Source organism: Cavia porcellus, unplaced genomic scaffold (genome assembly GCF_034190915.1).
Source record: "Cavia porcellus strain 051 isolate PalLab524CR breed Dunkin Hartley unplaced genomic scaffold, mCavPor4.1 scaffold_66, whole genome shotgun sequence".
NCBI lineage: Eukaryota > Metazoa > Chordata > Mammalia > Rodentia > Caviidae > Cavia > Cavia porcellus.
The window spans coordinates 2,667,245-2,811,423 of record NW_026947549.1 but is presented as its reverse complement, the minus strand read 5'-3'; positions in this window follow the sequence as shown (position 1 = coordinate 2,811,423).

Sequence of the window (144,179 nt, the reverse complement as noted above, 5' to 3'; positions counted from 1 at the left end):
TGTGTGTTACATTAAATTCACTAGTAGGAGTGAGAAAAACATCACGGGGTGGTGCGCATTGTATGGGTGTGTGTTACATTACATTCACTAGTAGGAGTGAGAAAAACATCACTGGGTGGTGCGCATTGTATGGGTGTGTGTTACATTACATTCACTAGTAGGAGTGAGAAAAACATCACGGGGTGGTGCGCATTGTATGGGTGTGTGTTACATTACATTCACTAGTAGGAGTGAGAAAAACATCACGGGGTGGTGCGCATTGTATGGGTGTGTGTTACATTACATTCACTAGTAGGAGTGAGAAAAACATCACGGGGTGGTGTGCATTGTATGGGTGTGTGTTACATTACATTCACTAGTAGGAGTGAGAAAAACATCACGGGGTGGTGTGAATCGGAGGGCCTGAATTAGGATAGGCATTGAGTTTCAATGTAGGATTGTGAAAAGCACCACGGGGTGGTCATCATGGAGAGGTCAGGAAACATGCATTGGCAATGTAGGATAGTTTTCTGAAAAACATCACGGGGTGGTGCGCATTGTAAGGATTTCTAACAAGCCATTCACAAGTAGGAGTGAAAAAAACATCACGGGGTGGTGTGAAACGTAGGGCCTGAATTAATATAGGCAATGATTGGCTATGTAGGATGGAGAAAAGCACCACCAGGAGGTCAGCATGGGGAGTCAGGAAACATGCATTGGCAATGTAGGATAGGTTTCTGAAAAACATCGATGGGTGTTGCGCATTGTAAGGCTTTCTAACAGGCCATTCACTAGAAGGAATGAGAAAAACATCACGGGGTGGGGGGAATCGGAGGGGCTGAATTAGGATAAGCAGTGAGTGGCAACGTAAAATGGAGAAAAGCAGCACGGTGTGGTCAGCATGCGGAGGTCAGGAAACATGCAGTGGCAATGTAGGATAGGTTTCTGAAAAACATCGCGGGGTGGTGCTCATGGCAAGGGTTTCTAACAAGCCATTCACTAGGAGGAGTGAGAAAAACATCACGGGGTGGTGTGAATCGGAGGGCGTGAATTAGGATAGGCAGTGAGTGGCAATGTAGGATGGAGAAAAGCACCACGGGGTGGTAATCATGGAGAGGTCAGGAAACATGCATTGGCAATGTAGGATAGTTTTCTGAAAAGCATCACAGGGTGGTGCGCATTGTAAGGATTTCTAACAAGCCATTCACAAGTAGGAATGAAAAAAACATCACGGGGTGGTGTGAATCGTAGGGCCTGAATAAATATAGGCAGTGAGTGGCTATGTAGGATGGAGAAAAGCACCACGGGGAGGTCAGAATGGGGAGTCAGGAAACATGCATTGGCAATGTAGGATAGGTTTCTGAAAAACATCACGGGGTGGTGCGCATTGTAAGGGTTTCTAACAGGCCATTCACTAGTAGGAGTGAGAAAAATATAACAGGGTGGTGTGAATCGGAGGGCATGAATCAGGATAGGCAGTGAGTGGCAATGTAGGATGGAGATAAGCACCACGGGGTGGTCAGGATGGGGAGGCGAGGAAACATGCAATGGCAATGTAGGATAAGTTTCTGGAAAACATTGCGGGGTGGTGCTCATTGTAAGGGTTTCTGAAATGCCTTTCACTAGTAGGAGTGAGAAAAACATCACGGGGTGGAGTGAATCGCAGGGCCTGAATCAGGATAGGCCATGGGAGGCAATGTAGGATGGAGAAAAGCACGACGGGGTGGTCAGTATTTGGAGGTCAGGAAACATGCAGTGGCAATGCAGGATCAGTTTCTGAAAAACATGGCGGGTGGTGCGCATTGTTACGCTTTCTAAAAGGCCATTCACTAGTAAGAGTGAGAAAAACATCACTGGGTGGTGTGAATTGGAGTGCCTGAATCAGGATAGGCAGTGAGTGGCAATGTAGGATGGAGAAAAGCACCACGGCATCGTGAGCATGGGAAGGTTAGGAAACATGCAGTGGCAATGTAGGATACGTTTCTGAAAAACATCGCGGGGTGGTGCGCATTGTAAGGGTTGAACAGGCCATTCAATGTTAGGAGTGAGAAACACATCACGGGGTGGTGTGAATTGGAAGGCCTGAATAAGGATAGGCAGTGAGTGGCAATGTAAGATGGAGAAAAGCACCACGGCATGGTGAGCATGTGGAAGTCAGGAAACATGCAGTGGCAATGTGGGATAGCTTTCTGAAAAACATCGTGGGGTGGTGTGCATTTTAAGGATTTTAACAAGCCATTCACAACTAGGAGTGAAAAAAACATCACGGGGTGGTGTGAATGTGAGGGCCTGAATTAGGATGGGCTGTGTGAGTGGCAATGAAGGATGGAGAAAAGCACCACGGGTTTGCCACCATCGGGAGACAAGGAAACATGCAGTGGCAATGTGGAATAGGTTTCTGATAAACATGGCTGGGTGGTGCGCATTGTAAGGGTTTCTAACAGGCCATTCACTAGTAGGAGTGAGAACAAGATCACGGGGTGGTGTGAATCGGAGTGCCTGAATTAGGATAGGCATTGATTGGCAATGTAGGATGGAGAACACATCACTGGGTGGTCAGCATGGGGAGGTCAGGAAACATGCAGTGGCAATGTCGGATAGGTTTCTGAAAAAAAAAGCGGGGTGTTGCACATTGTAAGGGTTTCTAACAGGCCATTCACTAGTAGGAGTGAGAAAAACATCACGGGGTGCTGTAAATCGGAGGGCCTGAATTATGATAGGCAGTGAGTGTCAATGTAGGATGGAGAAAAGCACCATGGGTTGGTGAGCATGGGGAGGTCACGAAACATGCAATGTCAATGTAGGATAGTTTTTCTGAAAAACATCGCGGGGTGGTACGCATTGTAAGGGTTTGTAGCAGGCCATTCACAAGTAGGATTTAGAAAAACATCACGGGGTGGTGTGAATCTGAGCGGCTGAATTAGGATAGGCATTGAGTGGCAATGAAGAATGGAGAACAGCACCATGGGGTGGTCAACATGGGGAGGTCAGGAAACATGCAGTCGCAATGTAGGTTTAGGCTTCTGAAAAACATCGTGGATTGGTGCACATTGTAAGGCTTTCTAACAAGCCATTCAGAAGTAGGAGTGAAAAAAACGGGGTGGTGTGATTCGTAGGGCCTGAATTAGGATAGGCATTGAGTTTCAATGTAGGATTGTGAAAAGCACCACAGGGTGGTCAGCATGGGGAGGTCAGGAAACATGCAGTGGCAATGTAGGATAGGTTTCTGAAAAACGTCGCTGGGTGGTGCGCATTGTAAGGGTTTTTAAGAGGACATTCACTAGTAGGACTGAGAAATACATCACGGGGTGGTGTGAATTGGACGGCTTGAATGAGGATAGGCAGTGAGTGGCAATGTAGGATGGAGAAAAGCACCACGGTATGGTGACCATGGTGAGGTCAGGAAATATGCAGTGGCAATGTAATATAGATTTCTGAAAAACATCGCAGTGTGGTGCGCATTGTAAGGGTTTCTAACTGGCCATTCACTAGTAGGAGTGAGAAAAACATAACGGGGTGGTGTGAATCGGAGGGCCTGAATCAGGATAGGCAGTGAATGGCAATGTAGGATGTAGAAAAACACCACGGGGTGCTCAGCATGGTGAGGTCAGGAAACATGCAGTGGCAATGTAGGATAGGTTTCTGAAAAACATCGTGGGTTGGTGCACATTGTAAGGCTTTCTAACAAGCCATTCAGAAGTAGGAGTGAAAAAAACGGGGTGGTGTGAATCGGAGGGCGTGAATTAGGATAGGCAGTGAGTGGCAATGTAGGATGGAGAAAATCACCACGGGGTGGTAATCATGGAGAGGTCAGGAAACTTGCATTGGCAATGTAGGATAGTTTTCTGAAAAATATCACGGAGTGGTGCGCAATGTAAGGGTTTCTAACAGGCCATTCACAAGTAGGAGTGAGAAAGACATCACGGGCTTGTGTGAATCGGAGGGCCTGAATTAAGTTAGACAGTGAGTGGCAATGTAGGATGGAGAAAACCACCACAGGTTGGAGAGCATGGGGAGGTCAGGAAACATGCAATGGCAATGTAGGATAGGTTTCTGAAAAACATCGACGGGTGGTGCGCATTGTAAAGGTTTCTAACATGCCATTCACTAGTAGGAGTGAGAAAAACATCACGGGGTGGTGTGAATCTGAGGGTCTGAATTAGGATAGGCAGTGAGTGGCAATGTAAAATGGAGAAAAGCACCACAGGATGGTCAGCATGGGGAGGTCAGGAATCAAGCAGTGGCAATGTAGGATAGTTTTCTGAAAAATATCACGGGGTGGTGCGCATTGTAAGGCTTTCTAACAGGCCATTCACTAGTAGGAGTGAGAAAAACATCACGGGGTGGTGTGAATCGGAGGGCCTGAATAAGGATAGGCAGTGAGTGGCAACGTAGAATGTAGAAAAGCACCACGGGGTGGTCAGCATCGGGAGGTCAGCAAACATGCAGTGGTAATGTGGGATAGCTTTCTGAAAAACGTTTCGGGTTGGTGCGCAGTGTAATTGTTTCTAACAGGCCATTCACTAGTAGGAGTGAGAAAAATATCACGGGGTGGTGTGAATCAGATGTTCTAAATTAGGATTGTCAGTGATTGGCAATGTAGGATGGATAAAAGCACCACGGGGTGGGTGCACGGGGAAGTCAGGAAACATGCAGTGGCAAGGTAGGATAGTTTTCTGAAAAACATCACGGGGTTGTGCCCATTATAAGGCTTTCTAACAGGCCAATCACTAGTAGGAGTGAGAAAAACATCACGGGGTGGTGTGAATCGGAGGGCCTGAATTAGGATAGGCAGTGAGTGGCAATGTAGGATGGACAAAAGCACCACGGGGTGGTCAGCATGGGGAGGTCAGGAAACATGCATTGGCAATGTAGGAAAGGTTTCTGAAAAACATCGCCGTGTGGGGTGCCGTATAAGGGTTTCTAACAGGCCTTTCACTAGTAATAGTGAGAAAACAGCACAGGGTGGTGTGAATCGGGGGGCCTGAATCAGGATAGGCAGTGAGTGGCAATGTAGGATGGAGAAAAGCACCACAGGGTGGTCAGCATTGGGAGGTCTGGAAACATGTAGTTGAAATGTAGGATAGGTTTCTGAAAAAAAAAAAAAAAGCGGGGTGGTGCGCATTGTAAGGGTTTCTAACAGGCCATTCACTAGCAATAGTGAGAAAAACATCATGGCGTGGTGTGAATCGGAGGGCCTGAATCAGGATAGGCAGTGAGTGGCAATGTAGGATGGAGAAAAGCACCACAGGATGGTCAGCATGGGGAGGTCAGGAAATGTACAGTAGCAATGTAGGATAGTTTTTTGGAAAACATAACGGGGTCATGCACATTGTAAGCGTTTCTAACAGGCCATTCACAAGTAGGAGTGAGAAGAACATCACGGGGTGGTATGAATCAGATGTTCTGAATTTGGATAGGCAGTGAGTGGCAACGTAGGAAGGAGAAAAGCACCACGTGGTGGTCAGCATGGGGAGGTCAGAAAACATGCTTTGACAATGTAGGATAGGTTTCTGAAAAACATCGCCGGGTGGGGCGCATTTTTAGGCTTTCTAACAGGCCATTCACTAGTAGGAGTGAGAAAAACATCACTGGGTGGTGTGAATTGGAGTGCCTGAATCAGGATAGGCAGTGAGTGGCAATGTAGGATGGAGAAAAGCACCACGGCATGGTGAGAATGGGTAGGTTAGGAAACATGCAGTGGCAATGTAGGATACGTTTCTGAAAAACATCGCGGGATGGTGCGCATTGTAAGGGTTTAACAGGCCATTCAATGGTAGGAGTGAGAAATACATCACGGGGTCGTGTGAATTGGAAGGCCTGAATAAGGATAGGCAGTGAGTGGCAATGTAGGATGGAGAAAAGCACCACGGCATGGTGAGCATGGGGAAGTCAGGAAACATACAGTGGCAATGTGGGATAGCTTTCTGAAAAACATCGCGGGTTGTTGCGCATTGTAAGGGTTTCTAACAGGCCATTCACTAGTAGGAGTTAGAAAAACATCACGGGGTGGTGTGAATCAGAGGGCCTGAATTAGGATAGGCAGTGAGTTGCAATGTAGGAGGGAGAAATGCACCACGGGGTGGTCAGGATCGGGATGTCATGAAACAAGCAGTGGCAATGTAGGATATGTTTCTGAAAAACATCGTGGGGTGGTGTGCATTGTAAGGATTTTAACAAGCCATTCACAAAGAGGAGTGAAAAAAACATCACGGGGTGGTGTGAATGTGAGGGCCTGAATTAGGATGGGCTTTGAGTGAAAATGTAGGATGGAGAAAAGCACCTCGGGTTTGCCACCATGGGGAGACAAGGAAACATGCAGTGGCAATGTGGAATAGGTTTCTGATAAACATCGCTGGGTGGTGCGCATTGTAAGGGTTTCTAACAGGCAATTCACTAGTAGGAGTGAGAACAAGATCACGGGGTGGTGTGAATCGGAGGGGCTGAATTAGGAAAGGCATTGAGTGGCAATGTAGGATGGAGAAAACATCACAGGGTGGTCAGCATGGGGAGGTCAGGAAACATGCAGTGGCAATGTAGGATAGGTTTCTGAAAAAAAAGCGGGGTGGTGCACATTGTAACGGTTTCTAACAGGCCATTCACTAGTAGGAGTGAGAAAAGCAACACTGGGTGCTGTAAATCGGAGGGCCTGAATTATGATAGGTAGTGAGTGTCAATGTAGGATGGAGAAAAGCACCATGGGTTGGTGAGCATGGGGAGGTCACGAAACATGCGATGTCAATGTAGGATAGTTTTTCTGAAAAACATCGCAGGGTGGTACGCATTGTAAGGGTTTGTAGCAGGCCATTCACTAGTAGGATTGAGAAAAACATCACGGGGTGGTGTGAATCGGAGGGTCTGAATTAGGATAGGCATTGAGTGGCAATGAGGAATGGAGAAAAGCACCATGGGGTGGTCAACATGGGGAGGTCAGGAAACATGCAGTCGCAATGTAGGTTTAGGCTTCTGAAAAACATCGTGGATTGGTGCACATTGTAAGGCTTTCTAACAAGCCATTCAGAAGTAGGGGTGAAAAAAACGGGGTGGTGTGAATTGTAGGGCCTGAATTAGGATAGGCATTGAGTTTCAATGTAGGATTGTGAAAAGCACCACAGGGTGGTCAGCATGGGGAGGTCAGGAAACATGCAGTGGCAATGTAGGATAGGTTTCTGAAAAACGTCGCTGGGTGGTGCGCATTGTAAGGGTTTTTAAGAGGCCATTCACTAGTAGGAGTGAGAAATACATCACGGGGTGGTGTGAATTGGAAGGCTTGAATGAGGATAGGCAGTGAGTGGCAATGTAGGATGGAGAAAAGCACCACGGTATGGTGAGCATGGTGAGGTCAGGAAACATGCAGTGGCAATGTAATATAGATTTCTGGAAAACATCGCGGGTTGGTGCGCATTGTCAGGGTATCTAACAGGCCATTCACCACTAGGAGTGAAAAAAACATCACGGGGTGGTGTGAATCAGAGTGCCTGAATTAGGATAGGCTGTGTGTGGCAATGTAGGATGGAGAAAAGCACCACGGGTTTGTCAGCATGGGTAGGCAAGGAAACATGCAGTGGCAATGTAGAATAGGTTTCTGATAAACATCACTGGATGGTGCGCATTGTAAGGGTTTCTAAAGGGCCATTCACTAGTAGGAGTGATCACAACATAACGGGGTGGTGTGAACTGGAGGGCCTGAATTAGGATAGGCATTGAGTGGCAATGTAGGATGGAGAAAAGCACCACGGTATGATGAGCAATTTGAGGTCAGCAAACATGCAGTGGCAATTTAGTATAGATTTCTGCAAAACATCGCGGGGTGGTGCGCATTGTAAGGCTTTCTAACAGGCCATTCGCTAGTAGGAGTGGGAAAAACATCATGGGTTGGTGTGAATCGGAGTGCCTGAATTAGGATAGGCAGTTAGTGGCAATGTAGGATGGAGAAAAGCACCACGGGGTGGTCATCATGTGGAGGTCAGGAAACATGCACTGGCAATGTAGGATAGGTTTCTGAAAAATATGCCGGGTGGTGCGCATTGTAAGGCTTTCTAACAGGCCATTCACTAGTAGGAGTGAGAAAAACATAACGGGGTGTTGCGAATCGGAGGGCCTGAATCAGGATAGGCAATGAGTGGCAATGTAGGATGTAGAAAAACACCACGGGGTGGTCAGCATGGGGAGGTCAGGAAACATTCACTGGCAATGTGTGATAGCTCTCTGAAAATCATCGCGGGTTGGTGTGCATTGTCAGGGTTTCTAACAAGCCATTCAACTAGGAGTGAAAAATACATCACGGGGTGGTGTGAATTAGAGGGCCTGTATTAGGATAGGCTGTGTGTTGTAATGTAGGATGGAGAAAAGCACCACGGGTTTGTCAGCATGGGGAGGCAAGGAAACATGCAGTGGAAATGTAGAATAGGTTTCTGATAAACATCACTGGGTGTTGCGCATTGTAAGGGTTTCTAACAGGTCATTCACTAGTAGAAGTGAGAAAAACATCATGGGGTGGTGTGAATCAGAGGGCCTGAAACAGGGTAGGCCGTGAGTGGCAATGTAGGATGGAGAAAAGCACCAGGGTGTGGTCAAGATGGGGAGGTCAGGAAACATGCATTGGCAATGTAGGAGAGGTTTCTGAAAAACATCGCGGGGTAGTGCACCTTTTAAGGCATTCTAACAGGCCATTCACTAGTGAGAGTGAGAAATACATCATGGTGTGGTGGGAATCGGAGGGCCTGAATCAGAATAGGCAGTGAGTGGCAATGTAGGATGGAGAAAAGCACCACAGGTTGGTGAACAAGGGAAGGTCAGGAAACATGCAATGGCAATGTAGGATAAGTTTCTGAACATCATTGCGGGGTCGTTCGCATTGTAAGTGTTTGTAGCAGGCAATTCACTACTAGGAGTTCGAAAACCATCACAGAGTGGTGTGAATCGGAGGGCCTGAATTAGGATAGGCAGTGAGGGCAATGAAGAATGGAGAAAAACACCACGGGGTGGTACAAATGGGGAGGTCAGGACACATGCAGTGGCAATGTAGGATAGGTTTCTAAAAAACATCAGGTGGTGGTGCGCATTGTAAGGATTTTTAACAAGCCATTCGAAAGTAGGAGTGAAAAAAACATCACGGGGTGGTGTGTATCGGACTGCCTGATTTAGGATAGGCTGCGAGTGGCAATTGAGGATGGAGAAAAGCACCACAGGTTTGTCAGCAGGGGAGGCAAGGAAACATGCAGTGGCAATGCAGAATAGATTTCTGATAAACATCCATCGGTGGTGCGCATTGTAAGGGTTTCTAAGAGGCCATTCACTAGTAGCAGTGAGAAAAGTATCACAGGCTGTTGTGAATCGCAGGGTCTGAATTAGGATAGGCAGTGAGTGGCAATGTAGGATGGAGAAAAGCACCACGGGGTGGTCAGCATGGGGAGGTCAGGAAACATGCATTGGCAATGTAGGATAGGTTTCTGAAAAACATCGCCGTGTGGGGCGTCGTATAAGTGTTTCTAACAGGCCATTCACTAGTAATAGTGAGAAAAACAGCACGGGGTGGTGTGAATCGGGGGGCCTGAATCAGGCTAGGCAGTGAGTGGCAATGTAGGATGGAGAAAAGCACCACAGGGTGGTCAGCATTGGGAGGTCTGGAAACATGTAGTGGAAATGTAGGATAGGTTTCTAAAAAAAGAAAAAGCGGGGTGGTGCGCATTGTAAGGGTTTCTAACAGGCCATTCACTAGCAATAGTGAGAAAAACATCACCGCGTGGTGTGAATCGGAGGGCCTGAATAAGGATAGGCAGTGAGTGGCAATGTAGGATGGAGAAAAGCACCACAGGATGGTGAGCATGGGGAGGTCAGGAAACGTACAGTAGCAATGTAGGATAGTTTTTTGGAAAACATCACAGGGTCATGCACATTGTAAGGGTTTCTAACAGGCCATTCACAAGTAGGAGTGAGAAGAACATCACGGTGTGGTATGAATCAGATGTTCTGAATTTGGATAGGCAGTGAGTGGCAACGTAGGAAGGAAAAGCACCACGTGGTGGTCAGCATGGGGAGGTCAGAAAACATGCTTTGACAATGTAGGATAGGTTTCGGAAAAACATCGCCGGGTGGGGCGCATTTTTAGGCTTTCTAACAGGCCATTCACTAGTAGGAGTGAGAAAAACATCACTGGGTGGTGTGAATTGGAGGGCCTGAATCAGGATAGGCAGTGAGTGGCAATGTAGGATGGAGAAAAGCACCATGGCATGGTGAGCATGGGGAGGTTAGGAAACATGCAGTGGCAATGTAGGATACGTTTCTGAAAAACATCGCGGGGTGGTGCACATTGTAAGGGTTTAACAGGCCATTCAATGGTAAGAGTGAGAAATACATCACGGGGTGGTGTGAATTGGAAGGCCTGAATAAGGATAGACAGTGAGTGGCAATGTAGGATGGAGAAAAGCACCACGGCATGGTGAGCATGGGGAAGTCAGGAAACATGCAGTGGCAATGTGGGATAGCTTTCTGAAAAACATCGCGGGTTGGTGCGCATTGTAAGGGTTTCTAACAGGCCATTCACTAGTAGGAGTGGAAAAACATCATGGGGTGGTGTGAATCAGAGGTCCTGAATTAGGATAGGCAATGAGTTGCAATGTAGGAGGGAGAAATGCACCACGGGGTGGTCAGGATCGGGATGTCATGAAACAAGCAGTGGCAATGTAGGATATGTTTCTGAAAAACATCGCGGGGTGGTGTGCATTGTAAGGATTTTAACAAGCCATTCACAACTAGGAGTGAAAAATACATCACGGGGTGGTGTGAATGTGAGGGCCTGAATTAGGATGGGCTGTGAGTGGCAATGTAGGATGGAGAAAAGCACCTCGGGTTTGCCACCATCGGGAGACAAGGAAACATGCAGTGGCAATGTGGAATAGGTTTCTGATAAACATGGCTGGGTGGTGTGCATTGTAAGGGTTTCTACCAGGCCATTCACTAGTAGGAGTGAGAACAAGATCACGGGGTGGTGTGAATCGGAGGGCCTGAATTAGGATAGGCATTGAGTGGCAATGTAGGATGGAGAAAACATCACAGGGTGGTCAGCATGGGGAGGTCAGGAAACATGCAGTGGCAATGTAGGATAGGTTTCTGAAAAAAAAAGCGGGGTGGTGCACATTGTAAGGGTTTCTAACAGGCCATTCACTAGTAGGAGTGAGAAAAGCAACACGGGGTGCTGTAAATCGGAGGGCCTGAATTATGATAGTCAGTGAGTGTCAATGTAGGATGGAGAAAAGCACCATGGGTTGGTGAGCATGGGGAGTTCACGAAACATGCAATGACAATGTAGGATAGTTTTTCTGAAAAACATCGCGGGGTGGTACGCATTGTAAGCGTTTGTAGCAGGCCATTCACTAGTAGGATTGAGAAAAACATCACGGGGTGGTGTGAATCGGAGGGTCTGAATTAGGATAGGCATTGAGTGGCAATGAAGAATGGAGAAAAGCACCATGGGGTGGTCAACATGGGGAGGTCAGGAAACATGCAGTCGCAATGTAGGTTTAGGCTTCTGAAAAACATCGTGGATTGGTGCACATTGTAAGGCTTTCTAACAAGCCATTCAGAAGTAGGAGTGGAAAAAACGGGGTGGTGTGAATCGTAGGGCCTGAATTAGGATAGGCATTGAGTTTCAATGTAGGATTGTGAAAAGCACCACAGGGTGGTCAGCATGGGGAGGTCAGGAAACATGCAGTGGCAATGTAGGATAGGTTTCTGAAAAACGTCGCTGGGTGGTGCGCATTGTAAGGGTTTTTAAGCAGCCATTCACTAGTAGGAGTGAGAAATACATCACGGGGTGGTGTGAATTGGAAGGCTTGAATGAGGATAGGCAGTGAGTGGCAATGTAGGATGGAGAAAAGCACCACGGTATGGTGAGCATGGTGAGGTCAGGAAACATGCAGTGGCAATGTAATATAGATTTCTGAAAAACATCGCGGTGTGGTGCGCATTGTAAGGGTTTCTAACTGGCCATTCACTAGTAGGAGTGAGAAAAACATAACGGGGTGGTGTGAATCGGAGGGCCTGAATCAGGATAGGCAGTGAATGGCAATGTAGGATGTAGAAAAACACCACGGGGTGGTCAGCATGGGGAAGTCAGGAAACATGTAGTGGCAATGTGTGATAGCTTTCTGAAAAACATCGCGGGTTGGTGCGCATTGTCAGTGTATCTAACAGGCCATTCACCACTAGGAGTGAAAAAAACATCACGGGGTGGTGTGAATCAGAGTGCCTGAATTAGGATAGGCTGTGTGTGGCAATGTAGGATGGAGAAAAGCACCACGGGTTTGTCAGCATGGGTAGGCAAGGAAACATGCAGTGGCAATGTAGAATAGGTTTCTGATAAACATCACTGGATGGTGCGCATTGTAATGGTTTCTAAAGGGCCATTCACTAGTAGGAGTGAGAACAACATCACGGGGTGGTGTGAATTGGAGGGCCTGAATTAGGATAGGCATTGAGTGGCAAAGTAGGATGGAGAAAAGCACCACGGTATGGTGAGCAATTTGATGTCAGGAAACATGCAGTGGCAATTTAGTATAGATTTCTGCAAAACATCGCGGGGTGGTGCACATTGTAAGGCTTTCTAACAGGTCATTCGCTAGTAGGAGTGAGAAAAACTTCACGGGGTGGTGTGAATCGGAGGGCCTGAATTAGGATAGGCAGTGAGTGGCAATGTAGGATGGAGAAAAGCAACACGGGTTGGTCAGCATGGGGAGGTCAGGAAACATGCATTGGCAATGTAGGATAGGTTTCTGAAAAACATTGGGGGTGGTGCGCATTGTAAGGTTTCTAACAGGCGATTCACTAGTAGGAGTGAGAAAAACATCATGTTGTGGTGTGAATCAGAGGGCCTGAATCAAGATAGACAGTGAGTGGCACGGTAGGATGGAGAAAAGCACCAAAGGTTGGTGAACATGGGGATGTCAAGAAACATGCAATGGCAATGTAGGATAAGTTTCTGAAAATCATCGCGGGGTCGTTCGCATTGTAAGGGTTTGTAGCAGGCCATTCACTATTAGGAGTGAGAAAACCATGACAGAGTGGTGTGAATCGGAGGGCTTGAATTAGGATAGGCAGTGAGGGCAATGAAGAATGGAGAAAAGCACCATGGGGTCGTCAACATGGGGAGGTCAGGAAACATGCAGTGGCAATGTAGGATAGGTTTCTGAAAAACATCGGGGGGTGGTGCGTATTATAAGGATTTTTAACAAGCCATTCACAAGTAGGAGGGAAAAAAACATCACGGGGTGGTGTGTATCGGACTGCCTGATTTAGGATAGGCTGCGAGTGGCAATTAAGGATGGAGAAAAGCACCACAGGTTTGTCAGCATGAGAGGCAAGGAAACATCCAGTGGCAATGCAGAATAGATTTCTGAAAAACATCTATCGGTGGTGCGCATTGTAAAGGTTTCTAAGAGGCCATTCACTAGTAGCAGTGAGAAAAGTATCACAGGCTGTTGTGAATCGCAGGGTCTGAATTAGGATAGGCAGTGAGTGGCAATGTAGGATGGAGAAAAGCACCACGGGGTGGTCAGCATGGGGAGGTCAGGAAACATGCAGTGGCAATGTAGGATAGGTTTCTGAAAAACAACACAGGTGGTGCGCATTGTAAAGGTTTCTAACAGGCCATTCACTAGTAGCAGTGAGAAAAACGTCACGGGCTGGTGTGAATCAGAAGGCCTGATTTAGGATAGGCAGTGAGTGGCAATGTAGCATGGAGAAAAGCATCATGAGGTGGTCAGGATGGGAAGGTCATTAAACATGCAGTGGCAATTTAGTATAGGTTTCTGAAAAACATCGCAGGGTGGTGCACATTGTCAGTGTTTCTAACTGGGCATTTACTAGTAGGAGTGAGAAAAACATCACGGGCTGGTGTGAATCGGTGGGCCTGAATTAGTATAGGCAGTGAGTGGCAATGTAAAATGGAGAAAAGCACCAGGGGTGGTCAGGATGGGAGGTCAAGAAACATGCAATGGCAATGTAAGATAGGTTTTTGAAAAAAATCGTGTGGTGATGCGCATTGAAATGGTTTCTAGCAGGCCATTCACTTGTAGGAGTGAGAAAAACATCACGGGGTGGTGTAAATCGGAGGGCCTGAATCAGGATAGGCAGTGAGTGGCAATGTAAAATTGAGAAAACCACCACGGGGTGGTCAGCACGGGGAGGTCAGGAAACATGCAGTGGCAATGTAGGATAGGTTTCTGATAAACATCGCAGGGTGGTGCGCATTGTAAAGGTTTCTAACAGGCCATTCACTAGTAGGAGTGATAAAAAAATTACCGGGTGGTGTGAATCAGAGGGCCTGAATCAGGATAGGCAGTGAGTGGCAATGGAGGATGCAGAAAAACACCACAGGGTGGTCCGCATGGGGATGTCACGAAACATTCAGTGGCAATGTAGGATAAGTTTCTGAAAAACATCGGGGGGTGGTGCGCATTGTAAGGCTTTTTAACAAGCCATTCAGAAGTAGGAGTGAAAAAAACATCACGGGGTGGTGTGAATCGGACTGCATGATTTAGAATAAGCTGTGAGTGGCAATGTAGGATGGAGAAAAGCACCACAGTGTGGTCAGCATGGGGATGTCATGAAACATGCAGGCAATATAGGATAGGTTTCTGAAAAACCTCGCAGCCTGGTGAGAATTGTAAGGGTTTCTAACAGGCCATTCACTACAACAGTGAGAAAAACATCACGGGGTGGTGTGAATCAGAGGGCCTGAATTAGGAAAGGCAGTGAGTGGCAATGTAAAATTGAGAAAAGTACCACGGGGTGGTCAGCATGGGCAGGTCAGGAAATATGCAGTGGCAATGTAGGATAGGTTTCTGATAAACATCGCAGGGTGGTGCGCATTGTAAGGTTTCTAACAGGCCATTTAGTAGTCGGAGTGTAAAAAACATCATGGGGTGGTGTGAATCGGAGGCTCTGGATCAGGATAGGCAGTCAATGGCAATGTATAATGGAGAAAAGCACCACAGGGTGGTCAGGATGGGGACGTCAGGAAACATGCAGTGGCAATGTAGGATAGGTTTCTGAAAAACGTCGCTGGGTGGTGCACATTGTAAGGGTTTTTAAGAGGCCATTCACTAGTAGGAGTGAGAAATACATCACGGGGTGGTGTGAATTGGAAGGCTTGAATGAGGATAGGCAGTGAGTGGCAATGTAGGATGGAGAAAAGCACCACGGTATGGTGAGCATGGTGAGGTCAGGAAACATGCAGTGGCAATGTAATATAGATTTCTGAAAAACATCGCGGTGTGGTGCGCATTGTAAGGGTTTCTAACTGGCCATTCACTAGTAGGAGTGAGAAAAACATAACGGGGTGGTGTGAATCGGAGGGCCTGAATCAGGATAGGCAGTGAATGGCAATGTAGGATGTAGAAAAACACCACGGGGTGGTCAGCATGGGGAAGTCAGGAAACATGCAGTGGCAATGTGTGATAGCTTTCTGAAAAACATCGCGGGTTGGTGCGCATTGTCAGTGTATCTAACAGGCCATTCACCACTAGGAGTGAAAAAAACATCACGGGGTGGTGTGAATCAGAGTGCCTGAATTAGGATAGGCTGTGTGTGGCAATGTAGGATGGAGAAAAGCACCACGGGTTTGTCAGCATGGGTAGGCAAGGAAACATGCAGTGGCAATGTAGAATAGGTTTCTGATAAACATCACTGGATGGTGCGCATTGTAATGGTTTCTAAAGGGCCATTCACTAGTAGGAGTGAGAACAACCTCACGGGGTGGTGTGAATTGGACGGCCTGAATTAGGATAGGCATTGAGTGGCAATGTAGGATGGAGAAAAGCACCACGGTATGGTGAGCAATTTGATGTCAGGAAACATGCAGTGGCAATTTAGTATAGATTTCTGCAAAACATCGCGGGGTGGTGCGCATTGTAAGGCTTTCTAACAGGTCATTCGCTAGTAGGAGTGAGAAAAACTTCAGGGGTGGTGTGAATCGGAGGGCCTGAATTAGGATAGGCAGTGAGTGGCAATGTAGGATGGAGAAAAGCAACACGGGTTGGTCAGCATGGGGAGGTCAGGAAACATGCATTGGCAATGTAGGATAGGTTTCTGAAAAACATTGGGGGTGGTGCACATTGTAAGGTTTCTAACAGGCGATTCACTAGTAGGAGCGAGAAAAACATCATGTTGTGGTGTGAATCAGAGGGCCTGAATCAAGATAGACAGTGAGTGGCACGGTAGGATGGAGAAAAGCACCAAAGGTTGGTGAACATGGGGATGTCAAGAAACATGCAATGGCAATGTAGGATAAGTTTCTGAAAATCATCGCGGGGTCGTTCGCATTGTAAGGGTTTGTAGCAGGCCATTCACTATTAGGAGTGAGAAAACCATGACAGAGTGGTGTGAATCGGAGGGCTTGAATTAGGATAGGCAGTGAGGGCAATGAAGAATGGAGAAAAGCACCATGGGGTCGTCAACATGGGGAGGTCAGGAAACATGCAGTGGCAATGTAGGATAGGTTTCTGAAAAACATCGGGGGGTGGTGCGTATTGTAAGGATTTTTAACAAGCCATTCACAAGTAGGAGGGAAAAAAACATCATGGGGTGGTGTGTATCGGACTGCCTGATTTAGGATAGGCTGTGAGTGGCAATTAAGGATGGAGAAAAGCACCACAGGTTTGTCAGCAGGAGAGGCAAGGAAACATGCAGTGGCAATGCAGAATAGATTTCTGATAAACATCCATCGGTGGTGCGCATTGTAAGGGTTTCTAAGAGGCCATTCACTAGTAGCAGTGAGAAAAGTATCACAGGCTGTTGTGAATCGCAGGGTCTGAATTAGGATAGGCAGTGAGTGGCAATGTAGGATGGAGAAAAGCACCACGGGGTGGTCAGCATGGGGAGGTCAGGAAACATGCAGTGGCAATGTAGGATAGGGTTCTGAAAAACAACACAGGTGGTGCGCATTGTAAAGGTTTCTAACAGGCCATTCACTAGTAGCAGTGAGAAAAACGTCACGGGCTGGTGTGAATCAGAAGGCCTGATTTAGGATAGGCAGTGAGTGGCAATGTAGCATGGAGAAAAGCATCATGAGGTGGTCAGGATGGGAAGGTCATTAAACATGCAGTGGCAATTTAGTATAGGTTTCTGAAAAACATCGCAGGGTGGTGCGCATTGTCAGTGTTTCTAACTGGCCATTTACTAGTAGGAGTGAGAAAAACATCACGGGCTGGTGTGAATCGGTGGGCCTGAATTAGTATAGGCAGTGAGTGGCAATGTAAAATGGAGAAAAGCACCAGGGGTGGTAAGGATGGGAGGTCAAGAAACATGCAATGGCAATGTAAGATAGGTTTTTGAAAAAAATCGTGTGGTGATGCGCATTGAAATGGTTTCTAGCAGGCCATTCACTTGTAGGAGTGAGAAAAACATCACGGGGTGGTGTAAATCGGAGGGCCTGAATCAGGATAGGCAGTGAGTGGCAATGTAAAATTGAGAAAACTACCACGGGGTGGTCAGCACGGGGAGGTCAGGAAACATGCAGTGGCAATTTAGGATAGGTTTCTGATAAACATCGCAGGGTGGTGCGCATTGTAAAGGTTTCTAACAGGCCATTCACTAGTAGGAGTGATAAAAAAATTACCGGGTGGTGTGAATCAGAGGGCCTGAATCAGGATAGGCAGTGAGTGGCAATGGAGGATGCAGAAAAACACCACAGGGTGGTCCGCATGGGGATGTCACGAAACATTCAGTGGCAATGTAGGATAAGTTTCTGAAAAACATCGGGGGGTGGTGCGCATTGTAAGGCTTTTTAACAAGCCATTCAGAAGTAGGAGTGAAAAAAACATCACGGGGTGGTGTGAATCGGACTGCATGATTTAGAATAAGCTGTGAGTGGCAATGTAGGATGGAGAAAAGCACCACAGTGTGGTCAGCATGGGGATGTCATGAAACATGCAGGCAATATAGGATAGGTTTCTGAAAAACCTCGCAGCCTGGTGAGAATTGTAAGGGTTTCTAACAGGCCATTCACTACAACAGTGAGAAAAACATCACGGGGTGGTGTGAATCAGAGGGCCTGAATTAGGAAAGGCAGTGAGTGGCAATGTAAAATTGAGAAAAGTACCACGGGGTGGTCAGCATGGGCAGGTCAGGAAATATGCAGTGGCAATGTAGGATAGGTTTCTGATAAACATCGCAGGGTGGTGCGCATTGTAAGGTTTCTAACAGGCCATTTAGTAGTCGGAGTGTAAAAAACATCATGGGGTGGTGTGAATCGGAGGCTCTGGATCAGGATAGGCAGTCAATGGCAATGTATAATGGAGAAAAGCACCACAGGGTGGTCAGGATGGGGACGTCAGGAAACATGCAGTGGCAATGTAGGATAGGTTTCTGAAAAACGTCGCTGGGTGGTGCGCATTGTAAGGGTTTTTAAGCAGCCATTCACTAGTAGGAGTGAGAAATACATCACGGGGTGGTGTGAATTGGAAGGCTTGAATGAGGATAGGCAGTGAGTGGCAATGTAGGATGGAGAAAAGCACCACGGTATGGTGAGCATGGTGAGGTCAGGAAACATGCAGTGGCAATGTAATATAGATTTCTGAAAAACATCGCGGTGTGGTGCGCATTGTAAGGGTTTCTAACTGGCCATTCACTAGTAGGAGTGAGAAAAACATAACGGGGTGGTGTGAATCGGAGGGCCTGAATCAGGATAGGCAGTGAATGGCAATGTAGGATGTAGAAAAACACCACGGGGTGGTCAGCATGGGGAAGTCAGGAAACATGCAGTGGCAATGTGTGATAGCTTTCTGAAAAACATCGCGGGTTGGTGCGCATTGTCAGTGTATCTAACAGGCCATTCACCACTAGGAGTGAAAAAAACATCACGGGGTGGTGTGAATCAGAGTGCCTGAATTAGGATAGGCTGTGTGTGGCAATGTAGGATGGAGAAAAGCACCACGGGTTTGTCAGCATGGGTAGGCAAGGAAACATGCAGTGGCAATGTAGAATAGGTTTCTGATAAACATCACTGGATGGTGCGCATTGTAATGGTTTCTAAAGGGCCATTCACTAGTAGGAGTGAGAACAACCTCACGGGGTGGTGTGAATTGGACAGCCTGAATTAGGATAGGCATTGAGTGGCAATGTAGGATGGAGAAAAGCACCACGGTATGGTGAGCAATTTGATGTCAGGAAACATGCAGTGGCAATTTAGTATAGATTTCTGCAAAACATCGCGGGGTGGTGCGCATTGTAAGGCTTTCTAACAGGTCATTCGCTAGTAGGAGTGAGAAAAACTTCAGGGGTGGTGTGAATCGGAGGGCCTGAATTAGGATAGGCAGTGAGTGGCAATGTAGGATGGAGAAAAGCAACACGGGTTGGTCAGCATGGGGAGGTCAGGAAACATGCATTGGCAATGTAGGATAGGTTTCTGAAAAACATTGGGGGTGGTGCACATTGTAAGGTTTCTAACAGGCGATTCACTAGTAGGAGCGAGAAAAACATCATGTTGTGGTGTGAATCAGAGGGCCTGAATCAAGATAGACAGTGAGTGGCACGGTAGGATGGAGAAAAGCACCAAAGGTTGGTGAACATGGGGATGTCAAGAAACATGCAATGGCAATGTAGGATAAGTTTCTGAAAATCATCGCGGGGTCGTTCGCATTGTAAGGGTTTGTAGCAGGCCATTCACTATTAGGAGTGAGAAAACCATGACAGAGTGGTGTGAATCGGAGGGCTTGAATTAGGATAGGCAGTGAGGGCAATGAAGCATGGAGAAAAGCACCATGGGGTCGTCAACATGGGGAGGTCAGGAAACATGCAGTGGCAATGTAGGATAGGTTTCTGAAAAACATCGGGGGGTGGTGCGTATTGTAAGGATTTTTAACAAGCCATTCACAAGTAGGAGGGAAAAAAACATCATGGGGTGGTGTGTATCGGACTGCCTGATTTAGGATAGGCTGTGAGTGGCAATTAAGGATGGAGAAAAGCACCACAGGTTTGTCAGCAGGACAGGCAAGGAAACATGCAGTGGCAATGCAGAATAGATTTCTGATAAACATCCATCGGTGGTGCGCATTGTAAGGGTTTCTAAGAGGCCATTCACTAGTAGCAGTGAGAAAAGTATCACAGGCTGTTGTGAATCGCAGGGTCTGAATTAGGATAGGCAGTGAGTGGCAATGTAGGATGGAGAAAAGCACCACGGGGTGGTCAGCATGGGGAGGTCAGGAAACATGCAGTGGCAATGTAGGATAGGGTTCTGAAAAACAACACAGGTGGTGCGCATTGTAAAGGTTTCTAACAGGCCATTCACTAGTAGCAGTGAGAAAAACGTCACGGGCTGGTGTGAATCAGAAGGCCTGATTTAGGATAGGCAGTGAGTGGCAATGTAGCATGGAGAAAAGCATCATGAGGTGGTCAGGATGGGAAGGTCATTAAACATGCAGTGGCAATTTAGTATAGGTTTCTGAAAAACATCGCAGGGTGGTGCGCATTGTCAGTGTTTCTAACTGGCCATTTACTAGTAGGAGTGAGAAAAACATCACGGGCTGGTGTGAATCGGTGGGCCTGAATTAGTATAGGCAGTGAGTGGCAATGTAAAATGGAGAAAAGCACCAGGGGTGGTAAGGATGGGAGGTCAAGAAACATGCAATGGCAATGTAAGATAGGTTTTTGAAAAAAATCGTGTGGTGATGCGCATTGAAATGGTTTCTAGCAGGCCATTCACTTGTAGGAGTGAGAAAAACATCACGGGGTGGTGTAAATCGGAGGGCCTGAATCAGGATAGGCAGTGAGTGGCAATGTAAAATTGAGAAAACTACCACGGGGTGGTCAGCACGGGGAGGTCAGGAAACATGCAGTGGCAATTTAGGATAGGTTTCTGATAAACATCGCAGGGTGGTGCGCATTGTAAAGGTTTCTAACAGGCCATTCACTAGTAGGAGTGATAAAAAAATTACCGGGTGGTGTGAATCAGAGGGCCTGAATCAGGATAGGCAGTGAGTGGCAATGGAGGATGCAGAAAAACACCACAGGGTGGTCCGCATGGGGATGTCACGAAACATTCAGTGGCAATGTAGGATAAGTTTCTGAAAAACATCGGGGGGTGGTGTGCATTGTAAGGCTTTTTAACAAGCCATTCAGAAGTAGGAGTGAAAAAAACATCACGGGGTGGTGTGAATCGGACTGCATGATTTAGAATAAGCTGTGAGTGGCAATGTAGGATGGAGAAAAGCACCACAGTGTGGTCAGCATGGGGATGTCATGAAACATGCAGGCAATATAGGATAGGTTTCTGAAAAACCTCGCAGCCTGGTGAGAATTGTAAGGGTTTCTAACAGGCCATTCACTACAACAGTGAGAAAAACATCACGGGGTGGTGTGAATCAGAGGGCCTGAATTAGGAAAGGCAGTGAGTGGCAATGTAAAATTGAGAAAAGTACCACGGGGTGGTCAGCATGGGCAGGTCAGGAAATATGCAGTGGCAATGTAGGATAGGTTTCTGATAAACATCGCAGGGTGGTGCGCATTGTAAGGTTTCTAACAGGCCATTTAGTAGTCGGAGTGTAAAAAACATCATGGGGTGGTGTGAATCGGAGGCTCTGGATCAGGATAGGCAGTCAATGGCAATGTATAATGGAGAAAAGCACCACAGGGTGGTCAGGATGGGGACGTCAGGAAACATGCAGTGGCAATGTAGGATAGGTTTCTGAAAAACGTCGCTGGGTGGTGCGCATTGTAAGGGTTTTTAAGCAGCCATTCACTAGTAGGAGTGAGAAATACATCACGGGGTGGTGTGAATTGGAAGGCTTGAATGAGGATAGGCAGTGAGTGGCAATGTAGGATGGAGAAAAGCACCACGGTATGGTGAGCATGGTGAGGTCAGGAAACATGCAGTGGCAATGTAATATAGATTTCTGAAAAACATCGCGGTGTGGTGCGCATTGTAAGGGTTTCTAACTGGCCATTCACTAGTAGGAGTGAGAAAAACATAACGGGGTGGTGTGAATCGGAGGGCCTGAATCAGGATAGGCAGTGAATGGCAATGTAGGATGTAGAAAAACACCACGGGGTGGTCAGCATGGGGAAGTCAGGAAACATGCAGTGGCAATGTGTGATAGCTTTCTGAAAAACATCGCGGGTTGGTGCGCATTGTCAGTGTATCTAACAGGCCATTCACCACTAGGAGTGAAAAAAACATCACGGGGTGGTGTGAATCAGAGTGCCTGAATTAGGATAGGCTGTGTGTGGCAATGTAGGATGGAGAAAAGCACCACGGGTTTGTCAGCATGGGTAGGCAAGGAAACATGCAGTGGCAATGTAGAATAGGTTTCTGATAAACATCACTGGATGGTGCGCATTGTAATGGTTTCTAAAGGGCCATTCACTAGTAGGAGTGAGAACAACCTCACGGGGTGGTGTGAATTGGACGGCCTGAATTAGGATAGGCATTGAGTGGCAATGTAGGATGGAGAAAAGCACCACGGTATGGTGAGCAATTTGATGTCAGGAAACATGCAGTGGCAATTTAGTATAGATTTCTGCAAAACATCGCGGGGTGGTGCGCATTGTAAGGCTTTCTAACAGGTCATTCGCTAGTAGGAGTGAGAAAAACTTCAGGGGTGGTGTGAATCGGAGGGCCTGAATTAGGATAGGCAGTGAGTGGCAATGTAGGATGGAGAAAAGCAACACGGGTTGGTCAGCATGGGGAGGTCAGGAAACATGCATTGGCAATGTAGGATAGGTTTCTGAAAAACATTGGGGGTGGTGCACATTGTAAGGTTTCTAACAGGCGATTCACTAGTAGGAGCGAGAAAAACATCATGTTGTGGTGTGAATCAGAGGGCCTGAATCAAGATAGACAGTGAGTGGCACGGTAGGATGGAGAAAAGCACCAAAGGTTGGTGAACATGGGGATGTCAAGAAACATGCAATGGCAATGTAGGATAAGTTTCTGAAAATCATCGCGGGGTCGTTCGCATTGTAAGGGTTTGTAGCAGGCCATTCACTATTAGGAGTGAGAAAACCATGACAGAGTGGTGTGAATCGGAGGGCTTGAATTAGGATAGGCAGTGAGGGCAATGAAGCATGGAGAAAAGCACCATGGGGTCGTCAACATGGGGAGGTCAGGAAACATGCAGTGGCAATGTAGGATAGGTTTCTGAAAAACATCGGGGGGTGGTGCGTATTGTAAGGATTTTTAACAAGCCATTCACAAGTAGGAGGGAAAAAAACATCATGGGGTGGTGTGTATCGGACTGCCTGATTTAGGATAGGCTGTGAGTGGCAATTAAGGATGGAGAAAAGCACCACAGGTTTGTCAGCAGGAGAGGCAAGGAAACATGCAGTGGCAATGCAGAATAGATTTCTGATAAACATCCATCGGTGGTGCGCATTGTAAGGGTTTCTAAGAGGCCATACACTAGTAGCAGTGAGAAAAGTATCACAGGCTGTTGTGAATCGCAGGGTCTGAATTAGGATAGGCAGTGAGTGGCAATGTAGGATGGAGAAAAGCACCACGGGGTGGTCAGCATGGGGAGGTCAGGAAACATGCAGTGGCAATGTAGGATAGGGTTCTGAAAAACAACACAGGTGGTGCGCATTGTAAAGGTTTCTAACAGGCCATTCACTAGTAGCAGTGAGAAAAACGTCACGGGCTGGTGTGAATCAGAAGGCCTGATTTAGGATAGGCAGTGAGTGGCAATGTAGCATGGAGAAAAGCATCATGAGGTGGTCAGGATGGGAAGGTCATTAAACATGCAGTGGCAATTTAGTATAGGTTTCTGAAAAACATCGCAGGGTGGTGCGCATTGTCAGTGTTTCTAACTGGCCATTTACTAGTAGGAGTGAGAAAAACATCACGGGCTGGTGTGAATCGGTGGGCCTGAATTAGTATAGGCAGTGAGTGGCAATGTAAAATGGAGAAAAGCACCAGGGGTGGTAAGGATGGGAGGTCAAGAAACATGCAATGGCAATGTAAGATAGGTTTTTGAAAAAAATCGTGTGGTGATGCGCATTGAAATGGTTTCTAGCAGGCCATTCACTTGTAGGAGTGAGAAAAACATCACGGGGTGGTGTAAATCGGAGGGCCTGAATCAGGATAGGCAGTGAGTGGCAATGTAAAATTGAGAAAACTACCACGGGGTGGTCAGCACGGGGAGGTCAGGAAACATGCAGTGGCAATTTAGGATAGGTTTCTGATAAACATCGCAGGGTGGTGCGCATTGTAAAGGTTTCTAACAGGCCATTCACTAGTAGGAGTGATAAAAAAATTACCGGGTGGTGTGAATCAGAGGGCCTGAATCAGGATAGGCAGTGAGTGGCAATGGAGGATGCAGAAAAACACCACAGGGTGGTCCGCATGGGGATGTCACGAAACATTCAGTGGCAATGTAGGATAAGTTTCTGAAAAACATCGGGGGGTGGTGCGCATTGTAAGGCTTTTTAACAAGCCATTCAGAAGTAGGAGTGAAAAAAACATCACGGGGTGGTGTGAATCGGACTGCATGATTTAGAATAAGCTGTGAGTGGCAATGTAGGATGGAGAAAAGCACCACAGTGTGGTCAGCATGGGGATGTCATGAAACATGCAGGCAATATAGGATAGGTTTCTGAAAAACCTCGCAGCCTGGTGAGAATTGTAAGGGTTTCTAACAGGCCATTCACTACAACAGTGAGAAAAACATCACGGGGTGGTGTGAATCAGAGGGCCTGAATTAGGAAAGGCAGTGAGTGGCAATGTAAAATTGAGAAAAGTACCACGGGGTGGTCAGCATGGGCAGGTCAGGAAATATGCAGTGGCAATGTAGGATAGGTTTCTGATAAACATCGCAGGGTGGTGCGCATTTAAGGTTTCTAACAGGCCATTTAGTAGTCGGAGTGTAAAAAACATCATGGGGTGGTGTGAATCGGAGGCTCTGGATCAGTATAGGCAGTCAATGGCAATGTATAATGGAGAAAAGCACCACAGGGTGGTCAGGATGGGGACGTCAGGAAACATGCAGTGGCAATGTAGGATAGGTTTCTGAAAAACGTCGCTGGGTGGTGCGCATTGTAAGGGTTTTTAAGAGGCCATTCACTAGTAGGAGTGAGAAATACATCACGGGGTGGTGTGAATTGGAAGGCTTGAATGAGGATAGGCAGTGAGTGGCAATGTAGGATGGAGAAAAGCACCACGGTATGGTGAGCATGGTGAGGTCAGGAAACATGCAGTGGCAATGTAATATAGATTTCTGAAAAACATCACGGTGTGGTGCGCATTGTAAGGGTTTCTAACTGGCCATTCACTAGTAGGAGTGAGAAAAACATAACGGGGTGGTGTGAATCGGAGGGCCTGAATCAGGATAGGCAGTGAATGGCAATGTAGGATGTAGAAAAACACCACGGGGTGGTCAGCATGGGGAAGTCAGGAAACATGCAGTGGCAATGTGTGATAGCTTTCTGAAAAACATCGCGGGTTGGTGCGCATTGTCAGTGTATCTAACAGGCCATTCACCACTAGGAGTGAAAAAAACATCACGGGGTGGTGTGAATCAGAGTGCCTGAATTAGGATAGGCTGTGTGTGGCAATGTAGGATGGAGAAAAGCACCACGGGTTTGTCAGCATGGGTAGGCAAGGAAACATGCAGTGGCAATGTAGAATAGGTTTCTGATAAACATCACTGGATGGTGCGCATTGTAATGGTTTCTAAAGGGCCATTCACTAGTAGGAGTGAGAACAACCTCACGGGGTGGTGTGAATTGGACGGCCTGAATTAGGATAGGCATTGAGTGGCAATGTAGGATGGAGAAAAGCACCACGGTATGGTGAGCAATTTGATGTCAGGAAACATGCAGTGGCAATTTAGTATAGATTTCTGCAAAACATCGCGGGGTGGTGCGCATTGTAAGGCTTTCTAACAGGTCATTCGCTAGTAGGAGTGAGAAAAACTTCAGGGGTGGTGTGAATCGGAGGGCCTGAATTAGGATAGGCAGTGAGTGGCAATGTAGGATGGAGAAAAGCAACACGGGTTGGTCAGCATGGGGAGGTCAGGAAACATGCATTGGCAATGTAGGATAGGTTTCTGAAAAACATTGGGGGTGGTGCGCATTGTAAGGTTTCTAACAGGCGATTCACTAGTAGGAGCGAGAAAAACATCATGTTGTGGTGTGAATCAGAGGGCCTGAATCAAGATAGACAGTGAGTGGCACGGTAGGATGGAGAAAAGCACCAAAGTTTGGTGAACATGGGGATGTCAAGAAACATGCAATGGCAATGTAGGATAAGTTTCTGAAAATCATCGCGGGGTCGTTCGCATTGTAAGGGTTTGTAGCAGGCCATTCACTATTAGGAGTGAGAAAACCATGACAGAGTGGTGTGAATCGGAGGGCTTGAATTAGGATAGGCAGTGAGGGCAATGAAGAATGGAGAAAAGCACCATGGGGTCGTCAACATGGGGAGGTCAGGAAACATGCAGTGGCAATGTAGGATAGGTTTCTGAAAAACATCGGGGGGTGGTGCGTATTGTAAGGATTTTTAACAAGCCATTCACAAGTAGGAGGGAAAAAAACATCATGGGGTGGTGTGTATCGGACTGCCTGATTTAGGATAGGCTGTGAGTGGCAATTAAGGATGGAGAAAAGCACCACAGGTTTGTCAGCAGGAGAGGCAAGGAAACATGCAGTGGCAATGCAGAATAGATTTCTGATAAACATCCATCGGTGGTGCGCATTGTAAGGGTTTCTAAGAGGCCATTCACTAGTAGCAGTGAGAAAAGTATCACAGGCTGTTGTGAATCGCAGGGTCTGAATTAGGATAGGCAGTGAGTGGCAATGTAGGATGGAGAAAAGCACCACGGGGTGGTCAGCATGGGGAGGTCAGGAAACATGCAGTGGCAATGTAGGATAGGGTTCTGAAAAACAACACAGGTGGTGCGCATTGTAAAGGTTTCTAACAGGCCATTCACTAGTAGCAGTGAGAAAAACGTCACGGGCTGGTGTGAATCAGAAGGCCTGATTTAGGATAGGCAGTGAGTGGCAATGTAGCATGGAGAAAAGCATCATGAGGTGGTCAGGATGGGAAGGTCATTAAACATGCAGTGGCAATTTAGTATAGGTTTCTGAAAAACATCGCAGGGTGGTGCGCATTGTCAGTGTTTCTAACTGGCCATTTACTAGTAGGAGTGAGAAAAACATCACGGGCTGGTGTGAATCGGTGGGCCTGAATTAGTATAGGCAGTGAGTGGCAATGTAAAATGGAGAAAAGCACCAGGGGTGGTAAGGATGGGAGGTCAAGAAACATGCAATGGCAATGTAAGATAGGTTTTTGAAAAAAATCGTGTGGTGATGCGCATTGAAATGGTTTCTAGCAGGCCATTCACTTGTAGGAGTGAGAAAAACATCACGGGGTGGTGTAAATCGGAGGGCCTGAATCAGGATAGGCAGTGAGTGGCAATGTAAAATTGAGAAAACTACCACGGGGTGGTCAGCACGGGGAGGTCAGGAAACATGCAGTGGCAATTTAGGATAGGTTTCTGATAAACATCGCAGGGTGGTGCGCATTGTAAAGGTTTCTAACAGGCCATTCACTAGTAGGAGTGATAAAAAAATTACCGGGTGGTGTGAATCAGAGGGCCTGAATCAGGATAGGCAGTGAGTGGCAATGGAGGATGCAGAAAAACACCACAGGGTGGTCCGCATGGGGATGTCACGAAACATTCAGTGGCAATGTAGGATAAGTTTCTGAAAAACATCGGGGGGTGGTGCGCATTGTAAGGCTTTTTAACAAGCCATTCAGAAGTAGGAGTGAAAAAAACATCACGGGGTGGTGTGAATCGGACTGCATGATTTAGAATAAGCTGTGAGTGGCAATGTAGGATGGAGAAAAGCACCACAGTGTGGTCAGCATGGGGATGTCATGAAACATGCAGGCAATATAGGATAGGTTTCTGAAAAACCTCGCAGCCTGGTGAGAATTGTAAGGGTTTCTAACAGGCCATTCACTACAACAGTGAGAAAAACATCACGGGGTGGTGTGAATCAGAGGGCCTGAATTAGGAAAGGCAGTGAGTGGCAATGTAAAATTGAGAAAAGTACCACGGGGTGGTCAGCATGGGCAGGTCAGGAAATATGCAGTGGCAATGTAGGATAGGTTTCTGATAAACATCGCAGGGTGGTGCGCATTGTAAGGTTTCTAACAGGCCATTTAGTAGTCGGAGTGTAAAAAACATCATGGGGTGGTGTGAATCGGAGGCTCTGGATCAGGATAGGCAGTCAATGGCAATGTATAATGGAGAAAAGCACCACAGGGTGGTCAGGATGGGGACGTCAGGAAACATGCAGTGGCAATGTAGGATAGGTTTCTGAAAAACGTCGCTGGGTGGTGCGCATTGTAAGGGTTTTTAAGCAGCCATTCACTAGTAGGAGTGAGAAATACATCACGGGGTGGTGTGAATTGGAAGGCTTGAATGAGGATAGGCAGTGAGTGGCAATGTAGGATGGAGAAAAGCACCACGGTATGGTGAGCATGGTGAGGTCAGGAAACATGCAGTGGCAATGTAATATAGATTTCTGAAAAACATCGCGGTGTGGTGCGCATTGTAAGGGTTTCTAACTGGCCATTCACTAGTAGGAGTGAGAAAAACATAACGGGGTGGTGTGAATCGGAGGGCCTGAATCAGGATAGGCAGTGAATGGCAATGTAGGATGTAGAAAAACACCACGGGGTGGTCAGCATGGGGAAGTCAGGAAACATGCAGTGGCAATGTGTGATAGCTTTCTGAAAAACATCGCGGGTTGGTGCGCATTGTCAGTGTATCTAACAGGCCATTCACCACTAGGAGTGAAAAAAACATCACGGGGTGGTGTGAATCAGAGTGCCTGAATTAGGATAGGCTGTGTGTGGCAATGTAGGATGGAGAAAAGCACCACGGGTTTGTCAGCATGGGTAGGCAAGGAAACATGCAGTGGCAATGTAGAATAGGTTTCTGATAAACATCACTGGATGGTGCGCATTGTAATGGTTTCTAAAGGGCCATTCACTAGTAGGAGTGAGAACAACCTCACGGGGTGGTGTGAATTGGACAGCCTGAATTAGGATAGGCATTGAGTGGCAATGTAGGATGGAGAAAAGCACCACGGTATGGTGAGCAATTTGATGTCAGGAAACATGCAGTGGCAATTTAGTATAGATTTCTGCAAAACATCGCGGGGTGGTGCGCATTGTAAGGCTTTCTAACAGGTCATTCGCTAGTAGGAGTGAGAAAAACTTCAGGGGTGGTGTGAATCGGAGGGCCTGAATTAGGATAGGCAGTGAGTGGCAATGTAGGATGGAGAAAAGCAACACGGGTTGGTCAGCATGGGGAGGTCAGGAAACATGCATTGGCAATGTAGGATAGGTTTCTGAAAAACATTGGGGGTGGTGCACATTGTAAGGTTTCTAACAGGCGATTCACTAGTAGGAGCGAGAAAAACATCATGTTGTGGTGTGAATCAGAGGGCCTGAATCAAGATAGACAGTGAGTGGCACGGTAGGATGGAGAAAAGCACCAAAGGTTGGTGAACATGGGGATGTCAAGAAACATGCAATGGCAATGTAGGATAAGTTTCTGAAAATCATCGCGGGGTCGTTCGCATTGTAAGGGTTTGTAGCAGGCCATTCACTATTAGGAGTGAGAAAACCATGACAGAGTGGTGTGAATCGGAGGGCTTGAATTAGGATAGGCAGTGAGGGCAATGAAGCATGGAGAAAAGCACCATGGGGTCGTCAACATGGGGAGGTCAGGAAACATGCAGTGGCAATGTAGGATAGGTTTCTGAAAAACATCGGGGGGTGGTGCGTATTGTAAGGATTTTTAACAAGCCATTCACAAGTAGGAGGGAAAAAAACATCATGGGGTGGTGTGTATCGGACTGCCTGATTTAGGATAGGCTGTGAGTGGCAATTAAGGATGGAGAAAAGCACCACAGGTTTGTCAGCAGGACAGGCAAGGAAACATGCAGTGGCAATGCAGAATAGATTTCTGATAAACATCCATCGGTGGTGCGCATTGTAAGGGTTTCTAAGAGGCCATTCACTAGTAGCAGTGAGAAAAGTATCACAGGCTGTTGTGAATCGCAGGGTCTGAATTAGGATAGGCAGTGAGTGGCAATGTAGGATGGAGAAAAGCACCACGGGGTGGTCAGCATGGGGAGGTCAGGAAACATGCAGTGGCAATGTAGGATAGGGTTCTGAAAAACAACACAGGTGGTGCGCATTGTAAAGGTTTCTAACAGGCCATTCACTAGTAGCAGTGAGAAAAACGTCACGGGCTGGTGTGAATCAGAAGGCCTGATTTAGGATAGGCAGTGAGTGGCAATGTAGCATGGAGAAAAGCATCATGAGGTGGTCAGGATGGGAAGGTCATTAAACATGCAGTGGCAATTTAGTATAGGTTTCTGAAAAACATCGCAGGGTGGTGCGCATTGTCAGTGTTTCTAACTGGCCATTTACTAGTAGGAGTGAGAAAAACATCACGGGCTGGTGTGAATCGGTGGGCCTGAATTAGTATAGGCAGTGAGTGGCAATGTAAAATGGAGAAAAGCACCAGGGGTGGTAAGGATGGGAGGTCAAGAAACATGCAATGGCAATGTAAGATAGGTTTTTGAAAAAAATCGTGTGGTGATGCGCATTGAAATGGTTTCTAGCAGGCCATTCACTTGTAGGAGTGAGAAAAACATCACGGGGTGGTGTAAATCGGAGGGCCTGAATCAGGATAGGCAGTGAGTGGCAATGTAAAATTGAGAAAACTACCACGGGGTGGTCAGCACGGGGAGGTCAGGAAACATGCAGTGGCAATTTAGGATAGGTTTCTGATAAACATCGCAGGGTGGTGCGCATTGTAAAGGTTTCTAACAGGCCATTCACTAGTAGGAGTGATAAAAAAATTACCGGGTGGTGTGAATCAGAGGGCCTGAATCAGGATAGGCAGTGAGTGGCAATGGAGGATGCAGAAAAACACCACAGGGTGGTCCGCATGGGGATGTCACGAAACATTCAGTGGCAATGTAGGATAAGTTTCTGAAAAACATCGGGGGGTGGTGCGCATTGTAAGGCTTTTTAACAAGCCATTCAGAAGTAGGAGTGAAAAAAACATCACGGGGTGGTGTGAATCGGACTGCATGATTTAGAATAAGCTGTGATTGGCATTGTAGGATGGAGAAAAGCACCACAGTGTGGTCAGCATGGGGATGTCATGAAACATGCAGGCAATATAGGATAGGTTTCTGAAAAACCTCGCAGCCTGGTGAGAATTGTAAGGGTTTCTAACAGGCCATTCACTACAACAGTGAGAAAAACATCACGGGGTGGTGTGAATCAGAGGGCCTGAATTAGGAAAGGCAGTGAGTGGCAATGTAAAATTGAGAAAAGTACCACGGGGTGGTCAGCATGGGCAGGTCAGGAAATATGCAGTGGCAATGTAGGATAGGTTTCTGATAAACATCGCAGGGTGGTGCGCATTGTAAGGTTTCTAACAGGCCATTTAGTAGTCAGAGTGTAAAAAACATCATGGGGTGGTGTGAATCGGAGGCTCTGGATCAGGATAGGCAGTCAGTGGCAATGTATATTGGAGAAAAGCACCACAGGGTGGTCAGGATGGGGACGTCAGGAAACATGCAGTGGCAATGTAGGATAGGTTTCTGAAAAACGTCGCTGGGTGGTGCGCATTGTAAGGGTTTTTAAGAGGCCATTCACTAGTAGGAGTGAGAAATACATCACGGGGTGGTGTGAATTGGAAGGCTTGAATGAGGATAGGCAGTGAGTGGCAATGTAGGATGGAGAAAAGCACCACGGTATGGTGAGCATGGTGAGGTCAGGAAACATGCAGTGGCAATGTAATATAGATTTCTGAAAAACATCGCGGTGTGGTGCGCATTGTAAGGGTTTCTAACTGGCCATTCACTAGTAGGAGTGAGAAAAACATAATGGGGTGGTGTGAATCGGAGGGCCTGAATCAGGATAGGCAGTGAATGGCAATGTAGGATGTAGAAAAACACCACGGGGTGGTCAGCATGGGGAAGTCAGGAAACATGCAGTGGCAATGTGTGATAGCTTTCTGAAAAACATCGCGGGTTGGTGCGCATTGTCAGGGTATCTAACAGGCCATTCACCACTAGGAGTGAAAAAAACATCACGGGGTGGTGTGAATCAGAGTGCCTGAATTAGGATAGGCTGTGTGTGGCAATGTAGGATGGAGAAAAGCACCACGGGTTTGTCAGCATGGGTAGGCAAGGTAACATGCAGTGGCAATGTAGAATAGGTTTCTGATAAACATCACTGGATGGTGCGCATTGTAAGGGTTTCTAAAGGGCCATTCACTAGTAGGAGTGAGAACAACATCACGGGGTGGTGTGAATTGGAGGGCCTGAATTAGGATAGGCATTGAGTGGCAATGTAGGATGGAAAAAAGCACCACGGTATGGTGAGCAATTTGATGTCAGGAAACATGCAGTGGCAATTTAGTATAGATTTCTGCTAAACATCGCGGGGTGGTGCGCATTGTAAGGCTTTCTAACAGGTCATTCGCTAGTAGGAGTGAGAAAAACTTCACGGGGTGGTGTGAATCGGAGGGCCTGAATTAGGATAGGCAGTGAGTGGCAATGTAGGATGGAGAAAAGCAACACGGGTTGGTCAGCATGGGGAGGTCAGGAAACATGCATTGGCAATGTAGGATAGGTTTCTGAAAAGCATTGGGGGTGGTGCGCATTGTAAGGTTTCTAACAGGCGATTCACTAGTAGGAGTGAGAAAAACATCATGTTGTGGTGTGAATCAGAGGGCCTGAATCAAGATAGACAGTGAGTGGCACGGTAGGATGGAGAAAAGCACCAAACGTTGGTGAACATGGGGATGTCAAGAAACATGCAATGGCAATGTAGGATAAGTTTCTGAAAATCATCGCGGGGTCATTCGCATTGTAAGGGTTTGTAGCAGGCCATTCACTATTAGGAGTGAGAAAACCATGACAGAGTGGTGTGAATCGGAGGGCTTGAATTAGGATAGGCAGTGAGGGCAATGAAGAATGGAGAAAAGCACCATGGGGTCGTCAACATGGGGAGGTCAGGAAACATGCAGTCGCAATGTAGGATAGGTTTCTGAAAAACATCGGGGGGTGGTGCGTATTGTAAGGATTTTTAACAAGCCATTCACAAGTAGGAGGGAAAAAAACATCACGGGGTGGTGTGTATCAGACTGCCTGATTTAGGATAGGCTGCGAGTGGCAATTAAGGATGGAGAAAAGCACCACAGGTTTGTCAGCAGGGGAGGCAAGGAAACATGCAGTGGCAATGCAGAATAGATTTCTGATAAACATCCATCGGTGGTGCGCATTGTAAGGGTTTCTAAGAGGCCATTCACTAGTAGCAGTGAGAAAAGTATCACAGGCTGTTGTGAATCACAGGGTCTGAATAAGGATAGGCAGTGAATGGCAATGTAGGATGGAGAAAAGCACCACGGGGTGGTCAGCATGGGGAGGTCAGGAAACATGCATTGGCAATGTAGGATAGGTTTCTGAAAAACATCGCCGTGTGGGGCGTCGTATAAGGGTTTCTAACAGGCCATTCACTAGTAATAGTGAGAAAAACAGCACGGGGTGGTGTGAATCGGGGGGCCTGAATCAGGCTAGGCAGTGAGTGGCAATGTAGGATGGAGAAAAGCACCACAGGTTGGTCAGCATTGGGAAGTCTGGAAACATGTAGTGGAAATGTAGGATCGGTTTCTGAAAATAAAAAAGCGGGGTGGTGCGCATTGTAAGGGTTTCTAACAGGCCATTCACTAGCAATAGTGAGAAAAACATCACGGCGTGGTGTGAATCGGAGGGCCTGAATAAGGATAGGCAGTGAGTGGCAATGTAGGATGGAGAAAAGCACCACAGGATGGTCAGCATGGATAGGTCAGGAAACGTACAGTAGCAATGTAGGATAGTTTTTTGGAAAACATCACAGGGTCATGCACATTGTAATGGTTTCTAACAGGCCATTCACAAGTAGGAGTGAGAAGAACATCACGGGGTGGTATGAATCAGATGTTCTGAATTTGGATAGGCAGTGAGTGGCAACGTAGGAAGGAAAAGCACCACGTGGTGGTCAGCATGGGGAGGTCAGAAAACATGCTTTGACAATGTAGGATAGGTTTCGGAAAAACATCGCCGGGTGGCGCGCATTTTTAGGCTTTCTAACAGGCTATTCACTAGTAGGAGTGAGAAAAACATCACTGGGTGGTGTGAATTGGAGGGCCTGAATCAGGATAGGCAGTGAGTGGCAATGTAGGATGGAGAAAAGCACCACGGCATGGTGAGCGTGGGGAGGTTAGGAAACATGCAGTGGCAATGTAGGATACGTTTCTGAAAAACATCGCGGGGTGGTGCGCATTGTAAGGGTTTAACAGGCCATTCAATGGTAAGAGTGAGAAATACATCACGGGGTGGTGTGAATTGGAAGGCCTAAATAAGGATAGACAGTGAGTGGCAATGTAGGATGGAGAAAAGCACCACGGCATGGTGAGCATGGAGAAGTCAGGAAACATGCAGTGGCAATGTGGGATAGCTTTCTGAAAAACATCGCGGGTTGGTGCGCATTGTAATGGTTTCTAACAGGCCATTCACTAGTAGGTGTGGAAAAACATCACGGGGTGGTGTGAATCAGAGGTCCTGAATTAGGATAGGCAATGAGTTGCAATGTAGGAGGGAGAAATGCACCACGGTTTGGTCAGGATCGGGATGTCATGAAACAAGCAGTGGCAATGTAGGATATGTTTCTGAAAAACATCGCGGGGTGGTGTGCATTGTAAGGATTTTAACAAGCCATTCACAACTAGGAGTGAAAAAAACATCACGGGGTGGTGTGAATGTGAGGGCCTGAATTAGGATGGGCTGTGAGTGGCAATGTAGGATGGAGAAAAGCACCTCGGGTTTGCCACCATCGGGAGACAAGGAAACATGCAGTGGCAATGTGGAATAGGTTTCTGATAAACATCGCTGGGTGGTGCGCATTGTAAGGGTTTCTACCAGGCCATTCACTAGTAGGAGTGAGAACAAGATCACGGGGTGGTGTGAATCGGAGGGCCTGAATTAGGATAGGCATTGAGTGGCAATGTAGGATGGAGAAAACATCACAGGGTGGTCAGCATGGGGAGGTCAGGAAACATGCAGTGGCAATGTAGGATAGGTTTCTGAAAAAAAAGCAGGGTGGTGCACATTGTAAGGGTTTCTAACAGGCCATTCACTAGTAGGAGTGAGAAAAGCAACACGGGGTGCTGTAAATCGGAGGGCCTGAATTATGATAGTCAGTGAGTGTCAATGTAGGATGGAGAAAAGCACCATGGGTTGGTGAGCATGGGGAGGTCACGAAACATGCAATGTCAATGTAGGATAGTTTTTCTGAAAAACATCGCGGGGTGGTACGCATTGTAAGCGTTTGTAGCAGGCCATTAACTAGTAGGATTGAGAAAAACATCACGGGGTGGTGTGAATCGGAGGGTCTGAATTAGGATAGGCATTGAGTGGCAATGAAGAATGGAGAAAAGCACCATGGGGTGGTCAACATGGGGAGGTCAGGAAACATGCAGTCGCAATGTAGGTTTAGGCTTCTGAAAAACATCGTGGATTGGTGCACAATGTAAGGCTTTCTAAGAAGCCATTCAGAAGTAGGAGTGAAAAAAACGGAGTGGTGTGAATCGTAGGGCCTGAATTAGGATAGGCATTGAGTTTCAATGTAGGATTGTGAAAAGCACCACAGGGTGGTCAGCATGGGGAGGTCAGGAAACATGCAGTGGCAATGTAGGATAGGTTTCTGAAAAACGTCGCTGGGTGGTGCGCATTGTAAGGGTTTTTAAGAGGCCATTCACTAGTAGGAGTGAGAAATACATCACGGGGTGGTGTGAATTGGAAGGCTTGAATGAGGATAGGCAGTGAGTGGCAATGTAGGATGGAGAAAAGCACCACGGTATGGTGAGCATGGTGAGGTCAGGAAACATGCAGTGGCAATGTAATATAGATTTCTGAAAAACATCGCGGTGTGGTGCGCATTGTAAGGGTTTCTAACTGGCCATTCACTAGTAGGAGTGAGAAAAACATAACGGGGTGGTGTGAATCGGAGGGCCTGAATCAGGATAGGCAGTGAATGGCAATGTAGGATGTAGAAAAACACCACGGGGTGGTCAGCATGGGGAAGTCAGGAAACATGCAGTGGCAATGTGTGATAGCTTTCTGAAAAACATCGCGGGTTGGTGCGCATTGTCAGTGTATCTAACAGGCCATTCACCACTAGGAGTGAAAAAAAACATCACGGGGTGGTTTGAATCAGAGTGCCTGAATTAGGATAGGCTGTGTGTGGCAATGTAGGATGGAGAAAAGCACCACGGGTTTGTCAGCATGGGTAGGCAAGGAAACATGCAGTGGCAATGTAGAATAGGTTTCTGATAAACATCACTGGATGGTGCGCATTGTAAGGGTTTCTAAAGGGCCATTCACTAGTAGGAGTGAGAACAACATCACGGGGTGGTGTGAATTGGAGGGCCTGAATTAGGATAGGCATTGAGTGGCAATGTAGGATGGAGAAAAGCACCACGGTATGGTGAGCAATTTGATGTCAGGAAACATGCAGTGGCAATTTAGTATAGATTTCTGCAAAACATCGCGGGGTGGTGTGCATTGTAAGGCTTTCTAACAGGTCATTCGCTAGTAGGAGTGAGAAAAACTTCACGGGGTGGTGTGAATCGGAGGGCCTGAATTAGGATAGGCAGTGAGTGGCAATGTAGGATGGAGAAAAGCAACACGGGTTGGTCAGCATGGGGAGGTCAGGAAACATGCATTGGCAATGTAGGATAGGTTTCTGAAAAACATTGGGGGTGGTGCGCATTGTAAGGTTTCTAACAGGCGATTCACTAGTAGGAGTGAGAAAAACATCATGTTGTGGTGTGAATCAGAGGGCCTGAATCAAGATAGACAGTGAGTGGCACGGTAGGATGGAGAAAAGCACCAAAGGTTGGTGAACATGGGGATGTCAAGAAACATGCAATGGCAATGTAGGATAAGTTTCTGAAAATCATCGTGGGGTCGTTCGCATTGTAAGGGTTTGTAGCAGGCCATTCACTATTAGGAGTGAGAAAACCATGACAGAGTGGTGTGATTCGGAGGGCTTGAATTAGGATAGGCAGTGAGGGCAATGAAGAATGGAGAAAAGCACCATGGGGTCGTCAACATGGGGAGGTCAGGAAACATGCAGTGGCAATGTAGGATAGGTTTCTGAAAAACATCGGGGGGTGGTGCGTATTGTAAGGATTTTTAACAAGCCATTCACAAGTAGGAGGGAAAAAAACATCACGGGGTGGTGTGTATCGGACTGCCTGATTTAGGATAGGCTGCGAGTGGCAATTAAGGATGGAGAAAAGCACCACAGGTTTGTCAGCAGGAGAGGCAAGGAAACATGCAGTGGCAATGCAGAATAGATTTCTGATAAACATCCATCGGTGGTGCGCATTGTAAGGGTTTCTAAGAGGCCATTCACTAGTAGCAGTGAGAAAAGTATCACAGGCTGTTGTGAATCGCAGGGTCTGAATTAGGATAGGCAGTGAGTGGCAATGTAGGATGGAGAAAAGCACCACGGGGTGGTCAGCATGGGGAGGTCAGGAAACATGCAGTGGCAATGTAGGATAGGGTTCTGAAAAACAACACAGGTGGTGCGCATTGTAAAGGTTTCTAACAGGCCATTCACTAGTAGCAGTGAGAAAAACGTCACGGGCTGGTGTGAATCAGAAGGCCTGATTTAGGATAGGCAGTGAGTGGCAATGTAGCATGGAGAAAAGCATCATGAGGTGGTCAGGATGGGAAGGTCATTAAACATGCAGTGGCAATTTAGTATAGGTTTCTGAAAAACATCGCAGGGTGGTGCGCATTGTCAGTGTTTCTAACTGGCCATTTACTAGTAGGAGTGAGAAAAACATCACGGGCTGGTGTGAATCGGTGGGCCTGAATTAGTATAGGCAGTGAGTGGCAATGTAAAATGGAGAAAAGCACCAGGGGTGGTCAGGATGGGAGGTCAAGAAACATGCAATGGCAATGTAAGATAGGTTTTTGAAAAAAATCGTGTGGTGATGCGCATTGAAATGGTTTCTAGCAGGCCATTCACTTGTAGGAGTGAGAAAAACATCACGGGGTGGTGTAAATCGGAGGGCCTGAATCAGGATAGGCAGTGAGTGGCAATGTAAAATTGAGAAAACCACCACGGGGTGGTCAGCACGGGGAAGTCAGGAAACATGCAGTGGCAATGTAGGATAGGTTTCTGAAAAACAACACAGGTGGTGCGCATTGTAAAGGTTTCTAACAGGCCATTCACTAGTAGCAGTGAGAAAAACGTCACGGGCTGGTGTGAATCAGAAGGCCTGATTTAGGATAGGCAGTGAGTGGCAATGTAGCATGGAGAAAAGCATCATGAGGTGGTCAGGATGGGAAGGTCATTAAACATGCAGTGGCAATTTAGTATAGGTTTCTGAAAAACATCGCAGGGTGGTGCGCATTGTCAGTGTTTCTAACTGGCCATTTACTAGTAGGAGTGAGAAAAACATCACGGGCTGGTGTGAATCGGTGGGCCTGAATTAGTGTAGGCAGTGAGTGGCAATGTAAAATGGAGAAAAGCACCAGGGGTGGTAAGGATGGGAGGTCAAGAAACATGCAATGGCAATGTAAGATAGGTTTTTGAAAAAAATCGTGTGGTGATGCGCATTGAAATGGTTTCTAGCAGGCCATTCACTTGTAGGAGTGAGAAAAACATCACGGGGTGGTGTAAATCGGAGGGCCTGAATCAGGATAGGCAGTGAGTGGCAATGTAAAATTGAGAAAACCACCACGGGGTGGTCAGCACGGGGAAGTCAGGAAACATGCAGTGGCAATGTAGGATAGGTTTCTGATAAACATCGCAGGGTGGTGCGCATTGTAAAGGTTTCTAACAGGCCATTCACTAGTAGGAGTGATAAAAAAATTACCGGGTGGTGTGAATCAGAGGGCCTGAATCAGGATAGGCAGTGAGTGGCAATGGAGGATGCAGAAAAACACCACAGGGTGGTCCGCATGGGGATGTCACGAAACATTCAGTGGCAATGTAGGATAAGTTTCTGAAAAACATCGGGGGGTGGTGCGCATTGTAAGGCTTTTTAACAAGCCATTCAGAAGTAGGAGTGAAAAAAACATCACGGGGTGGTGTGAATCGGACTGCATGATTTAGAATAAGCTGTGAGTGGCAATGTAGGATGGAGAAAAGCACCACAGTGTAGTCAGCATGGGGATGTCATGAAACATGCAGGCAATATAGGATAGGTTTCTGAAAAACCTCGCAGCCTGGTGAGAATTGTAAGGGTTTCTAACAGGCCATTCACTACAACAGTGAGAAAAACATCACGGGGTGGTGTGAATCAGAGGGCCTGAAATAGGAAAGGCAGTGAGTGGCAATGTAAAATTGAGAAAAGTACCACGGGGTGGTCAGCATGGGCAGGTCAGGAAATATGCAGTGGCAATGTAGGATAGGTTTCTGATAAACATCGCAGGGTGGTGCGCATTGTAAGGTTTCTAACAGGCCATTTAGTAGTCGGAGTGTAAAAAACATCATGGGGTGGTGTGAATCGGAGGCTCTGGATCAGGATAGGCAGTCAGTGGCAATGTATAATGGAGAAAAGCACCACAGGGTGGTCAGGATGGGGACGTCAGGAAACATGCAGTGGCAATGTAGGATAGGTTTCTGAAAAACGTCGCTGGGTGGTGCGCATTGTAAGGGTTTTTAAGAGGCCATTCACTAGTAGGAGTGAGAAATACATCACGGGGTGGTGTGAATTGGAAGGCTTGAATGAGGATAGGCAGTGAGTGGCAATGTAGGATGGAGAAAAGCACCACGGTATGGTGAGCATGGTGAGGTCAGGAAACATGCAGTGGCAATGTAATATAGATTTCTGAAAAACATCGCGGTGTGGTGCGCATTGTAAGGGTTTCTAACAGGCCATTCACTAGTAGGAGTGAGAAAATCATAACGGGGTGGTGTGAATCGGAGGGCCTGAATCAGGATAGGCAGTGAATGGCAATGTAGGATGTAGAAAAACACCACGGGGTGGTCAGCATGGGGAAGTCAGGAAACATGCAGTGGCAATGTGTGATAGCTTTCTGAAAAACATCGCGGGTTGGTGCGCATTGTCAGTGTATCTAACAGGCCATTCACCACTAGGAGTGAAAAAAACATCACGTGGTGGTGTGAATCAGAGTGCCTGAATTAGGATAGGCTGTGTGTGGCAATGTAGGATGGAGAAAAGCACCACGGGTTTGTCAGCATGGGTAGGCAAGGAAACATGCAGTGGCAATGTAGAATAGGTTTCTGATAAACATCACTGGATGGTGCGCATTGTAAGGGTTTCTAAAGGGCCATTCACTAGTAGGAGTGAGAACAACATCACGGGGTGGTGTGAATTGGAGGGCCTGAATTAGGATAGGCATTGAGTGGCAATGTAGGATGGAGAAAAGCACCACGGTATGGTGAGCAATTTGATGTCAGGAAACATGCAGTGGCAATTTAGTATAGATTTCTGCAAAACATCGCGGGGTGGTGCGCATTGTAAGGCTTTCTAACAGGTCATTCGCTAGTAGGAGTGAGAAAAACTTCACGGGGTGGTGTGAATCGGAGGGCCTGAATTAGGATAGGCAGTGAGTGGCAATGTAGGATGGAGAAAAGCAACACGGGTTGGTCAGCATGGGGAGGTCAGGAAACATGCATTGGCAATGTAGGATAGGTTTCTGAAAAACATTGGGGGTGGTGCGCATTGTAAGGTTTCTAACAGGCGATTCACTAGTAGGAGCGAGAAAAACATCATGTTGTGGTGTGAATCAGAGGGCCTGAATCAAGATAGACAGTGAGTGGCACGGTAGGATGGAGAAAAGCACCAAAGGTTGGTGAACATGGGGATGTCAAGAAACATGCAATGGCAATGTAGGATAAGTTTCTGAAAATCATCGCGGGGTCGTTCGCATTGTAAGGGTTTGTAGCAGGCCATTCACTATTAGGAGTGAGAAAACCATGACAGAGTGGTGTGAATCGGAGGGCTTGAATTAGGATAGGCAGTGAGGGCAATGAAGAATGTAGAAAAGCACCATGGGGTCGTCAACATGGGGAGGTCAGGAAACATGCAGTGGCAATGTAGGATAGGTTTCTGAAAAACATCGGGGGGTGTTGCGTATTGTAAGGATTTTTAACAAGCCATTCACAAGTAGGAGGGAAAAAAACATCACGGGGTGGTGTGTATCGGACTGCCTGATTTAGGATAGGCTGCGAGTGGCAATTAAGGATGGAGAAAAGCACCACAGGTTTGTCAGCAGGAGAGGCAAGGAAACATGCAGTGGCAATGCAGAATAGATTTCTGATAAACATCCATCGGTGGTGCGCATTGTAAGGGTTTCTAAGAGGCCATTCACTAGTAGCAGTGAGAAAAGTATCACAGGCTGTTGTGAATCGCAGGGTCTGAATTAGGATAGGCAGTGAGTGGCAATGTAGGATGGAGAAAAGCACCACGGGGTGGTCAGCATGGGGAGGTCAGGAAACATGCAGTGGCAATGTAGGATAGGTTTCTGAAAAACAACACAGGTGGTGCGCATTGTAAAGGTTTCTAACAGGCCATTCACTAGTAGCAGTGAGAAAAACGTCATGGGTTGGTGTGAATCAGAAGGCCTGATTTAGGATAGGCAGTGAGTGGCAATGTAGCATGGAGAAAAGCATCATGAGGTGGTCAGGATGGGAAGGTCATTAAACATGCAGTGGCAATTTAGTATAGGTTTCTGAAAAACATCGCAGGGTGGTGCGCATTGTCAGTGTTTCTAACTGGCCATTTACTAGTAGGAGTGAGAAAAACATCACGGGCTGGTGTGAATCGGTGGGCCTGAATTAGTATAGGCAGTGAGTGGCAATGTAAAATGGAGAAAAGCACCAGGGGTGGTCAGGATGGGAGGTCAAGAAACATGCAATGGCAATGTAAGATAGGTTTTTGAAAAAAATCGTGTGGTGATGCGCATTGAAATGGTTTCTAGCAGGCCATTCACTTGTAGGAGTGAGAAAAACATCACGGGGTGGTGTAAATCGGAGGGCCTGAATCAGGATAGGCAGTGAGTGGCAATGTAAAATTGAGAAAACCACCACGGGGTGGTCAGCACGGGGAGGTCAGGAAACATGCAGTGGCAATGTAGGATAGGTTTCTGATAAACATCGCAGGGTGGTGCGCATTGTAAAGGTTTCTAACAGGCCATTCACTAGTAGGAGTGATAAAAAAATTACCGGGTGGTGTGAATCAGAGGGCCTGAATCAGGATAGGCAGTGAGTGGCAATGGAGGATGCAGAAAAACACCAAAGGGTGGTCCGCATGGGGATGTCACGAAACATTCAGTGGCAATGTAGGATAAGTTTCTGAAAAACATCGGGGGGTGGTGCGCATTGTAAGGCTTTTTAACAAGCCATTCAGAAGTAGGAGTGAAAAAAACATCACGGGGTGGTGTGAATCAGACTGCATGATTTAGAATAAGCTGTGAGTGGCAATGTAGGATGGAGAAAAGCACCACAGTGTGGTCAGCATGGGGATGTCATGAAACATGCAGGCAATATAGGATAGGTTTCTGAAAAACCTCGCAGCCTGGTGAGAATTGTAAGGGTTTCTAACAGGCCATTCACTACAACAGTGAGAAAAACATCACGGGGTGGTGTGAATCAGAGGGCCTGAATTAGGAAAGGCAGTGAGTGGCAATGTAAAATTGAGAAAAGTACCACGGGGTGGTCAGCATGGGCAGGTCAGGAAATATGCAGTGGCAATGTAGGATAGGTTTCTGATAAACATCGCAAGGTGGTGCGCATTGTAAGGTTTCTAACAGGCCATTTAGTAGTCGGAGTGTAAAAAACATCATGGGGTGGTGTGAATCGGAGGCTCTGGATCAGGATAGGCAGTCAGTGGCAATGTATAATGGAGAAAAGCACCACAGGGTGGTCAGGATGGGGACGTCAGGAAACATGCAGTGGCAATGTAGGATAGGTTTCTGAAAAACGTCGCTGGGTGGTGCGCATTGTAAGGGTTTTTAAGAGGCCATTCACTAGTAGGAGTGAGAAATACATCACGGGGTGGTGTGAATTGGAAGGCTTGAATGAGGATAGGCAGTGAGTGGCAATGTAGGATGGAGAAAAGCACCACGGTATGGTGAGCATGGTGAGGTCAGGAAACATGCAGTGGCAATGTAATATAGATTTCTGAAAAACATCGCGGTGTGGTGCGCATTGTAAGGGTTTCTAACTGGCCATTCACTAGTAGGAGTGAGAAAAACATAATGGGGTGGTGTGAATCGGAGGGCCTGAATCAGGATAGGCAGTGAATGGCAATGTAGGATGTAGAAAAACACCACGGGGTGGTCAGCATGGGGAAGTCAGGAAACATGCAGTGGCAATGTGTGATAGCTTTCTGAAAAACATCGCGGGTTGGTGCGCATTGTCAGGGTATCTAACAGGCCATTCACAACTAGGAGTGAAAAAAACATCACGGGGTGGTGTGAATCAGAGTGCCTGAATTAGGATAGGCTGTGTGTGGCAATGTAGGATGGAGAAAAGCACCACGGTATGGTGAGCAATTTGAGGTCAGGAAACATGCAGTGGCAATTTAGTATAGATTTCTGCAAAACATCGCGGGGTGGTGCGCATTGTAAGGCTTTCTAACAGGTCATTCGCTAGTAGGAGTGAGAAAAACTTCACGGGGTGGTGTGAATCGGAGGGCCTGAATTAGGATAGGCAGTGAGTGGCAATGTAGGATGGAGAAAAGCAACACGGGTTGGTCAGCATGGGGAGGTCAGGAAACATGCATTGGCAATGTAGGATAGGTTTCTGAAAAACATTGGGGGTGGTGCGCATTGTAAGGTTTCTAACAGGCGATTCACTAGTAGGAGCGAGAAAAACATCATGTTGTGGTGTGAATCAGAGGGCCTGAATCAAGATAGACAGTGAGTGGCACGGTAGGATGGAGAAAAGCACCAAAGGTTGGTGAACATGGGGATGTCAAGAAACATGCAATGGCAATGTAGGATAAGTTTCTGAAAATCATCGCGGGGTCGTTCGCATTGTAAGGGTTTGTAGCAGGCCATTCACTATTAGGAGTGAGAAAACCATGACAGAATGGTGTGAATCGGAGGGCTTGAATTAGGATAGGCAGTGAGGGCAATGAAGAATGGAGAAAAGCACCATGGGGTCGTCAACATGGGGAGGTCAGGAAACATGCAGTGGCAATGTAGGATAGGTTTCTGAAAAACATCGGGGGGTGGTGCGTATTGTAAGGATTTTTAACAAGCCATTCAGAAGTAGGAGGGAAAAAAACATCACGGGGTGGTGTGTATCGGACTGCCTGATTTAGGATAGGCTGCGAGTGGCAATTAAGGATGGAGAAAAGCACCACAGGTTTGTCAGCAGGGGAGGCAAGGAAACATGCAGTGGCAATGCAGAATAGATTTCTGATAAACATCCATCGGTGGTGCGCATTGTAAGGGTTTCTAAGAGGCCATTCACTAGTAGCAGTGAGAAAAGTATCACAGGCTGTTGTGAATCGCAGGGTCTGAATTAGGATAGGCAGTGAGTGGCAATGTAGGATGGAGAAAAGCACCACGGGGTGGTCAGCATGGGGAGGTCAGGAAACATGCAGTGGCAATGTAGGATAGGTTTCTGAAAAACAATACAGGTGGTGCGCATTGTAAAGGTTTCTAACAGGCCATTCACTAGTAGCAGTGAGAAAAACGTCACGGGCTGGTGTGAATCAGAAGGCCTGATTTAGGATAGGCAGTGAGTGGCAATGTAGCATGGAGAAAAGCATCATGAGGTGGTCAGGATGGGAAGGTCATTAAACATGCAGTGGCAATTTAGTATAGGTTTCTGAAAAACATCGCAGGGTGGTGCGCATTGTCAGTGTTTCTAACTGGCCATTTACTAGTAGGAGTGAGAAAAACATCACGGGCTGGTGTGAATCGGTGGGCCTGAATTAGTATAGGCAGTGAGTGGCAATGTAAAATGGAGAAAAGCACCAGGGGTGGTCAGGATGGGAGGTCAAGAAACATGCAATGGCAATGTAAGATAGGTTTTTGAAAAAAATCGTGTGGTGATGCGCATTGAAATGGTTTCTAGCAGGCCATTCACTTGTAGGAGTGAGAAAAACATCACGGGGTGGTGTAAATCGGAGGGCCTGAATCAGGATAGGCAGTGAGTGGCAATGTAAAATTGAGAAAACCACCACGGGGTGGTCAGCACGGGGAGGTCAGGAAACATGCAGTGGCAATGTAGGATAGGTTTCTGATAAACATCGCAGGGTGGTGCGCATTGTAAAGGTTTCTAACAGGCCATTCACTAGTAGGAGTGATAAAAAAATTACCGGGTGGTGTGAATCAGAGGGCCTGAATCAGGATAGGCAGTGAGTGGCAATGGAGGATGCAGAAAAACACCAAAGGGTGGTCCGCATGGGGATGTCACGAAACAGTCAGTGGCAATGTAGGATAAGTTTCTGAAAAACATCGGGGGGTGGTGCGCATTGTAAGGCTTTTTAACAAGCCATTCAGAAGTAGGAGTGAAAAAAACATCACGGGGTGGTGTGAATCAGACTGCATGATTTAGAATAAGCTGTGAGTGGCAATGTAGGATGGAGAAAAGCACCACAGTGTGGTCAGCATGGGGATGTCATGAAACATGCAGGCAATATAGGATAGGTTTCTGAAAAACCTCGCAGCCTGGTGAGAATTGTAAGGGTTTCTAACAGGCCATTCACTACAACAGTGAGAAAAACATCACGGGGTGGTGTGAATCAGAGGGCCTGAATTAGGAAAGGCAGTGAGTGGCAATGTAAAATTGAGAAAAGTACCACGGGGTGGTCAGCATGGGCAGGTCAGGAAATATGCAGTGGCAATGTAGGATAGGTTTCTGATAAACATCGCAAGGTGGTGCGCATTGTAAGGTTTCTAACAGGCCATTTAGTAGTCGGAGTGTAAAAAACATCATGGGGTGGTGTGAATCGGAGGCTCTGGATCAGGATAGGCAGTCAGTGGCAATGTATAATGGAGAAAAGCACCACAGGGTGGTCAGGATGGGGACGTCAGGAAACATGCAGTGGCAATGTAGGATAGGTTTCTGAAAAACGTCGCTGGGTGGTGCGCATTGTAAGGGTTTTTAAGAGGCCATTCACTAGTAGGAGTGAGAAATACATCACGGGGTGGTGTGAATTGGAAGGCTTGAATGAGGATAGGCAGTGAGTGGCAATGTAGGATGGAGAAAAGCACCACGGTATGGTGAGCATGGTGAGGTCAGGAAACATGCAGTGGCAATGTAATATAGATTTCTGAAAAACATCGCGGTGTGGTGCGCATTGTAAGGGTTTCTAACTGGCCATTCACTAGTAGGAGTGAGAAAAACATAATGGGGTGGTGTGAATCGGAGGGCCTGAATCAGGATAGGCAGTGAATGGCAATGTAGGATGTAGAAAAACACCACGGGGTGGTCAGCATGGGGAAGTCAGGAAACATGCAGTGGCAATGTGTGATAGCTTTCTGAAAAACATCGCGGGTTGGTGCGCATTGTCAGGGTATCTAACAGGCCATTCACAACTAGGAGTGAAAAAAACATCACGGGGTGGTGTGAATCAGAGTGCCTGAATTAGGATAGGCTGTGTGTGGCAATGTAGGATGGAGAAAAGCACCACGGTATGGTGAGCAATTTGAGGTCAGGAAACATGCAGTGGCAATTTAGTATAGATTTCTGCAAAACATCGCGGGGTGGTGCGCATTGTAAGGCTTTCTAACAGGTCATTCGCTAGTAGGAGTGAGAAAAACTTCACGGGGTGGTGTGAATCGGAGGGCCTGAATTAGGATAGGCAGTGAGTGGCAATGTAGGATGGAGAAAAGCAACACGGGTTGGTCAGCATGGGGAGGTCAGGAAACATGCATTGGCAATGTAGGATAGGTTTCTGAAAAACATTGGGGGTGGTGCGCATTGTAAGGTTTCTAACAGGCGATTCACTAGTAGGAGCGAGAAAAACATCATGTTGTGGTGTGAATCAGAGGGCCTGAATCAAGATAGACAGTGAGTGGCACGGTAGGATGGAGAAAAGCACCAAAGGTTGGTGAACATGGGGATGTCAAGAAACATGCAATGGCAATGTAGGATAAGTTTCTGAAAATCATCGCGGGGTCGTTCGCATTGTAAGGGTTTGTAGCAGGCCATTCACTATTAGGAGTGAGAAAACCATGACAGAATGGTGTGAATCGGAGGGCTTGAATTAGGATAGGCAGTGAGGGCAATGAAGAATGGAGAAAAGCACCATGGGGTCGTCAACATGGGGAGGTCAGGAAACATGCAGTGGCAATGTAGGATAGGTTTCTGAAAAACATCGGGGGGTGGTGCGTATTGTAAGGATTTTTAACAAGCCATTCAGAAGTAGGAGGGAAAAAAACATCACGGGGTGGTGTGTATCGGACTGCCTGATTTAGGATAGGCTGCGAGTGGCAATTAAGGATGGAGAAAAGCACCACAGGTTTGTCAGCAGGGGAGGCAAGGAAACATGCAGTGGCAATGCAGAATAGATTTCTGATAAACATCCATCGGTGGTGCGCATTGTAAGGGTTTCTAAGAGGCCATTCACTAGTAGCAGTGAGAAAAGTATCACAGGCTGTTGTGAATCGCAGGGTCTGAATTAGGATAGGCAGTGAGTGGCAATGTAGGATGGAGAAAAGCACCACGGGGTGGTCAGCATGGGGAGGTCAGGAAACATGCAGTGGCAATGTAGGATAGGTTTCTGAAAAACAATACAGGTGGTGCGCATTGTAAAGGTTTCTAACAGGCCATTCACTAGTAGCAGTGAGAAAAACGTCACGGGCTGGTGTGAATCAGAAGGCCTGATTTAGGATAGGCAGTGAGTGGCAATGTAGCATGGAGAAAAGCATCATGAGGTGGTCAGGATGGGAAGGTCATTAAACATGCAGTGGCAATTTAGTATAGGTTTCTGAAAAACATCGCAGGGTGGTGCGCATTGTCAGTGTTTCTAACTGGCCATTTACTAGTAGGAGTGAGAAAAACATCACGGGCTGGTGTGAATCGGTGGGCCTGAATTAGTATAGGCAGTGAGTGGCAATGTAAAATGGAGAAAAGCACCAGGGGTGGTCAGGATGGGAGGTCAAGAAACATGCAATGGCAATGTAAGATAGGTTTTTGAAAAAAATCGTGTGGTGATGCGCATTGAAATGGTTTCTAGCAGGCCATTCACTTGTAGGAGTGAGAAAAACATCACGGGGTGGTGTAAATCGGAGGGCCTGAATCAGGATAGGCAGTGAGTGGCAATGTAAAATTGAGAAAACCACCACGGGGTGGTCAGCACGGGGAGGTCAGGAAACATGCAGTGGCAATGTAGGATAGGTTTCTGATAAACATCGCAGGGTGGTGCGCATTGTAAAGGTTTCTAACAGGCCATTCACTAGTAGGAGTGATAAAAAAATTACCGGGTGGTGTGAATCAGAGGGCCTGAATCAGGATAGGCAGTGAGTGGCAATGGAGGATGCAGAAAAACACCAAAGGGTGGTCCGCATGGGGATGTCACGAAACATTCAGTGGCAATGTAGGATAAGTTTCTGAAAAACATCGGGGGGTGGTGCGCATTGTAAGGCTTTTTAACAAGCCATTCAGAAGTAGGAGTGAAAAAAACATCACGGGGTGGTGTGAATCAGACTGCATGATTTAGAATAAGCTGTGAGTGGCAATGTAGGATGGAGAAAAGCACCACAGTGTGGTCAGCATGGGGATGTCATGAAACATGCAGGCAATATAGGATAGGTTTCTGAAAAACCTCGCAGCCTGGTGAGAATTGTAAGGGTTTCTAACAGGCCATTCACTACAACAGTGAGAAAAACATCACGGGGTGGTGTGAATCAGAGGGCCTGAATTAGGAAAGGCAGTGAGTGGCAATGTAAAATTGAGAAAAGTACCACGGGGTGGTCAGCATGGGCAGGTCAGGAAATATGCAGTGGCAATGTAGGATAGGTTTCTGATAAACATCGCAAGGTGGTGCGCATTGTAAGGTTTCTAACAGGCCATTTAGTAGTCGGAGTGTAAAAAACATCATGGGGTGGTGTGAATCGGAGGCTCTGGATCAGGATAGGCAGTCAGTGGCAATGTATAATGGAGAAAAGCACCACAGGGTGGTCAGGATGGGGACGTCAGGAAACATGCAGTGGCAATGTAGGATAGGTTTCTGAAAAACGTCGCTGGGTGGTGCGCATTGTAAGGGTTTTTAAGAGGCCATTCACTAGTAGGAGTGAGAAATACATCACGGGGTGGTGTGAATTGGAAGGCTTGAATGAGGATAGGCAGTGAGTGGCAATGTAGGATGGAGAAAAGCACCACGGTATGGTGAGCATGGTGAGGTCAGGAAACATGCAGTGGCAATGTAATATAGATTTCTGAAAAACATCGCGGTGTGGTGCGCATTGTAAGGGTTTCTAACTGGCCATTCACTAGTAGGAGTGAGAAAAACATAATGGGGTGGTGTGAATCGGAGGGCCTGAATCAGGATAGGCAGTGAATGGCAATGTAGGATGTAGAAAAACACCACGGGGTGGTCAGCATGGGGAAGTCAGGAAACATGCAGTGGCAATGTGTGATAGCTTTCTGAAAAACATCGCGGGTTGGTGCGCATTGTCAGGGTATCTAACAGGCCATTCACAACTAGGAGTGAAAAAAACATCACGGGGTGGTGTGAATCAGAGTGCCTGAATTAGGATAGGCTGTGTGTGGCAATGTAGGATGGAGAAAAGCACCACGGTATGGTGAGCAATTTGAGGTCAGGAAACATGCAGTGGCAATTTAGTATAGATTTCTGCAAAACATCGCGGGGTGGTGCGCATTGTAAGGCTTTCTAACAGGTCATTCGCTAGTAGGAGTGAGAAAAACTTCACGGGGTGGTGTGAATCGGAGGGCCTGAATTAGGATAGGCAGTGAGTGGCAATGTAGGATGGAGAAAAGCAACACGGGTTGGTCAGCATGGGGAGGTCAGGAAACATGCATTGGCAATGTAGGATAGGTTTCTGAAAAACATTGGGGGTGGTGCGCATTGTAAGGTTTCTAACAGGCGATTCACTAGTAGGAGCGAGAAAAACATCATGTTGTGGTGTGAATCAGAGGGCCTGAATCAAGATAGACAGTGAGTGGCACGGTAGGATGGAGAAAAGCACCAAAGGTTGGTGAACATGGGGATGTCAAGAAACATGCAATGGCAATGTAGGATAAGTTTCTGAAAATCATCGCGGGGTCGTTCGCATTGTAAGGGTTTGTAGCAGGCCATTCACTATTAGGAGTGAGAAAACCATGACAGAATGGTGTGAATCGGAGGGCTTGAATTAGGATAGGCAGTGAGGGCAATGAAGAATGGAGAAAAGCACCATGGGGTCGTCAACATGGGGAGGTCAGGAAACATGCAGTGGCAATGTAGGATAGGTTTCTGAAAAACATCGGGGGGTGGTGCGTATTGTAAGGATTTTTAACAAGCCATTCAGAAGTAGGAGGGAAAAAAACATCACGGGGTGGTGTGTATCGGACTGCCTGATTTAGGATAGGCTGCGAGTGGCAATTAAGGATGGAGAAAAGCACCACAGGTTTGTCAGCAGGGGAGGCAAGGAAACATGCAGTGGCAATGCAGAATAGATTTCTGATAAACATCCATCGGTGGTGCGCATTGTAAGGGTTTCTAAGAGGCCATTCACTAGTAGCAGTGAGAAAAGTATCACAGGCTGTTGTGAATCGCAGGGTCTGAATTAGGATAGGCAGTGAGTGGCAATGTAGGATGGAGAAAAGCACCACGGGGTGGTCAGCATGGGGAGGTCAGGAAACATGCAGTGGCAATGTAGGATAGGTTTCTGAAAAACAATACAGGTGGTGCGCATTGTAAAGGTTTCTAACAGGCCATTCACTAGTAGCAGTGAGAAAAACGTCACGGGCTGGTGTGAATCAGAAGGCCTGATTTAGGATAGGCAGTGAGTGGCAATGTAGCATGGAGAAAAGCATCATGAGGTGGTCAGGATGGGAAGGTCATTAAACATGCAGTGGCAATTTAGTATAGGTTTCTGAAAAACATCGCAGGGTGGTGCGCATTGTCAGTGTTTCTAACTGGCCATTTACTAGTAGGAGTGAGAAAAACATCACGGGCTGGTGTGAATCGGTGGGCCTGAATTAGTATAGGCAGTGAGTGGCAATGTAAAATGGAGAAAAGCACCAGGGGTGGTCAGGATGGGAGGTCAAGAAACATGCAATGGCAATGTAAGATAGGTTTTTGAAAAAAATCGTGTGGTGATGCGCATTGAAATGGTTTCTAGCAGGCCATTCACTTGTAGGAGTGAGAAAAACATCACGGGGTGGTGTAAATCGGAGGGCCTGAATCAGGATAGGCAGTGAGTGGCAATGTAAAATTGAGAAAACCACCACGGGGTGGTCAGCACGGGGAGGTCAGGAAACATGCAGTGGCAATGCAGGATAGGTTTCTGATAAACATCGCAGGGTACTGCACATTGTAAAGGTTTCTAACAGGCCATTCACTTTAGGAGTGATAAAAAAATTACGGGGTGGTGTGAATCAGAGGGCCTGAATCAGGATAGGCAGTGAGTGGCAATGGAGGATGCAGAAAAACACCACAGGGTGGTCCGCATGGGGATGTCACGAAACATTCAGTGGCAATGTAGGATAAGTTTCTGAAAAACATCGGGGGGTGGTGCGCATTGTAAGGCTTTTTAACAAGCCATTCAGAAGTAGGAGTGAAAAAAACATCACGGGGTTGTGTGAATCGGACTGCATGATTTAGAATAAGCTGGGAGTGGCAATGTAGGATGGAGAAAACACCACAGTGTGGTCAGGATGGGGAGGTCATGAAACATGCAGGCAATATAGGATAGGTTTCTGAAAAACCTCGCAGCCTGGTGAGAATTGTAAGGGTTTCTAACAGGCCATTCACTACAACAGTGAGAAAAACATCACGGATGGTCAGCATGGGGAGGCCAGGAAACGTACAGTAGCAATGTAGGATAGTTTTTTGGAAAACATCACAGGGTCATGCACATTGTAAGGGTTTCTAACAGGCCATTCACAAGTAGGAGTGAGAAGAAAATCACGGGGTGGTATGAATCAGATGTTCTGAATTTGGATAGGCAGTGAGTGGCAACGTAGGAAGGAGAAGAGCACCACGTGGTGGTCAGCATGGAGGTCAGAAAACATGCTTTGACAATATAGGATAGGTTTCGGAAAAACATCGCCGGGTGGGGCGCATTTTTAGGCTTTCTAACAGGCCATTCACTAGTAGGCGTGAGAAAAACATCAATGGGTGGTGTGAATTGGAGGGCCTGAATCAGGATAGGCAGTGAGTGCAATGTAGGATGGAGAAAAGCACCACGGCATGGTGAGCATGGGGAGGTTAGGAAACATGCAGTGGCAATGTAGGATACGTTTCTGAAAAACATCGCGGGGTGGTGCGCATTGTAAGGTTTTAACAGGCCATTCAATGGTAGGAGTGAGAAATACATCACGGGGTGGTATGAATTGGAAGGCCTGAATAAGGATAGGCAGTGAGTGGCAATGTAGGATGGAGAAAAGCACCACGGCATGGTGAGCATGGGGAAGTCAGGAAACATGCAGTGGCAAAGTGGGATAGCTTTCTGAAAAACATCGCGGGTTGGTGCGCATTGTAAAGGTTTCTAACAGGCCATTCACTAGTAGGAGTGAGAAAAACATCACGGGGTGGTGTGAATCAGAGGGCCTGAATTAGGATAGGCAGTGAGTTGCAATGTAGGAGGGAGAAATGCACCACGGGGTGGTCAGGATCGGGATGTCATGAAACAAGCAGTGGCAATGTAGGATATGTTTCTGAAAAACATCGCAGGGTGGTGTGCATTGTAAGGATTTTAACAAGCCATTCACAACTAGGAGTGAAAAAAACATCACGGGGTGGTGTGAATGTGAGGGCCTGAATTAGGATGGGCTGTGAGTGGCAATGTAGGATGGAGAAAAGCACCTCGGTTTTGCCACCATCAGGAGACAACGAAACATGCAGTGGCAATGTGGAATAGGTTTCTGATAAACATCGCTGGGTGGTGCGCATTGTAAGGGTTTCTAACAGGCCATTCACTAGTAGGAGTGAGAACAAGATCACGGGGTGGTGTGAATCGGAGGGCCTGAATTAGGATAGGCATTGAGTGGCAATGTAGGATGGAGAAAACATTACAGGGTGGTCAGCATGGGGAGGTCAGAAAACATGCAGTGGCAATGTAGGATAGTTTTCTGAAAAAAAAGCAGGGTGGTGCACATTGTAAGGGTTTCTAACAGGCCATTCACTAGTAGGAGTGAGAAAAGCAACACGGGGTGCTGTAAATCGGAGGGCCTGAATTATGATAGGCAGTGAGTGTCAATGTAGGATGGAGAAAAGCACCATGGGTTGGTGAGCATGGGGAGGTCACGAAACATGCAATGTCAATGTAGGATTGTTTTTCTGAAAAACATCGCGGGGTGATATGCATTGTAAGGGTTGGTAGCAGGCCATTAACTAGTACGATTGAGAAAAACATCAGGGGGTGGTGTGAATCGGAGGGTCTGAATTAAGATAGGCATTGAGTGGCAATGAAGAATGGAGAAAAGCACCATGGGGTGGTCAACATGGGGAGGTCAGGAAAAATGCAGTCGCAATGTAGGTTTAGGCTTCTGAAAAACATCGTGGATTGGTGCACATTGTAAGGCTTTCTAACAAGCCATTCAGAAGTAGGAGTGAAAAAAACGGGGTGGTGTGAATAGTAGGGCCTGAATTAGGATAGGCATTGAGTTTCAATGTAGGATTGTGAAAAGCACCACAGGGTGGTCAGCATGGGGAGGTCAGGAAACATGCAGTGGCAATGTAGGATAGGTTTCTGATAAACATCGCAGGGTGGTGCGCATTGTAAGGTTTCTAACAGGCCATTTAGTAGTCGGAGTGTAAAAAACATCATGGGGTGGTGTGAATCGGAGGCTCTGGATCAGGATAGGCAGTCAGTGGCAATGTATAATGGAGAAAAGCACCACAGGGTGGTCAGGATGGGGACGTCAGGAAACATGCAGAGGCAATGTAGGATAGGTTTCTGAAAAACGTCGCTGGGTGGTGCGCATTGTAAGGGTTTTTAAGAGGCCATTCACTAGTAGGAGTGAGAAATACATCACGGGGTGGTGTGAATTGGAAGGCTTGAATGAGGATAGGCAGTGAGTGGCAATGTAGGATGGAGAAAAGCACCACGGTATGGTGAGCATGGTGAGGTCAGGAAACATGCAGTGGCAATGTAATATAGATTTCTGAAAAACATCGCGGTGTGGTGCGCATTGTAAGGGTTTCTAACTGGCCATTCACTAGTAGGAGTGAGAAAAATATAACGGGGTGATGTGAATCGGAGGGCCTGAATCAGGATAGGCAGTGAATGGCAATGTAGGATGTAGAAAAACACCACGGGGTGGTCAGCATGGGGAAGTCAGGAAACATGCAGTGGCAATGTGTGATAGCTTTCTGAAAAACATCGCGGGTTGGTGCGCATTGTCAGTGTATCTAACAGGCCATTCACCACTAGGAGTGAAAAAAACATCACGGGGTGGTGTGAATCAGAGTGCCTGAATTAGGATAGGCTGTGTGTGGCAATGTAGGATGGAGAAAAGCACCACGGGTTTGTCAGCATGGGTAGGCAAGGAAACATGCAGTGGCAATGTAGAATAGGTTTCTGATAAACATCACTGGATGGTGCGCATTGTAAGGGTTTCTAAAGGGCCATTCACTAGTAGGAGTGAGAACAACATCACGGGGTGGTGTGAATTGGAGGGCCTGAATTAGGATAGGCATTGAGTGGCAATGTAGAATGGAGAAAAGCACCACGGTATGGTGAGCAATTTGAGGTCAGGAAACATGCAGTGGCAATTTAGTATAGATTTCTGCAAAACATCGCGGGGTGGTGCGCATTGTAAGGCTTTCTAAGGGGCCATTCGCTAGTAGGAGTGGGAAAAACAGCATGGAGTGGTGTGAATCGGAGAGCCTGAATTAGGATAGGCAGTTAGTGGCAATGTAGGATGGAGAAAAGCACCACGGGGTGGTCATCATGTGGAGGTCCGGAAACATGCACTGGCAATGTAGGATAGGTTTCTGAAAAATATGCCGGGTGGTGTGCATTGTAAGGGTTTCTAACAGGCCATTTACTAGTAGGAGTGAGAAAAACATAACGGGGTGGTGCGAATCGGAGGGCCTGAATCAGGATAGGCAGTGAGTGGCAATGTAGAATGTAGAAAAACACCACGGGGTGGTCAGCATGGGGAGGTCAGAAAACATGCACTGGCAATGTGTGATAGCTCTCTGAAAATCATCGCGTGTTGGTGTGCATTGTCAGGGTTTCTAACAAGCCATTCAACTAGGAGTGAAAAATACATCACAGGGTGGTGTGTATCAGAGGGCCTGTATTAGGATAGGCTGTGTGTTGCAATGTAGGATGGAGAAAAGCACCACGGGTTTGTCAGCATGGGGAGGCAAGGAAACATGCAATGGAAATGTAGAATAGGTTTCTGATAAACATCACTGGGTGTTGCGCATTGTAAGGGTTTCTAACAGGCCATTCACTAGTAGAAGTGAGAAAAACATCATGGGGTGGTGTGAATCGGAGGGCCGGAATTATGATAGGCAGTGAGTAGCAATGTAGGATGGAGAAAAGCACCATGGGGTGGTCAGGATCGGGAGGTCAGGAAACATGCAGTGGCAATGTAGGATAGATTTCTGAAAAACATTGCAGGGTGGTGTGCATTGTAAGGGTTTCTAACAGGCCATTCACTAGTAGAAGTGAGAAAAACATCATGGGGTGGTTTGAATCAGAGGGCCTGAATCAGGGTAGGCCGGGAGTGGCAATGTAGGATGGAGAAAAGCACCAGGGTGTGGTCAAGATGGGGAGGTCAGGAAACATGCATTGCCAATGTAGGAGAGGTTTCTGAAAAACATCGCGGGGTAGTGCACCATTTAAGGGATTCTAACAGGCCATTCACTAGTGAGAGTGAGAAATACATCATGGTGTGGTGGGAATCGGAGGGCCTGAATCAGAATAGGCAGTGAGTGGCAATGTAGGATGGAGAAAAGCACCACAGGTTGGTGAACACGGGAAGGTCAGGAAACATGCAATGGCAATGTAGGATAAGTTTCTGAAAATCATTGCGGGGTCGTTCGCATTGTAAGTGTTTGTAGCAGGCCATTCACTATTAGGAGTTAGAAAACCATCACAGAGTGGTGTGAATCGGAGGGCCTGAGTTAGGATAGGCAGTGAGGGCAATGAAGAATGGAGAAAAGCACCACGGTGTGGTAAAAATGGGGAGGTCAGGACACATGCAGTGGCAATGTAGGATAGGTTTCTTAAAAATATCAGGGGGTGGTGCGCATTGTAAGGATTTTTAACAAGCCATTCGGAAGTAGGAGTGAAAAAAACATCACGGGGTGGTGTGAATCGGACGGCCTGATTTAGCATAGGCTGTGAGTGGCAATATAGGATGGAGAAAAGCACCACAGTTTTGTCAGCATGGGGAGGCAAGGAAACATGCAGTGGCAATGTAGGATAGGTTTCTGAAAAAAAAAAGCGGGGTGGTGCGCATTGTAAGGGTTTCTAACAGGCCATTCACTAGTAGCAGTGAGAAAAACATCACGGGCTGTTGTCAATCGGAGGGCCTGAATTAGGATAGGCAGTGAGTGGCAATGTAGGATGGAGAAAAGCACCACGGGGTGGTCAGCATGGGGAGGTCAGCAAAAATGCAGTGGCAATGTAGGATAGGTTTCTGAAAAACATCACTAGGTGGTGCGCATTGTAAGGGTTTCTAACAGGCCATTGATTAGTAGGAGCGATAAAAACATCACGGTGTGGTGTGAATCGATGGGGCTGAATCAGGATAGGCAATAAGTGGCAATGTAGGATGGAGAAAGCACCAGGGGTGGTCAGCATGGTGAGGGCCGGAAACCTGCAGGTGCAAAGTAGGATAGGTTTCTGAAAAACATCGTGGGGTGGTGCGCATTGTAACAGTTTCTTAAAGGCCCTTCAATAGTAGGAGTGAGGAAAATATCACGGAGTGGTGTAAATCGGAAGGAACTGAAGTAAGATAGGCAATGAGTGACAATGTAGCATGGAGAAAAGCACCACGGCATGGTCAGCATGGGGAGGTCAGGAAACATGCAGTGGCAATGTAGGATAGGTTTCTGAAAAACATCGTGGGGTGGTGCGCATTGTAAGGGTTTCTAACAGGCCATTCACTAGCAGGAGTTAGAAAAAAATCACAGAGTGGTGTGAATATGAGGGTCTGAATCATTATAGGCAGTGAAATAATGTAAAATAGAGAAAAGCACCATGAGTTGGTCAGCATGGGGAGGTGAGGACATATGCAGTGGCAATGTAGGGTAGGTTTCTAAAAAACATCGCGGGGTGGTGCGCATTGTAAGAGTTTCTAACAGGCCATTCACTAATAGGAGTGAGAAAAACATCACGGGGTGGTGTGAATCGTAGGGCCTGAATTAGGATAGGCAGTGAGTGGTAATGTAGGATGGAGAAAAGCAACACGGGTTGGTCAGCATTGGGAGGTCAGGAAACATGCATTGGCAATGTAGGATAGGTTTCTGAAAAACATTGGGGTGGTGCGCATTGTAAGATTTCTAACAGGCCATTCACTAGTAGGAGCGAGAAAAACATCATGTTGTGGTGTGAATCAGAGGGCCTGAATCAAGATAGACATTGAGTGGCACGGTAGGATGGAGAAAAGCACCAAAGGTTGGTGAACATGGGGATGTCAAGAAACATGCAATGGCAATGTAGGATAAGTTTCTGAAAATCATCGCGGGGTCGTTCGCATTGTAAGTGTTTGTAGCAGGCCATTCATTATTAGGAGTGAGAAAACCATGACAGAGTGGTGTGAATCGGAGGGCTTGAATTAGGATAGGCAGTGAGGGCAAAGAAGAATGGAGAAAAGCACCATGGGGTCGTCAACATGGGGAGGTCAGGAAACATGCAGTGGCAATGTAGGATAGGTTTCTGAAAAACATCGGGGGGTGGTGCGTATTGTAAGGATTTTTAACAAGCCATTCAGAAGTAGGAGGGAAAAAAACATCACGGGGTGGTGTGTATCGGACTGCCTGATTTAGGATAGGCTGCGAGTGGCAATTTAAGATGGAGAAAAGCACCACAGGTTTGTCATCAGGGGAGGCAAGGAAACATGCAGTGGCAATGTAAAATAGATTTCTGATAAACATCCATCGGTGGTGCGCATTGTAAGGGTTTCTAAGAGGCCATTCACTAGTAGCAGTGAGAAAAGTATCACAGGCTGTTGTGAATCGCAGGGTCTGAATTAGGATAGGCAGTGAGTGGCAATGTAGGATGGAGAAAAGCACCACGGGGTGGTCAGCATGGGAAGGTCAGGAAACATGCAGTGGCAATGTAGGATAGGGTTCTGAAAAACAACACAGGTGGTGCGCATTGTAAAGGTTTCTAACAGGCCATTCACTAGTAGCAGTGAGAAAAACATCACGGGCTGGTGTGAATCAGAAGGCCTGATTTAGTATAGGCAGTGAGTGGCAATGTAGCATGGAGAAAAGCATCACGAGGTGGTCAGGATGGGGAGGTCATTAAACATGCAGTGGCAATTTAGTATAGGTTTCTGAAAAACATCGCAGGGTGGTGCGCATTGTCAGTGTTTCTAACTGGCCATTTACTAGTACGAGTGAGAAAAACATCACGGGCTGGTGTGAATCGGTGGGCCTGAATTAGTATAGGCAGTGAGTGGCAATGTAAAATGGAGAAAAGCACCAGGGGTGGTCAGGATGGGAGGTCAAGAAACATGCAATGGCAATGTAAGATAGGTTTTTGAAAAAAATCGTTTTGTGATGCGCATTGAAATGGTTTCTAGCAGGCCATTCACTTGTAGGAGTGAGAAAAACATCACGGGGTGGTGTAAATCGGAGAGCCTGAATCAGGATAGGCAGTGAGTGGCAATGTAAAATTGAGAAAACCACCACGGGGTGGTCAGCACGGGGAGGTCAGGAAACATGCAGTGGCAATGTAGGATAGGTTTCTGATAAACATCGCAGGGTGGTGCGCATTGTAAAGGTTTCTAACAGGCCATTCACTAGTAGGAGTGATAAAAAAATTACCGGGTGGTGTGAATCAGAGGGCCTGAATCAGGATAGGCAGTGAGTGGCAATGGAGGATGCAGAAAAACACCACAGGGTGGTCCGCATGGGGATGTCACGAAACATTCAGTGGCAATGTAGGATAAGTTTCTGAAAAACATCGGGGGGTGGTGCGCATTGTAAGGCTTTTTAACAAGCCATTCAGAAGTAGGACTGAAAAAAACATCACGGGGTGGTGTGAATCGGACTGCATGATTTAGAATAAGCTGGGAGTGGCAATGTAGGATGGAGAAAAGCACGACAGTGTGGTCAGCATGGGGAGGTCATGAAACATGCAGGCAATATAGGATAGGTTTCTGAAAATCCTCGCAGCCTGGTGAGAATTGTAAGGGTTTCTAACAGGCCATTCACTACAACAGTGAGAAAAACATCACGGGGTGGTGTGAATCAGAGGGCCTGAATTAGGAAAGGCAGTGAGTGGCAATGTAAAATTGAGAAAAGTACCATGGGGTGGTCAGCATGGGGAGGTCAGGAAATATGCAGTGGCAATGTAGGATAGGTTTCTGATAAACATCGCAGGGTGGTGCGCATTGTAAGGTTTCTAACAGGCCATTTACTAGTCGGAGTGTAAAAAACATCATGGGGTGGTGTGAATCGGAGGCTCTGGATCAGGATAGGCAGTCAGTGGCAATGTATAATGGAGAAAAGCACCACAGGGTAGTCAGGATGGGGACGTCAGGAAACATGCAGTGGCAATGTAGGATAGGTTTCTGAAAAACCTCGTGGCCTGGTGAGAATTGTAAGGGTTTCTAACAGGCCATTCACTAGTAGGAGTGAGAAGAACATAACGGTGTGGTCTGAATCGGAGGGTCTGACTAAGGATAGGCAGTGAGGGGCAAGGAAGGATGGAGAAAAGCACCAAGGGGTGGTCATCATGGAAAGGTCATGAAACATGAAGTGGCAATGTAGGGTAGGTTGCTGAAAAACATCCCAGGGTGTTGCACATTGTAAGGGTTTCTAACAGGCCATTCACTAGCAGGAGTGAGAAAAACATCCCGGGGTGGTGTGAATCGGAGGACCTGAATTAGGATAGGCAGTGAGTGGCAATGTAGGATGGAGAAAAGCACCACGGGTTGCTCAGCATGGGGAGGTTAGGAAACATGCATTGGCAATGTAGAATAGGTTTCTGAAAAACATTGCGGGGTTGTGCGCATTTTAAGGGTTTCTAACAGGCCATTTTCTAGTAGAAGTGAGAAAAACATCACAGGTTGGTGTGAACCAGAGGGCCTGAATCGGGATAGGCAGTGAGTGGCAATGTAGAATGGAGAAAAGGACCACGGGGTAGTAAGGATGGGTAGGTCAGGAAACATGCAGTGGCAATCTAGGACAGTTTTCTGAAAAACATCGCGGGGTGGTGCTCGTTGTAAGTGTTTCTAAAAGGCCTTTCACTTGGAGGAGTGAGAAAAACATCACGGGGTGGTGTGAATCAGAGGGCCTGAATCAGGATAGGCCGTGATTGGCAATGTGGGATGGAGAAAAGCACCACGAGGTGGTCAGGGTGTGGAGGTCAGGAAACATGCAGTGGCAATGTAGGATAGGTTTCTGAAAAACATTGCTGGTGGTGCGCATTGTAAGGGTTTCTAACATGCCATTCACTAGTAGGAGTGAGAACAACATCACGGGGTGGTGTGAATCGGAGGGCCTGAATTAGGATAGGCATTGTGGGGCAATGTAGGATGGAGAAAAGCACCACAGGGTGGTCAGCATGTGGAGGTGAGGAAACATGCAGTGGCAATGTAGGATAGGTTTCTGAAAAAGAAAGCAGGGTGGTGTGCATAGTAAGGGTTTCTAACAGGCCATTCACAAGTAGGAGAGAGAAAAACATCACGGGGTTGTATGAATCGGAGGGCCTGAATCATGATATGCAGTGAGTGGCTATGTAGGATGGAGGAAAGCACCACGGGGAGGTCAAGATGGGGAGGCCAGGAAACATGCAGTGGCAATATAGGATAGGTTTCTGAAAAACATTGCAGGGTGGTGCTCATTGTAAGGGTTTCTTAAAGGCCTTTCACTAGTAGGAGTGAGAAAAACATCACGGGGTGGTGTGAATCGCAGGGAGTCAATCATATAGGCCGTGAGTGCCAATGTAGGATGGAGAAAAGCACTACCGGTTGGTCAGGATGGGGAGGTCAAGAAACATGCAGTGGCATTGTAGCATAGGTTTATGAAAAACATCGCGGGGTATTTCGAATTGTAAGGGTTTCTAACAGGCCATTCACTAGAAGGAGTGAGAAATACATCATGGTGTGGTGTGAATCGGAGGGCCTGAATCAAGTTAGACAGTGAGTGGCAATGTAGGATGGAGAAAAGCACCACGGGTTGTTGAGCATGGGGAAGTCAGGAAACATGCAATGGCCATGTAGGATAGGTTTCTGAAAAACATCACGGGGTTGTGCGCATTGTAAGGATTTGTGGCTGGCCATTCACTATTACGAGTGAGAAAAACATCACGGGGTTGTGTCAATAGGGGGCCTGAATTACGATAGGCAGTGAGTGGCAATATATGATGTAGTAAAGCACCACGGGTTGGTCAGCATGGAGAGGTCAGGAAACATGCAGTGGCAATGTAGGATAGGTTTCTGAAAAACATCGCGTGGTGGTGCGATTTTAATGGTGTTCTAACAGTCCATTCTCTATAGGAGTGTGAAAAACATCACGGGGTGGTGTGAATCGGGGTGCCTGAATTAGGATAGGCAGTGAGTGGCAATGTAGGATGGAGAAAAGCACCACGGGGTGGTCATCATGAAGAGGTCAGGAAACATGCATTGGCAATGTAGGTTAGTTTTCTGAAAAACATCACGGGGTGGTGCGCATTGTAAGGATTTCTAACAAGCCATTCACAAGTAGGAGTGAAAAAAACATCACGGGGTGGTGTGAATCCTAGGGCCTGAATTAATATAGGCAGTGAGTGGCCATGTAGGATGGAGAAAAGCACCACCGGGAGGTCAGCATTGGGAGTCAGGAAACATGAATTGGCATTGTAGGATAGGTTTCTGAAAAACATCGATGGGTGTTGCGCATTGTAAGGCTTTCTAACAGGCCATTCACTAGTAGCAATGAGAAAAACATCACGGGTTGGGGGGAATCGGAGGGCCTGAATTAGGACAGGCAGTGAGTGGCAACGTAAAATGGAGATAAGCAGCACGATGTGGTCAGCATGCGGAGGTCAGGAAACATGCAGTGTCAATGTAGGATAGTTTTCTGAAAAACATCACGGGGTGGTGCGCATTGTAAGGGTTTCTAACAAGCAATTCACAAGTAGGAGCGCAAAAAACATCACGGGGTGGTGTGAATCAGAGGGCCTTAATTAGGATAGGCAGTGATTGGCAATGTAGGATGGAGAAAAGCACCACGGGGTGGTCAGCATGGGGAGGTCAGAAAACATGCAGTGGTAATGTAGGATAGGTTTCTTCAAAAAAGGCGGGTGGTGCGCATTGTAACGGTTTCTAACAGTCCATTCACTAGAAGGAGTGAGAAAAACATAATGGGGAGGTGTGAATCGGATGCCTGAATTAGGATAGGCAGTGAGTGGCAATGTAGGCTGGAGAAAAGCACCACAGGGTGTTCAGCATGGGGAAGACAGAAAACATGCAGTGGCAATGTAGGATAGTTTTCTGGAAAACATCACGGGGTGGAGCGCAATGTAAGTGTTTCTATCAGGCCATTCACTAGTAGGAGTGAGAAAAACATAACGGTGTGGTTTGAATCAGATGTTCTAATTAGGATAAGCAGTGAGTGGCAATGTAGGATGGAGAAAAGCACCACGGGGTGGTCAGCATGCGGAGGTCAGGAAACATGCATTGGCAATGTAGGATAGGTTTCTGCAAAACACGCCGTGTGGTGCGCATTGTAAGGCTTTCTAACAGGCCATTCACTGGTAGGAGTGAGAAAAACATAAAGGGATGGTGTGAAACGGAGGGCGTGAATAAGTATAGGCAGTGACTGGCAATGTAGTATGTAGAAAAGCACCACGGGGTGGTCAGCATGCGGCGGTCAGGAAACATGCAGTGGCAATGTGTGATAGCTTTCTGAAAAACATCGCGGGTAGGTGCGCATTGTCAGGGTATCTAACAGGCCATTCACTAGTAGGAGTGAGAAAAACATCACGGGGTGGTGTGAATCGGAGGGCCTGAATTGGTATAGGCAGTGAGTGGCAATGTAAAATGGAGAAAAGCACCACTGGGTGGTCATCATGGGGAGGTCAGGAAACACGCAGTGGCAATGTAGGAGAGGTTTCTGAAAATAAAAGCAGGGTGGTGCACATTGTAAGGGTTTCTAACAGGCCATTCACTAGTAGGAGTGAGAAATACATCATGGTGTGGTGTGAATCAGAGGGCCTGAATCAAGTTAGACAGTGAGTGGCATTGTAGGATGGAGAAAAGCACCACGGGTTACTGAGCATGAGGAAGTCAGGAAACATGCAATGGCAATGTAGGATAGGTTTCTGAAAAACATCACGGGGTTGTGCGCATTGTAAGGATTTGTAGCAGGCCATTCACTAGTACGAGTGAGAAAAACATCACGGGGTGGTGTGAATCGGAGGGCCTGAATTAGGATAGGCAGTGAGTGGCAATGAAGAATGGAGAAATGCACCAAGGGTTGGACAACACGGCGAGGTAAATAAACATGCAATGGCAACGTAGGATTTATTTCTGAAAAACATCGCGGGGTGGTGTTCATTGTAAGGGTTTCTTACAAGCAATTCACAAGTAATAGTGAAAAAAACATCACGGGGTGGTGTGAATCTGAGGGCCAGAATTAGGATAGGCTGTGCGTGACAATGTAGGATGGAGAAAAGCACCACGGGTTTGTCAGCATGTGGAGGCAAGGAACCATGCAGTGGCAATGTAGAAGAGGTTTCTGAAAAACATCGCGGGGTGGTGCGCATTGCATGGGTTTCTAACAGGGCATTCTCTAATAAGAGTGTGAAAAACATCACGGGGTGGTGTCAATAGGGGGCCTGAATTACGATAGGCAGTGAGTGGCAATATATGATGTAGTAAAGCACCACGGGTTGGTCAGCATGGAGAGGTCAGGAAACATGCAGTGGCAATGTAGGATAGGATTCTGAAAAACATCGCGGGGTGGGGCACATTGTAAGGGTTTCTAACAGGCCATTCACTAGTAGAAGTGAGAAAATCGTCACGTGTGGGTGTGAATAGGAGGGCCTGAATCAGGATAGCAAGTGAGTGGCAAACTAGAATGGAGAAAAGCACCACAGGGTGGTCAGGAAGGGGAGGTCAGGAAACACGTAGTGGCAATGTAGTATTGGTTTCTGAAAAACATTGCGGGGTTGTGTGCATTGTAAGGGTTTCTAACAGGCCATTCTGTAGTAGAAGTAAGAAAAACATCACAGGATGGTGTGAACCAGAGGACCTGAATCGGGATAGGCAGTTAGTGGCAATGTAGAATGGAGAAAAGGACCACGGGGTGTTCAGGATGGGGAGGTCAGGAAACATGCAGTGGCAATGTAGAACAGGTTTCTGAAAACCATCGCGGGATGTGCGAATTGTAAGGATTTCTTACATGCCATTCACTAGTACGAGTGAGAAATACTTCATGGTGTGGTGTGAATCGGAGGGCCTGAATCAAGATAGACAGTGAGAGGCCTGGGGATTTAGCTCAGCGGCATAAGCTCCTGACTTGCAAGCAGGCGGTCGTGAGTTCGATCCCTGGTACCAATAAAAAAACCGAAAAAGCAAAAAAAAAAAAAAAAAAAATAGATAGACAGTGAGTGGCAATGTCACATGGAGAAAAGCACCACTGGGTGGTCAGCATGGGGATGTCAGGAAACATGCAGTGGCAAAGTAGGATAGGTTTCTGAAAAACATCGTGGGGTGGTGCTCGTTGAAAGTGTTTCTAAAAGGCCTTTCACTAGTAGGAGTGAGAAAAACATCACGGGGTGGTGTGAATCGGAGGGCTTGAATCAGGATAGGCCGTGATTGGCAATGTAGGATGGAGAAAAGCACCACGAGGTGGTCAGGATGTGGAGGTCAGGAAACATGCAGTGGCAATGTAGGATAGGTTTCTGAAAAACATTGCTGGGTGGTGCGCATTGTAAGGGTTTCTAACATGCCATTCACTAGTAGGAGTGAGAACAACATCACGGGGTGGTGTGAATCGGAGGGCCTGAATTAGGATAGGCATTGTGTGGCAATGTAGGATGGAGAAAAGCACCACAGCGTGGTCAGCATGTGGAGGTGAGGAAACATGCAGTGGCAATGTAGGATAGGTTTCTGAAAAAGAAAGCGGGGTGGTGTGCATGGTAAGGGTTTCTAACAGGCCATTCACAAGTAGGAGTGAGAAAAACATCATGGGGTTGTATGAATCGGAGGGCCTGAATCATGATAGGCAGTGAGTGGCAATGTAGGATGGAGAATAGCACCACGGGGTGGTCAAGATGGGGAGGTCAGGAAACATGCAGTGGCAATATAGAATAGGTTTCTGAAAAACATTGCAGGGTGGTGCTCATTGTAAGGGTTTCTTAAAGACCTTTCACTAGTAGGAGTGAGAAAAACATCACGGGGTGGTGTGAATCGCAGGGACTGAATCATATAGGCCGTGAGTGCCAACGTAGGATGGAGAAAAGCACCACGGGGTGGTCAGGATGGGGAAGTCAAGAAACATGCAGTGGCATTGTAGGATAGGTTTATGAAAAATATCGCAGGGTATTTCGCATTGAAAGGGTTTCTAACAGGCCATTCACTAGTAGGAGTGAGAAATACATCATGGTGTGGTGTGAATCAGAGGTCCTGAATCAAGTTAGACAGTGAGTGGCATTGTAGGATGGAGAAAAGCACCAAGGGTTACTGAGCATGAGGAAGTCAGGAAACATGCAATGGCAATGTAAGATAGGTTTCTGAAAAACATCGACGGGTGGTGCGCATTGTAATTGTTTCTAACAGGCCATTCACTAGTAGGAGTGAGAAAAACTTCACGGCCTGGTGTGAATTGGAGGGGCTGAATCAGGATAGGCAGTGAGTGGCAATGTAGGATGGAGAAAAGCACTACGGGGTGGTCATCATGGGGAAGGTAGAACACATGCAGTGGCAATGTAGGATAGGTTTCTGAAAAACATCGCGGGGTGGTGCGCATTGTAATGGTTTCTAACAGGACATTCACTAGTAGGAGTGAGATAAACATCACGGGGTGATGTGAATCTGAGGGCCTGAATTAAGATAGTCCGTGAGTGGCAATGTAGCATGGAGAAAAGCACCACGGGGTGGTCAGCATGGGGAGGTCAGGAAACATGCAGTGGCAATGTAGGATAGGTTTCTGAAAAAAAAAGCGGGGTGTTGCGCATTGTAAGGGTTTCTAACAGGCCATTCTCTAGTAGGAGTCATAAAAACATCACGGGGTGGTGTGAATCGGAGGTCCTGATTTAGGATAGGCAGTGAGTGGCAATGTTAAATGGAGAAAAGCACCACGGGTTAGTCATCATGGGGAGGACAGGAAACATGCAGGGGCAATGTAGGATAGTTTTCTGAAAAAACATCACGGGGTGGTGTGCATTGTAAGGGTTTCTAACAGGCCTTTCACTAGTAGGAATGAGAAAAATATCACAGGGTGGTGTGAATCAGATGTTCTGAATTAGGATAGGCAGTGAGTGGCAATGTAGGATGGATAAAAGCACCACGGGGTGGGGGCACGGGGAAGTCAGGAAACATGCAGTGGCAAGGTAGGATAGTTTTCTGAAAAATATCACGGGGTTGTGCCCATTATAAGGCTTTCTAACAGGACATTACCTAGTAGGAGTGAGAAAAACATCACGGGGTGGTGTGAATCGGAGGGCCTGAATTAGGATAGGCAGTGAGTGGCAATGTAAAATGGAGAAAACCACCATGGTGTGGTCAGCATGGTGAAGTCAGGAAACATGTAGTGTCAATGTAGGAGAGGTTTCTGAAAAACATCGCTGTGTGGTGCGCATTGTAAGGGTTTCTAACAGGCCATTCATTAGTAAGAGTGAGCAAAACATCACGTGGTGTTGTGAATCGGTGGGCCTGAATTAGGATAGGCAGTGAGTGGCAACATAAAATAAAGAAAAGCATCACGGTGTGGTCAGCATGGGGAGGTCAGGAAACATTCAGTGGCAATGTAGGATAGGTTTCTGATAAACATCGCTGGGTGGTGCGCATGGTAAGGGTTTCTAACAGGCCATTCACTAGTAGGAGTGAAAAATACATCACGGTGCGGTGTGAATCGGAGGGCCTGAATCAATTTAGACAGTGAGTGGCAATGTAGGATGGGGAAAAGCACCACGGGTTGGTGAGCATGGGGAGGTCAGGAAACATGCAATGGCAAAGTAGGATAGGTTTCTGAAAAACATCGCGGTGTGGTGCCCTTTGTAAGGGTTTCTAACAAGCCATTCACAAGTAGGAGCGCAAAAAATGTACGGGGTGGTGTGAATCGGAGGGCGTGAATAAGGATAGGCAGTGAGTGGCAATGTAGGATGGAGAAAAGCACCACGGGGTGGTCAGCATGGGGAGGTCAGGAAACATGCTATGACAATGTACAATAGGTTTCTGCAAAAAAAAGCGGGGTGGTGCGCATTGTAAAAGTTTGTAACAGTCCATTCACTAGTAGGAGTGAGAAAAACATAATGGGGTGGTGTGAATCGGAGGCCCGAATTAGGATAGGCAGTGAGTGGCAATGTAGGATGGAGAAAAGCACCACGGGGTGGTCAACATGTGGAGGTAAGGAAACATGCAGTGGCAATTTAGGATAGGTTTCTGAAAAACATCGCATTGTGTTGCGCATTGTACGGGTTTCTAACAGGGCATTCACTAGTAGAAGTGAGAAAATCATCACGTGTGGGTGTGAATCGGAGGGCCTGAATCAGGATAGCAAGTGAGTGGCAAACTAGGATGGAGAAAAGCACCACAGGGTGGTCAGGAAGGGGAGGTCAGGAAACACGTAGTGGCAATGTAGTATTGGTTTCTTAAAAACATTGCGGGGTTGTGTGCATTGTAAGGGTTTCTAACAGGCCATTCTCTAGTAGAAGTAAGAAAAACATCACAGGATGGTGTGAACCAGAGGACCTGAATCGGGATAGGCAGTTAGTGGCAATGTAGAATGGAGAAAAGGACCACGGGGTGTTCAGGATGGGGAGGTCAGGAAACATGCAGTGGCAATGTAGAACAGGTTTCTGAAAACCATCGCGGGATGTGCGAATTGTAAGGATTTCTTACATGCCATTCACTAGTACGAGTGAGAAATACTTCACGGTGTGGTTTGAATCGGAGGGCCTGAATAAAGATAGACAGTGAGAGGCCTGGGGATTTAGCTCAGCGGCATAAGCTCCTGACTTGCAAGCAGGCGGTCGTGAGTTCGATCCCTGGTACCAATAAAAAAACCGAAAAAGCAAAAAAAAAAAAAAAAAAAAAATAGATAGACAGTGAGTGGCAATGTCACATGGAGAAAAGCACCACTAGGTGGTCAGCATGGGGATGTCAGGAAACATGCAGTGGCAAAGTAGGATAGGTTTCTGAAAAACATCGTGGGGTGGTGCTCATTGAAAGTGTTTCTAAAAGGCCTTTCACTAGTAGGAGTGAGAAAAACATCACGGGGTGGTGTGAATCGGAGGGCTTGAATCAGGATAGGCCGTGATTGGCAATGTAGGATGGAGAAAAGCACCACGAGGTGGTCAGGATGTGGAGGTCAGGAAACATGCAGTGGCAATGTAGGATAGGTTTCTGAAAAACATTGCTGGGTGGTGCGCATTGTAAGGGTTTCTAACATGCCATTCACTAGTAGGAGTGAGAACAACATCACGGGGTGGTGTGAATCGGAGGGCCTGAATTAGGATAGGCATTGTGTGGCAATGTAGGATGGAGAAAAGCACCACAGCGTGGTCAGCATGTGGAGGTGAGGAAACATGCAGGGGCAATGTAGGATAGGTTTCTGAAAAAGAAAGCGGGGTGGTGTGCATAGTAAGGGTTTCTAACAGGCCATTCACAAGTAGGAGTGAGAAAAACATCATGGGGTTGTATGAATCGGAGGGCCTGAATCATGATAGGCAGTGAGTGGCAATGTAGGATGGAGAATAGCACCACGGGGTGGTCAAGATGGGGAGGTCAGGAAACATGCAGTGGCAATATAGAATAGGTTTCTGAAAAACATTGCAGGGTGGGGCTCATTGTAAGGGTTTCTTAAAGACCTTTCACTAGTAGGAGTGAGAAAAACATCACGGGGTGGTGTGAATCGCAGGGACTGAATCATATAGGCCGTGAGTGCCAATGTAGGATGGAGAAAAGCACCAAGGGGTGGTCAGGATGGGGAAGTCAAGAAACATGCAGTGGCATTGTAGGATAGGTTTATGAAAAATATCGCGGGGTATTTCGCATTGTAAGGGTTTCTAACAGGCCATTCACTAGTAGGAGTGAGAAATACATCATGGTGTGGTGTGAATCAGAGGGCCTGAATCAAGATAGACAGTGAGTGGCATTGTAGGATGGAGAAAAGCACCACGGGTTACTGAGCATGAGGAAGTCAGGAAACATGCAATGGCAATGTAAGATAGGTTTCTGAAAAACATCGACGGGTGGTGCGCATTGTAAAGGTTTCTAACAGGCCATTCACTAGTAGGAGTGAGAAAAACATCACGGGGTGGTTTGAATCGGAGTGTCTGAATTAGGATAGGCAGTGAGTGGCAATGTAAAATGGAGAAAAGCACCACAGGGTGGTCAGCATGGGGAGGTCAGGAAACATGCAGAGGCAATGTAGGATAGTTTTCTGAAAAACATCACGGGGTGGTGCGCATTGTAATTGTTTCTAACAGGCCATTCACTAGTAGGAGTGAGAAAAACTTCACGGCCTGGTGTGAATTGGAGGGGCTGAATCAGGATAGGCACTGAGTGGCAATGTAGGATGGAGAAAAGCACTACGGGGTGGTCATCATGGGGAAGGTAGAACACATGCAGTGGCAATGTAGGATAGGTTTCTGAAAAACATCACGGGGTGGTGCGCATTGTAAGGGTTTCTAACAGGACATTCACTAGTAGGAGTGAGATAAACATCACGGGGTGATGTGAATCTGAGGGCCTGAATTAAGATAGGCCGTGAGTGGCAATGTAGCATGGAGAAAAGCACCACGGGGTGGTCAGCATGGGGAGGTCAGGAAACATGCAGTGGCAATGTAGGATAGGTTTCTGAAAAAAAAAAGCGGGGTGTTGCGCATTGTAAGGGTTTCTAACAGGCCATTCTCTAGTAGGAGTCATAAAAACATCACGGGGTGGTGTGAATCGGAGGTCCTGATTTAGGATAGGCAGTGAGTGGCAATGTTAAATGGAGAAAAGCACCACGGGTTAGTCATCATGGGGAGGACAGGAAACATGCAGGGGCAATGTAGGATAGTTTTCTGAAAAAACATCACGGGGTGGTGTGCATTGTAAGGGTTTCTAACAGGCCTTTCACTAGTAGGAATGAGAAAAATATCACAGGGTGGTGTGAATCAGATGTTCTGAATTAGGATAGGCAGTGAGTGGCAATGTAGGATGGATAAAAGCACCACGGGGTGGGGGCACGGGGAAGTCAGGAAACATGCAGTGGCAAGGTAGGATAGTTTTCTGAAAAATATCACGGGGTTGTGCCCATTATAAGGCTTTCTAACAGGCCATTAACTAGTAGGAGTGAGAAAAACATCACGGGGTGGTGTGAATCGGAGGGCCTGAATTAGGATAGGCAGTGAGTGGCATTGTAAAATGGAGAAAACCACCATGGTGTGGTCAGCATGGTGAAGTCAGGAAACTTGTAGTGTCAATGTAGGAGAGGTTTCTGAAAAACATCGCTGTGTGGTGCGCATTGTAAGGGTTTCTAACAGGCCATTCATTAGTAAGAGTGAGCAAAACATCACGTGGTGTTGTGAATCGGTGGGCCTGAATTAGGATAGGCAGTGAGTGGCAACATAAAATAAAGAAAAGCATCACGGTGTGGTCAGCATGGGGAGGTCAGGAAACATTCAGTGGCAATGTAGGATAGGTTTCTGATAAACATCGCTGGGTGGTGCGCATGGTAAGGGTTTCTAACAGGCCATTCACTAGTAGGAGTGAAAAATACATCACGGTGCGGTGTGAATCGGAGGGCCTGAATCAATTTAGACAGTGAGTGGCAATGTAGGATGGGGAAAAGCACCACGGGTTGGTGAGCATGGGGAGGTCAGGAAACATGCAATGGCAAAGTAGGATAGGTTTCTGAAAAACATCGCGGTGTGGTGCGCATTGTAAGGGTTTCTAACAAGCCATTCACAAGTAGGAGCGCAAAAAACGTACGGGGTGGTGTGAATCGGAGGGCGTGAATAAGGATAGGCAGTGAGTGGCAATGTAGGATGGAGAAAAGCACCACGGGGTGGTCAGCATGGGGAGGTCAGGAAACATGCTGTGACAATGTACAATAGGTTTCTGCAAAAAAAAGCGGGGTGGTGCGCATTGTAAAAGTTTGTAACAGTCCATTCACTAGTAGGAGTGAGAAAAACATAATGGGGTGGTGTGAATCGGAGGGCCTGAATTAGGATAGCCAGTGAGTGGCAATGTATAATGGAGAAAAGCACCAGGGTGTGGTCAGCATGCGGAGGTCAGGAAACATGCATTGGCAATGTAGGATAGGTTTCTGCAAAACATCGCCGCGTGGTGCGCATTGTAAGGATTTCTAACAAGCCATTCACTAGTAGGAGTGATAAAAACATAAAGGGGTGGTGTGAAACGGAGGGCCTGAATAAGGATAGGCTGTGAGTGGCAATGTAGGATGGAGAAAAACACCACGGGTTTGTCAGCATGGGGAGGCAAGGAACAATGCAGTGGCAATAGAATACTTTTCTGATAAACAAAGCTGGGTGGTGCGCATTGTAAGGGTTTCTAACAGGCCATTCACTAGTAGGAGTGAGAACAGCATCATGGGTGGTGTGAATCAGAGGGCCTGAATAGGGATAGGCAGTGAGTGGCAATGTAGGATGGAGAAAAGCACCATGGGTTGGTGAGCATGAGGAAGTCAGGAAACATGAAATGGCAATGCAGGATAGGTTTCTGAAAAACAACACGGGGTTGTGCGCATTGTAAGGATTTGTAGCAGGCCATTCACTAGTACGAGTGAGAAAAACATCACGGGGTGGTGTGAATCGGAGGGCCTGAATTAGGATAGGCAGTGAGTGGCCATGAAGAATGGAGAAAAGCACCACGGGGTGATAAACATGGCGAGGTAAAGAAACATGAAATGGCAACGTAGGATTTGTTTCTGAAAAACAACGCGGGGTGGTGCGCATTGTAAGGGTTTCTAACAAGCCATTCACAAGCAAGAGTGAAAAAAACATCACGGGGTGGTGTGAATCTGAGGGCCTGAATTTGGATAGGCTGTGAGTGGCAATGTAGGATGGAGAAAAGCACCACGGGTTTGTCAGCATGGGGAGGAAAGGAACGATGCAGTGGCAATGTAGAATAGTTTTCTGATAAACGTCGCTGGGTGGTGCGCATTGTAAGGGTTTCTAACAGGCCACTCACTAGTAGAAGTGAGAACAGCATCACGGGTGGTGTGACTCAGAGGGCCTGAATAGGGATAGGCATTGTGTGGCAATGTAGGATGGAGAAAAGCACCACAGTGTGGTAAGTATTGGGAGGTCAGGAAACATGTAGTAGCAATGTAGGATATGTTTCTGAAAAACATCACCGGGTGGTGTGCATTGTAAGGGATTCTAACAGGCCATTCACTAGTTCGACTGAGAAAAACATCATGGGGTGGTGTGAATCAGAAGGCCTGAATTATGATAGGCAGTGAGTGGCAATGTAGGATGGAGAAAACACCACGGGTTTGTCAGCATGGGGAGGCAAGGAACCATACAGTGGCAATGTAGAATAGTTTTCTGATCAACATCGCTGGGTTGTGCGAATTGTAAGGTTTTCTAACAGGCCATTCACTAATAGGAGTGAGATCAGCATAACCGGTGGTGTGAATCAGAGGGCCTGAATAGGGATAGGGACTGAGTGGCAATGTAGGATGGAGAAAAGCACCACGGAGTGGTCAGCATGGGGATGTCAGGATACATGCAGTGGCAATGTAGGATATGTTTCGAAAAACATCGAGGGTGGTGAGAATTGTAAGTGTTTCTAAAAGGCCATTCACTAGTAGGAGTGAGAAATACATCACGGGGTGGTGTGAATCGGAGGGCCTGAATTAGAATAGGCAGTGAGTGGCAATGTAAAATGGAGAAAAGCACCACAGAGTGGTCAGAATGGGGAGGCAAGGAAACATGCAGTGTCAAAGTAGGACAGGTTTCTGAAAAACATCGTGGGGTGGTGCGCATTGTAAGGGTTTCTAACAGGCCATTCACTAGTAGGAGTGAGAAAAAAATCACGGAGGGGTTTGAATCAGAAGGCCTAAATCAGCATAGGCAGTGAGTGGCAATGTAGGATGGAGAAAAGCACCACGGTGTGGTCAGCATGGGGAGGTCAGAACACATAAAGTGGCAATGTAGGATAGGTTTCTGAAAAACATCGCGAGTGGTGACAATTGTAAGGGTTTCTAACAGGCCACTCTCTAGTAGAAGTGAGAAAAACATCACAGGGTGGTGTGAATAGGAGGGCGTGAATCAGGATAGGCAGTAGTGGCAATGTTGGATGGAGAAAAAGACCACGGGGTGGTCAGGCTGGGGAGGTCAGGAAACATGCAGGGCAATGTAGGATAGGTTTCTGAAAAACATCGTGGTTTGGTGCGCATTGTAAGGGTTTCTAGCAGGACAATCACTAGTAGGAGTGAGAAAAACATCACGGGGTGGTGTGAATTGGAGGCCCTGAATCAGGAGAGAAATTGAGTGGCAATGTAGGACGGAGAAAAGCATCACGGGGTGGTCAGCATGGGCAGGTCAGGAAACAGGCAGTGGCAACGTAGGATAGGTTTCTGAAAATCATTGCGGGGTGGGGCGCATTGTAAGGGTTTCTAACAGTCCATTCACTAATAGAAGTGAGAAAAACATCAAGGGAGGGGGGTGTGAATCGGAGGGCCTGAATCAGGATAGGAAGTGAGTGGCAAAGTAGGATGGAGAACAGCACTACAGGGTGGTCAGAATGGGAAGGTCAGGAAACCCACAGTGGCAATGTAAGATAGGTTTCTGAAAAATATCGCGGGGTGGGGCGCATTGTAAGGGTTTCTAACAGGCCATTCACTAGTAGGAGGGAGAAATACATCACGGGGTGCTGTGAATCGGAGGGCCTGATTTAGAATAGGCAGTGATTGGCAATATAAAATGGAGAAAAGTACCACGGCGTGGTCAGAATGGGGAGGCAAGGAAACATGCACTGTCAATGTAGGACAGGTTTCTGAAAAACATCGCGGGGTGGTGCGCATTGTAAGGGTTTCTAACAGGCCATTCACTAGTAGGAATGAGAAAATCATCACGGAGTGGTTTGAATCAGAAGGCCTGAATCAGCATAGGAAGTGAGTGGCAATGTAGGATGGAGAAAAGCACCACGGTGTGGTCAGCATGGGGAGGTCCGAACACATACAGTGGCAATGTAGGATAAGTTTCTAAAAAACATCGCGAGTGGTGAGAATTGTAAGGGTTTCTAACAGGCCATTCTCTAGTAGAAGTGAGAAAAACATCACAGGGTGGTGTGAATAGGAGGGCCTGAATCAGGATAGGCTGTAGTGGCAATGTTGGATGGAGAAAAAGACAACAGGGTGGTCAGGCTAGGGAGGTCAGGAAACATGCAGGGGCAATGTAGGATAGGTTTATGAAAAACATCGCGGGATGTGCGCATTGTAAGGGTTTGAAGCAGGCCATTCACTAGTAGGAGCGAGAAAAACATCACGGGGTGGTGTGAATCAGAGTGCCTGTATTAGGATAGGCAGTGAGTGGCAATGAAGAATGGAGAAAAGCACCACGGGGTGGTCAACATGGGGAGGTTAATAAACATGCAGAGGCAATGTAGGATAGGTTTCTGAAAAACAACACGGGATTGTGCGCATTGTAAGCATTTGTAGCAGGCCATTCCCTACTAGGAGTGAGAAAAATATAAAGGGGTGGTGTGAATGCGAGGGCCTGAATCAGGATAGGCATTGAGTGGCAATGTAGGATGGAGAAAAGCACCACAGGGTGGTCAGCATGGGGAGGTCAGGAAACATGCATTGGCAGTGTAGGATAGGTTTCTGAAAAACATCGCCGGGCGGTGCGTATTGTAAGGGTTTCTAACAGGCCATTCACTAGTAGGAGTGAGAAAAACATCACGGGTGGTGTGAAACGGAGGGCCTGAATCAAGTTAGACAGTGAGTGGCAATGTAGGTTGGAGAAAAGCACCACGGGTTGGTGAGCATGAGGAAGTCAGGAAACATGAAATGGCAATGTAGGATAGGTTTCTGAAAAACAACACGGGGTTGTGCGCATTGTAAGGATTTGTAGCAGGCCATTCACTAGTACGAGTGAGAAAAACATCACGGGGTGGTGTGAATCGGAGGGCCTGAATTAGGATAGGCAGTGAGTGGCAATGAAGAATGGAGAAATGCACCAAGGGGTGGACAACATGGCGAGGTAAATAAACATGCAATGGCAACGTAGGATTTGATTCTGAAAAACATCGCGGGGTGGTGCGCATTGTAAGGGTTTCTAACAAGCCATTCACAAGTAAGAATGAAAAAAACATCACGGGGTGGTGTGAATCGGAGGGCCTGAATTAGGATAGGCTGTTAGTGGCAATGTAGGATGGAGAAAAGCACCACGGGTTTGTCAGCATGGGGAGGCAAGGAACCATGCAGTGGCAATGTAGAATAGTTTTCTGATAAACATCGCTGGGTTGTGCGCATTGTAAGGGTTTCTAACATGCCACTCACTAGTAGAAGTGAGAACAGCATCACGGGTGGTGTGACTCAGAGGGCCTGAATAGGGATAAACATTGAGTGGCAATGTAGGATGGAGAAAAGCACCACAGCGTGGTAAGCATGGGGAGGTCAGGAAACATGTAGTAGCAATGTAGGATATGTTTCTGAAAAACATCGCCGGGTGGTGTGCATTGTAAGGGTTGCTAACAGGCCATTCACAAGTAGGACTGAGAAAAACATCATGGGGTGGTGTGAATCGGAGGGCCTGAATTATGAGAGGCAGTGAGTGGGAATGTAGGATGGAGAAAAGAACCACGCGGTGGTCAGCATGTTGAGGTAAGGAAACATGCAGTGGCAATGTAGGACTGGTTTCTGAAAAACATCGCAGGGTGGTGCGCATTGTACTGGTTTCTAACCGGGCATTCACTAGTAGAAGTGAGAAAAACATCACGGGGTGGTGTGAATCGGAGGGCCTGAATTAGTATAGGCAGTGAGTGGCAATGTAGGATGGAGAAAAGCACCACAGGGTTGTCAGGATGGGGAGGTCAGAAAACATAAAGAGGCAATGTAGGATAGGTTTCTGAAAAACTTCGCGGGGTGGTGCGCATTGTAAGTCTTTCTAAAAAGCCATTCACAAGTTGGAGTGAATAAAACATAACGGGGTGGTGTGAATCGGAGGGCCTGAATTAGTATAGGCAGTGAGTGGCAATGTAAAATGGAGAAAAGCACCACGGTGTGTTCAGCATGGGGAATTCAGGAAACATGCAGTGGCAATGTAGGATAGGTTTCCGAAAAACATCGCGGGGTGGTGCGCATTGTAAGGGTTTCTTACAGGCCATTCCCTACTAGGAGTGAGAAAAATATAAAGGGGTGGTGTGAATGCGAGGGCCTGAATCAGGGTAGGCAGTGAGTGGCAATGTAGGATGGAGAAAAGCACCACAGGGTGGTCAGTATGGGGAGGTCAGGAAACATGCATTGGCAGTGTAGGATAGGTTTCTGAAAAACATTGCCGGGCGGTGCATATTGTAAGGGTTTCTAACAGGCCATTCACTAGTAGGAGTGAGAAAAACATCACGGGTGGTGTGAAACGGAGGGCCTGAATTATGATAGGCAGTGATGGCAATGTAGGATGGAGAAAAGCACCACAGGTTTGTCAGCATGGGGAGGCAAGGAACCATGCAGTGGTAATGTAGAATAGTTTTCTGATATACATCGCTGGGTTGTGCGCATTGTAAGGTTTCCTAACAGGCCATTCACTAATAGGAGTGAGATCAGCATAACGGGTGGTGTGAATCAGAGGGCCTGAATAGGGATAGGCACTGAGTGGCAATGTAGGATGGAGAAAAGCACCACAGGGTGGTCAGCATGGGGAGTTCAGGAAACATGCACTGGCAATGTAGGATAGATTTCTGAAAAAAATAGCGGGGTGGTGCGCATTGTAAGGGATTCTAACAGGCCATTCACTAGTAGGAGTGAGAAAAACATCACGGGGTTGTGTGAAATGGAGGGCTTGAATTATTATAGGCAGTGAGTGGCAATGTAGGACCAAGAAAAGCACCACTGGGTGGTCAGCATGGGGAGGTCAGGAAACATGCAGTGGCAATGTAGGATAGGTTTATGAAAAACATCGCGGGGTGGGGCGCATTGTAAGGGTTTCTAACAGGCCATTCACTAGTAGAAGTGAGAAAAATATAACCGGGTTGTGTGAATCCGAGGGCCTAAATCAGGATATGCAGTGAGTGGCAATGTAGGATGGAGAAAAGCACCACGGGGTGGTCAGCATGGGGAGGTCAGGAAACATGCAGTGGCAATGTAGGATAGGTTTCTGAAAAACATCGCGGGGTGGTGCGCATTGTAAGGGTTTCTAACAGGCCATTCACTAGTAGAAGTGAGAAAAACATCACGGATGGGTGTGAATCAGAGGGCCTGAATCAGGAAAGGAAGTGAGTGGCAAAGTAGGATGGACAAAAGCACCACAGGGTGGTCAGGATGGGGAGGTCAGGAAACATGCAATGGCAATGTAGGATAGGTTTGTGAAAAACATCGCGGTGTGGGGCGCATTGTAAGGGTTTCTAACATGCCATAAAAAATAGGAGTGAGAAAATCATCATGGGGTGGTGTGAATCAGAGTGCCTGAATTAGGATAGGCAGTGAGTGGCAATGAAGAATGGACAAAAGCACCACGGGGTTGTCAGCATGCGGAGGTCAGGAAACATTCAGTGGCAATTCAGTATAGGTTTCTGAAAAACATTGCGGGGTTGTGCGCATTGTAAGGGTTTCAAACAGGCCATTCACTAGTAGGAGTGAGAAAAACATAACAGGGTGGTGTGAATCGGAGTACCGGAATCATTATAGGCCGCGAGTGGCAATGTAGGATGTAGAAAAGCACCACGGTGTGGTCAGCATGGGGAGGTCAGGAAACATGCAGTGGCAATGTGGGATACCTTTCTGAAAAACATCACGGGTTGGTGCGCATTGTAACAGTTTCTAACAGGCCATTCACTACTAGGAGTGAGAAAAACATCACAGCGTGGTGTGAATCGGAGGGCCTGAATCAGGATAGGCAGTGAGAGGCAATGTAGGATGGAGAAAAGCACCACGGAGTTGTCAGCATGGAGAGGTCAGGATACATGCAGTGGCAATTTTGGATATGTTTCTGAAAAACATTGAGGGTGGTGAGAATTGTAAGTGTTTCTAACAGGCCATTCTCTAGTAGGAGTGAGAAATACATCACGGGGTGTTGTGAATCGGAGGGCCCGAATTAGTATAGGCAGTGAGTGGCAATGTGGGATGGAGAAAAGCCCCACGGGGTGGTCACCATGGGGAGGTCAGAGAACATGTACTGGCAATATAGGATAGCTTTCTGAAAAACATCGCGGGGTTGTGCGCATTGTAAGGGTTTCTAACAGGCCATACTCTAGTAGAAGTGAGAAAAACATCACAGGGTATTGTGAATCCGAGGGCCTGTATCGGGATAGGCAGTGAGTGGCAATGTAGAATGGAGAAATGGAGCACGTTGTGGTCAGGATGGGGAGGTCAGGAAACATGCAGTTGCAATGTAGGACAGGTTTCTCAAAAACATCGCGGGGTGGTGCTCGTTGTAAGGGTTTCTAAAAGGCCTTTCTCTAGTAGGAGCGAGAAAAACATCACGGGGTGGTGTGAATCAGAGGGCCTGAATCAGGATAGGCCGTGATTGGCAATGTAGGATGGAGAAAAGCACCACGAGGTTGTCAGGATGGGGAGGTCAGGAAACATGCAGTAGCAATGTAGGACAGGTTTCTGAAAAAGAAACCGGGGTGGTGTGCATTTTAAGGGTTTCTAACAGGCCATTCACAAGTAGGATTGAGAAAAACATTACGGGGTGGTATGAATCGGAGTGCCTGATTCATGATAGGCAGTGAGTGGCAATGTAGGATGGAGAAAAGCACCACGGGGTGGTCAAGATGGGGAGGTCAGGAAACATGCATTGGCAGTGTAGGATAGGTTTCTGAAAAACATCGCCGGGCGGTGCGTATTGTAAGGGTTTCTAACAGGCCATTCCCTAGTAGGACTGAGAAAAACATCATGGGGTGGTGTGAATCGGAGGGCCTGATTCATGATAGGCAGTGAGTGGGAATGTAGGATGGAGAAAAGCACCACGGGGTGGTCAACATGTGGAGGTAAGGAAACATGCAGTGGCAATGTAGGATAGGTTTCTGAAAAACATCGCATTGTGTTGCGCATTGTACGGGTTTCTAACAGGGCATTCACTAGTAGAAGTGAGAAAATCATCACGTGTGGGTGTGAATCGGAGGGCCTGAATCAGGATAGCAAGTGAGTGGCAAACTAGGATGGAGAAAAGCACCACAGGGTGGTCAGGAAGGGGAGGTCAGGAAACACGTAGTGGCAATGTAGTATTGGTTTCTGAAAAACATTGCGGGGTTGTGTGCATTGTAAGGGTTTCTAACAGGCCATTCTCTAGTAGAAGTAAGAAAAACATCACAGGATGGTGTGAACCAGAGGACCTGAATCGGGATAGGCAGTTAGTGGCAATGTAGAATGGAGAAAAGGACCACGGGGTGTTCAGGATGGGGAGGTCAGGAAACATGCAGTGGCAATGTAGAACAGGTTTCTGAAAACCATCGCGGGATGTGCGAATTGTAAGGATTTCTTACATGCCATTCACTAGTACGAGTGAGAAATACTTCATGGTGTGGTGTGAATCGGAGGGCCTGAATCAAGATAGACAGTGAGAGGCCTGGGGATTTAGCTCAGCGGCATAAGCTCCTGAATTGCAAGCAGGCGGTCGTGAGTTCGATCCCTGGTACCAATAAAAAAACCGAAAAAGCAAAAAAAAAAAAAAAAAAAAAAATAGATAGACAGTGAGTGGCAATGTCACATGGACAAAAGCACCACTGGGTGGTCAGCATGGGGATGTCAGGAAACATGCAGTGGCAAAGTAGGATAGGTTTCTGAAAAACATCGTGGGGTGGTGCTCGTTGAAAGTGTTTCTAAAAGGCATTTCACTAGTAGGAGTGAGAAAAACATCACGGGGTGGTGTGAATCGGAGGGCCTGAATCAGGATAGGCCGTGATTGGCAATGTAGGATGGAGAAAAGCACCACGAGGTGGTCAGGATGTGGAGGTCAGGAAACATGCAGTGGCAATGTAGGATAGGTTTCTGAAAAACATTGCTGGGTGGTGCGCATTGTAAGGGTTTCTAACATGCCATTCACTAGTAGGAGTGAGAACAACATCACGGGGTGGTGTGAATCGGAGGGCCTGAATTAGGATAGGCATTGTGTGGCAATGTAGGATGGAGAAAAGCACCACAGCGTGGTCAGCATGTGGAGGTGAGGAAACATGCAGTGGCAATGTAGGATAGGTTTCTGAAAAAGAAAGCGGGGTGGTGTGCATAGTAAGGGTTTCTAACAGGCCATTCACAAGTAGGAGTGAGAAAAACATCATGGGTTGTATGAATCGGAGGGCCTGAATCATGATAGGCAGTGAGTGGCAATGTAGGATGGAGAATAGCACCACGGGGTGGTCAAGATGGGGAGGTCAGGAAACATGCAGTGGCAATATAGAATAGGTTTCTGAAAAACATTGCAGGGTGGGGCTCATTGTAAGGGTTTCTTAAAGACCTTTCACTAGTAGGAGTGAGAAAAACATCACGGGGTGGTGTGAATCGCAGGGACTGAATCATATAGGCCGTGAGTGCCAATGTAGGATGGAGAAAAGCACCAAGGGGTGGTCAGGATGGGGAAGTCAAGAAACATGCAGTGGCATTGTAAGATAGGTTTATGAAAAATATCGCGGGGTATTTCGCATTGTAAGGGTTTCTAACAGGCCATTCACTAGTAGGAGTGAGAAATACATCATGGTGTGGTGTGAATCAGAGGGCCTGAATCAAGTTAGACAGTGAGTGGCATTGTAGGATGGAGAAAAGCACCACGGGTTACTGAGCATGAGGAAGTCAGGAAACATGCAATGGCAATGTAAGATAGGTTTCTGAAAAACATCGACGGGTGGTGCGCATTGTAAAGGTTTCTAACAGGCCATTCACTAGTAGGAGTGAGAAAAACATCACGGGGTGGTTTGAATCGGAGTGTCTGAATTAGGATAGGCAGTGAGTGGCAATGTAAAATGGAGAAAAGCACCACAGGGTGGTCAGCATGGGGAGGTCAGGAAACATGCAGAGGCAATGTAGGATAGTTTTCTGAAAAACATCACGGGGTGGTGCGCATTGTAATTGTTTCTAACAGGCCATTCACTAGTAGGAGTGAGAAAAACTTCACGGCCTGGTGTGAATTGGAGGGGCTGAATCAGGATAGGCAGTGAGTGGCAATGTAGGATGCAGAAAAGCACTACGGGGTGGTCATCATGGGGAAGGTAGAACACATGCATTGGCAATGTAGGATAGGTTTCTGAAAAACATCGCGGGGTGGTGCGCATTGTAAGGGTTTCTAACAAGCCATTCACAAGTAAGAATGAAAAAATCATCATGGGGTGGTGTGAATCTGAGGGCCTGAATTTGGATAGGCTGTGAGTGGCAATGTAGGATGGAGAAAAGCACCACGGGTTTGTCAGCATGGGGAGGAAAGGAACGATGCAGTGGCAATGTAGAATAGTTTTCTGATAAACGTCGCTGGGTTGTGCGCATTGTAAGGGTTTCTAACAGGCCACTCACTAGTAGAAGTGAGAACAGCATCACGGGTGGTGTGACTCAGAGGGCCTGAATAGGGATAGGCATTGTGTGGCAATGTAGGATGGAGAAAAGCACCACAGTGTGGTAAGCATTGGGAGGTCAGGAAACATGTAGTAGCAATGTAGGATATGTTTCTGAAAAACATCACCGGGTGGTGTGCATTGTAAGGGATTCTAACAGGCCATTCACTAGTAGGAGTGAGAAAAACTTCACGGCCTGGTGTGAATTGGAGGGGCTGAATCAGGATAGGCAGTGAGTGGCAATGTAGGATGGAGAAAAGCACTACGGGGTGGTCATCATGGGGAAGGTAGAACACATGCAGTGGCAATGTAGGATAGGTTTCTGAAAAACATCGCGGGGTGGTGCGCATTGTAAGGGTTTCTAACAGGACATTCACTAGTAGGAGTGAGATAAACATCACGGGGTGATGTGAATCTGAGGGCCTGAATTAAGATAGGCCGTGAGTGGCAATGCAGCATGGAGAAAAGCACCACGGGGTGGTCAGCCTGGGGAGGTCAGGAAACATGCAGTGGCAATGTAGGATAGGTTTCTGAAAAAAAAAGCGGGGTGTTGCACATTGTAAGGGTTTCTAACAGGCCATTCTCTAGTAGGAGTCATAAAAACATCACGGGGTGGTGTGAATCGGAGGTCCTGATTTAGGATAGGCAGTGAGTGGCAATGTTAAATGGAGAAAAGCACCACGGGTTAGTCATCATGGGGAGGACAGGAAACATGCAGGGGCAATGTAGGATAGTTTTCTGAAAAAAAATCACGGGGTGGTGTGCATTGTAAGGGTTTCTAACAGGCCTTTCACTAGTAGGAATGAGAAAAATATCACAGGGTGGTGTGAATCAGATGTTCTGAATTAGGATAGGCAGTGAGTGGCAATGTAGGATGGATAAAAGCACCACGGGGTGGGGGCACGGGGAAGTCAGGAAACATGCAGTGGCAAGGTAGGATAGTTTTCTGAAAAATATCACGGGGTTGTGCCCATTATAAGGCTTTCTAACAGGCCATTAACTAGTAGGAGTGAGAAAAACATCACGGGGTGGTGTGAATCGGAGGGCCTGAATTAGGATAGGCAGTGAGTGGCAATGTAAAATGGAGAAAACCACCATGGTGTGGTCAGCATGGTGAAGTCAGGAAACATGTAGTGTCAATGTAGGAGAGGTTTCTGAAAAACATCGCTGTGTGGTGCGCATTGTAAGGGTTTCTAACAGGCCATTCATTAGTAAGAGTGAGAAAAACATCACGTGGTGTTGTGAATCGGTGGGCCTGAATTAGGATAGGCAGTGAGTGGCAACATAAAATGAAGAAAAGCATCACGGTGTGGTCAGCATGGGGAGGTCAGGAAACATTCAGTGGCAATGTAGGATAGGTTTCTGATAAACATCGCTGGGTGGTGCGCATGGTAAGGGTTTCTAACAGGCTATTCACTAGTAGGAGTGAAAAATACATCACGGTGCGGTGTGAATCGGAGGGCCTGAATCAATTTAGACAATGAGTGGCAATGTAGGATGGGGAAAAGCACCACGGGTTGGTGAGCATGGGGAGGTCAGGAAACATGCAATGGCAAAGTAGGATAGGTTTCTGAAAAACATCGCGGTGTGGTGCGCATTGTAAGGGTTTCTAACAAGCCATTCACAAGTAGGAGCGCAATAAACGTACGGGGTGGTGTGAATCGGAGGGCATGAATAAGGATAGGCAGTGAGTGGCAATGTAGGATGGAGAAAAGCACCACGGGGTGGTCAGCATGGGGAGGTCAGGAAACATGCTGTGACAATGTACAATAGGTTTCTGCAAAAAAAAGCGGGGTGGTGCGCATTGTAAAAGTTTGTAACAGTCCATTCACTAGTAGGAGTGAGAAAAACATAATGCGGTGGTGTGAATCGGAGGGCCTGAATTAGGATAGCCAGTGAGTGGCAATGTATAATGGAGAAAAGCACCAGGGTGTGGTCAGCATGGCGAGGTCAGGAAACTTGCATTGGCAACGTAGGATAGGTTTCTGCAAAACATCGCCGCGTGGTGCGCATTGTAAGGATTTCTAACAAGCCATTCACTAGTAGGAGTGAAAAAAACATCACGGGGTGGTGTGAAATGGAGGGCCTGAATTTGGATAGGCTGTGAGTGGCAATGTAGGATGGAGAAAAGCACCACGGGTTTGTCAGCATGGGGAGGAAAGGAACGATGCAGTGGCAATGTAGAATAGTTTTCTGATAAACGTCGCTGGGTGGTGCGCATTGTAAGGGTTTCTAACAGGCCACTCACTAGTAGAAGTGAAAACAGCATCACGGGTGGTGTGACTCAGAGGGACTGAATAGGGATAGGCATTGTGTGGCAATGTAGGATGGAGAAAAGCACCACAGTGTGGTAAGCATTGGGAGGTCAGGAAACATGTAGTAGCAATGTAGGATATGTTTCTGAAAAACATCACCGGGTGGTGTGCATTGTAAGGGATTCTAACAGGCCATTCACTAGTACGACTGAGAAAAACATCATGGGGTGGTGTGAATCGGAGGGCCTGAATTATGATAGGCAGTGAGTGGCAATGTAGGATGGAGAAAACACCACGGGTTTGTCAGAATGGGGAGGCAAGGAACCATGCAGTGGCAATGTAGAATAGTTTTCTGATCAACATCGCTGGGTTGTGCGAATTGTAAGGTTTTCTAACAGGCCATTCACTAATAGGAGTGAGATCAGCATAATGGGTGGTGTGAATCAGAGGGCCTGAATAGGGATAGGGACTGAGTGGCAATGTAGGATGGAGAAAAGCACCACGGAGTGGTCAGCATGGGGAGGTCAGGATACATGCAGTGGCAATGTAGGATATGTTTCGAAAAACATCGAGGGTGGTGAGTATTGTAAGTGTTTCTAAAAGGCCATTCACTAGTAGGAGTTAGAAATACATCACGGGGTGGTGTGAATCGGAGGGCCTGAATTAGAATAGGCAGTGAGTGGCAATGTAAAATGGAGAAAAGCACCACGGCGTGGTCAGAATGGGGAGGCAAGGAAACATGCAGTGTCAAAGTAGGACAGGTTTCTGAAAAACATCGTGGGGTGGTGCGCATTGTAAGGGTTTCTAACAGGCCATTCACTAGTAGGAGTGAGAAAAAAATCACGGAGTGGTTTGAATCAGAAGGCCTAAATCAGCATAGGCAGTGAGTGGCAATGTAGGATGGAGAAAAGCACCACGGTGTGGTCAGCATGGGGAGGTCAGAACACATAAAGTGGCAATGTAAGATAGGTTTCTGAAAAACATCGCGAGTGGTGACAACTGTAAGGGTTTCTAACAGGCCACTCTCTAGTAGAAGTGACAAAAACATCACAGGGTGGTGTGAATAGGAGGGCGTGAATCAGGATAGGCAGTAGTGGCAATGTTGGATGGAGAAAAAGACCACGGGGTGGTCAGGCTGGGGAGGTCAGGAAACATGCAGGGCAATGTAGGATAGGTTTCTGAAAAACATCGTGGGTTGGTGCGCATTGTAAGGGTTTCTAGCAGGACATTCACTAGTAGGAGTGAGAAAAACATCACGGGGTGGTGTGAATTGGAGGCCCTGAATCAGGAGAGAAATTGAGTGGCAATGTAGGACGGAGAAAAGCACCACGGGGTGGTCAGCATGGGCAGGTCAGGAAACAGGCAGTGGCAACGTAGGATAGGTTTCTGAAAATCATTGCGGGGTGGGGCGCATTGTAAGGGTTTCTAACAGTCCATTCACTAATAGAAGTGAGAAAAACATCAAGGGAGGAGGGTGTGAATCGGAGGGCCTGAATCAGGATAGGAAGTGAGTGGCAAAGTAGGATGGAGAACAGCACTACAGGGTGGTCAGAATGGGAAGGTCAGGAAACACACAGTGGCAATGTAAGATAGGTTTCTGAAAAACATCGCGGGGTGGGGCGCATTGTAAGGGTTTCTAACAGGCCATTCACTAGTAGGAGGGAGAAATACATCACGGGGTGCTGTGAATCGGAGGGCCTGATTTAGAATCGGCAGTGATTGGCAATATAAAATGGAGAAAAGTACTACGGCGTGGTCAGAATGGGGAGGCAAGGAAACATGCAGTGTCAATGTAGGACAGGTTTCTGAAAAACATCGCGGGGTGGTGCGCATTGTAAGGGTTTCTAACAGGCCATTCACTAGTAGGAATGAGAAAATCATCACGGAGTGGTTTGAATCAGAAGGCCTGAATCAGCATAGGCAGTGAGTGGCAATGTAGGATGGAGAAAAGCACCACGGTGTGGTCAGCATGGGGAGGTCCGAACACATACAGTGGCAATGTAGGATAAGTTTCTAAAAAACATCGCGAGTGGTGAGAATCGTAAGGGTTTCTAACAGGCCATTCTCTAGTAGAAGTGAGAAAAACATCACAGGGTGGTGTGAATAGGAGGGCCTGAATCAGGATAGGCTGTAGTGGCAATGTTGGATGGAGAAAAAGACAACAGGGTGGTCAGGCTAGGGAGGTCAGGAAACATGCAGGGGCAATGTAGGATAGGTTTCTGAAAAACATCGCGGGATGTGCGCATAGTAAGGGTTTGAAGCAGGCCATTCACTAGTAGGAGCGAGAAAAACATCACGGGGTGGTGTGAATCAGATTGCCTGTATTAGGATAGGCAGTGAGTGGCAATGAAGAATGGAGAAAAGCACCACGGGGTGGTCAACATGGGGAGGTTAATAAACATGCAGAGGCAATGTAGGATAGGTTTCTGAAAAACAACACGGGATTGTGCGCATTGTAAGCATTTGTAGCACGCCATTCCCTACTAGGAGTGAGAAAAATATAAAGGGGTGGTGTGAATGCGAGGGCCTGAATTAAGATTAGGCATTGAGTGGCAATGTAGGATGGAGAAAAGCACCACAGGGTGGTCAGCATGGGGAGGTCAGGAAACATGCATTGGCAGTGTAGGATAGGTTTCTGAAAAACATCGCCGGGCGGTGCGTATTGTAAGGGTTTCTAACAGGCCATTCACTAGTAGGAGTGAGAAAAACATCACGGGTGGTGTGAAACGGAGGGCCTGAATCAAGTTAGACAGTGAGTGGCAATGTAGGTTGGAGAAAAGCACCACGGGTTGGTGAGCATGAGGAAGTCAGGAAACATGAAATGGCAATGTAGGATAGGTTTCTGAAAAACAACACGCGGTTGTGCGCATTGTAAGGATTTGTAGCAGGCCATTCACTAGTACGAGTGAGAAAAACATCACGGGGTGGTGTGAATCGGAGGGCCTGAATTAGGATAGGCAGTGAGTGGCAATGAAGAATGGAGAAATGCACCAAGGGGTGGAAAACATGGCGAGGTAAATAAACATGCAATGGCAACGTAGGATTTGTTTCTGAAAAACATCGCAGGGTGGTGCGCATTGTAAGGGTTTCTAACAAGCCATTCACAAGTAAGAATGAAAAAAACATCACGGGGTGGTGTGAATCTGAGGGCCTGAATTAGGATAGGCTGTTAGTGGCAATGTAGGATGGAGAAAAGCACCACGGGTTTGTCAGCATGGGGAGGCAAGGAACCATGCAGTGGCAATGTAGAATAGTTTTCTGATAAACATCGCTGGGTTGTGCGCATTGTAAGGGTTTCTAACATGCCACTCACTAGTAGAAGTGAGAACAGCATCACGGGTGGTGTGACTCAGAGGGCCTGAATAGGGATAAACATTGAGTGGCAATGTAGGATGGAGAAAAGCACCACAGGGTGGTAAGCATGGGGAGGTCAGGAAACATGTAGTAGCAATGTAGGATATGTTTCTGAAAAACATCGCCGGGTGGTGTGCATTGTAAGGGTTGCTAACAGGCCATTCACAAGTAGGACTGAGAAAAACATCATGGGGTGGTGTGAATCGGAGGGCCTGAATTATGAGAGGCAGTGAGTGGGAATGTAGGATGGAGAAAAGAACCACGGGGTGGTCAGCATGTTGAGGTACGGAAACATGCAGTGGCAATGTAGGACTGGTTTCTGAAAAACATCGCAGGGTGGTGCGCATTGTACTGGTTTCTAACCGGGCATTCACTAGTAGAAGTGAGAAAAACATCACGGGGTGGTGTGAATCGGAGGGCCTGAATTAGTATAGGCAGTGAGTGGCAATGTAGGATGGAGAAAAGCACCACAGGGTTGTCAGGATGGGGAGGTCAGAAAACATGAAGAGGCAATGTAGGATAGGTTTCTGAAAAACTTCGCGGGGTGGTGCGCATTGTAAGTCTTTCTAAAAAGCCATTCACAAGTTGGAGTGAATAAAACATAACGGGGTGGTGTGAATCGGAGGGCCTGAATTAGTATAGGCAGTGAGTGGCAATGTAAAATGGAGAAAAGCACCACGGTGTGTTCAGCATGGGGAATTCAGGAAACATGCAGTGGCAATGTAGGATAGGTTTCCGAAAAACATCGCGGGGTGGTGCGCATTGTAAGGGTTTCTTACAGGCCATTCCCTACTAGGAGTGAGAAAAATATAAAGGGGTGGTGTGAATGCGAGGGCCTGAATCAGGGTAGGCAGTGAGTGGCAATGTAGGATGGAGAAAAGCACCACAGGGTGGTCAGTATGGGGAGGTCAGGAAACATGCATTGGCAGTCTAGGATAGGTTTCTGAAAAACATTGCCGGGCGGTGCGTATTGTAAGGGTTTCTAACAGGCCATTCACTAGTAGGAGTGAGAAAAACATCACGGGTGGTGTGAAACGGAGGGCCTGAATTATGATAGGCAGTGAGTGGCAATGTAGGATGGAGAAAAGCACCACAGGTTTGTCAGCATTGGGAGGCAAGGAACCATGCAGTGGTAATGCAGAATAGTTTTCTGATATACATCGCTGGGTTGTGCGCATTGTAAGGTTTCCTAACAGGCCATTCACTAATAGGAGTGAGATCAGCATAACGGGTGGTGTGAATCAGAGGGCCTGAATAGGGATAGGCACTGAGTGGCAATGTAGGATGGAGAAAAGCACCACAGGGTGGTCAGCATGGGGAGGTCAGGAAACATGCACTGGCAATGTAGGATAGATTTCTGAAAAAAATAGCAGGGTGGTGCGCATTGTAAGGGATTCTAACAGGCCATTCACTAGTAGGAGTGAGAAAAACATCACGGGGTTGTGTGAAATGGAGGGCTTGAATTATTATAGGCAGTGAGTGGCAATGTAGGACCAAGAAAAGCACCACTGGGTGGTCAGCATGGGGAGGTCAGGAAACATGCAGTGGCAATGTAGGATAGGTTTATGAAAAACATCGCGGGGTGGGGCGCATTGTAAGGGTTTCTAACAGGCCATTCACTAGTAGAAGTGAGAAAAATATAACAGGGTGGTGTGAATCCGAGGGCCTAAATCAGGATATGCAGTGAGTGGCAATGTAGGATGGAGAAAAGCACCACGCGGTGGTCAGCATGGGGAGGTCAGGAAACATGCAGTGGCAATGTAGGATAGGTTTCTGAAAAACATCGCGGGGTGGTGCGCATTGTAAGGGTTTCTAACAGGCCATTCACTAGTAGAAGTGAGAAAAACATCACGGATGGGTGTGAATCAGAGGGCCTGAATCAGGAAAGGAAGTGAGTGGCAAAGTAGGATGGACAAAAGCACCACAGGGTGGTCAGGATGGGGAGGGCAGGAAACATGCAATGGCAATGTAGGATAGGTTTGTGAAAAACATCGCGGTGTGGGGCGCATTGTAAGGGTTTCTAACATGCCATAAAAAATAGGAGTGAGAAAATCATCACGGGGTGGTGTGAATCAGAGTGCCTGAATTAGGATAGGCAGTGAGTGGCAATGAAGAATGGACAAAAGCACCACGGGGTTGTCAGCATGCGGAGGTCAGGAAACATTCAGTGGCAATTCAGTATAGGTTTCTGAAAAACATTGCGGGGTTGTGCGCATTGTAAGGGTTTCAAACAGGCCATTCACTAGTAGGAGTGAGAAAAACATAACAGGGTGGTGTGAATCGGAGTACCGGAATCATTATAGGCCGTGAGTGGCAATGTAGGATGTAGAAAAGCACCACGGTGTGGTCAGCATGGGGAGGTCAGGAAACATGCAGTGGCAATGTGGGATACCTTTCTGAAAAACATCACGGGTTGGTGCGCATTGTAACAGTTTCTAACAGGCCATTCACTAGTAGGAGTGAGAAAAACATCACAGCGTGGTGTGAATCGGAGGGCCTGAATCAGGATAGGCAGTGAGAGGCAATGTAGGATGGAGAAAAGCACCACGGAGTTGTCAGCATGGAGAGGTCAGGATACATGCAGTGGCAATTTTGGATATGTTTCTGAAAAACATTGAGGGTGGTGAGAATTGTAAGTGTTTCTAACAGGCCATTCTCTAGTAGGAGTGAGAAATACATCACGGGGTGTTGTGAATCGGAGGGCCCGAATTAGTATAGGCAGTGAGTGGCAATGTGGGATGGAGAAAAGCCCCACGGGGTGGTCACCATGGGGAGGTCAGAGAACATGTACTGGCAATATAGGATAGCTTTCTGAAAAACATCGCGGGGTTGTGCGCATTGTAAGGGTTTCTAACAGGCCATACTCTAGTAGAAGTGAGAAAAACATCACAGGGTATTGTGAATCCGAGGGCCCGTATCGGGATAGGCAGTGAGTGGCAATGTAGAATGGAGAAATGGAGCACGGTGTGGTCAGGATGGGGAGGTCAGGAAACATGCAGTTGCAATGTAGGACAGGTTTCTCAAAAACATCGCGGGGTGGTGCTCGTTGTAAGGGTTTCTAAAAGGCCTTTCTCTAGTAGGAGCGAGAAAAACATCACGGGGTGGTGTGAATCAGAGGGCCTGAATCAGGATAGGCCGTGATTGGCAATGTAGGATGGAGAAAAGCACCACGAGGTTGTCAGGATGGGGAGGTCAGGAAACATGCAGTAGCAATGTAGGACAGGTTTCTGAAAAAGAAACCGGGGTGGTGTGCATTTTAAGGGTTTCTAACAGGCCATTCACAAGTAGGATTGAGAAAAACATTACGGGGTGGTATGAATCGGAGTGCCTGATTCATGATAGGCAGTGAGTGGCAATGTAGGATGGAGAAAAGCACCACGGGGTGGTCAAGATGGGGAGGTCAGGAAACATGCATTGGCAGTGTAGGATAGGTTTCTGAAAAACATCGCCGGGCGGTGCGTATTGTAAGGGTTTCTAACAGGCCATTCCCTAGTAGGACTGAGAAAAACATCATGGGGTGGTGTGAATCGGAGGGCCTGAATTATGATAGGCAGTGAGTGGGAATGTAGGATGGAGAAAAGCACCACGGTGTGTTCAGCATGGGGAGGTCAGGAAACATGCAGTGGCAATGTAGGATAGGTTTCCGAAAAACATCGCGGGGTGGTGCGCATTGTAAGGGTTTCTTACAGGCCATTCCCTACTAGGAGTGAGAAAAATATAAAGGGGTGGTGTGAATGCGAGGGCCTGAATCAGGGTAGGCAGTGAGTGGCAATGTAGGATGGAGAAAAGCACCACAGGGTGGTCAGTATGGGGAGGTCAGGAAACATGCATTGGCAGTGTAGGATAGGTTTCTGAAAAACATTGCCGGGTGGTGCGTATTGTAAGGGTTTCTAACAGGCCATTCACTAGTAGGAGTGAGAAAAACATCACGGGTGGTGTGAAACGGAGGGCCTGAATTATGATAGGCAGTGAGTGGCAATGTAGGATGGAGAAAAGCACCACAGGTTTGTCAGCATTGGGAGGCAAGGAACCATGCAGTGGTAATGTAGAATAGTTTTCTGATATACATCGCTGGGTTGTGCGCATTGTAAGGTTTCCTAACAGGCCATTCACTAATAGGAGTGAGATCAGCATAACGGGTGGTGTGAATCAGAGGGCCTGAATAGGGATAGGCACTGAGTGGCAATGTAGGATGGAGAAAAGCACCACAGGGTGGTCAGTATGGGGAGGTCAGGAAACATGCACTGGCAATGTAGGATAGATTTCTGAAAAAAATAGCGGGGTGGTGCGCATTGTAAGGGATTCTAACAGGCCATTCACTAGTAGGAGTGAGAAAAACATCACGGGGTTGTGTGAAATGGAGGGCTTGAATTATTATAGGCAGTGAGTGGCAATGTAGGACCAAGAAAAGCACCACTGGGTGGTCAGCATGGGGAGGTCAGGAAACATGCAGTGGCAATGTAGGATAGGTTTATGAAAAACATCGCGGGGTGGGGCGCATTGTAAGGGTTTCTAACAGGCCATTCACTAGTAGAAGTGAGAAAAATATAACAGGGTGGTGTGAATCCGAGGGCCTAAATCAGGATATGCAGTGAGTGGCAATGTAGGATGGAGAAAAGCACCACGGGGTGGTCAGCATGGGGAGGTCAGGAAACATGCAGTGGCAATGTAGGATAGGTTTCTGAAAAACATCGCGGGGTGGTGCGCATTGTAAGGGTTTCTAACAGGCCATTCACTAGTAGAAGTGAGAAAAACATCACGGATGGGTGTGAATCAGAGGACCTGAATCAGGAAAGGAAGTGAGTGGCAAAGTAGGATGGACAAAAGCACCACAGGGTGGTCAGGATGGGGAGGGCAGGAAACATGCAATGGCAATGTAGGATAGGTTTGTGAAAAACATCGCGGTGTGGGGCGCATTGTAAGGGTTTCTAACATGCCATAAAAAATAGGAGTGAGAAAATCATCACGGGGTGGTGTGAATCAGAGTGCCTGAATTAGGATAGGCAGTGAGTGGCAATGAAGAATGGACAAAAGCACCACGGGGTTGTCAGCATGCGGAGGTCAGGAAACATTCAGTGGCAATTCAGTATAGGTTTCTGAAAAACATTGCGGGGTTGTGCGCATTGTAAGGGTTTCAAACAGGCCATTCACTAGTAGGAGTGAGAAAAACATAACAGGGTGGTGTGAATCGGAGTACCGGAATCATTATAGGCCGTGAGTGGCAATGTAGGATGTAGAAAAGCACCACGGTGTGGTCAGCATGGGGAGGTCAGGAAACATGCAGTGGCAATGTGGGATACCTTTCTGAAAAACATCACGGGTTGGTGCGCATTGTAACAGTTTCTAACAGGCCATTCACTAGTAGGAGTGAGAAAAACATCACAGCGTGGTGTGAATCGGAGGGCCTGAATCAGGATAGGCAGTGAGAGGCAATGTAGGATGGAGAAAAGCACCACGGAGTTGTCAGCATGGAGAGGTCAGTATACATGCAGTGGCAATTTTGGATATGTTTCTGAAAAACATTGAGGGTGGTGAGAATTGTAAGTGTTTCTAACAGGCCATTCTCTAGTAGGAGTGAGAAATACATCACGGGGTGTTGTGAATCGGAGGGCCCGAATTAGTATAGGCAGTGAGTGGCAATGTGGGATGGAGAAAAGCCCCACGGGGTGGTCACCATGGGGAGGTCAGAGAACATGTACTGGCAATATAGGATAGCTTTCTGAAAAACATCGCGGGGTTGTGCGCATTGTAAGGGTTTCTAACAGGCCATACTCTAGTAGAAGTGAGAAAAACATCACAGGGTATTGTGAATCCGAGGGCCCGTATCGGGATAGGCAGTGAGTGGCAATGTAGAATGGAGAAATGGAGCACGGTGTGGTCAGGATGGGGAGGTCAGGAAACATGCAGTTGCAATGTAGGACAGGTTTCTCAAAAACATCGCGGGGTGGTGCTCGTTGTAAGGGTTTCTAAAAGGCCTTTCTCTAGTAGGAGCGAGAAAAACATCACGGGGTGGTGTGAATCAGAGGGCCTGAATCAGGATAGGCCGTGATTGGCAATGTAGGATGGAGAAAAGCACCACGAGGTTGTCAGGATGGGGAGGTCAGGAAACATGCAGTAGCAATGTAGGACAGATTTCTGAAAAAGAAACCGGGGTGGTGTGCATTTTAAGGGTTTCTAACAGGCCATTCACAAGTAGGATTGAGAAAAACATTACGGGGTGGTATGAATCGGAGTGCCTGATTCATGATAGGCAGTGAGTGGCAATGTAGGATGGAGAAAAGCACCACGGGGTGGTCAAGATGGGGAGGTCAGGAAACATGCATTGGCAGTGTAGGATAGGTTTATGAAAAACAACGCCGGGCGGTGCGTATTGTAAGGGTTTCTAACAGGCCATTCCCTAGTAGGACTGAGAAAAACATCATGGGGTGGTGTGAATCGGAGGGCCTGAATTATGATAGGCAGTGAGTGGGAATGTAGGATGGAGAAAAGCACCACGGGGTGGTCAGCATGTGGAGGTAAGGAAACATGCAGTGGCAATGTAGGATAGGTTTCTGAAAAACATCGCAGGGTGGTGCGCATTGTACGGGTTTCTAACCGGGCATTCACTAGTAGAAGTGAGAAAAACATCACGGGGTGGTGTGAATCGGCGGGCCTGAATTAGGATAGGCAGTGATCGGCAATGAAGAATGGAGAAAAGCACCACGGGGTGGTCAACCTGGGGAGGTCAGGAAACATGTAGTGGCAATGTAGGATAGGTTTCCGAAAATCATCGCGGGGTGTTGCGCATTGTAAGGGTTTCTAACAGGCCATTCCCTAGTAGGAGTGAGAAAAATATAACGGGGTGGTGTGAATGCGAGGGCCTGAATCGGGATAGGCAGTGAGTGGCAATGTCGGATGGAGAAAAGCACCACAGGGTGGTCAGCATGGGGAGGTCAGGAAACATGCATTGGCAGTGTAGGATAGGTTTCTGAAAAACATCGCCGGGTGGTGCGTATTGTAAGGGTTTCTAACAGGCCATTCACTAGTAGGACTGAGAAAAACATCTTGGGGTGGTGTGAATCAGAGTGCCTGAATTATGATAGGCAGTGAGTGGGAATGTAGGATGGAGAAAAGCACCACGGGGTGGTCAACATGTGGAGGTAAGGAAACATGCAGTGGCAATGTAGGATAGGTTTCTGAAAAACATCGCATTGTGTTGCGCATTGTACGGGTTTCTAACAGGGCATTCACTAGTAGATGTGAGAAAAACATCACGGGGTGGTGTGAATCGGAGGGCCTGAATCAGGATAGGCAGTGAGTGGCAATGTAGGCTGGAGGAAAGCACCACAGGGTGGTCAGGATGGGCTGGTCAGGAAACATGCAGTGGCAATATAGGATAGGTTTATGAAAAACAACGCGGGGTATTTCCCATTGTAAGGGTTTCTAACAGGCCATTCACTAGTAGGAGTTAGACATACATCATGGTGTGGTGTGAATCGGAGGGCCTGAATCAAGTTAGACAGTGAATGACAATGTAGGGTTGAGAAAAGCACCACGGGTTGGTGAGCATGAGGAAGTCAGGGAACATGCAATGGCAATGTAGGATAAGTTTCTGAAAAACAACACAGGATTGTGCGCATTGTAAGGATTTGTAGCAGGCCATTCACTAGTACAAGTGAGAAAAACATCACGGGGTGGTGTGAATTGGAGGGCCTGAATTAGGATACGCAGTTAGTGGCAAAGAAGAATGGAGAAAAGCACCATGGGGTGGTCAACATGGCGAGGTAAAAAACATGCAATGGCAACGTAGGATTTGTTTCTGAACAACATCGCGGGGTGGTGCGCATTGTAAGGGTTTCTAACAAGCCATTAACAAGTAAGAGTGAAAAAACCATGACGGGGTGGTGTGAATCTGAGGGCCTGAATTAGGATAGGCTGTGCGTGGCAATGTAGGATGGAGAAAAGCACCACGGGTTTGTCAGCATGGGAGGCAAGGAACCATGCAGTGGCAATGTAGAATAGTTTTCTGATAAACATCGCTGTGTGGTGCGCATTGTAAGGGTTTCTAACAGACCATTCACTAGTAGGAGTGAGAACAGCATCACGGGTGGTGTGAATCAGAGGGCCTGAATAGGGATAGGCATTGAGTGCCAATGTAGGATGGAGAAAAGCACCACAGGGTGGTCAGCATGGGGAGGTCAGGAAACATGTAGTAGCAATGTAGGATATATTTCTGAAAAAAATAGCGGGGTGGTGCGCATTGTAAAGGTTTCTAACAGGCCATTCACTAGTAGGATTGAGAAAAACATCATGGGGTGGTGTGAATCGGAGTGCCTGAATTAGGATAGGCAGTGAGTGGCAATGAAGAATGGAGAAAAGCACACGGGGTGGTCAACGTGGCGAGGTAAAGAAACATGCAATGGCACAGTAGGATTTGTTTCTGATAAACATCGTGGAGTTGTGCGCATTGTAAGGGTTTCTAACAAGCCATTCACAAATAAGAGTGAAAAAAACATAACGGGGTGGTGTGAATCTGAGCGCCTGAATTAGGATAGGCTGTGAGTGACAATGTAGGATGGAGAAAAACACCACAGGTTTGTCAGCATGGGGAGGCAAGGAACAATGCAGTGGCAATAGAATAGTTTTCTGATAAACAAAGCTGGGTGGTGTGCATTGTAAGGGTTTCTAACAGGCCATTCATTAATAGGAGTGAGATCAGCATAACGGGTGGTGTGAATCAGAGGGCATGAATAGGGATAGGGACTGAGTGGCAATGTAGGATGGAGAAAAGCACCACGGAGTGGTCAGCATGGGGATGTCAGGATACATGCAGTGGCAATGTAGGATATGTTTCGAAAAACATCGAGGGTGGTGAGAATTGTAAGTGTTTCTAAAAGGCCATTCACTAGTAGGAGTGAGAAATACATCACGGGTTGGTGTGAATCGGAGGGCCTGAATTAGAATAGGCAGTGAGTGGCAATGTAAAATGGAGAAAAGCACCACGGCGTGGTCAGAATGGGGAGGCAAGGAAACATGCAGTGTCAAAGTAGGACAGGTTTCTGAAAAACATCGTGGGGTGGTGCGCATTGTAAGGGTTTCTAACAGGCCATTCACTAGTAGGAGTGAGAAAAAAATCACGGAGTGGTTTGAATCAGAAGGCCTAAATCAGCATAGGCAGTGAGTGGCAATGTAGGATGGAGAAAAGCACCACGGTGTGGTCAGCATGGGGAGGTCAGAACACATAAAGTGGCAATGTAGGATAGGTTTCTGAAAAACATCGCGAGTGGTGACAATTGTAAGGGTTTCTAACAGGCCACTCTCTAGTAGAAGTGAGAAAAACATCACAGGGTGGTGTGAATAGGAGGGCGTGAATCAGGATAGGCAGTAGTGGCAATGTTGGATGGAGAAAAAGACCACGGGGTGGTCAGGCTGGGGAGGTCAGGAAACATGCAGGGCAATGTAGGATAGGTTTCTGAAAAACATCGTGGGTTGGTGCGCATTGTAAGGGTTTCTAGCAGGACATTCACTAGTAGGAGTGAGAAAAACATCACGGGGTGGTGTGAATTGGAGGCCCTGAATCAGGAGAGAAATTGAGTGGCAATGTAGAACGGAGAAAAGCACCACGGGGTGGTCAGCATGGGGAGGTCAGGAAACAGGCAGTGGCAACGTAGGATAGGTTTCTGAAAATCATTGCAGGGTGGGGCGCATTGTAAGGGTTTCTAACAGTCCATTCACTAATAGAAGTGAGAAAAACATCAAGGGAGGGGGGTGTGAATCGGAGGGCCTGAATCAGGATAGGAAGTGAGTGGCAAAGTAGGATGGAGAACAGCACTACAGGGTGGTCAGAATGGGAAGGTCAGGAAACACACAGTGGCAATGTAAGATAGGTTTCTGAAAAACATCGCGGGGTGGGGCGCATTGTAAGGGTTTCTAACAGGCCATTCACTAGTAGGAGGGAGAAATACATCACGGGGTGCTGTGAATCGGAGGGCCTGATTTAGAATAGGCAGTGATTGGCAATATAAAATGGAGAAAAGTACCACGGCGTGGTCAGAATGGGGAGGCAAGGAAACATGCAGTGTCAATGTAGGACAGGTTTCTGAAAAACATCGCGGGGTGGTGCGCATTGTAAGGGTTTCTAACAGGCCATTCACTAGTAGGAATGAGAAAATCATCACGGAGTGGTTTGAATCAGAAGGCCTGAATCAGCATAGGAAGTGAGTGGCAATGTAGGATGGAGAAAAGCACCACGGTGTGGTCAGCATGGGGAGATCCGAACACATACAGTGGCAATGTAGGATAAGTTTCTAAAAAACATCGCGAGTGGTGAGAATTGTAAGGGTTTCTAACAGGCCATTCTCTAGTAGCAGTGAGAAAAACATCACAGGGTGGTGTGAATAGGAGGGCCTGAATCAGGATAGGCTGTAGTGGCAATGTTGGATGGAGAAAAAGACAACAGGGTGGTCAGGCTAGGGAGGTCAGGAAACATGCAGGGGCAATGTAGGATAGGTTTCTGAAAAACATCGCGGGATGTGCGCATTGTAAGGGTTTGAAGCAGGCCATTCACTAGTAGGAGCGAGAAAAACATCACGGGGTGGTGTGAATCAGAGTGCCTGTATTAGGATAGGAAGTGAGTGGCAATGAAGAATGGAGAAAAGCAAAACGGGGTGGTCAACATGGGGAGGTTAATAAACATGCAGAGGCAATGTAGGATAGGTTTCTGAAAAACAACACGGGATTGTGCGCATTGTAAGCATTTGTAGCAGGCCATTCCCTACTAGGAGTGAGAAAAATATAAAGGGGTGGTGTGAATGCGAGTGCCTGAATCAGGATAGGCATTGAGTGGCAATGTAGGATGGAGAAAATCACCACAGGGTGGTCAGCATGGGGAGGTCAGGAAACATGCATTGGCAGTGTAGGATAGGTTTCTGAAAAACATCGCGGGGCGGTGCGTATTGTAAGGGTTTCTAACAGGCCATTCACTAGTAGGAGTGAGAAAAACATCACGGGTGGTGTGAAACAGAGGGCCTGAATCAAGTTAGACAGTGAGTGGCAATGTAGGTTGGAGAAAAGCACCACGGGTTGGTGAGCATGAGGAAGTCAGGAAACATGAAATGGCAATGTAGGATAGGTTTCTGAAAAACAACACGGGGTTGTGCGCATTGTAAGGATTTGTAGCAGGCCATTCACTAGTACGAGTGAGAAAAACATCACGGGATGGTGTGAATCGGAGGGCCTGAATTAGGATAGGCAGTGAGTGGCAATGAAGAATGGAGAAATGCACCAAGGGGTGGACAACATGGCGAGGTAAATAAACATGCAATGGCAACGTAGGATTTGTTTCTGAAAAACATCGCGGGGTGGTGCGCATTGTAAGGGTTTCTAACAAGCCATTCACAAGTAAGAATGAAAAAAACATCATGGGGTGGTGTGAATCTGAGGGCCTGAATTAGGATAGGCTGTTAGTGGCAATGTAGGATGGAGAAAAGCACCACGGGTTTGTCAGCATGGGGAGGCAAGGAACCATGCAGTGGCAATGTAGAATAGTTTTCTGATAAACATCGCTGGGTGGTGCGCATTGTAAGGGTTTCTAACATGCCACTCACTAGTAGAAGTGAGAACAGCATCACGGGTGGTGTGACTCAGAGGGCCTGAATAGGGATAAGCATTGAGTGGCAATGTAGGATGGAGAAAAGCACCACAGGGTGGTAAGCATGGGGAGGTCAGGAAACATGTAGTAGCAATGTAGGATATGTTTCTGAAAAACATCGCCGGGTGGTGTGCATTGTAAGGGTTGCTAACAGGCCATTCACAAGTAGGACTGAGAAAAACATCATGGGGTGGTGTGAATCGGAGGGCCTGAATTATGAGAGGCAGTGAGTGGGAATGTAGGATGGAGAAAAGAACCACGGGGTGGTCAGCATGTTGAGGTAAGGAAACATGCAGTGGCAATGTAGGACTGGTTTCTGAAAAACATCGCAGGGTGGTGCGCATTGTACTGGTTTCTAACCGGGCATTCACTAGTAGAAGTGAGAAAAACATCACAGGGTGGTGTGAATCGGAGGGCCTGAATTAGTATAGGCAGTGAGTGGCAATGTAGGATGGAGAAAAGCACCACAGGGTTGTCAGGATGGGGAGGTCAGAAAACATGAAGAGGCAATGTAGGATAGGTTTCTGAAAAACTTCGCGGGGTGGTGCGCATTGTAAGTCTTTCTAAAAAGCCATTCACAAGTTGGAGTGAATAAAACATAACGGGGTGGTGTGAATCGGAGGGACTGAATTAGTATAGGCAGTGAGTGGCAATGTAAAATGGAGAAAAGCACCACGGTGTGTTCAGCATGGGGAGGTCAGGAAACATGCAGTGGCAATGTAGGATAGGTTTCCGAAAAACATCGCGGGGTGGTGCGCATTGTAAGGGTTTCTTACAGGCCATTCCCTACTAGGAGTGAGAAAAATATAAAGGGGTGGTGTGAATGCGAGGGCCTGAATCAGGGTAGGCAGTGAGTGGCAATGTAGGATGGAGAAAAGCACCACAGGGTGGTCAGTATGGGGAGGTCAGGAAACATGCATTGGCAGTGTAGGATAGGTTTCTGAAAAACATTGCCGGGCGGTGCGTATTGTAAGGGTTTCTAACAGGCCATTCACTAGTAGAAGTGAGAAAAACATCACGGGAGGGGGGTGTGAATCGGAGGGCCTGAATCAGGATAGGAAGTGAGTGGCAAAGTAGGATGGAGAACAGCACCAGACGGTGGTCAGAATGGGGAGGTCAGGAAACACGCAGTGGCAATGTAAGATAGGTTTCTGAAAAACATCGCGGGGTGGGACGCATTGTAAGGGTTTCTAACAGGCCATTCACTAGTAGGAGGGAGAAATACATCACAGGGTGCTGTGAATCGGAGGGCCTGATTTAGAATAGGCAGTGAGTGGCAATGTAAAATGGAGAAAAGTACCACGGCGTGGTAAGAATGGGGAGGCAAGGAAACATGCAGTGTCAATGTAGGACAGGTTTCTGAAAAACATCGCGGGCTGGTGCTCATTGTAAGGGTTTCTAACAGGCCATTCACTAGTAGGAGTGAGAAAAACATCACGGAGTGGTTTGAATCAGAAGGCCTGAATCAGCATAGGAAGTGAGTGGCAATGTAGGATGGAGAAAAGCACCACGGTGTGGTCAGCATGGGGAGGTCCGAACACATACAGTGGCAATGTAGGATAAGTTTCTGAAAAACATCGCGAGTGGTGAGAATTGTAAGTGTTTCTAACAGGCCATTCTCTAGTAGAAGTGAGAAAAACATCACAGGGTGGTGTGAATAGGAGGGCCGGAATCAGGATAGGCTGTAGTGGCAATGGTGGATGGAGAAAAAGACAACGGGGTGGTCAGACTGGGTAGGTCAGGAAACATGCAGGGGCAATGTAGGATAGGTTTCTGAAAAACAACGCGGGATGTGCGCATTGTAAGGGTTTGAAGCAGACCATTCACTAGTCGGAGTGAGAAAAACATCACGGGGTGGTGTGAATCAGAGTGCCTGTATTAGGATAGGCAGTGAGTGGCAATGAACAATGGAGAAAAGCACCACGGGGTGCTCAACATGGGGAGGTCAATAAACATGCAGTGGCAATGAAGGACAGGTTTCTGAAAAACATCGCGGAGTGGTGCGCATTGTAAGGATTTCTAACAAGCCATTCACAAGTAGGAGTGAAAAAAACATAACGGGTTGGTATGAATCGGAGGGCCTGAATTAGGATAGGTTGTGAGTGGCAATGTAGGATGGAGAAAAGCACCACGGGTTTGTCAGCATGGGGAGGCAAAGAAACATGCAGTGGAAATGTAGAAGAGGTTTCTGATAAGCATCGCTGGGTGGTGCGAATTGTAAGGCTTACTAACAGGCCATTCACTAGTAGGACTGAGAAAAACATCATGCGTTGGTGTGAATCAGATGTTCTGAATTAGGATCGGCAATGAGTGGCAATGTAGAATGGAGAAAAACACCACGGGGTGCTCACCATGGGGAGGTCAGGAAACATACATTGGCAATGTAGGATAGGTTTCTGAAAAACATCGCTGGGATGTGCGAATTGTAAGGCTGACTAACAGGCCATTCACTAGTAAGATTGAGAAAAACATCACGGGTGGTGTGAATCGCAGGGCCTGAATTAGGATTGGCAGTGAGTGGCAATGTACGATGCAGAAAAGCACCACAGGGTGGTCAGCATGGGGAAGTCATTGAGTGGCAATGTAGGATAGTTTTCTGAAAAAAATCATGGGGTGGTGCGCATTTTAAGGGTTTCTAATAGGCCATTCACTAGTCGGAGTGAAAAAAAGATTGCGGGGTGGTGTGAATCAGAAGTTCTGAATTAGGATAGGCAGTGAGTGGCAATGTTGGATGGAGAAAAGCACCACGGAGTGGTCAGCATGGGGAGGTCAGGATACATGCAGTGGCAATGTAGGATATGTTTTGAAAAACATCGAGGGTGGTGAGAATTGTAAGTGTTTCTAAAAGGCCATTCACTAGTAGGAGTGAGAAATACATCACGGGGTGGTGTGAATCGGAGGGCCTGAATTAGAATAGGCAGTGAGTGGCAATGTAAAATGGATTAAAGCACCACGGCGTGGTCAGAATGGGGAGGCAAGGAATCATGCAGTGTCAAAGTAGGACAGGTTTCTGAAAAACATCGCGGGGTGGTGCGCATTGTAAGGATTTCTAACAGGCCATTCACTAGTAAGAGTGAGAAAAAAATCACGGAGTGGTTTGAATCAGAAGGCCTAAATCAGCATAGGCAGTGAGTGGCAATGTAGGATGGATAAAAGCACCACGGTGTGGTCAGCATGGGGAGGTCAGAACACATAAAGTGGCAATGTAGGATAGGTTTCTGAAAAACATCGCGAGTGGTGACAATTGTAAGGGTTTCTAACAGGCCACTCTCTAGTAGAAGTGAGAAAAACATCACAGGGTGGTGTGAATAGGAGGGCGTGAATCAGGATAGGCAGTAGTGGCAATGTTGGATGGAGAAAAAGACCACGGGGTGGTCAGGCTGGGGAGGTCACGAAACATGCAGAGCAATGTAGGATAGGTTTCTGAAAAACATCACGGGATGTGCGCATTGTAAGGGTTTGTAGCATGCCATTCACTAGTAGGAGTGAGAAAAACATCACGGGGTGGTGTGAATTGGAGGCCCTGAATCAGGAGAGAAATTGAGTGGCAATGTAGGATGGAGAAAAGCACCACGGGGTGGTCAGCATGGGGAGGTCAGGAAACATGCAGTGGCAAAGTAGGATATGTTTCTGAAAAAACATCGTGGGGTGGTGCGCATTGTTAGGGTTTCTACACAGGCCTTACCCTAGTAGGAGTGAGAAAAATATAAAGGGGTGGTGTGAATGCATGGACCTGAATCAGGATAGGCAGTGAGTGGCAATGTAGGATGGAGAAAAGCACCACAGGGTGGTCAGCATGGCGAGGTCAGGAAACATGCATTGGCAGTGTAGGATAGGTTTCTGAAAAACATCGCCGGGCGTTGCGTATTGTAAGGGTTTCTAACAGGCCATTCACTAGTAGGAGTGAGAAAATCATCACGGGGTGGTGTGAAACAGAGGCCTTGAATTATGATAGGCAGTGATTGGCAATGTAGGATGGAGAAAAGCACCACGGTGTTGTCAGCATGGGGAGGTCAGAACACATACAGTGGCAATGTAGGATAGGTTTCTGTAAAACATCGCGAGTGGTGACAATTGTAAGGGTTTCTAACAGGCCATTCACTAGTAGAAGTGAGAAAAACATCACAGGGTGGGGGGTGTGAATTGGAGGGCCTGAATCAGGATAGGAAGTGAGTGGCAAAGTAGGATGGAGAAAAGCACCACATGGTGGTCAGAATGGGGAGGTCAGGAAACACGCAGTGGCAATATAGGATAGGTTTCTGAAAAAAATCGCGAGGTGGGGCACATTGTAAGGGTTTCTAACAGGCCATTCACTAGTAGGAGTGAGAAAAACATCACGGAGTGGTGTGAAACATAGTGCCTGTATTAGGAGAGGCAGTGAGTGGCAATGAAGAATGGAGAAAAGCACCACGGAGTGGTCAACATGGGAGGTCAGGAAACATGCAGTGGCAATGAAGGACTGGTTTCTGAAAAACATCGCGGGGTGGTGCGCATTGTAAGGCTTTCTAACAAGCCATTCACAAGTAGGAGTGAAAAAAACATAACGGTGTGGTATGAATCGGAGGGCCTGCATTAGGATAGGATGTGAGTGGCAATGTAGGATGGAGAAAAGCACCACGGGTTTGTCAGCATGGGGAGGAAAGGAAACATTCAGTGGCAATGTAGAAGGGGTTTCTGATAAACATCGCTGGGTGGTGCGCATTGTAAGGGCTTCTAACAGGCCATTCACTAGTAGGAGTGAGAAAAACATCACGGGGTGGTGTGAATAAGATGTTCTGAATTAGGATAGGCAATGAGTGGCAATGTCGGTTGGAGAAAAACACCACGGAGTGCTCACCATGGGGAGGTCAGGAAACATACATTGGCAATGTAGGATAGGGTTCTGAAAAACATCGCCGGGATGTGCGAATTGTAAGGCTTTCTAACAGGCCATTCAGTAGGAGGATTGAGAAAAACATCACGGGGTGGTGTGAATCGGAGGGCCTGAATTAGGATAGGCAGTGATTGGCAATGTAGGATGGAGAAAAGCACCACAGGGTGGTCAGCATGGGGAAGTCAAGAAACATGCAATGGCAATGTAGGATAGTTTTCTGAAAAAAATCACGGGGTGGTGCGCATTGTATGGGTTTCTAATAGGCCATTCACTAGTCGGACTGAAAAAAACATTACGGGGTGGTGTGAATCGGAGGGCCTGATTTAGAATAGGCAGTGAGTGGCAATGTAAAATGGAGAAAAGCACCACGGCATGGTCAGCATGGGGAGGCAAGGAAACATGCAGTGTCAATGTAGGACAGGTTTTTGAACAACATCGCGGGTTGGTGCGATTGTAAGGGTTTCTAACAAGCCATTCACAAGTAGGAGTGAAAAAAACATAACGGGGTGGTATGAATCAGAGGGCCTGAATCAGCATAGGCAGTGAGTGGTAATGTAGGATGGAGAAAAGCACCACAGGGTGGTCAGCATGGGGAGGTCAGGAAACATGCAGTGGCAATGTAGGATACTTTTCTGAAAAACATCATGGGGTGGTACGCATTGTAAGGGTTTCTAACAGGCCATTCACTAGTAGGAGTGAAAAAATCATAACGGGGTGGTGTGAATCAGAGGGCCGGAATCAGAATAGGCAGTGAATGGCAATGTAAAATGGAGAAAAGCACCACGGTATGGTCAGCATGGAGAGGCCAGGAAACATGCAGTGTCAATGTAGGATAGGTTTCTGAAAAACATCGCAGGGTGGTGCGCATTGTATGGGTTTCTAACAGGCCATTCACTAGTAGCAGTTTGAAAAACATCACGGCGTTGTTTAAATCAGAGGGCCTGAATCAGCATAGGCAGTGAGTGGCAATGTAGGATGGAGAAAAGCACCACGGTGTGTTCAGCATGGGGAGGTCAGGACACATGCACTGGCAATGTAGGATGGGTGTTTTAAAAACATCGCGGGTGGTGAGAATTGTAAGGGTTTCTAACAGGCCGTTCACAGGTAGGAGTGAGAAAAACATCACGGGGTGGTGTGAATTGGAGGGCCTGAATAAGGATAGGCAATGAGTGGCAATGTGGGATGGGGAAAAGCACCACAGGGTGGTCAGCATGGGGAGGTCATGGAACATGCACTGGCAATGTAGGATAGCTTTCTGAAAAACATCGCGGGGTGGTGCACATTGTAAGGGTTTCTAACAGGCCATTCTCTAGCAAAAGTGAGAGAAACCTCACAGGGTGTTGTGAATCGGAGGCCTGAATCAGGATAGGCAGTGAGTGGCAATGTAGAATGGAGAAAAGGAACACGGGGTGGTCAGGATTGGGAGGTTAGGAAACATACAGTGATACTGTAGAACAGGTTTCTGAAAAACATCGCGGGATGTGCGAAATGTAAGGATTTCTAACAGGCCATTCACTAGTCAGAGTGAGAAATACTTCATTGTGTGGTGTGAATCGGAGGGCCTGAATCAAGATAGACAGTGAGTGGCAATGTCGGATGGAGAATAGCACCACGGGGTTGTCAGGATGGGGAGGTCAGGAAACATGCAGTGGCAAATTAGGATAGGTTTCTGAAAAACATCATGGGGTGGTGCTCGTTGTAAGTGTTTCTAAAAAGCCTTTCACTAGTAGGAGTGAGAAAAACATCGCGGGGTGGTGTGAATCGGAGGGCCTGATTCATGATAGGTCGTGATTCTCAATGTAGGATGGAGAAAAGCACCACGGGGTGGTCAGGATGGACAGGTCAGGAAACATGCATTGGCAAAGTAGGATAGGTTTCTGAAAAACATCGCGCGGTAGTGCGCATTGTAAGGGTTTCTAACAGGCCATTCACTAGTAGCAGTGAGAAATACATCATGTTGTGGTGTGAATCGGAGGGCCTGAATCAAGACAGACAGTGAGTGGCAATGTAGGATGGAGAAAAGCACCATGGATTGGTGAGCATGTGGAGGGCAGGAAACATGCAATTTCAATGTAGGATAGTTTTCTGAAAAACATCACCAGGTGGTGCGCATTATAAGGGTTTGTAGCACGCGATTCACTAGTAGGAGTGAGAAAAACATCATGGGATGGTGAGAATCGTAGGGCCTCAATTAGGATAGGCATTGACTGGCAATGTGGGATGGAGAATAGCACCACGGGGTGGTCAGCATGGGGAGGTCAGGGAACATGCACTGGCAATGTAGGATAGCTTTCTGAAAAACATCGCGGGGTGGTGCGCATTGTAAAGTTTTCTAATAGGCCATTTACTAGTCGGAGTGAAAAAAACATTACAGGGTGGTGTGAATCAGATGTTCTGAATCAGGATAGGCAGTGAGTGGCAATGTGTGATGGAGAAAAGCACCACGGGGTGGTCAGCGTGGGGAGGTCAGGGAACATGCACTGGCAATGTAGGATAGGTTCCTGAAAAACATCGCGGGGTGGTGCACATTGTAAGGGTTTCTAACAGGCCATTCTCTAATAGAAGTGAGAAAAACATCACAGGGTGGTGTGAATAGGAGGGCCAGACTCAGGATAGGCAGTGAGTGGCAATGTAGAATGGAGAAAAGGAACACGGGGTGGTCAGGATGGGGAGGTCAGGAAACATGCAGTGACAATGTAGGACAGGTTTCTGAAAAACATCGCGGGATGTGCGAAATGTATGGATTTCTAACAGGCCATTCACTAGTAGGAGTGAGAAATACTTCATGGGGTGGTGTGAATTGGAGGGCCTGAATCAAGATAGACAGTGAGTGGCAATGTCGGATGGAGAACAGCACCACGGGGTGGTCAGCATGGGGCGGTCAGGAAACATACAGTGGCAAAGTAGGATAGGTTTCTGAAAAACATCGCGGGGTGGTGCTCGTTAGTAAGTGTTTCTAAAAAGCCTTTCACTAGTAGGAGTGAGAAAAACATCACGGGGTGGTGTGAATCGGTGGGCCTCAATCAGGATAGGCCGTGATTGGGAATATAGGATGGAGAAAAGCCCCACGGGGTGGTCAACATGGCGAGGTCAGGAAACATGCAGTGGCAATGTAGGATAGGTTTCTGAAAAACATGGCGGGGCAGTGCACATTGTAAGGGTTTCTAACAGGCCATTCAGTAGTAGTAGTGAGAAATACATCATGTTGTGGTGTGAATCGGAGGGCCTGAATCAAGATAGACCGTGAGTGGCAATGTAGGATGGAGAAAAGCACCACGGGCTGGTGAGCATGGGGAGGGCAGGAAACATGCAATGGCAATGTAGGATAGGTTTCTGAAAAACATCACCAGGTGGTGCGCATTGTAAGGGTTTGTAGAACGCCATTCACTAGTAGGAGTGAGAAAATCATAACGGGGTGGTGGGAATTGGAGGGCCTGAATTAGGATAGGCACTGATTGGCAATGAAGAATGGAGAAAAGCACCACGGGGTGGTGATCATGGGGAGGTCAGGAAAAATGCAGTGGCAATGTATGATAGTTTTCTGAAAAACATCACGGGGTGGTATGCATTGTAAGGGTTTCTGACAGGCCATTCACTAGTAGGAGTGAGAAAAACATTACGGGGTAGTGTGAATCGGAAGGCCGGAATCAGGATAGGCAGTGAATGGCAATGTAAAATGGAGAAAAGCACCACAGTGTGGTGAGCATGGGGAGGCCAGGAAAAATGCAGTGTCAATGTAGTATAGGTTTCTGAAAAACATCGCAGGGTGGTGCGCATTGTAAGGGTTTCTAACAGGCCATTCACTAGTAGGAGTGAGAAAAACATCATGGGGTGGTGAGAATCATAGGGCCTGAATTAGGATAGGCAGTGAATGGCAATGTGGGATGGAGAAAAGCACCACGGGGTGGTGAGCATGGGGAGGTCAGGGAACATGCACTGGCAATGTAGGATAGCTTTCTGAAAAATATTGCGGGTTGGTGCAAATTCTAAGTGTTTCTAACAGGCCATTCTCTAGTAGAAGGGAGAAAAACATCACAGGGTGGTTTCAATCGGAGGGCCTGAATTAGAATAGGCATTGAGTGGCAATGAAGAATGGAGAAAAGCACCATGGGGAGGTCAACATGGGGAGGTAACGAAACATGCAGTGGCAATGTAGGATAGGTTTCTGAAAAAAAAAAAGCGGGGTGGTGTGCATTGTAAGGGTTTCTAACAGGCCATTCACAAGTAGGAGTGAGAAAAACAGCACGGGGTAGTATGAATCAGAGGGCCTGAATCAGGATAGGCAGTGAGTGGCAATGTAGGATGGAGAAAAGCACCACGGGTTTGTCCGCATGTGGAGGCAAGGATCCATGCAGTGGCAATGTAGAATAGTTTTCTGATAAACATCGCTAGGTGGTGAGCATTGTAAGGGGTTCTAACAGGCCACTCACTAGTAGGAGTGATAACAGCATCACGGGGTGGTGTGAATCAGAGGGCCTGAATAGGGATAGGCATTGAGTGGCAATGTAGGATGGAGAAAAGCACCACGGGTTTGTCCGCATGGGGAGGCAAGGATCCATGCAGTGGCAATGTAGAATAGTTTTCTGATAAACATCACTGGGTGGTGTGCATTGTAAGGGTTTCTAACAGGCCATTCACTAGTAGTAGTGAGAAATACATCATGGTGTGGTGTGAATCGCAGGGCCTGAATTAAGATAGACAGTGACTGGCAATATAGGATGGAGAAAAGCACCACGGGTAGGTGATCATGGGGAGGTCAGGAAACATGCATTGGCAATGTAGGATAGGTTTCTGAATAACATCGCGGGGTTGTGAGCATTGTAAATGTTTGTAGCAGGCCATTCACTAGTAGGAGTGAGAAAAACATTACGGGGTGGTGTGAATCGGAAGGCCTGAATTAGGATAGGCAGTGAGTGGCAATGGAGGATGGAGAAAAGCACCACGGGGTGGTCAAGATGGGGAGGTCAAGAAACATGGTGTGGCAATATAGGATAGGTTTCTGAAAAACATTGCAGTGTGGTGCTCTTTATAAGGGTTTCTTAAAGGCCTTTCACTTGTAGGAGTGAGAAAAACATCACGGGGTGGTGTGAATCGCAGGGACTGAATCAGGATAGGCCGTGAGTGCCAATGTAGGATGTAGTAAAGCACCACAGGGTTGTCAGGATGGGGATGTCAGGAAACATGCAGTGGCATTGTAGGATAGGTTTATGAAAAACATCGCTGGATAGTTCTCATTGTAAGCGTTTCTAACAGGCCATTCACTAGTAGGAGTGAGAAATACATCATGGTGTGGTGTGAATCGGATGGCCTCAATCAAGTTAGACAGTGAGTGGAAATGTAGGACGGAGAAAAGCACCACGGGTTGGTGAGCATGTGTGGGTCAGGAAACATGCAGTGGCAACGTAGGATAGGTTTCTGAAAAACATCGCGGTGTGGTGTGCATTGTAAGGGCTTCTAACAGGCCATTCACTAGAAGGAGTGAGAAAAACATTACGGGGTGGTGTGAATCGGAGGGCTTGAATTAGGATAGGCAGTCAGTGGCAATGTAGGATGTAGAAAAACACCACGGGGTGCTCACCATGGGGAGGTCAGGAAACATACATTGGCAATGTAGGATAAGTTTCTGAAAAACATCGCCGGGTGGTGTGAATTATAAGGCTTACTAACAGGCCAATTACTAGTAGGATTGAGAAAATCATCACGGGGTGGAGTGAATCAGAGTGCCTGTATTAGGATAGGCAGTAAGTGGCAATGAAGAATGGAGAAAAGCACCATGGGGTGGTCAACATGTGGAGGTCAAGAAACATGCATGGGCAATGTTGGTAAGGTTTCTGAAAAACATCGCCGGGTGGTGTGCATTGTAAGCCTTTCTAACAGGCCATTCCCAAGTAGGAGTGAGAAAAACATAATGGGGTGGTGTGATTCCGAGCGCCTGAATCAGGATAGGCTGTGAGTGGCAATCTAGATGTAGAAAAGCACCATGGCGTGGTCAGCATGGGGAGGTCAGGAAACATGCAGTGGCAATGTGGGATAGCTTTCTGAAAAATATCATGGGTTGGTGCCCATTGTAAGGGTTTCTAACAGACCATTCAGTAGTAGGAGTGAGAAAAACAACACGGCGTGGTGTGAATCAGAGGGCCTGAATCAGTATAGGCAGTGAGTGGCAATGTAGGATGGAGAAAAGCACCACGCAGTGGTCAGCATGGTGAGGTCAGGATACATGCAGTGGCAATGTAGGATATGGTTCTGAAAAACATCGAGGGTGGTGAGAATTGTAAGTGTTTCTAAAAGGCCATTCACTAGTAGGAGTGAGAAATACATCACGGGGTGGTGTGAATCGGATGGCCTGAATTAGAATAGGCAGTAATGGCAATGTTGGATGGAGAAAAGGACCACGGGGTGGTCAGGCTGGGAAGGTCAGGAAACATGCAGGGGCAATGTAGTATAGGTTTCTGAAAAACATCGCGGGGTGGTGCGCATTGTAAGGGTTTCTAACAGGCCATTCACTAGTAGGAGTGAGAAATACATCACGAGGTGGTGTGAATCAGAGGGCCTGAATTAGAATAGGCAGTGAGTGGCAATGTAAAATGGAGAAAAGCACCACGGCATGGTCAGAATGGGGAGGCAAGGAAACATGCAGTGTCAATGTAGGACAGGTTTCTGAAAAACATCGCGGGGTGGTGCGCATTGTAAGGGTTTCTAACAGGATATTCGCTAGTAGGAGTGAGAAAAAAATCACGGAGTGGTTTGAATCAGAAGGCCTAAATAAGCATAGGCAGTGAGGGGCAATGTAGGATGGAGAAAAGCACCACGGTGTGGTCAGCATGGGGAGGTCAGAACACATACAGAGGCAAGGTAGGATAGGTTTCTGAAAAACATCGTGAGTGCTGACAATTGTAAGGGTTTCTAACAGGCCATTCTCTAGTAGAAGTGAGAAAAACATCACAGGGTGGTGTGAATAGGAGGGCCTGAATGAGGATAGGCAGTAGTGGCAATGTTGGATGGAGAAAAAGACCACGGGGTGGTCAGGCTGGGGAGGTCAGGAAACATGCAGGGGCAATGTAGGATAGGTTTCTCAAAAACATCACAGGATGTGCGCATTGTAAGGGTTTGTAGCAGGCCATTCACTAGTAGGAGTGAGAAAAACATCACGGGGTGGTGTGAATCGGAGTGTCTGAATTAGGATAGGCAGTGAGTGGCAATGTAAAATGGAGAAAAGTACCACGGTGTGGTCAACATGGGGAGGTCAGGAAACATGCGGTGGCACGTAGGATAGGTTTCTGAAAAAACATCGCGGGGTGGTGCGCATTGTAAGGGTGTCTAACAGGCCATTCCCTAGTAGGAGTGAGAAAAATATAACGGGGTGGTTTGAATGCCAGGGCCTGAATCATGATAGGCAGTGAGTGGCAATGTTGGATGGAGAAAAGCACCACAGGGTGGTTAGCATGGGGAGGTCAGGAAACATGCATTGGCAGTGTAGGATAGGTTTCTGAAAATAAAAACCGGGCGGTGCGTATTGTAAGGGTTTCTAACAGGCCATTCACTAGTAGGAGTGAGAAAAACATCACGGGGTGTTGTGAAACGGAGGGACTGAATTTTAATAGGCAGTGAGTGGCAATGTAGGCTGGAGAAAAGCACCACGGGGTGGTCAGGATGGGGAGGTCAGGAAACATGCAGTGGCATTGTAGGATATGTTTACGAAAAACATAGCGGGGTATTTCACATTGTAAGGGTTTCTAACAGGCCATTCACTAGTAGGAGTGAGAAATACATCATGGTGTGGTGTGAATCGGAGGGCCTGAATCAAGTTAGACAGTGAGTGGCAATGTAGGATGGAGAAAAGCACCAAGGGTTGGTGAGCATGAGGAAGTCTGGAAACATGCAATGGCAATGTAGGATAGGTTTCTGAAATAAATCACGGGGTTGTGCGCATTGTAAGGATTTGTAGCAGGCCATTCACTAGTGCGAGTGAGAAAAACATCATGGACTGGTGTGAATCGGAGGGCCAGAATTAGGATAGGCAGTGAGTGGCAATGAAGAATAGAGAAAAGGACCACAGGGTGGTCAACATGGAGAGGTCAAGAAACATGGAATGGCAACGTAGGATTCGTTTGTCAAAAACATCGCGGGGTGGTGCGCATTGTAAGGGTTTCTAACAAGCTATTCACAAGTAAGAGTGAAAGAAACATCACGGGGTAGTGTGAATCTGAGGGCCTGAATTAGGATAGGCTGTGAGTGGCAATGTAGGATAGAGACAAGCACCACGGGTTTGTCAGCATGGGGAGGCAAGGAACCATGCAGTGGCAATGTAGAATAGGTTTCTGATAAACATCGCTGGGTGGTGAGCATTGTTAGCGTTTCTAACAGGCCATTCACTAGTAGGAGTGAGAACAGCACAACGGGTGGTTTGTATCACAGGGAGTGAATAGGGATAGGCACTGAGTGGCAATGTAGGATGGAGAAAAGCAACACAGGGTGGTCAGCATGGGGAGGTCAGGAAACATGCAGTGGCAATCTAGGATAGGTTTCTGAAAAAAATAGCGGGGTAGTGCGCATTGTAAGGGTTTCTAACAGGCCATTCACTAGTAGGATTGAGAAAACATCATGAGGTGGTGTGAATCGGAGTGCCTGAATTAGGATAGGCAGTGAGTGGCAATGTAGGATGGAGAAAAGCACCACGGGGTGTTCAGCATGGGGAGGTCAGGAAACGTGCATTGGCAACGTAGTATAGCTTTCTGAAAAACATCGCCGGGTGGTGCGCATTGTAAGGGTTTCTAACATGCCATTCACAAGTAGGAATGAGAAAAACATCATGGGGTGGTGTGAATCGGAGTGCCTGAATTATGATAGGCAGTGAGAGGCAATGTAGGATGGAGAAAAGCACCACGGGGTGGTCAGCATGTGGAGGTCAGGAAAAATGCAGTGGCAATGTAGGATAGGTTTCTGAAAAACATCGCGGGGTGGTGGTCATTGTAAGGGTTTCTAACATGCCATTCACTGGTAGAAGTGAGAAAAACATCACGGGGTGGTGTGAATTGGAGGGCCTGAATCAGGAAAGGCAGTGAGTGGCAATGTAGGATGGAGAAAAGCACCACAGGGTGGTCAGAATGGGGAGGTCAGAAAACATGCAGCGGCAATATAGGACAGGTTTCTGAAAAACATCGCGGGGTGGTGCGCATTGTAAGTCATTCTAACAAGCCATTCACAAGTTGCAGTGAAAAAAACATAACGGGGTGGTGTGAATCGGAGGGCCTGAATTAGTATAGGCAGTGAGTGCCAATGTAAAATGGAGAAAAGCACCATGGTGTGTTCAGCATGGGGAGGTCAGGAAACATGCAGTGGCAATGTAGGATAGGTTTCTGAAAAAACATCGCTTGGTGGTGCGCATTGTAAGGGTTTCTAACAGGCTATTCCCTAGTAGGAGTGAGAAAAATATAACCGGGAGGGTGTGAATGCATGGGCCTGAATGAGAATAGGCAGTGAGTGGCAATGTAGGATGGAGAAAAGCACACGGGTTTCTCAGCATGGGGAGGCAAGTAAACATGCAGTGGCAATGTAGAAGAGGTTTCTTATAAACATCGCTGGGTGGTGCGCATTGTAAGGGCTTCTAACAGGCCATTCACTAGTAGGAGTGAGAAAAACAACACGGGGTGGTGTGAATCAGATGTTCTGAATTAGTATAGGCAATGAGTGGCAATGTCGGTTGGAGAAAAACACCACGGGGTGCTCACCATGGGGAGGTCAGGAAACATACATTGGCAATGTAGGATAGGTTTTTGAAAAACATCGCCGGGATGTGCGAATTGTAAGGCTTACTAACAGGCCATTCACTAGTAGGATTGAGAAAAACATCACGGGGTGGTGTGAATCGGAGGGCCTGAATTAGGATAGGCAGTGAGTGGCAATGTAGGATGGAGAAAAGCACCACAGGGTGGTCAGCATGTGGAAGTCAAGAAACATGCAGTGTCAATGTAGGATAGTTTTCTGAAAAAAATCACGGGGTGGTGCGCATTGTAAGGGTTTCTAATAGGCCATTCACTAGTCGGAGTGAAAAAAACATTACGGAGTGGTGTGAATCCGAAGGCCTGATTTAGAATAGGTAGTGAGTGGCATTGTAAAATGGAGAAAAGCACCACGGCATGGTCAGCATGGGGAGGCAAGGAAACATGCAGTGTCAATGTAGGACAGGTTTTTGAACAACATCGCGGGGTGGTGCGCATTGTAAGCGTTTCTAACAGGCCATTCACTAGTAGGAGTGAGAAAAACATCACGGAGTGGTTTGATTCAGAAGGCCTGAATCAGCATAGGCAGTGAGTGGTAATGTAGGATGGAGAAAACCACCACGGTGTGGACAGCATGGGGAGGTCAGAACACATACAGTGGCAATGTAGGATAGGTTTCTGAAAAACATCGCGGGTGGTGAGAATTGTAAGGGTTTCTAACAGGCTATTCTCTCTTAGAAGTGAGAAAAACATCACAGGGTGGTGTGAATAGGAGGGCCTGAATCAGGATAGGCAGTAGTTGCAAGGTTGGACGGAGAAAAGTACCATAGGGTGGTCAGGCTGGAAAGGTCAGGAAACATGCAGGGGCCATGTAGGATAGGTTTCTGAAAAACATCGCGGGATGTGCGCATTGTAACTGTTTGTAGTAGGCCATTCACTAGTAGGAGTGAGAAAAACATCACGGGGTGGTGTGAATTGGAGGGCCTGAATTAGGATAGGCAGTGAGTGGCAATGTGGGATGGGGAAAAGCACCACGGCGTGGTCAGCATGGGGAGGTCAGGGAACATGCACTGGCAATGTAGGATAGAATTCTGAAAAAAATCGCGGGGTGGTGCGCATTGTAAGGGTTTCTAAAAGGCCATTCTCTAGTAGAAGTGAGAAAAACCTCACAGGGTGGTGTGAATCGGAGGCCTGAATCAGGATAGGCAGTGAGTGGCAATTGAGAATGGAGAAAAGGAACATGTGGTGGTCAGGATTGGGAGGTCAGGAAACATGCAGTGGCAATGTAGGACAGGTTTCTGAAAAACATCACGGGGTGTGCGAATTGTAAGGATTTCTAACAGGCCTTCACTAGTAGGAGTGAGAAATACTTCATTGTGTCGTGTGAATCGGAGGGCCTGAATTAGGATAGACAGTGAGTGGCTTTGTAGGATGGAGAAAAACACCACGGGGTGCTCACCATGTGGAGGTCAGGAAACATACATTGGCAATGTAGGATAAGTTTCTGAAAAACATCGCCGGGTGGTGCGAATTGTAAGGCTTACTAACAGGCCATTCACTAGTAGGATTGAGAAAAACATCACGGGTGGTGTGAATCGGAGGGCCTGAATTAGGATAGGCAGTGAGTGGCAATGTAGGATGGAGAAAAGCACCACAGGGTGGTCAGCATGGGGAGGTCAGAAAACATGCAGTGGCAATGTTGGAGAGTTTTCTGAAAATAATCACGGGGTGGTGCCCATTGTAAGCGTTTATAACAGGCCATTAACTAGTAGGAGTGAAAAAAACATTACGGGGTGGTGTGAATCAGATGGTCTGAATTAGGATAGGCAGTGAGTGGCAATGTATGATGGAGAAAAGCACCACGGTGTGGTCAGCATGAGGAGGTCAGGAAACATGCATGGGCAATGTCGGTAAGGTTTCTGAAAAACATCGCCGGGTGGTGTACATTGTAAGCCTTTCTAACAGGCCATTTCCTAGTAGGAGTGAGAAAAACATAACGGGGTGGAGTGATTCCGAGGGCCTGAATCAGGATAGTCAGTGAGTGGCAATCTAGATGTAGAAAAGCATCATGGCGTGGTCAGCATGGGGAGGTCAGGAAACTTGCAGTGGCAATGTGGGATAGCTTTCTGAAAAACATCACGAGTTGGTGTCCATTGTAAGTGTTTCTAACAGACCATTCACTAGTAGGAGTGAGACAAAACAACACGGCGTGGTGTGAATCGGAGGTTCTGAATCAGTATAGGCAGTGAGTGGCAATGTAGGATGGAGAAAAGCACTACGGAGAGGTCAGCATGGGGAGGTCAGGATACATGCAGTGGCAATGTAGGAAATGTTTCTGAAAAACATCGAGGGTGGTGAGAATTGTAAGTGATTCTAACAGGCCATTCACTAGTAGGAGTGAGAAAAACATCACGGGGTTGTGTGAATCGGAGGGCCTGAATTAGGATAGGCAGTGAGTGGCAAGGTAGAATGGAGAAAAGCACCCTAGGGTGGTCAACATGACGAGGTCAGGAAACATGCAGGAGCAATGTAGCATAGGTTTCTGAAAAACATCGCGGGGTGGTGCGCATTTTAAGGATTTCTAACAAGCCATTCACAAGTAGGAGTGAAAAATACATAACGGGGTGGTGTGAATCAGATGTTCTGAATTAGGATAGGCAGTGAGTGGCAATGTAGGATAGAGAAAAGCACCACGGTGTGGTCAGCATGGGGAGGTCAGGAAACATGCATTGGCAATGTAGGATAGGTTAAAGAAATACATCGCAGGGTGGTGCGCATTGTAAGGCATTCTAACAAGCCATTCACTAGTAGGAGCGATTAAAACAACACAGGGTGGTGTGAATCTGAGGGCCTGAATTAGTATATTCAGTGAGTGGCAACGTAAAAGGGAAAAAAGCACCACGGTGTGTTCAGCATGCGGATTTCAGAAAACATGCAATGGCAATGTAGGATAAGTTTCAGAAAAGAATCGGCGGGCCTGAATAAGGATAGGCAGTGAGTGGCAATGTAGGATGTAGAAAAGCACCACGGGGTGGTCAGCATTAGGAGGTCAGGATAAATGCAGTGGCAATGTGGGATAGCTTTCTGAAAATCATTACGGGTGGTGCGCATTGTAAGGGTTTTTAACAGGCCATTCACTAGTAGGAGTGAGAAAAGCATCACGGCGTGGTGTGAATCGGAGTGCCTGAATCTGGATATGCAGTGAGTGGCAATGTAGGATGGAGAAAAGCACCAAGGGGTGGTCATCATGGGGAGGTCAGGACACATGCAGTGGCAAAGTAGGATAGGTTTCTGAAAAACATCGTGGGTGGTGAGAATTGTAAGGCTTTCTAAGAGGCCATTCACTAGTAGGAGTGAGAAAAACATCACAGGGTGGTGTGAATCAGAGGGCCTGAACTATGATAGGCAGTGAGTGGCAATGTAGGATGGAGAAAAGCACCACGGGGTGGTCAGCATGGGGATGTCAAGAAACATGCAGTGGCAATGAAGGATAGTTTTCTGAAAAAAACAGCGGGGTGGTGCGCATTGTAAGGGTTTCTAACAGGCCATTCACTAGTAGGAGTGAGAAAAACATCACGGGGTGGTGTGAATGGGAGGCCCTGATTTAGGACAGGCAGTGAGTGGCAATGTAGGTTCGAGAAAAGCACCATGGGGTGGTCAGCATGAAGAGGTCAGGAAACATGCAGTGGCAATGTAGGATAGGTTTCTGAAAAACATCACGGGATGGGTGCATTGTAAGGGTTTCTAACAGGCCATTCAGTAGTAGGAGTGAGAAATACATCATGGTATGGTGTGAATCAGAGGGACTGAATCAAGATAGACAGTGAGTGGCAATGTTGGATGGAGAAAAGAACCACAAGGTGGTCAGCATGGGGAGGTCAGGAAACATGCAGTCGAATGTAGGATAGGTTTCTGAAAACATCGCGTGGTGGTGCTCATTGTAAGGGTTTCTAAAAGGCCTTTCACTAGTAGGAGTGAGAAAAACATCACGCGGTGGTGTGAATTGGAGGGCCTGAATCAGGTAGGCCGTGAGTGACAATGTAGGATAGAGAAAAGCACCACGGGGTGGTCAGGATGGGGAGGTCAGGAAACATGCAGTGGCAATGTAGGATAGGTTTCTGAAAAACATCACAGGGTAGTGCACAATGTAAGGGTATCTAACAGGAAATTCACTATTAGTAGTGAGAAATACATCATGGTGTGGTGTGAATTGGAGGGCCTGAATCAAGATAGACAGTGAGTGGCAATGTAGGATGGAGAAAAGCACCACGGGTAGGTGGGCATGGGGAGTTCAGGAAACATGCAATGGCAATGTAGGATAGGTTTCTGAAAAACATGGCGGGGTTGTGCGCATTGTAAGGGTTTATAGCAGGCCATTCACTGGTAGGAGTGAGAAAAAAATCACGGGGTGGTGTGAATCGGAGGGCCTGAATTAGGATAAGCAGTGAGTGGCAATGTAGGATGGAGAAAAGCACCACGGGGTGGTCATCATGGGGAGGTCTGGAAACATGCAGTGGCAATGTAGGATAGTTTTCTGAAAAACATCACGGGGTGGTGCGCATTGTAAGGGTTTCTAACAGGCCATTCACTAGTAGGAGTGAGAAAAACATCATGGGGTGGTGTGAAGCAGATGTTCTAAATTAGGTTAGGCAGTGAGTGGCAATGTAGGATGGAGAAAAGCACCACGGGGTGGTCAGTATTGGGAGGTCAGGAAACATGCAGTATTAATGTAGTATAGGTTTCTGAGAAACATCGCGAGATGGTGCTTATTGTAAGGGTTTCTAAAAGGCCTTTCACTAGTAGGATTGAGAAAATCATCATGGGGTGGTGTGAATCAGAGGGCCTGAATCAGGATAGGCCGTGAATGGCAATGTACGATCGAGAAAAGCACCACGGGGTGGTCAAGATGGGCGGTTAGGAAAAATGCAGTGGCAATGTAGGATAGGTTTCTGAAAAACATCGCGGGTATTGCGCATTGTAATGGTTTCTAACAGACCATTCACTAGTCGGAGTGAGAAATACATCATGGTGTGGTGTGAATCGGAGGGCTTGAATCAAGATAGAAAGTGAGTGGCAATGTAGGATGGAGAAAAGCACCACGGGTTGGTGAGCAGGGGCGGTCAGGAAACATGCAATGTCAATGTAGGATAGGTTTCTAAAAAACATCGCGGGCGGGTGCGCATTGTAATGGTTTGTAGCAGGCCATTCACTAGTAGGAGTGAGAAAAACATCCCGGGGTTGTGTGAATCTGAGGGCCTGAATTAGGATAGGCAGTGAGTGGCAAGGAAGAATGTAGAGAAGCAATCAAGGGTGGTCAACATGAGGAGGTCAGGAAACATGCAGGAGCAATGTAGGATAGGTTTCTGAAAAACATCACGGGGTGGTGCGTATTTTAAGGATTTCTAACAAGCCATTCACAAGTAGGAGTGAAAAATACATCACGGTGTGGTGTGAATCATAGGGGTTGAATTAGGATAGGCTGTGAGTGGCAATGTAGGATGGAGAAAAAACCATTGGTTTGTCAGCATGGGGAGGCAAGGATACATGCAGTGGCAATGTAGAATAGGTTTCTGATAAACATCGCTGGGTGGTGCGCATTATAAGGTTTTCTAACAGGCCAATCACTAGTAGGAGTGAGAAAAACATCACGGGGTGGTGTGAATCAGATTTTCTGCATTAGGATAGGCAGTGAGTGGCAATGTAGGATAGAGTAAAGCACCACGGTTTGGTCAGCATGGGGAGGTCAGGAAACATGCATTGGCAATGTAGGATAGGTTTCAGAAATACATCGCAGGGTGGTGCGCATTGTAAGGTATTCTCACAAGCCATTCACTAGTAGGAGCGATTAAAACAACACTGGGTGGTGTGAATCTGAGGGCCTGAAATAGTATATGCAGTGAGTGGCAATGTAAAAGGGAGAAAAGCACCACGGTGTGTTCAGCATGCGGAGGTCAGGTAACATTCAATGGCAATGTAGGATAAGTTTCAGAAAAACATCGCCGGGTGGTCCACATTGTAAGGGTTTCTACAGGCCATTCACTAGTAGGTGTGAGAAAAATATAACAGGGTGGTGTGAATCGGAGCACCTGAATTATGATAGGCAGTGAGTGGCAATGTAGGATGGAGAAAAGCACCTAGGGGTGGTCAGCATGGGGAGGTCAGGAAACATGCAGTGGCAATGTAGGATATGTTTCTGAAAAACATCGCGGGGTGGTGCGCATTGTAAGGGTTTCTAACAGGTCATTCACTAGTAGAAGTGAGAAAAACATCACGGGGTGGTGTGAATCGGAGGGCCTGAATCAGGATAGGCAGTGAGTGTCAATGTGGGATGGAGAAAAGCACCACAGGGTGGTCAGGAAGGGGATGTCAGGAAACATGCAGTGGCAAAGCAGTATATTTTTCTGAAATACATCGCGATGTGGGACACATTGAAAGGGTTTCTAACAGGCCATTCACTAGTAGGAGTGAGAAAAACATCACGGGGTGGTGTGAATCAGAGTGCCTGAATTAGGATAGATAGTGAGTGGTAATGAAGAAAGGAGAAAAGCACCACGGGGTGGTCAACATGGGGAGGTCAGGAAACATGCAGGGGCAATGTAGGACAGGTTTCTGAAAAACATCGCGGTGTGGTACGCATTGTAAATGTTTGTAGCAGGCCATTCACTAGTAGGAGAGAGAAAAACCTCACGGGGTGGTGTGAATCAAGGGGCCTGAATTAGGATAGGCAGTGCGAGGCAATGAAGATTGGAGAAAAGCACCACGGGGTGGTCAACCTGAAGGTCAGGAAACATGCAGTGGCAATTTAGGATAGGTTTCTGAAAAACATCGCGGGGTGGAGCGCATTGTAAGGTTTCTAACAGGCCATTTACTAGTAGGAGTGAGAAAAACATCACGGGCTGGTGTGAATCGGAGGGCCTGATTTATGATCGGCAGTGAGTGGCAATGTAGGATGGAGAAAAGCACCACGGGGTGGTCAGCATGTGGAGGTCAGGAAACATGCAGTGGAAATGTAGGATACGTTTCTGAAAAACATCGTGAGGTGGTGCGCTTTGTAAGGGTTTCTAACAGGCCATTCACTAGTAGAAGTGAGAAAAACATCACAGAGTGGTGTGAATTGGAAGGCGTGAATCAAAATAGACAGTGAGTGGCAATGTAGGATGGAGAAAAGCACCACGGGTTGGTGAGCATGGGGAGGTCAGGAAACATGCAATGGCAATGTACGATAGGTTTCTGAAAAACAACGCGGGGTGGTAGGCATTGTAAGGGTTTGTATCAGACCATTCACTAGTAGGATTGAGAAAAACATCACGGGGTGGTGGGAATCGGAGGGCCTGAATTAGGATAGGCTGTGAGTGGCAATGTAGAATGGAGAAAATATCCACGGGTTTGTCAGCATGGGGAGGCAATGAAACATGCAGTGGCAATGTAGAATAGGTTTCTGATAAACATCGCTGGGTGGTGCACATTTTAAGGGTTTCTAACAGGCCATGCACTAGTAGGAGTTAGAAAAACATCACAGGTGTTGTGAATCGGTGGGCCTGAATTAGGATAGGCAGTGAGTGGCAATGTAGGATGGAGAAAAGCACCTCGGTGTGGTCATCTTGGGGAGGTCATTAAACATGCAGTCGCAATGTAGGATAGTTTTCTGAAAAACATCACGGGGAGGTGCGCATTGTAAGGGTTTCTAACAGGCCATTCAGTAGTAGGAGTGAGAAAAAAGTCACGGGGTGGTGTGAATCAGATGTTCTGAATTAGGATAGGCAGTGAGTGGCAATGTAGGATGGAGAAAAGCACCACGGGGTGGTGAGCATGGGGAGGTCAGGAAACATGCAATGGCAATGTAGGATAGATTTCTGAAAAACAACGCGGGGCGGTATGCATTGTAAAGGTTTTTAGCAGACCATTCACTAGTAGGAGTGAGAAAAACATCACGGGATGGTGTGAATCGGAGTGCCTGAATTAGGATAGGCAGTGCGTGGCAATGAAGATTGGAGAAAAGCCCCACGGGGTGGTCAACATGGGGAGGTCAGGAAACATGCAGTGGCAATGTAGGATAGGTTTCTGAAAAACATCGCGGGGTGGTGCGCATTATAAGAATTTCTAACCAGCCATTCACAAGTAGGAGTGAAAAAAACAACACGGGGTGGTGTGAACCGGAGTGCTTGAATTAGGATAGGCTGTGAGTGGCAACGTAGGATGGAGAAAAGCACCACGGGTATGTCAGAAAGGGAGGCAAGGCAACATGCAGTGGCAATGTAGAATAGGTTTCTGATAAACATCGCAGGGTGGTGCCCATTGAAAGTGTTTCTAACAGGCCATTCACTAGTAGGAGTGAGAACAACGTCACGGGGTGGTGTGAATCATAGGGCCTGAATTAGCATAGGCATTGAGTCGCAATGCTGGAAGGAGTAAAGCACCACAACGTGTTCAGCATGGGGAGGTGAGGAAACATCCAGTGGCAATGAGGGATAGGTTTCTGAAAAAAAAAAAGCAGGTTTGTGCGGATTGTAAGTGTTTCTAACAGGCCAATCACTAGTAGGAGTGAGAAAAACATCACGGGCTGGTGTGAATTGGAAGACCTGATTTATGATAGGCAGTGAGTGGCAAGGTAGAATGGAGAAAAGCACCGTAGGGTGGTCAACATGAGGAGGTCAGGAAACATGCAGGAGCAATGTAGCATAGGTTTCTGAAAAACATCGCGGGGTGGTGCGCATTTTAAGGATTTCTAACAAGCCATTCACAAGTAGGAGTGAAAAGTACATCACGGGGTGGTGTGAATCAGATGTTCTGAATTAGGATAGGCAGTGAGTGGCAATGTAGGATAGAGAAAAGCACCACGGTGTGGTCAGCATGGGGAGGTCAGGAAACATGCATTGGCAATGTAGGATAGGTTTAAGAAATACATCGCAGGGTGGTGCGCATTTTAAGGCATTCTAACAGGCCATTCACTAGTAGGAGCGATTAAAACAACACAGGGTGGTGTGAATCTGAGGGCCTGAATTAGTATATTCAGCGAGTGGCAACGTAAAAGGGAAAAAAGAACCACGGTGTGTTCAGCATGCGGAGGTCAGGAAACATGCAATGGCAATGTAGGATAAGTTCCAGAAAAGAATCGGTGGGCCTGAATAAGGATAGGCAGTGAGTGGCAATGGAGGATGTAGAAAAGCACCACTGGGTGGTCAGCATGGGGAGGTCAGGATAAATGCAGTGGCAATGTGGGATAGCTTTCTGAAAAACATTACGTGTGGTACGCATTGTAAGGGTTTTTAACAGGCCATTCACTAGTAGGAGTGAGAAAAACATCATGGCGTGGTGTGAATCGGAGTGCTGAATCTGGATATGCAGTGAGTGGCAATGTAGGATGGAGAAAAGCACCAAGGGGTGGTCATCATGGGGAGGTCAGGACACATGCAGTGGCAAAGTAGGATAGGTTTCTGAAAAACATCGTGGGTGGTGAGAATTGTAAGGCTTTCTAAGAGGCCATTCACTAGTAGGAGTGAGAAAAACATCACAGGGTGGTGTGAATCAGAGGGCCTGAATTATGATAGGCAGTGAGTGGCAATGTAGGATGGAGAAAAGCACCACGGGGTGGTCAGCATGGGGATGTCAGGAAACATGCAGTGGCAATGTAGGATAGGTTTCTGAAAAAAACAGCGGGGTGGTGCGCATTGTAAGGGTTTCTAACAGGCCATTCACTAGTAGGAGTGAGAAAAACATCACGGGGTGGTGTGAATGGGAGGCCCTGATTTAGGATAGGCAGTGAGTGGCAATGTAGGTTCGAGAAAAGCACCATGGGTGGTCAGCATGAAGAGGTCAGGAAACATGCAGTGGTAATGAAGGATAGTTTTCTGAAAAACATCATGGGGTGGTGCCCATTGTAAGGGTTTCTAACAGGACATTCACTAGTAGGAGTGAGAAAAACATCACGGGGAGGTGTGAATCAGAAGTTCTGAATTAGTATAGGCAGTGAGTGGCAATGTATGATGGATAAAAGCACCATGGGGTGGTCAGCATGGGGAGGTCAGGAAATATGCATTGGCAATGTAGGATAGGTTTCTGAAAAACATCACGGGATGGGCGCATTGTAAGGGTTTCTAACAGGCCATTCAGTAGTAGGAGTGAGAAATACATCATGGTATGGTGTGAATCAGAGGGCCTGAATCAAGATAGACAGTGAGTGGCAATGTAGGATGGAGAAAAGCACCACGGGGTGGTCAGCATGGGGAGGTCAGGAAACATGCAGGAGCAATGTAGGATAGGTTTCTGAAAAACATCGCGGGGTGGTGCATATTTTCAGGATTTCTAACAAGCCATTCACAAGTAGGAGTGAAAAATACATCACGGTGTGGTGTGAATCATAGGGGTTGAATTAGGATAGGCTGTGAGTGGCAATGTAGGATGGAGAAAAAAACCATTGGTTTGTCAGCATGGGGAGGCAAGGATACATGCAGTGGCAATGTAGAATAGGTTTCTGATAAACATCGCTGGGTGGTGCGCATTATAAGGTTTTCTAACAGGCCAATCACTAGTAGGAGTGAGAAAAACATCACGGGGTGGTGGGAATCAGATGTTCTGCATTAGGATAGGCAGTGAGTGGCAATGTAGGATAGAGAAAAGCACCACGGTGTGGTCAGCATGGGGAGGTCTGGAAACATGCATTGGCAATGTAGGACAGGTTTCAGAAATACATCCCAGGGTGGTGCGCATTGTAAGGCATTCTAACAAGCCATTCACTAGTAGGAGCGATTAAAACAACACTGGTGGGTGTGAATCTGAGGGCCTGAATTAGTAAATGCAGTGAGTGGCAATGTAAAAGGGAGAAAAGCACCACGGTGTGTTCAGCATGCGGAGGTCAGGAAACATTCAATGGCAATGTAGGATAAGTTTCAGAAAAACATCGCCGGGTGGTCCGCATTGTAAGGGTTTCTACAGGCCATTCACTAGTAGGTCTGAGAAAAATATAACAGGGTGGTGTGAATCGGAGCACCTGAATTATGATAGGCAGTGAGTGGCAATGTAGGATGGAGAAAAGCACCACGGGGTGGTCAGCATGTGGAGGTCAGGAAACATGCAGTGGCAATGTAGGACAGGTTTCTGAAAAACATCGCGGTGTGGAACGCATTGTAAATGTTTGTAGCAGGCCATTCACTAGTAGGAGAGAGAAAAACCTCACGGGGTGGTGTGAATGAAGGGGCCTGAATTAGGATAGGCAGTGCGAGGCAATGTAGATTGGAGAAAAGCACCACGGGGTGGTCAACCTGAAGGTCAGGAAACATGCAGTGGCAATTTAGGATAGGTTTCTGAAAAACATTGCGGGGTGGTGCGCATTGTAAGGTTTCTAACAGGCCATTTACTAGTAGGAGTGAGAAAAACATCACGGGCTGGTGTGAATCGGAGGGCCTGATTTATGATAGGCAGTGTGTGGCAATGTAGGATGGAGAAAAGCACCACGGGGTGGTCAGCATGTGGAGGTCAGGAAACATGCAGTGGAAATGTAGGATACGTTTCTGAAAAACATCGTGAGGTGGTGCGCTTTGTAAGGGTTTCTAACAGGCCATTCACTAGTAGAAGTGAGAAAAACATCACGGGGTGGTGTGAATCGGAGGGCCTGAATCAGGATAGGCAGTGAGTGTCAATGTAGGATGGAGAAAAGCACCACAGGGTGGTCAGGAAGGGGATGTCAGGAAACATGCAGTGGCAATGCAGTATATTTTTCTGAAATACATCGCGATGTGGGACACATTGAAAGGGTTTCTAACAGGCCATTCACTAGTAGGAGTGAGAAAAACATCACGGGGTGGTGTGAATCAGAGTGCCTGAATTAGGATAGATAGTGAGTGGCAATGAAGAAAGGAGAAAAGCACCATGGGGTGGTCAACATGGGGAGGTCAGGAAACATGCAGTGGCAATGTAGGACAGGTTTCTGAAAAACATCGCGGTGTGGAACTCATTGTAAATGTTTGTAGCAGGTCATTCACTAGTAGGAGAGAGAAAAACCTCACGGGGTGGTGTGAATCAAGGGGCCTGAATTAGGATAGGCAGTGCAAGGCAATGAAGATTGGAGAAAAGCACCACGGGGTGGTCAACCTGAAGGTCAGGAAACATGCAGTGGCAATTTAGGATAGGTTTCTGAAAAACATTGCGGGGTGGTGCGCATTGTAAGGTTTCTAACAGGCCATTTACTAGTAGGAGTGAGAAAAACATCACGGGCTGGTGTGAATCGGAGGGCCTGATTTATGATAGGCAGTGAGGGGCAATGTAGGATGGAGAAAAGCACCACGGGGTGGTCAGCATGTGGAGGTCAGGAAACATGCAGTGGAAATGTAGGATACGTTTCTGAAAAACATCGTGAGGTGGTGCGCTTTGTAAGGGTTTCTAACAGGCCATTCACTAGTAGAAGTGAGAAAAACATCACAGAGTGGTGTGAATTGGAAGGCGTGAATCAAAATAGACAGTGAGTGGCAATGTAGGATGGAGAAAAGCACCACGGGTTGGTGAGCATGGGGAGGTCAGGAAACATGCAATGGCAATGTAGGATAGGTTTCTGAAAAACAACGCGGGGTGGTACGCATTGTAAGGTTTTGTATCAGACCATTCACTAGTAGGAGTGAGAAAAACATCACGGGGTGGTGGGAATCGGAGGGCCTGAATTAGGATAGGCTGTGAGTGGCAATGTAGAATGGAGAAAAAATCCACGGGTTTTTCAGCATGGGGAGGCAATGAAACATGCAGTGGCAATGTAGAATAGGTTCCTGATAAACATCGCTGGGTGGTGCACATTGTAAGGGTTTCTAACAGGCCATTCAGTAGTAGGAGTGAGAAAAACGTCACGGGGTGGTGTGAATCTGATGTTCTGAATTAGGATAGGCAGTGAGTGGCAATGTCGGATGGAGAAAAGCACCACGGGTTGGTGGGCATGGGGAGGTCAGGAAACATGCAATGGCAATGTAGGATAGATTTCTGAAAAACAACGCGGGGCGGTATGCATTGTAAAGGTTTTTAGCAGACCATTCACTAGTAGGAGTGAGAAAAACATCACGGAGTGGTGTGAATCGGAGTGCCTGAATTAGGATAGGCAGTGCGTGGCAATGAAGATTGGAGAAAAGCCCCACGGGGTGGTCAACATGGGGAGGTCAGGAAACATGCAGTGGCAATGTAGGATAGGTTTCTGAAAAACATCGCGGGGTGGTGCGCATTATAAGAATTTCTAACCAGCCATTCACAAGTAGGAGTGAAAAAAACAACACGGGGTGGTGTGAACCGGAGTGCCTGATTAGGATAGGCTGTGATTGGCAACCTAGGATGGAGAAAAGCACCACGGGTATGTCAGATGGGGAGGCAAGGCAACATGCAGTGGCAATGTAGAATAGGTTTCTGATAAACATCGCAGGGTGGTGCCCATTGTAAGTGTTTCTAACAGGCCTTTCACTAGTAGGATTGAGAACAACGTCACGGGGTGGTGTGAATCATAGGGCCTGAATTAGCATAGGCATTGAGTGGCAATGCTGGAAGGAGTAAAGCACCACAACGTGTTCAGCATGGGGAGGTGAGGAAACATCCAGTGGCAATGAGGGATAGGTTTCTGAAAAAAAAAAAGCAGGTTTGTGCGGATTGTAAGTGTTTCTAACAGGCCAATCACTAGTAGGAGTGAGAAAAACATCACGGGGTGGTGTGAATCGGAAGACCTGAATTAGGATAGGCAGTGAGTTGCAATGTAGGATGGAGAAAAGCACCACGGGAATGTCAGGATGGGGAGGTCAGGAAACATGCAGTCGCAATGCAGGATCCATTTCTGAAAAACATCGCGGGGTTGGGCACATTGTAAGGGTATCTAACAGGATATTTTCTAGTAGGAGTGAGAAATACATCATGGTGTGGTGTGAATCGGAGGGCCTGAATCAAGTTAGACAGTGAATGGCAATGTAGGATGGAGAAAAGCACCACGGGTTGGTGTGCATGGGGAGGTCAGGAAACATCCAATGGCAATGTCGGATAGCTTTTTGTAAAACATCGCGGGGTTGTGCGCATTATAAGGGATTGTAGCAGGCCATTCACTAGTAGGAGTGAGAAAATCATCACTGGGTGGTGTGAATTGGAGGGCCTGAATTAGAATAGGCAGTGAGTGGCAATGAAGAATGGAGAAAAGCACCACGGGGTGGTAAACATGGGGAGGTCAGGAAACATGCAATGGCAATGTAGGATAGGTTTCTGAAAACCATCGCGGTGTGGTGCGCATTGTAAGATTTTCTAACAAGCCATTCACAAGTAGGAGTGCAAAAAACATCACTGGGTGGCGTGAATCGGAGTTCCTGAATTAGGATAGGCTGTGAGTGGCAATGTAGGATGGAAAAAATCACCACGAGTTTGTCAGCATGGGGAGGCAAGGAAACATGCAGTGGCAATGTAGAATAGTTTTCTGATGAACATCGCAGGGTGGTGGGCATTGTAAGGGTTTCTAACAGGCCATTCACTAGTAGGAGTGAGAAATGCATCATGGTGTGGTGTGAATCGGAGGGCCTGAATAAGGACAGGCAGTGAGTGGCAAAGTGGGATGTAGAAAAGCACCACGGGGTGGTAAAAATGAGGTGGTCAGGAAACATGCAGTGGCAATGTGAGATAGCTTTCTGAAAAACATCACGGGTTGGTGCGCATTGTAAGGGTTTCTAACAGGCCATTCACAAGTAGGAGTGAGAAAAACATCACGGCATTGTGTGAATCAGAGGGCCTGAATCAGGATAGGCAGTGAGTGGCAATGTAGGATGGAGAAAAGCACCACGGTATGATCAGCATGGAAAGGTCAGGAAACATTCAGTGGCAGTGTAGTATAGGTTTCTGAAAAACATCGCGGGGTGGTGCGCATTGCAAGGGTTTGTAGCAGGCCATTCACTACTAGGAGGGAGAAAAACATAACGGGGTGGTGTGAATCGGCGGGCCTGAATAAGGATAGGCAGTGAGTGGCAATGTAGGATGTAGAAAAGCACCACGGGGTGGTCAGCATGGGGAGGTCAGGATAAATGCAGTGGCAATGTGGGATAGCTTTCTGAAAAACATTACGGGTGGTGCGCATTGTAAGGGTTTGTAACAGGCCATTAACTAGTAGGAGTGAGAAAAACATCACGGCGTGGTGTGAATCGGAGTGCCTAAATCTAAATAGGCAGTGAGTGGCAATTTAGGATGGAGAAAAGCACCAAGGGGTGGTCATTATGGGGATGTCAGGACACATGCAGTGGCAAAGTAGGATAGGTTTCTGAAAAACATCGTGGGTGGTGAGAATTGTAAGGCTTTCTAAGAGGCCATTCACTAGTAGGAGTGAGAAAAACATCACAGGGTGGTGTGAATCAGAGGGCCTGAATTATGATTTGCAGTGAGTGGCAATGTAGGATGGAGAAAAGCACCACGGGGTGGTCAGCATGGGGATGTCAGGAAACATGCAGTGGCAATGTAGGATAGGTTTCTGAAAAAAACAGCGGGGTGGTGTGCATTGTAAGGGTTTCTAACAGGCCATTCACTAGTAGGAGTGAGAAAAACATCAAGGGGTGGTGTGAATGGGAGGCCCTGATTTAGGATAGGCAGTGAGTGGCAATGTAGGTTAGAGAAACCACCATGGGGTCGTCAGCATGAAGAGGTCAGGAAACATGCAGTGGCAATAAAGGATAGTTTTCTGAAAAACATCATGGGGCGGTGCCCATTGTAAGGGTTTCTAACGGGACTTTCACTAGTAGGAGTGAGAAAAACATCACGGGGTGGTGTGAATCAGAAGTTCTGAATTAGTATAGGCAGTGAGTGGCAATGTACGATGGATAAAAGCACCATGGGGTGGTCAGCATGGGGAGGTCAGGAAATATGCATTGGCAATGTAGGATAGGTTTCTGAAAAACATCGCGGGATGTGCGCATTGTAAGGGTTTCTAACAGGCCATTCAGTAGTAGGAGTGATAAAAACATCACGGGGTGGTGTGAATCAGAGTGCCTGAATTAGGATAGATAGTGAGTGGCAATGAAGAAAGGAGAAAAGCACCACGGGGTGGTCAACATGCGGAGGTCAGGAAACATACAGTGGCAATGTAGGACAGGTTTCTGAAAAACATCGCGGTGTGGTACACATTGTAAATGTTTGTAGCAGGTCATTCACTAGTAGGAGAGAGAAAAACCTCACGGGGTGGTGTGAATCAAGGGGCCTGAATTAGGATAGGCAGTGCGAGGCAATGAAGATTGGAGAAAAGCACCATGGGGTGGTCAACTTGGGGAGGTCAGGAAACATGCAGTGGCAATTTAGGATAGGTTTCTGAAAAACATCACGGGGTGGTGCGCATTGTAATGTTTCTAACAGGCCATTTACTAGTAGGAGTGAGAAAAACATCACGGGCTGGTGTGAATCGGAGGGCCTGATTTATGATAGGCAGTGAGTGGCAATGTAGGATGGAGAAAAGCACCACGGGGTGGTCAGCATGTGGAGGTCAGGAAACATGCAGTGGAAATGTAGGATACGTTTCTGAAAAACATCGTGAGGTGGTGCGCTTTGTAAGGGTTTCTAACAGGCCATTCACTAGTAGAAGTGAGAAAAACATCACGGGGTGGTGTGAATTGGAAGGCGTGAATTAAAATAGACAGTGAGTGGCAATGTAGGATGGAGAAAAGCACCACGGGTTGGTGAGCATTGGGAGGTCAGGAAACATGCAATGGCAATGTAGGATAGGTTTCTGAAAAACAACGCAGGGTGGTACGCATTGTAAGGGTTTGTATCAGACCATTCACTAGTAGGAGTGAGAAAAACATCATGGGGTGGTGGGAATCGGAGGGCCTGAATTAGGATAGGCTGTGAGTGGCAATGTAGGATGGAGAAAAAAACCACGGGTTTGTCAGCATGGGGAGGCAATGAAACATGCAGTGGCAATGTAGAATATGTTTCTGATAAACATCGCTGTGTGGTGCACATTGTAAGTGTTTCTAACAGGCCATGCACTAGTAGGAGATAGAAAAACATCACAGGTGTTGTGAATCAGAGGGCCGGAATTAGGATAGGCATTGAGTGGCAATGTAGGATGGAGAAAAGCACCACGGGGTGGTCATCATGGGGAGGTCAGGAAACATGCAGTCGCAATGTAGGATAGTTTTCTGAAAAACATCACGGGGTGGTGCGCATTGTAAGGGTTTCTAACAGGCCATTCAGTAGTAGGAGTGAGAAAAACGTCACGGGGTGGTGTGAATCAGATGTTCTGAATTAGGATAGGCAGTGAGTGGCAATGTAGGATGGAGAAAAGCACCACGGGGTGGTCAGCATGGGGAGGACAGGAAAAATGCATTGGCAATGTAGGATAGGTTTCTAAAAAAAATTGCCGGGTGGTGCGCATTGAAAAGCATTCTAACAGGCCATTTACTAGTAGGAGTGAGAAAACCATCACGGGGTGGTGTGAATCAGAGGGCCTGAATTAGGATAGGCAGTGAGTGGCAAAGTAAAATGGAGAAAAGCACCTCGTTGTGGTCATCATTGAGAGGTCAGAAAACATGCAGTGGCAAAGTAGGATAAGTTTCGGAAAAACATCGCGGGGTGGTGCTCATTGTAAGGGTTTCTACAGGCCATTCACTAGTAGGTGTGAGAAAAATATAACGGTGTGGTGTGAATCGGAGGGCCTGAATTATGATAGGCAGTGATTGGCAAGGTAGGATGGAGAAAAGCACCACGGGGTGGTCAGAATGGGGAGGTCAGGAAACACGCAGTGGAAATGTAGGATAGGTTTCTGAAAAACATCGCGGGGTGGTGCGCATTGTAAGGCTTTCTGACAGGCCATTCACTAGTAGGAGTGAGAAATGCATCATGGTGTGGTGTGAATCGGAGGGCCTGAATAAGGACAGGCAGTGAGTGGCAATGTGGGATGTAGAAAAGCACCACGGGGTGGTCATAATGAGGTGGTCAGGAAACATGCAGTGGCAATGTGAGATAGCTTTCTGAAAAACATCACGGGTTGGTGCGCATTGTAAGGGTTTCTAATAGGCCATTCACTAGTAGGATTGAGAACAACGTCACGGGGTGGTGTGAATCGGAGGGCCTGAATCAGGATAGGCAGTGAGTGTCAATGTAGGATGGAAAAAAGCACCACAGGGTGGTCAGGAAGGGGATGTCAGGAAACATGCAGTGGCAATGCAGTATATTTTTCTGAAATACATCGCAATGTGGGACACATTGAAAGGGTTTCTAACAGGCCATTCACTAGTAGGAGTGAGAAAAACATCACGGGGTGGTGTGAAACAGAGTGCCTGAATTAGTATAGATAGTGAGTGGCAATGAAGAAAGGAGAAAAGCACCACGGGGTGGTCAACAAGGGGAGGTCAGGAAACATGCAGTGGCAATGTAGGACAGGTTTCTGAAAAACATCGCGGTGTGGTACGCATTGTAAATGTTTGTAGCAGGCCATTCACTAGTAGGAGAGAAAAAAACCTCACGGGGTGGTGTGAATCAAGCGGTCTGAATTAGGATAGGCAGTGCGAGGCAATGAAGATTGGAGAAGGCACCACGGGGTGGTCAACCTGAAGGTCAGGAAACATGCAGTGGCAATTTAGGTATAGTTTTCTGAAAAACATCGCGGGGTGGTGCGCATTGTAAGGTTTCTAACAGGCCATTTACTAGTAGGAGTGAGAAAAACATCACAGGCTGGTGTGAATCGGAGGACCTGATTTATGATAGGCAGTGAGTGGCAATGTAGGATGGAGAAAAGCACCACGGGGTGGTCAGCATGTGGAGGTCAGGAAACATGCAGTGGAAATGTAGGATACGTTTCTGAAAAACATCGTGAGGTGGTGCGCTTTGTAAGGGTTTCTAACAGGCCATTCCCTAGTAGAAGTGAGAAAAACATCACGGAGTGGTGTGAATTGGAAGACGTGAATCAAAATAGACAGTGAGTGGCAATGTAGGATGGAGAAAAGCACCATGGGTTGGTGAGCATGGGGAGGTCAGGAAACATGCAATGGCAATGTAGGATAGGTTTCTGAAAAACAACGCGGGGTGGTACGCATTGTAAGGTTTTGTATCAGACCATTCACTAGTAGGAGTGAGAAAAACATCACGGGGTGGTGGGAATCGGAGGGCCTGAATTAGGATAGGCTGTGAGTGGCAATGTAGAATGGAGAAAAAATCCACGGATTTGTCAGCATGGGGAGGCAATGAAACATGCAGTGGCAATGTAGAATAGGTTTCTGATAAACATCGCTGGGTGGTGCATATTGTAAGTGTTTCTAACAGGCCATGCAATAGTAGGAGTTAGAAAAACATCACAGGTGTTGTGAATAGGCGGGCCTGTATTAGGATAGGCAGTGAGTGGCAATGTAGGATGGAGAAAAGCACCATGGTGTGGTCATCATGGGGAGGTCATTAAACATGCAGTCGCAATGGAGGATAGTTTTCTGAAAAACATCACGGGGTGGTGCGCATTGTAAGGGTTTCTAACAGGCCATTCAGTAGTAGGAGTGAGAAAAACGTCACGGGGTGGTGTGAATCAGATGTTCTGAATTAGTATAGGCAGTGAGTGGCAATGCTGGAAGGAGTAAAGCACCACAACGTGTTCAGCATGGGGAGGTGAGGAAACATCCAGTGGCAATGAGGGATAGGTTTCTGAAAAAAAAAGCGGGTTGGTGCGCATTGTAAGTGTTTCTAACAGGCCAATCACTAGTAGGAGTGAGAAAAACATCACGTGGTGGTGTGAATCGGAAGACCTGAATTAGGATAGGCAGTGAGTTGCAATGTAGGATGGAGAAAAGCACCACGGGGATGTCAGGATGGGGAGGTCAGGAAACATGCAGTCGCAATGCAGGATCCATTTCTGAAAAACATCGCGGGGTTTGGCACATTGTAAGGGTATCTAACAGGCCATTCACTAGTAGGAGTGAGAAATACATCATGGTGTGGTGTGAATCGGAGGGCCTGAATCAAGTTACACAGTGAATGGCAATGTAGGATGGAGAAAGGCACCACAGGTTGGTGAGCATGGGGCGGTCAGGAAACATCCAATGGCAATGTAGGATAGCTTTTTGTAAAACATCGTGGGGTTGTGCGCATTATAAGGGTTTGTAGCTGGCCATTCACTAGTAGGAGTGAGAAAATCATCACTGGGTGGTGTGAATCGGAGGGCCTGAATTAGAATAGGCACTGAGTGGCAATGAAGAATGGAGAAAAGCACCACGGGGTGGTCAACATGGGGAGGTCAGGAAACATGCAATGGCAATGTAGGATAGGTTTCTGAAAACCATCGCGGTGTGGTGCGCATTGTAAGATTTTCTAACAAGCCATTCACAAGTAGGAGTGCAAAAAACATCACTGGGTGGTGTGAATCGGAGGTCCTGAATTAGGATAGGCTGTGAGTGGCAATGTAGGATGGAAAAAAGCACCACGGTTTTGTCAGCATGGGGAGGCAAGGAAACATGCAGTGGCAATGTAGAATAGGTTTCTGATAAACATCGCAGAGTGGTGGGCATTGTAAGGATTTCTAACAGGCCATTCACTAGTAGGAGTGAGAAATGCATCATGGTGTGTTGTGAATCGGAGGGACTGAATAAGGACAGGCAGTGAGTGGCAAAGTGGGATGTAGAAAAGCACCACGGGGTGGTCAAAATGAGGTGGTCAGGAAACATGCAGTGGCAATGTGAGATAGCTTTCTGAAAAACATCACGGGTTGGTGCACATTGTAAGGATTTCGAACTGGCCATTCACGAGTAGGAGTGAGAAAAACATCACGGCATTGTGTGAATCAGAGGGCCTGAATCAGGATAGGCAGTGAGTGGCAATGTAGGATGGAGAAAAGCACCACGGCATGGTCAGCATGGAAAGGTCAGGAAACATTCAGTGGCAGTGTAGTATAGGTTTCTGAAAAACATCGCGGGGTGGTGGGCATTGTAAGGGTTTGTAGCAGGCCATTCACTAGTAGGAGGGAGAAAAACATAACGGGGTGGTGTGAATCGGCGGGCCAGAATAAGGATAGGCAGTGAGTGGCAATGTAGGATGTAGAAAAGCACCACGGGGTGGTCAGCATGGGGAGGTCAGGATAAATGCAGTGGCAATGTGGGATAGCTTTCTGAAAAACATTACGGGTGGTGCGCATTGTAAGGTTTTTAACAGGCCATTTACTAGTAGGAGTGAGAAAAACATCACGGCGTGGTGTGAATCGGAGTGCCTGAATCTAGATAGGCAGTGAGTGGCAATTTAGGATGGAGAAAAGCACCAAGGCGTGGTCATTATGGGGATGTCAGGACACATGCAGTGGCAATGTAGGATAGGTTTCTGAAAAACATCGTGGGTGGTGAGAATTGTAAGGCTTTCTAAGAGGCCATTCACTAGTAGGAGTGAGAAAAACATCACAGGGTGGTGTGAATCAGAGGGCCTGAATTATGATAGGCAGTGAGTGGCAATGTAGGATGGAGAAAAGCACCACGGGGTGGTCAGCATGGGGATGTCAGGAAACATGCAGTGGCAATGTAGGATAGGTTTCTGAAAAAAACAGCGGGGTGGTGCGCATTGTAAGGGTTTCTAACAGGCCATTCACTAGTAGGAGTGAGAAAAACATCACGGGGTGGTATGAATGGGAGGCCCTGATTTAGGATAGGCAGTGAGTGGCAATGTAGGTTCGAGAAACCACCATGGGGTCGTCAGCATGGGGAGGTCAGGAAATATGCATTGGCAATGTAGGATAGGTTTCTGAAAAACATCGCGGGATGTGCGCATTGTAAGGGTTTCTAACAGGCCATTCAGTAGTAGGAGTCAGAAAAACATCACGCGGTGGTGTGAATGAAGGGGCCTGAATTAGGATAGGCAGTGCGAGGCAATGAAGATTGGAGAAAAGCACCACGGGGTGGTCAACTTGGGGAGGTCAGGAAACATGCAGTGGCAATTTAGGATAGGTTTCTGAAAAACATCGTGGGGTGGTGCGCATTGTAATGTTTCTAACAGGCCATTTTCTAGTAGGAGTGAGAAAAACATCACGGGCTGGTGTGAATCGGAGGGCCTGATTTATGATAGGCAGTGAGTGGCAATATAGGATGGAGAAAAGCACCACGGGGTGGTCAGCATGTGGAGGTCAGGAAACATGCAATGGCAATGTAGGACAGGTTTCTAAAAAACATCGCGGGTTGTGCGCAGTGTAAGGCTTTCTAACAGACCATTCACTTGTAGGAGTGAGAAATACATCATGGTGTGGTGTGAATCGGAAGACCTGAATCAAGATATACAGTGAGAGGCAATGTAGGATGGAGAAAAGCACCACGGGATGGTGAGCATGTGGAGATCAGGAAACATGCAGTGGAAATGTAGGATACGTTTCTGAAAAATATCATGGGGTGGTGCGCTTTGTAAGGGTTTCTAACAGGCCATTAACTAGTAGAAGTGAGAAAAACATCACGGGGTGGTGTGAATTGCAAGGCGTGAATCAAAATAGACAGTGAGTGGCAATGTAGGATGGAGAAAAGCACCACGGGTTGGTGAGCATGGGGAGGTCAGGAAACATGCAATGGTAATGTAGGATAGGTTTCTGAAAAACAACGCGGGGTGGTATGCATTGTAAGGGTTTGTATCAGATCATTCACTAGTAGGAGTGAGAAAAACATCACGGGGTGGTGGGAATCGGAGGGCCTGAATTAGGATAGGCTGTGAGTGGCAATGTAGGATGGAGAAAAAAACCACAGGTTTGTCAGCATGGGGAGGCAATGAAACATGCAGTGGCAATGTAGAATAGGTTTCTGATAAACATCGCTGGGTGGTGCACATTGTAAGTGTTTCTAACAGGCCATGCACTAGTAGGAGTTAGAAAAACATCACAGGTGTTGTGAATCGGAGGGCCTGAATTAGGATAGGCATTGAGTGGCAATGTAGGATGGAGAAAAGCACCACGGGGTGGTCATCATGGGGAAGTCAGGAAACATGCAGTTGCAATGTAGGATAGTTTTCTGAAAAACATCACGGGGTGGTGCGCATTGGAAGGGTTTCTAACAGGCCATTCAGTAGTAGGAGTGAGAAAAACATCACGGGGTGGTGTGAATCGGAGGGCCTGAATTAGGATAGGCAGTGAGTGGCAACGTAAAATGGAGAAAAGCACCTCGTTGTGGTCATCATTGAGAGGTCAGAAAACATGCAGTGGCCAAGTAGGATAAGTTTCGGAAAAACATCGCGGGGTGGTGCGCATTGTAAGGGTTTCTAACAGGCCATTCAGTAGTAGGAGTGAGAAAAACGTCACGGGGTGGTGTGAATCAGATGTTCTGAATTAGGATAGGCAGTGCGTGGCAATGTAGGATGGAGAAAAGCACCACGGGGTGGTCAGCATGGGGAGGACAGGAAAAATGCATTGGCAATGTAGGATAGGTTTCTAAAAAAAATCGCCGGGTGGTGCGCATTGAAAAGCATTCTAACAGGCCATTCACTAGTAGGAGTGAGAAAAACATCACGGGGTGGTGTGAATCGGAGGGCCTGAATTAGTATAGGCAGTGAGTGGCAATGTAAAATGGAGAAAAGCACCTTGTTGTGGTCATCATTGAGAGGTCAGAAAACATTCAGTGGCAAAGTAGGATAAGTTTCGGAAAAACATCGCGGGGTGGTGCGCATTGTAAGGGTTTCTACAGGCCATTCACTAGTAGGTGTGAGAAAAATATAACGGTGTGGTGTGAATCGGAGGGCCTGAATTATGATAGGCAGTGAGTGGCAATGTAGGATGGAGAAAAGCACCACGGGGTGGTCAGCATTGGGAGGTCAGGAAACACGCAGTGGAAATGTAGGATAAGTTTCAAAAACATCGCGGGGTGGTGCGCATTGTAAGGCTTTCTGACAGACCATTCACTAGTAGGAGTGAGAAATGCATCATGGTGTGGTTTGAATCGGAGGGCCTGAATTATGATAGGCAGTGAGTCGCAATGTAGGATGGAGAAAAGCACCACGGGTTGGTGAGCATGGGGAGGTCAGGAAACATGCAATTGCAATGTAGGATAGATTTCTGAAAAACAACGCGGGGTGGTATGCATTGTAAAAGTTTTTAGCAGACCATTCACTAGCAGGAGTGAGAAAAACATCACGGGGTGGTGTGAATCGGAGTGCCTGAATTAGGATAGGCAGTGCGTGGCAATGAGGATTGCAGAAAAGCCCCACGGGTTGGTCAACATGGGGAGGTCAGGAAACATGCAGTGACAATGTAGTATAGGTTTCTGTAAAACATCGCGGGGTGGTGCGCATTATAAGAATTTCTAACGAGCCATTCACAAGTAGGAGTGAAAAAAACATCACGGGGTGGTGAGAATCGGAGGGCCTGAATTAGGATAGGTTTTGAGTGGCAACGTAGGATGGAGAAAAGCACCACGGGTATGTCAGATGGGGAGGCAAGGCAACATGCAGTGGCAATGTAGAATAGGTTTCTGATAAACATCGCAGGGTGGTGCCCATTGTAAGTGTTTCTAACAGGCCATTCACTAGTAGGAGTGAGAACAACATCACGGGTTGGTGTGAATCATAGGGCCTGAATTAGCATAGGCATTGAGTGGCAATGCTGGAAGGAGAAAAGCACAACAACGTGTTCAGCATGGGGGGGGTGAGTAAACATCCAGTGGCAATGAGGGATAGGTTTCTGAAAAAAAAAAAAGCGGGTTGGTGCACATTGTAAGGGTTTCTAACAGGCCAATCACTAGTAGGAGTGAGAACAACATCACGGGGTGGTGTGAATCGGAAGACCTGAATTAGGATAGGCAGTGAGTTGCAAAGTAGGATGGAGAAAAGCACCACGGGGTGGTCATCATGGGGAGGTCAGGAAACATGCATTGGCAGTGTAGGATAGGTTTCTGAAAAACTTCAAGGGGTGGTGCGCATTGTAAGGATTTCTAACAAGCCATTCCCAAGTATGAGTGAGATAAACATCACGGGGTTGTGTGAATCGCAGGGCCAGAATCAGGATAGGCCCTGGATGGCAATGTAGGATGGAGAAAAGCACCACGGGGTTGTCAGGATGGGGAGGTCAGGAAACATGCAGTGGCAATGCAGGATCCATTTCTGAAAATCGTTGCGGGATTGGGCACATTGTAAGGGTATCTAACAGGCCATTCACTAGTAGGAGTGAGAAATACATCATGGTGTGGTGTGAATCGGAGGGCCTGAATCAATTTAGACAGTGAATGGCAATGTAGGATGGAGAAAAGCACCATGGGTTGGTGAGCATGGGGAGGTCAGGAAACATCCAATGGCAATGTAGGATAGCTTTTTGTAAAACATCGCGGGGTTGTGCGCATTATAAGGGTTTGTAGCAGGCCATTTACTAGTAGGAGTGAGAAAATCATCACTGGGTGGTATGATTTGGAGGGCCTGAATTAGGATAGGTAGTGAGTGGCAATGAAGAATGGAGAAATGCACCATGGGGTGGTCAACATGGGGAGGTCAGGAAACATGCAATGGCAATTTAGGATAGGTTTCTGAAAACATCGCGGTGTGGTGCGCATTGTAAGATTTTCTAACAAGCCATTTACAAGTAGGAGTGCAAAAAACATCACTGGGTGGTGTGAATCGGAAGGGCCTGAATTATGATAGGCTGTGAGTGGCAATGTAGGTTGGAAAAAAGCACCACGGGTTTGTCAGCATGGGGAGGCAAGGAAACATGCAGTGGCAATGTAGAATAGGTTTCTGATAAACATCGCAGGGTGGTGGGCATTGTAAGCGTTTCTAACAGGCCATTCACTAGTAGGATTGAGAAATGCATCATGGTGTGGTGTGAATCGGAGGGCCTGAACCAAGATAGACAGTGAGTGGCAATGTAGGATGGAGAAAAGCACAACGGGTTGGTGAGCATGGGGAGGTCAGGAAACTTGCAATGGCAATGTAGGATAGGTTTCTGAAAAACAACGCGGGTGGTACGCATTGTAAGGGTTTGTAGCAGACCATTCACTACTAGCAGTGAGAATACAATCACGGGGTGGTGTGAATCGGAGGAACTGAATTAGGATAGGCAGTGCTTGGCAATGAAGATTGGAGAAAAGCACCACGGGGTGGTTAACATGGGGACGTCAGGAAACATGCAGTGGCAATGTAGGATAGGTTTCTGAAAAACATCGCGGAGCGGTGCGCATTGTAAGGGTTTCTAACAGGCCATTCACTAGTAGGAGTGAGAAATGCATCATGGTGTGGTGTGAATAGGAGGGCCTGAATAAGGACAGGCAGTGAGTGGCAATGTGGGATGTAGAAAAGCACCACGGGGTGGTCATAATGAGGTGGTCAGGAAACATGCAGTGGCAATGTGAGATAGCTTTCTGAAAAACATCACGGGTTGGTGCGCATTGTAAAGGTTTCTAACAGGCCATTCACTAGTAGGAGTGAGAAAAACATCAGGGCGTGGTGTGAATCAGAGTGCCTGAATCAGCATAGGCAGTGAGTGGCAATGTATGATGGAGAAACGCACCACGGCATGGTCAGCATGGAAAGGTCAGGAAACATTCAGTGGCAATGTAGTATAGGTTTCTGAAAAACATCTTGGGGTGGTGCGCATTGTAAGGGTTTGTAGCAGGCCATTCACTAGTAGGAGGGAGAAAAATATAACGGGGTGGTGTGAATCGGCGGGCCTGAATAAGAATAGGCAGTGAGTGGCAATGTAGGATGTAGAAAAGCACCACGGGGTGGTCAGCATAGGGAGGTCAGGATAAATGCAGTGGCAATGTGGGATAGCTTTCTGAAAAACGTTACGGATGGTGCGCATTGTAACGGTTTTTAACAGGCCATTCACTTGTAGAAGTGAGAAAAACATCACGGCGTGGTGTGAATCGGAGTGCCTGAATCTGGATAGGAAGTGAGTGGCCATGTAGGATGGAGAAAAGCACCAAGGGGTGGTCATCATGGGGAGGTCAGGACACATGCAGTGGCAAAGTAGGATAGGTTTCTGAAAAACATCGTGGGTGGTGAGAATTGTAAGGCTTTCTAAGAGGCCATTCACTAGTAGGAGAGAGAAAAACATCACAGGGTGGTGTGAATCAGAGGGCCTGAATTATGATAGGCAGTGAGTGGCAATGTAGGATGGAGAAAAGCACCACGGGGTGGTCAGCATGGGGATGTCAGGAAACATGCAGTGGCAATGTAGGATAGGTTTCTGAAAAAAACAGCGGGGTGGTGCGCATTGTAAGGGTTTCTAACAGGCCATTCACTAGTAGGAGTGAGAAAAACATCACGGGGTGGTGTGAATGGGAGGCCCTGATTTAGGATAGGCAGAGAGTGGCAATGTAGGTTCGAGAAAAGCACCATGGGTGGTCAGCATGAAGAGTTCAGGAAACATTCAGAGGCAATGAAGGATAGTTTTCTGAAAAACATCATGTGGTGGTGCGCATCGTAAGGGTTTCTAACAGGACATTTACTAGTAGGAGTGAGAAAAACATCACGGGGTGGTGTGAATCAGAAGTTCTGAATTAGTATAGGCAGTGAGTGGCAATATACGATGGATAAAAGCACCATGGGGTGGTCAGCATGGGGAGGTCAGGAAACATGCATTGGCAATGTAGGATAGGTTTCTGAAAAACATCGCCAGGTGGTGTGGATTGTAAGGCTTTCTAACAGGCCATTCACTAGTAGGAGTGAGAAAAACATCACGTGGTTGTGTGAATCGGAGGGCCTGAATTAGGATAGGTAGCAAGTGGCAATGTAAAATGGAGAAAAGCACCACGGGGTGGTCAGCATGGGGAGGTCAGGAAACATGAAGTGTCAATCTAGGAGAGGTTTCTGATAAACATCGCGGGATGGTGCGCATTGTAAGGCTTTCTAACAGGCCATTTGTTAGTAGGAGTGAGAAAAATATCACGTGGTGGTGTGAATCTGTGGTCCTAAATTAGTATAGGCAGTGAGTGGCAACATAAAATGAAGAAAAGCACTATGGTGTGGTCATCATTGGGAGGTCAGAAAACATGCAGTGGCAATGTAGGATAGGTTTCTGAAAAATATCGCGGGGTGTTGCACATTGTATGGGTTTCTAAAATGCCTTTCACTAGTAGGAGTGAGAAAAACATCACGGGATTGTGTGAATCAAAGGGTCTGAATCAGGATAGGCCGTGGGTTGCAATGTAGGATGGAGAAAAGCACCACGGGGTTGTAAGGATGGGGATGTCAGGAAACATGCAGTGGCAATGAAGGATCCGTTTTTGAAAAACATCGCGGGGTTGGGCACATTGTAAGGGTATCTAACAGGCCATTCACTAGTAGGAGTGAGAAATATATCATGGTGTGGTGTGAATCGGAGGTCCTGAATTAGGATAGGCTGTGAGTGGCAATGTAGGATGGAGAAAAGCACCACGGGTTTGTCAGCATGGAGAGGCAAGGAAACATGCAGAGGCAATGTAGAATAGGTTTCTGATAAACATCGCAGGGTGGTGCGCATTGTAAGCGTTTCTAACAGGCCATTAACTAGTAGGATTGAGAAATGCATCATGGTGTGGTGTGAATCGGAGGGCTTGAATAAGGATAGGCAGTGAGTGGCAATGTTGGAGGTAGAAAAGCACCACGGGGTGGTCAGAATGCGGTGGTCAGGAAACATGCAGTGGCAATGTGGGATAGCTTTCTGAAAAACATCACGGGTTGGTGCGCATTGTAAGGGTTTCTAACAGGGCATTCACTAGCAGGAGTGAGAAAAACATCACTGCGTGTTGTGAATCGGTGGGCCTGAATCAGGATACGCAGTGAGTGGCCATGTAGGATGGAGAAAAGCACCAAGGTGTGGTCAGTATGGGGAGGTCAGGAAACATGCAGTGGCAATGTAGGATAGGTTTCTGAAAAACATTGTGGGGTGGTGCGCATTGTATGGGTGTGTAACATTACATTCACTAGTAGGAGGGAGAAAAACATCACGGGGTTGTGTGAATCAGATGTTCTGAATTAGGATAGGCAGTGAGGGGCAATGTAGGATGGAGAAAAGCACCACGGGGTGGTCAGCATGGGGAGGTCAGGGAACATGCAGTGGCAATGTAGGATAGGTTTCGGAAAAACATCGCGGGGTGGTGCGTATTGTAAGGGTTTCTACAGGCCATTCACTAGGAGGTGTAAGAAAAATATAACGGGGTTGTGTTAATCGGAGTGCCTGAATTATGTTAGGCAGTGAATGGCAATGTAGGATGTAGAAAAGCACCATGGGGTGGTCAGCATGGGGAGGTCAGGAAACACGCAGTGGAAATGTAGGATAGGTTTCTGAAAAACATCACGGGGTGGTGCGCATTGTAAGGCTTTCTATCAGGCCATTCACTAGTAGAAGTGAGAAAAACATCACAGGGTGATTTGAATCAGATGTTCTGAATTAGCGTAGGCAGAGAGCGGCAATGTAGTATGGAGAAAAGCACCACGGGGTGGTCAGCATGGGGAGGTCAGGAAACATGCAGTGGCAATGTGGGATAGCTTTCTGAAAAACATTATGCATTGGTTTGCATTGTAAGGGTTTCTAACAGGCCATTCCCTAGTAGGAGTGAGAAAAACATCACGGGGTGGTGTGAATCGGAGACCCTGATTTAGTATACGCAGTGAGTGGCAATGTAGGATAGACAAAAGCACCATGGGGTGTTCAGCATGAGGAGGTCAGGAAACATGCAGTGGCAATGTAGGATAGTTTTCTGAAAATCATCAGGGGTTGGTGCCCATTGTAAGGGTTTCTAACAGGCGATTCACTAGTAGGAGTGAGAAAAATATAACAGGGTGGTGTGAATCAGAGGGCCTGAATCAGGATAGGCAGTGAGTGGCAATTTAGGATGGAGAAAAGCACCACGGGGTGGTCAGGATGGGGAGGTCAGGAAACATGCAGTGGCAATGTAGGATAGGTTTCTGAAAAACATTGTGGGGTGGTGCTCATTGTAATGGTTTCTAAAGTGCCTTTCACTAGTAGGAGTGAGAAAAAAATCAGGGGTGGTGTGAATCACAGGGCCTGAATCAGAATAGGCTGTGAGTGGCAATGTAGGATGGAGAAAAGCACCACGGGCTGTTCAGGATGGGGAGGTCAGGAAACATGCAGTGGCAATGTAGGACAGGTTTCTGAAAATCATCGCGGGTGGTGAGAATTGTAAGTTTTTCTAACAGGCCATTCACTAGTAGGAGTGAGAAAAACATCATGGGGTGGTGTGAATCAGAGGGCCTGAATTATGATAGGCAGTGAGTGGCAATGTAGGAT